At 41.3% G+C, this 129,897-nt stretch overlaps 10 protein-coding genes across 11 annotated transcripts; 3 read left to right on the top strand and 7 right to left on the bottom strand.

Annotated features, from left to right (window-relative positions):
• Positions 1-6,042: 6,042 nt before the first annotated feature.
• Positions 6,043-24,713, bottom strand: cgna (cingulin a). Of its 2 annotated transcripts, none has more exons than XM_085366526.1 (20): positions 24,535-24,713; positions 17,740-18,625; positions 17,532-17,629; positions 17,345-17,414; positions 17,157-17,252; positions 15,974-16,095; positions 15,675-15,786; positions 15,238-15,450; positions 13,627-13,775; positions 11,211-11,331; positions 10,913-11,125; positions 10,518-10,739; positions 10,173-10,421; positions 9,866-10,036; positions 9,429-9,590; positions 8,965-9,138; positions 8,690-8,808; positions 7,860-7,968; positions 7,585-7,748; positions 6,043-6,313 (listed from the first exon to the last, which is right to left on the bottom strand). In XM_085366526.1, the coding sequence occupies exons 2-20, from the start codon at positions 18,622-18,624 to the stop codon at positions 6,178-6,180; spliced, it is 3,585 nt and encodes a 1,194-aa protein (XP_085222652.1). In that variant the 5' UTR covers position 18,625; positions 24,535-24,713; the 3' UTR covers positions 6,043-6,177. The 2 variants fall into 2 exon arrangements, with proteins under 2 accessions (XP_085222652.1, XP_085222653.1); XM_085366527.1 differs by having other exon boundaries at positions 17,532-17,602.
• A 1,462-nt stretch (positions 24,714-26,175) lies between these two features.
• Positions 26,176-33,689, top strand: she (Src homology 2 domain containing E). Its single transcript, XM_085365639.1, has 6 exons — positions 26,176-27,064; positions 27,469-27,595; positions 28,915-29,169; positions 29,410-29,794; positions 31,312-31,431; positions 32,116-33,689. The coding sequence occupies exons 1-6, from the start codon at positions 26,618-26,620 to the stop codon at positions 32,306-32,308; spliced, it is 1,527 nt and encodes a 508-aa protein (XP_085221765.1). The 5' UTR covers positions 26,176-26,617; the 3' UTR covers positions 32,309-33,689.
• Positions 33,690-48,278: 14,589 nt separating this feature from the next.
• Positions 48,279-57,743, top strand: chrnb2 (cholinergic receptor, nicotinic, beta 2). Its single transcript, XM_085365637.1, has 4 exons — positions 48,279-48,317; positions 51,207-51,316; positions 52,946-54,071; positions 57,427-57,743. The coding sequence occupies exons 1-4, from the start codon at positions 48,291-48,293 to the stop codon at positions 57,574-57,576; spliced, it is 1,413 nt and encodes a 470-aa protein (XP_085221763.1). The 5' UTR covers positions 48,279-48,290; the 3' UTR covers positions 57,577-57,743.
• Positions 57,744-60,608: 2,865 nt separating this feature from the next.
• Positions 60,609-61,993, bottom strand: s100t (S100 calcium binding protein T). Its single transcript, XM_085365636.1, has 3 exons — positions 61,896-61,993; positions 60,869-61,031; positions 60,609-60,770 (listed from the first exon to the last, which is right to left on the bottom strand). The coding sequence occupies exons 2-3, from the start codon at positions 61,028-61,030 to the stop codon at positions 60,609-60,611; spliced, it is 324 nt and encodes a 107-aa protein (XP_085221762.1). The 5' UTR covers position 61,031; positions 61,896-61,993.
• Positions 61,994-63,895: 1,902 nt separating this feature from the next.
• Positions 63,896-70,934, bottom strand: LOC146623035 (protein S100-A16). Its single transcript, XM_085365635.1, has 3 exons — positions 70,815-70,934; positions 64,432-64,553; positions 63,896-64,321 (listed from the first exon to the last, which is right to left on the bottom strand). The coding sequence occupies exons 2-3, from the start codon at positions 64,549-64,551 to the stop codon at positions 64,166-64,168; spliced, it is 276 nt and encodes a 91-aa protein (XP_085221761.1). The 5' UTR covers positions 64,552-64,553; positions 70,815-70,934; the 3' UTR covers positions 63,896-64,165.
• Positions 70,935-71,913: 979 nt separating this feature from the next.
• On the bottom strand, positions 71,914-74,162 carry LOC146623034 (protein S100-A11-like). The gene is made up of 3 exons (XM_085364920.1): positions 74,142-74,162; positions 72,959-73,063; positions 71,914-72,048 (listed from the first exon to the last, which is right to left on the bottom strand). The coding sequence occupies exons 1-3, from the start codon at positions 74,160-74,162 to the stop codon at positions 71,914-71,916; spliced, it is 261 nt and encodes an 86-aa protein (XP_085221046.1).
• Positions 74,163-75,602: 1,440 nt separating this feature from the next.
• Positions 75,603-85,865, bottom strand: pbxip1b (pre-B-cell leukemia homeobox interacting protein 1b). Its single transcript, XM_085365634.1, has 11 exons — positions 85,803-85,865; positions 83,989-84,067; positions 82,648-82,723; positions 81,713-81,783; positions 80,844-81,237; positions 79,851-80,093; positions 79,652-79,675; positions 79,026-79,078; positions 78,672-78,785; positions 78,288-78,522; positions 75,603-78,089 (listed from the first exon to the last, which is right to left on the bottom strand). Exons 2-11 carry the CDS (start codon positions 84,037-84,039, stop codon positions 76,543-76,545), a joined length of 2,808 nt encoding a protein of 935 aa, XP_085221760.1. The 5' UTR covers positions 84,040-84,067; positions 85,803-85,865; the 3' UTR covers positions 75,603-76,542.
• A 905-nt stretch (positions 85,866-86,770) lies between these two features.
• Positions 86,771-87,075, bottom strand: lenep (lens epithelial protein). The gene has a single exon (XM_085365632.1). It carries the CDS (start codon positions 87,045-87,047, stop codon positions 86,853-86,855), a length of 195 nt encoding a protein of 64 aa, XP_085221758.1. The 5' UTR covers positions 87,048-87,075; the 3' UTR covers positions 86,771-86,852.
• Positions 87,076-88,318: 1,243 nt separating this feature from the next.
• On the bottom strand, positions 88,319-99,083 carry shc1 (SHC (Src homology 2 domain containing) transforming protein 1). Its single transcript, XM_085366525.1, has 12 exons — positions 97,072-99,083; positions 96,773-96,843; positions 96,231-96,291; positions 94,677-94,796; positions 93,561-93,614; positions 93,132-93,183; positions 92,309-92,435; positions 92,072-92,219; positions 91,789-91,846; positions 91,402-91,518; positions 90,588-90,844; positions 88,319-90,487 (listed from the first exon to the last, which is right to left on the bottom strand). Exons 1-12 carry the CDS (start codon positions 97,678-97,680, stop codon positions 90,359-90,361), a joined length of 1,803 nt encoding a protein of 600 aa, XP_085222651.1. The 5' UTR covers positions 97,681-99,083; the 3' UTR covers positions 88,319-90,358.
• Positions 99,084-110,767: 11,684 nt separating this feature from the next.
• Positions 110,768-118,956, top strand: flad1 (flavin adenine dinucleotide synthetase 1). Its single transcript, XM_085365631.1, has 11 exons — positions 110,768-110,832; positions 112,197-112,289; positions 112,661-112,829; positions 113,345-113,722; positions 114,408-114,521; positions 114,798-115,065; positions 115,422-115,569; positions 115,943-116,041; positions 116,187-116,376; positions 118,407-118,480; positions 118,567-118,956. Exons 2-11 carry the CDS (start codon positions 112,282-112,284, stop codon positions 118,700-118,702), a joined length of 1,584 nt encoding a protein of 527 aa, XP_085221757.1. The 5' UTR covers positions 110,768-110,832; positions 112,197-112,281; the 3' UTR covers positions 118,703-118,956.
• The last annotated feature ends 10,941 nt before the right edge of the window (positions 118,957-129,897 follow it).

The raw sequence follows: 129,897 nt of genomic DNA, 5'->3' as shown, positions 1-129,897 counted from the left end.
TTCAAGGTGTAAAGAGTTAAAAATAAGTCGACATTTTACGCATTTCTTGAGTTGTACACATTGTTCTGGGGCATTAAAAAAATGAGTTTAAGCCAAAATTCAAATATAAAAGACTGCATTAAGTTTTTCCTAAATTGAGACTTTAAAATATTGATATCTAACCATGTGACCTGAACAAGAACACAACATTGTCTGACCTGCTATAACTGGGTTAAAAGTGCACTTCTGTGTAATGCAGAGAGGAGCTGACAAACTGATGAAAATAATAATGACGCTATAAGTGTGGTCACATACTTTAGATTATCAAAGTGAAGCTTACAGAAAACAATGGCTCATTTCCTGTCTTGAGGGCTGCGGTTACCACTGAGGATGCACAGGTCATGTCCTTACACACAGATAAAAAGGATGAGTCCCTCTGGAGTGACTCTTTTTTATTATGTTTACTTCTAGGGAGCAAAATCACGAGCTAATCATCTACTAAATTATAACAAGCAGAAATACGGGAGGTGGGTTTGAGCAGTTAGTTAGAAAAGTTGAATTTGGGCGCTGTTGTCAGTTTCCTTGTAAAAAAAGAAAACTTACATAACACGCTTTAGTGGAATCATGATATCAGAATCTGGACACAGCCCTCATTTAGCGTTGAACACAAGAAATGTTATTTTTAAAGCACTGCATGATGACAGTCTTTGCTCCACTCCTTATCTTTTTTATTAATTGTGCACTGCAATTACAACAGAACAACTGAAAACATTAGTCACAGTGTGTGGGTAATTTCACTGCTTCTGTTTTTATTGTGTTTCTACATGTGAAACCCCTGAAGGCAGACAGAAATATTTTCACACCTTCGGCAGGGCAGTTTCTCAACAACAGGAGCCATACGTAACGACAAACACACCACGATTTCTAAAGCCAACACACCCAGCTCTTTGGCAAATCAGCTCTCAGGTTTAATGCTGTGTGCTGGAAAACAGGAATCATATGGAAACCCAATCCCACCCACGGAAAGTATGTTCTAGTCTAGCAAAACAGGTATTGTACAAACATTAAAGGTGTGACTTCATGCCAATAAGTTTGTTCCAAGAAAATATTTACAAGTTCAACTCCCAGTGAGAAGGAAAGGCACATTTTACCTCTTTTGTAGATCAATCGCACAATAGCTCCATGGGAGGTAAAATAACTTTGTTAAAAAATCAGCAAGACTTAAAGTCTGTGTGTGCCGATGTGCCAAAAAGGATGTAAACACATAAATAACCCAGGGAGTTGGTGAAGTGTTCCCTCCAGGGTGCTGACTTTGATATCTTTTTAAAAAATGCAGCAAAAAAACCCCTAAAGTCATAAAATGTTGTGTCTTAAAGAGCAAAAGCCACAGATTTGTTCCCAGTATAGTGAGGAGAGTTTGCTGATTGTCTCCTTTCATTATTTCACTCATTTGCACTTCTGTAGAAGCTTCCTTGAACTTGTTTTCACGTTGACTCGGTACATTCCTGGAACGCTTCACCCAGTTGTGCTTCTGACACCAACAAACCATCCACCACTGGGCATCACTGGGAGATTCACGGTGCCGGCTCAAACACACTGGGCTATTTGTAGTAACATGCATTGCACGCCCTAATCCTATTTACACAGTTAGAGCTTCGACAAACAGATGTTTTTAATTCGTCTTAAGTCTGTCAGGGTGTTGCACAGGTTGGTTTCGGGATTTTCATGCTCTTTGCTGTGTGAATGTCCACTTTTAACAGTGTAATGTTTAATTATGATGATGATAATAATCGTGCAACTGTTTCTTTAAAAAAAATGATTCCAGTCACACAATAAACAAAGTTAGAGGCAGATTTGGCTTAGAGCGTTACGGTCATGTTTGTTCCAGAAATGTAAAAACATGATGATAACAGTGTACTGAGAGCGCGGGAGCCCAACGCACGGTTGATTTCTGCTCTTCTTCTGATGTCGCTTTGTGAAATGTCAGATTTAACTGAGAAAAGTGTCTTCCAGTTTAATGTTACTAAGTCTTGTTTGCTTGTTGCCTCATCCTTTGTTCTCTAACTGGCCTCATCAATGTGCCAGCATGTCAGTTTGTTCTGGGGTGTTGGAGAATGTATGAGCTGAGTCAGAAAGCTGAAATCTAACAGACAAGAAAGCAAAATATTCATCCAGATTTGACTGACCCCTGTAATCACATGGATGTGTGCCTGTGTTGATAAAATCTTTTATCAGCACAGCAGCTGTGGTTGATTCTGCTCTGCTTGATGGATATCACAGGCGTGATGAGCAGAAACAGTTATGCAACAGGAGACACCCGGAGTCAAAACAACACTCATTTGTGGCCTCTACAACAAGCAAAATGTGCAGTTTTAAAACAATTTATAGCTTGTTCTATTCTGCCACAGAGCAGAACATCAGGGGTGTACTTTGGATCTCGCCCCATGACAGCTCGGACAGACTCCAGCCTCCTGACAACTCTGAACTGGATAAGTGGCAGAAGATGGATGCTGTTCTTTTTGTTATTGAATCTACAAAGTGCCAAGCTAAAATCTGTGTAATTCTGCTGTCATTCTCTCAAGTGTTCATGCAGGATGTATAGGCTACTTCACTCACTTAAGGAAAGACGGGCATTTAAGGACTCAGTACACTTGAAACTGTGTGATGAAAAAAAAAAAAGACAGCCACAGAAGACTTTTTACCACAGAATAAAAGTACAGCTATGTTAAAAACATTTATGAATGAAGTGTAAGTCATGCCTCTGTGTTAGAGCCTTGGGGCAGGTAAACTGAAATAAACAGAAACTGTGTTATCAGAGTTATTAATTACACCTGTGGTTTTCTGTGCACACTGGCAACATGTCATTAAAAAAAAAACATTCCTCCAAAAGAGCTGGAAGCAGACTGGAATAAAACTGCTTAGAAATCATAGCCAGATCCAAATACGCACTTATCAAACAGTAATAGGAAACAGACTTCAGTGGAACTCACCTTTAATTCCTGAGAAGTTTGGTGCTGCTGCCAAAACAAACATGAGCAATCTTTGCGATATTGTATCTTTGGAAGTGATACTATACAGACAGCATTTATCAACTGCAGGTTTAGATTAGAAGTGACAAATGTTAGTTTGTAGATTTCTGTGTTATATGTGGCAGCTGAGGGTTAATGTCTAGGTGTCTGTGAAGGCTCTGTCATCCAGGTCATGGTAATGTAAGGAGCTTGGAAAGACAAGCGACTCGACGTCTTTAAGTTATTTTCAAGAAACGTAAAAATTCGTCCAGTTGCTTTTCTTTCCAAGCTCCTTAGGCTAATGTCTGCGGTTACAAATTCCTTCCTTGTATCAACAGTTTAGGCTGCTGCTGGTGTAATGGTGTGGGGGATATTTTTTGGAACACTTTGAGCGCTTGGTACCAACTGAGCATCATTTAGAGCGTATCTGAATATTGTTCTTCATCATGTACGTACTTTTATTTTTTATTTTTATTTTTTTTAAATTTTATTTTATTTTCACTTACTGAATATGGGACAGACTTGACTGGGGGAAAGAAGGGGAGAAAGAAAGAGGGAAAGAGAAACAGCTGAGAAGAGGGACGGGGGAGAAGGGCAAAAACCAAAAACCAACAGAATGAGCAGAAAAAGAAAAAAAAGAAGAAAAAAAGAAAAAAAATGCATATATCAATCACCTGGATCACCTGCTGAGAAAGAAAAAAGAAAACAAGCAGAAGAGAACAAGAGTAATAGAATAAACAACATCATAATGATATATGGGAATATGACAGTAAATACTAAATATTAAACATTATTGTGCAGCACATAAGATCAACAGAACACAGTGTGCTTTGAGGTAGGAGCCAAAAAGGGTGTAGTTTGTGGGTGTGATCACCCGTGTGTACACCTGTGAGCATGGACGCGTTTGTTTTTTGTTTTTTTAAAAGGTTCCTTCATGTAATGATCTGCTAGAGGGTGTGGGGGGGCCACAGCCCTGTCTTCCAGGGCATGAAGCAGGTATGGTGGAGATCAAAACTCCAGACATCCAGAGGCCCCCAGAATACAAGAGACCAAGGAAGACCAACAGAGGGGCAGCCGCGCCACTGTCCCAGAAAGAGCTGAGGAGAGTCCCAGATGAGGGCTCACTCAGCAGCCGCGGAGCAGAAGCCAGGGGGAGTTGCAGTGACGCGCCCGTGAGCTCCGCCGGCAGCCAGCCATGCCTGAGTGACCGAGCCCCAGGCCGAGAGGCCGGGGGCTCGTACGTACTTTTATGACCACACTGTGCTCTTCTGATGGCTGCTTCCAGCAGGATAACGTATCATGTCACAAAACGCAAATCATTTCAAACTGTTTTCTTGAACATGAGTTCACTGTATTCAAATAGCATCCACTGTCACCAGATCTCAATCCAAACCAACAGAGCGCCTTTGGGATGTGGTGGAACGGGAGAATCTCTTCATGGCTGTGCAGCAACACTATGATGCCATCATGACAATATGGACCCTGCTGTCTCAGTCAATGAGAGATACACAGAAAGAGAGGCAGGCTAGGGTACAAAATCCTATCAAGTAAAAACTTTCACTGTGAAGTAGGGCTGTTGTCCTCTTTAAATTAATAGATTTAATGTGGCTTAATTATTGCAATACAAAAAAACAAACAAACATAATTACAGACAGCTTTAAATGTTTCCAGCCAACAATGACAGCGTACCAGCATCTTTTGATTCAACATGTTTATCTGCATTTAATAAATCATATTCATTACTATTTTCCAGTTTCTCTGAAAACAGTTTTACACTACGGAAAAAAGTGATTTTAACTTCAACTGATTTTTCAAAAATGTTTACAAAATTAAAAAAAAAAAAAAAAAAACATTTACAAAACTCATTGTCAAGTGAATTACAGATGATTCTTTAACAACTTCAAGGCATTATAATTACATACAAAGTAGATACAGCATAAGTTTAACTGGTTTGATATAAGGGAATGCACAGGAGCTGCGCAGCTTTAATCTTCTGACTAATTGAAAATTTTGGCCACTACTTTTGCTCTAAAAGTGAAAAGGCTTTTTCATTTCATATTCAGAACAGTTGTTAAGTGAAAAGACTGTTTCCTGTCAGGATGGACCACAAAACCAAAACACTGGAAATCCTGGAAAACCAGGAATCCTGTTCAGATGCAGAAAAGACTCACCAGGTAAGTCTAACCTGAACTTTCACACATTCTTCCCATTTCTCCCATCACACCACAAACAGAATTTATGTCTCTCCCCAAAACAATAAATATAAGATGGCAATTTTGTTATAATTGTACAATTCAGCTTCCCTGTGTATTATTTGACATTGAATTCTGTCATTGAATGTCTCAAATGTATCGGACATATTCCATAGCTAAAAATTTAAACAAAAACTAAATATTTTTGTTTTCAGTGAAAAAAAAATCACTTTTTATTCAGAAACAACAAAATGCAATCCACATAAGGTTGTGTTAGTAATTTAACTTTCAGAAAATGTAAGATTTTTTTATGTGAGGTTGTTTGTATCTACAATTAATGCTCGCAGTGTCAACATTTGGTCCACGTTTGTTAGAAAATCTACGTCATTTCTTTGCATTGTGTAGAACAACAGCAGAGGAAAAAAGTCCAACATGTAAATAAGGAAATGATGAGGATTTCGCTCAAGGCAAGACAATCAGCTTTAAGTGCTTGACCAGAGGCTTCATCCCTGAAAAAGACATGATGAACTTGTACCAAAAACAAACAAAAAAAAGAAAATCATAACCTGCTTGTTTTTTGTTTTGTTTCAGATTGTATTTCTTCTCATGCAGTTAACATACAGACTTGGTTAGTGATACGTTTTTGTATGCTGGAGGCTTTTGACTAGTCCCCAGTGTCTGCTGGTGTACAATGTGCATCAAATGGAGGGATTTCAACTGTACCCTGGAGGACACCTGCATATATTGAATGCTGAAGGAAATTCCCTCAAATGTTGAGGATGTTTTGTTTCCTTCAATTCATACTGGTATGCAAAAAAAAAAAAAAAAAAAAAAAAAAAAAAAAAAAAAAAAAAAATGTCATTACCTCCCCAGGTTCCCCTGCCTCATTGTCTGTAGTGCCTTTTGGCCTTACTCCAAGCCTATAAACTGCACACTCTCCTCCATAGTCTTGGCAGAGTTTTATTTTCCCACCTTCGACCTGCTCTCAGAGCGTTGCTTTAACAGGAGCTGGTCTGAAGGTTGCTCTCTGTGAGGATGGAGGTGATGGTGGAGGAATCGTAAAGACTGTCGTCATCGTCTGAGCTGAGAGCTGATGAATCCAAAGCTGGGCGTATTGCTGCCTGAGTTTTCCTCCTGTGAGACATAATAATCACTATCAGTAACCACATTCACAAAAATCAGCTGCCGTCAGGTTTGATAAGGGAAAAAAGACTGTCTTTCAATACGGTTCAGGTCAGGGTTTTGGGAATGCCATTCCAGAAGCTTAATGTTTGTCTTTTTTATCCATTTCAAAAAACTATTTTGATTTATGTTTGGGATCATTGTCCTGTTAAAACAAACAACTGTGTCCAAGTTTAAACCATCTAGGTGTTTACATGCTTGACAGCTTGTACAGTGTTTTTACGTTGGAAAGCTTCACCTTTAATCATCCAAACATACCTCATGTCATTGTGGTTAAATAACAAAATCTTTGTGTCATCTGAGGTAAACCGTTTGGGTCTTCTTGGAAAACTGGTGACAGAGCTGAATAACTTGTGCTTACATTATGATTGGTTGAAATCATGACCTTGGAATCTGCAATTGTTTAGAAATGGCTCCAAGAGACCTAAATCCATAATTCTCATTCTTAGATTTTCACTGAGATCTGTCAAAAAATTATTTTTATGCCAGCAAAGAGAAACTATCAACTGTAGTTAACCACGATCACTAATGAGTGTTAATAGGCCTTGGCCTTACCAAATACCAAAGTCAATTTAAACCTAATTCTTGTTTTTTATTAGTCATTGAAGATGCTTGCTGTACAATCAATCCACCATTGAAGACAGAACAATTCAAAGAAATCTTTAAAAGCCCAAAATGTCCATGTCCATGATGAGTGTACATCAACATCTGAGCACGAGTCTGATCATCCTTAAAGTGGTTGGATACCCCGCCCTCTGCTGGTAAAACCAAAGAACTACATGCAATTCATTGGAACTCGTTAGAGGATGTTTGTAATTTAATTTCCCCTGTGGTATATGAGTAATGTACCGTTTTAGTTTAATGAAATCGCCGATCCACATGTGGCTGATTGCTGGAATGTTTTACACACATCAGACTGTGTAATGCTGCACCTCAGGGAGGCTGTGTGAATTTTTACCATGTGTCTGTATCAATGTGTCACAGCTAAACAATGTGAGTTCACTGATTATTACATCATGTGAATGCAGTTTTTTTCCATTCTGTGACGCAAGTAGGAGGAGATGGTGTCTCTCTCAATTAAACACACACACACACACACACACACACACACCTGTGATAATCTGGCTGCCAAGAAGAGCCTTGCATAATCGTTACCAGAAGCTCACATTGAGTAACAAATTGGAAGAGAAAAGAGGAATGGGACAGGAAAAGGAAGCGCTTACTTAAGCTCAGTCTCCAGTGCTGTGACTCTGGTCTGCAGAGCCTCTTTCAGCTCCATTTGTTCCTCCAGGTCTCTCTGAGCTTTTCTTCTCATTCCGTCTAACCTTTCCAGCTCTGTCTCTCCTTCATCCACCTGCCTCTTCAGAGCCTTCACTCTCAGAGCAAGCTGCAACACCAGTTGACATTTAAGCATGGTTTGCCAGTATGTGTTTCAACTTTTCCACTTTCTGTGAGTGGATTTCTGTATTTACATTCAGCACATGGTAAATATTTATACCTGGTCTCTCTGTTCAGTGTGTGTTTGTCTTTCCTCATCCAGTGTCATATTGAGGTCTTTTAGCTTCCTCTCCAAACGACGTTGTGTTGCCAACACAGTGTTCTTCTCTCTTGAAGTCAGAAAAAGAAAGCAAGACTTCTCAGCTACTGAGCAAAACCGCTTACCAACTCACTGCTGTTACATGTTACAACTAGAAACAGTGACTCAATCACTTGACAGAAAAACGAGCACGACCTAGAAAACCTACAAAACCAATTTAATGAAACGTTTAATTTACTAGATTTTAGGATTGTCCTGAACAACAACTCATGATCGTCATCAATTAATACCTGTGATGCCATCTGGAACAAAACAGTAGCATACTCTATTTGGACAAAAGCCACATGTCCTAATCGTTTAAATCAGATGTTCTCGGTCACAGGTGTAATTTCAAGCACCTAACCATACAGTCTGCCTTTACAAACATTTGTGAACAAATGAGTTGTTCAAATGAGCTCACTGAAACTGAGTGTGGTACTGTAATGGTCTGTGACATTTCATCATTTCTGCAAAGTGGAAGCATCTAGGAACCACAGGAATGAAGTGGCAGACTACATAAAATTATAGAGCAGGGTCGCTGAATGCTGAAGCACATTAAGCATAAACGTCAGTGCTCTGGTGGCTCACTAATAACAATGCATAATAATCACTTTTGTGAGTAAGAGGAATGTCAGACTCATTCTTTACATTTCTATACAAAAATCTACAAAAACATTCTCAAACACAGCAATAAATAAATAGTTTCACTATATAGATCAACATGAGTGCAGTAGTTGCTGTTTTCACTGCACCTCTCTTCGCTCCGCAGACGGTCTTCCAGCTCCTGGATTTTGCTTTCCAGCTGGGAGACTCCTACAGAGGTACGCGACTGACCCTCCATGTCAACCACACGACTCCTCAGCTCCTTCAGCTGCAAAGACAGACATGAGCAAATATGACGTTAAAAAGTATAGACATGTTGGATGCAAACCCAAAGGCTTTATTTGTAATTAAATCGATAATACATGAGAGTTAAACAATACTTTGGTTAACTTAGCAAACACAAATTTGGTGCATGTGCACATACATGTCTCTCCATTGCATTCTTGTCCAGCTCCAGGTCCTGCTTCGAGGATCTCTCCTGCATGAGCTCAGAGCGGAGCTGATCGATCTGGTCTCTGCTGCGAGCCACACGATCAGTCAGCATATCCACACTGCTTCTCTCCTCCTCCACCTCCACCTCCAAACGCTTTAGTTTGTCCTGATAGAAACAAGAAGAGATCAGTTTAATAAGCTGCTCAGAGGAGACACCGCTGGAAAAACCACACTAATAAATAAATCACACTACTTGTGTTTATTAAAATAATCAGCATTTATCATATTTTGATAGCTATGCTACCCTTGATTTATAAATGTAATAGATGTGCAGACTGTCACAGAGTCAGTGCATGCAGAGCACAAGTATTAAAAGCTGTGAGCACAGTATCCATGGGTTACACTCCCAAATGACTCATTCTCCCAAACCAGGAGAGGAGCAGATGAGCCGCTTACCTCCAGGATGCGAATCTCTCGGGTTTTCTCATTGTGGCTGTTTTTGCTGGCCTCCAGCTCTCCCTCCAGGTGGCGCAGCCTGTTGGCGAGCAGCTCTTTATCCAGCTGGTGGTTGTCTCTCTCCTCACATGCAAGAAGCAGCTCCTTCTTCTGCCGTGATATCTAGTTAGAGCGATCAGATTTTTTTTAGAAATGTCATGCATGTGCTAGAGGAAGTAGAATTAAACCCTTGATTATTATTCAGACAGGATATAGTGCCATAACAGTTTGGGTTGATTCCCTTTGAAATGAAGGATCATTTTACACCATGCAGGGCCTTAATCAGACAGTTTTTTTTCCTCGTTACCTGTCTATACATGAATACAATGAAAAAAAAAAAAAAAAAGAAACTCAGTCAAAAGGTTAAAAACACAAGTCCTTAAACCACAGGCACACACCTCTTCCTCCAGTTTCCGTTTATTCATCTGGCTTTTTTCCAGCTCAGAGTGAGCATCGTTTTCGTGGCGCTGCACCTCCTGCACTTCCTTGCGTGCTCGCTCTTTCTGTTCTTCCAGTTGAACCCTGAGAGCCTGCGTTTCTTCTCTTAAGGATACGTTTAGAGAGTCATACTGACAGAAGGACGGAGGCAGGCAGGACAAAACAAAAACAGAATGAATTGTGCTGTGTATCCTCCAGTGAGCAGAGAGGACAAGATATAGACTTTTTTTCATTTGCACAGGTATAAAAATGATCCATCCTTCTTACGTCTTTGTTGAGTTTCTCTAGAGCTCTCTCCTGCTGTTGTTTAGTGTCCTCGAGCTGGCTGATGGTCTGTTTGAGGGCCTCCTTGTCCTTTTCTGTATCCTCCAAACGCTGGCTGAGTTCACGGTGCTCCTGGCTCAGCCTGGAGGCTTTCCTCTTAGCCTCATCGAGCTCAGATCTCAGGCCTCTAACCTCAGTGTGGAGTGCGAGCTCTGCCTCTGAGCTCTCTGTAGCATTGCTTTGCAGCTGAGCCTGAGGAAACCACAGAGGACATCCAAATAAGCCTTAATGTGAACAGTTTCCCAGGCATCACTAAGCTGGGTGGTGCTGTAAGGGATGCAACCTTACCTCTAATCTTGAGATTTTCTCTTTTAGACGAGCAGTCGCCGCCTCCTGCTCCTGCTGGGCATCATGGAGCGAGTTAATGTCCAGGTGAGCTCTGCTTAGCTGTGCCTTACTGGTGTCTAGTTCCTCTTCAGTCAATGAGAGCTTCTTTTTGAGCTGGGCAACTTCACCTTGGGCCTCATTAAGCTTCTGCTCTAGCTCTGAGATGGTTGCTGGGTCTGGCAGCTACAGGCAGGAAGACAAAAGATAAACCAGAGGATAAACCACAGTCATTTAAACAGATGCTTTTAATACCAAAACTACCACATTCAGAGAAATGTGTCGACCAAACTGGCTAGTTTTTATGATTAAAACAGGAGTTTAAATTATTATTATTTTTGCTGGGAGATTAAACCTACCCGTTTATTTTTCTCTTGTGCTTTAGCAAAGTCCTCCTTGGCCTTCTGTAACTGGCCCTTCAACCTGTCAATCTCATACTTCAGTTCAGCCTCTTGGTTCTGGTGAGATTTTTTCAAAGAGATGACCTCCATGACCTTCTTGTCAAACTCCACCCTCATTTTCTCTACCTCAGACTTGCCCTTCTGCAAATCAGCTTTGCACTGCTGGAGCTCCTAAACAAAAATGTAACATCTTGTTAAACAGATCATTCAGCAAAGCCTCCGTGATCAGATGAAGTATAGCGTTTGTCTACTGCACCTGGCTGAGAGTCTGTGTGTGGCTGGAGTCTGGTGTCTGTTGTTTCATGGAAGTCATTTTGTCTTGGAGTTCCTTTAATTCTTCCTCAAATTCCTCCTTCTCCAGACGGGTTTGCAGGAGTCTAAGAAATGTGCACGTGCATCTGATCTTAACCAATCAATCCATATATAATTGTTTTAAATAATGTTTTATTATCTGATCAAGAGCAGTTTGATTGTATTCGTTAATCATTCTGATGTATCAGAATTTGCTTTGGTGTTTTCATGGAGGTAAAAGATTATTTTTAAGTGACACAATAAATTGATTTCCAGCTACCACATAGCAGTCAAATAAATTCACAAGAAAAAAAAGTCTATATTATAGTTTTTGCTAAACACACACAAATAAGGCCATCCACACCACACTTCAGCATCTTAAAATGGACAGTTTATGCCAAAATCTAATTTACACATTTTTCCTCTGTAGTGCTTTTTTTTTTTAATAAATAAAGATTGTGCACGTGAAAAGTGAAAATATTTATTATGGATTGCATTTATATAGTGCTTTTCGAGACCCTCAAGCGCTTTACAATTCCACTATTCATTCACTTTCACATTCACACACTGGTGGAGGCAGCTACAGTTGTAGCCACAGCTGCCCTGGGGCAGACTGACAGAAGCGAGGCTGCCATATCGCACCATCGGCCCCTCTGGCCAACACCAGTAGGCGGTAGGTGAAGTGTCTTGCCCAAGGACACAACGACCGAGACTGTCCGAGCTGGGGCTCGAACTGGCAGCCTTCCGATTACAAGACGAATTGCCAACTCTTGAGCCACGATTGCCCCAGTTCTTAGATTAAACTGCTGACTGAGTTTAAAAAAAGTTTTATGGTTATGATTTCTCCATAGACATTAGCAAATAAAATAGATGGATATATACTCTATTTTACTAGGTACACCCGTTTAACTACTCATTAACACAAATATCCAGTCACATGGCTGCAACTCAATGCATTTAGGCTCACAGCTTTAGACATGGTCAAAACTGAAGGTGAAACAGCATCAGAATGGGGAAGAAAGATGATTTAAGTTACTTTGAATGTAGCATGGTTATTTGTGCCTAATGGACTGGTCTGAGTATTTCACAAACTGCTGATCTATTAGGATTTTCCGTACTCTGTGTCTCTATGGTTTACAGAGAATGGTCTAAAAAAGACAAAATATCCAGTGAGCGGCTGTTCTCTGGGGAAAATGCCCTGCTGATGCCAGCGGTTAGAGGAGAATAGCCAGAATTCCTTAGGTTGGTGGGAAGGGGGCAGTAACTCAGATAATCTCGTATTACAACTGAGATGAGCCTCTAACACACAAAATATTGATCCTTAAAGTAGACGGGCTATTGTATAAAGAAGACCACACCTGGCGCCTCTGCTGCCAGCGAAGAACAGAAAACTGAAGCTAAAATTCACACTGGCTCACTAAAAATGGACAACAGAAGAGGATGCCTGGTCTGAGAAGTGTCGATTTCTGCTGTGACATTCAAATGTTGGGGTCCAACACGAAAAGCATGGATCCAGCTTGCCTTGTATCAAAGGCTTAGGTTGCTGGTGTAATAGTGTGGCCTCCACTGCTACAAGAACTCAATTCAACAGAGCACCTTTGGAATGTGGAGAACAGGAGATTCACATCACGGATGGACAGCTGACAAATCTGCAGCAACTGTGCGATGCTATCATGTCGACATGGACCAAAATGTCTGAGGAATGTTTCAGCGCTTTGATCAATCTGTGCTACAAAGGATTCAAAAGTGCTAATTTGTTATTAGCAAGGTGTATCTAATGGACATGGACAAAAGATGTAAATTTGATTTTGGAGTTAACTGTCCGTTTAAAGCTTTATGCTTAGACACTGTTTTACAGTAACTCAGCCCACTATATCAACACAACGAAGAACAGGAAAATAGAATTTTTTAAGGTTCAAATTGTGACTAGACAACTAGACACATTAAAAGTAGAACTAGAACAAATATGATCCATATTTGATTGTTGGTTTTAGACACAAACACTTTGATTTGGCTAAAAATAAAATCATGAAATACGTTTATTGAGAGCGAATGGCCTTGACACTATAGACACTTGTTAGCACAGTTCAGCACATCTACAGCTCAGTAAAGCTAAACAAACACTGTTTAGTTTGCGACTCTCACTGTGTTTCAGGGTGGCTGGGTGTCTCTCTGACAGAGAGGGTAAGAAACATTTACCAGGTAGAATGAGAGAGAAAGAATGGAAACACATTAGTAAAGAGAGTGCAAAGGAAAACATGACAAGATGATGACAAAAATCCATGTCCACGTGAACACTGGAAATGTCAAAGTCAGGTCAGCAATGATGACTAAACACTGCGAATGATACGACTGTTACATCAGAATGTATTAAGACTCACTCTTGTTTAGTTGTTCGAAGTTCGTCTCTGGTCGAATGAAACTGCTCCATCCAGTGGCTGCTCTCATCTCGACAGTCCTCCAGCTGCTGCTGCAGGGAGCGAACTGACGCATTTACACGCAGGCGCTCTGCTTCAATCCCTGCATGAGACTTAAGTAGGAGACAGAAAAACTGATCACCTGTTGTGTCATTTCTCTTTCGTAGTGTGTGTTAAATCACTCTTTTTGCATTTGAATGGCTTTTCCTTTCAAATATTCAAGTAAAACTCAACAAATGCTGCACTTTCACAAACACACAGAAAAGCTTTCATCTCAGTCCTTGGAAAGGCTATCGAAATTAAATCATTTTCTGTTGTATGAACCATTTTCAGTATTAAAATCCTTCAACTTGTTTTAGAAATATAAAGAAGCAGCAGTATGGCTTCATACTGAGAAAGAGCTCTACAGATGTGATGTTTGCTTTCAAAGTGTTGGTGAAGAAGTATAGAGAAGGTCAGAAGGAGCTGTGTCTTATGGATCGAGAGCGAGCATATGATAGTAGCAAAGAGTCAGGAGTAGCAGAGAAGCATGTGAGGCTTGTGCAGGACATGTATGAGGACAGCGAGACAGTGGTGAACGGCTGGAGTGACAGATGGGTTTACATCAGGGATCAGCATTGAGCCCATTCTTGTTTGCGATGTGGACAGGTTAACAGCTGAGGTCAGCCAGAAATCACTGTGGACTGTGATGTTTGCAGTCGACACTGATCTGTAGTAAGAGTAGCGAGCAGGTGGAGGTATGCTCTGGAGAGAAGAGGAATGAAGGCTCGCGGAATCAAGACAAAGTACATGTGTGTGAATGAGAAAGAGGCAGGTATAACAGCGAATATGCGAGGAGTAAATATAGTGAAGGCAGACGATTTTAAATACCTGGGGTCAAAGCAGCAGACAGTGCACAAGAGAGGAAAAAGAGTGCTGGAAAGGTGGAGCGGATAGCAGTAAGAGTGAAAGGAAAAGGTTACAAGATAGTGAGATCTGTTTTAATGTATGGTTTGGAGACAATGGCACTGACATTGAGATTTTCATTAAGAGTGACCAGAATGGACAAAATTAGAAACGAGTACATTAATGGAAGCGCTCGGGTCAAGCAGACAAAGAGAGGCTACGCTGAGATGGTTTGCATATGTGCAGAGGAGGAATATAGTGGTACAAAGGATGCTGAAGATGGAGCTACCAGGCAGGAGGAGGAAGGAGAAGACCACAGAAAAGGTTCGTGGATGTAGTGAAGGAGGACACGCGGAAGGTTGGTGTGATAGAAAAGGAGGCAGATGATCTAATGTGGTGACCCCTAAACCAAGCAGCTGAAAGAATGAGACAACCTCCTTGCTGCTGTTTCTTAAGAATTACAGGCTGTTTGACCAATTTCAGTTTTTTAACTTATTTTTCTTCTTTATTTTTAACATGGCTGTACATATAAAATGTTTTGTACCTACATAACTTTTATTCTTTATCCCGCTGCATTAGCGTGGCAGGATAATGATGACAGAATAGAATTTCCTGGATCAATAAAGTATTTATCCATCTTTCTACATGCCAACTGTAAGTGATGCTCAGTTTGCTACTGTGAGTGCACACCTGAGACACCTGCTCCATGCTGCTACGGAGCTTGTCCATATCCGCACTGTACTGCTCTCGCAGCGCCTCAATTTCTTTGTCATGTGATGCCACCTCTTCCTTCAGAGCGCCCTTCAAAGCTGTAAGCTCCCTCTCTCTCTGTCGCAGTGTCTCCTCCAGCTTCTTTTTTAGTTGCAAAACTTCCATCAGCTGCGCCTGACAAGAAACCAGATCCTGCACATGCAAGGGAAATACAGCATTAACCTGATAACTCTGACCACTCGCTCATAAAAATGTCTTAAATGAACATCAACTTCCTGTTTCAGAGTAAAGGATTTTTCAAACGAGTGTAAAAAATAGAAGCTACACAGCAGTTTATTTAAAAAGTGGGGTGAGATAAACGATCCCGGTGCATCAGTGTTTGTGTGTGTGTGTGAGAGGCCAAATGTCTGAGATACCGTCTTGTTGCTGCTCTCTCTTCTCAGCTCATCTTGAAACTCAGCCATCTGGTCCTCCATATCTCTGACCCGCTTCTCAGCGTTTTCTCGATCCATACGCAAATGAGTCAGCCTTCAAGGAAATGAGAATAAAAACACGCCTGTGAGGGATTCTTTGAATATAACCGGCACATTTGTTTTGTGAATAAGCTACAGTAGCTGCTTGTGTCATCCAACTGTCTAGCATGTAGCAGTACCATGCCCTTTGCTGCTTTCCCTTGTAAATGTGTTTGCGTGTGTGCATGCCATTATGGTCTTACTCCGATTGTGTTTCGTTTAATTCATTTTTCTTCCGGTCCAGCATCTCCTGGAGTTGCAGATTTTCATCCAGACAACTCTCCAGCTCTGCTTTCAGAGCAGGATCAGAATTGCTAACAGAGTCCTACACACAGACAGACATGATGAATAAATGAGGGCAGTGAAACATAACACCGTCTGCTCTGCTGGCATAAACAATGGGCTTTTAGGAAATGTTGAAGCAGGGTTGCATTTGTGCACCAATCAATATGTGTAAGAGATTTAAGTTATAAAGAGCTATTAGAGATTAAGACCTGCCCAGCTTCCTTAAGACAACATATAATGGGTAATTATTTAGATTAGTGTGTGTGTGTGTGTGTGTGTGTGTGTGTGTGTGTGTGTGTGTGTGCGCGCGCGCGCGTGCTGCTGACCCGACCAGAGAGCTTAAGGGATTAATCTGAGGATTAATCTGAAGCACACTCCAAGCTAAGGAACCCCCCAGTCCTCCTGGTAAGATTTGTTAAAAAGGCACAAAAACTCAGAGGACAGTTTCTGAGTCGATTTGGTTGGTGGAGTAGCTGCTCTCATTCCAAGAAGAGTGGCTTGAGTGTTTATGTGAAGCACTAGATGTGATCCGTGTAATCAGAAACGAGTTACTCTGGTAGGGTACTCTGAATGTTAACACCTTCTTGAGGCTGATTTGAGAAAAACTAGTCAGGTCCCACAAGACACCGAAACTACAGGAACCGTCTTAAAATCTAGTGCACAGTTTCCACTGAAACTGAAGATAATGTGACTACAGATATGGTTCAAAGTTCACATTATGGCTCAATTTGTCCTACTCATTATTATTATCATAATGTGTCACTTTAACACTGCTGAAGTTTTAGTTTAGTGTAAATTTACTTACTCAGTGCCAGTTTACTGAAACAGTCAGCTCAAGGTATTTATATTGAACTGCAAAGGATCGTTGGGACCACCCCAACAATCAGATGATAAAGCACGTAGCAACGTTTGGGAGAAAGAACTCCCTTTTAACACAAAGAAAACTCGACCGATTGGAGGGTGAGGGGACCAAAAAGAGAGCAAAGAGGAGCACAGTGACACCAAAAAACAGTAAATAGGACAAAATACAAACTACAAGAAAGACACGAAAGTATAGATATCAATATCTCTGTCTTACTTCTTTTTCTATGCTCCACTTACCTTCCTTTCTTCCAGCAGTGCAGTTTGTAGTGCAACCACCTTTCCCTCAAGCTTTCTTTTCTCACTCATCCACTCCTCCCTCATGCTTTGTTTGGGCTGTCAACATAGTGGACATAGATGAAAACGGTCTCTTCAGTGGACAGCAAAAGAAAAACTTATAGAATTTGACACTTTCAAAACAAGCAAACCTTAAGGTGCTGAATGTTCTGGAAGATGAGCTTTACTTTGTGCCTCACGATGACATCGGTTTCACTACTCCTGTGAAAATGAGAAACTGGTCAAATGACGAATTTACAAACACGTAACTATTTGCTTTTCTACCATTTTATTTAATTAGCTGAATGCGAGCAGAGCTAATAACATGAAAGCACGTACCCTTGTCTCAGGATGTTGTATATGGTCTTCATGGCCTGCTCCTCCTCACTGCTCAGCTCTGCACTCTGACCCTGGTCCAGCAAAAGGTCAGGGGTCACCTTAAGATATAGATCAGAAAACTACTCTTGCAATAGTGCACGGTTTACGGTGGTCAAAGCTCACTGAAAATCTACTTTATTGTGCAACCACAAATAAAACCAATTCTTACTTGTGCCTCAGTCAGATTTGGTCGTTGTGGCTCCAGTGAGGCCCACTGATTCGCTGGCTGTCCAGGAATTTTGGTGACATTGCCCTGGCTGCGCCTCAAGCTGCTGTGAGTTGGCGATGGGGGTGAGGTGTAGGGATTGGCGGTGGTGAGAGGAGATGTAGCTCCTGGACGTTGCTGGGCAGGGGGCAGTCCTCTCTGCTGGCCTCCAGCATTAGCACTATCAAACCTGTTTATTAGCTTGTTGACAGACGTCTGTCTCTTGTTAGAGTGTAGCTCGTTTGGCTGAGGAGGGGGCTCAGGACTGTCCCTCACTGACCCCAGTGACCTGTTAAGCCCTGCCTGATAAGAACCGTGCCAGATATTTCTTTCAGTGCCCCTCTCTCTATCACTGACATGCCACCCCTGCTCTCTATCTCCCCTTACTCCAATTCCTCCATCCAGATTCCCATAACTACCAGACTTTCCATCTCCTGGTGGTCTAGATAACTGATACTCCTCGTTACTCGGCCCTCCATCCCTGTCGAGAAGCGACCCATGAGACTGAGCCCGGCGTAGTAGCCCTCCCTGCTCTCCTCCTCCTATGTAACCTCCCTCTGTTCCTGGCTCTGCCTTCCCTCTGTTCCGAGGAAGGCTATTATAGCCAGAGGAGTACTCGGTCTTGAGCTGAACCCCATACGAATCTCCTTTTTGTCCATCCTTCAGAACCACATATGGTTGGCCAGCAATTCCCTGCACTCTGACTGCTACACCATATTTAGATGTGGTCTGAGTCTTGGTCTTGGGCTGGGGTGCAGGCTGCCCTCCACCATTCTGATAGTCATTGATGAAGCGGATCTGGACACCATAGTCCACCGGGGTTGTCTGACCTGAAGATGGTGTGGTCATACTGGCAATAGTAGAATAAGAAGAAGTTAGATATATTTTTGTAATTTAAAAAAAAAAAAATTCTGGCTTGAGACTAACAGTACTGTGCCAAGTATTAAGCGCGCCCTCATTTCTTTATATTTTTCTTCCAGTGAGCCAGACATTCTTGTGTTTTCTTAACATGGCCTTGAACAATAGCGCTCCAGGCTTGCTGAAGGTCTTTCAAATTTTGTCTTTGAGCACCAACTACTTTTTCACTCAAGTCCTTGACATTTTCTTTTCTTTTGCCAAGCAGCAGCCCCCCCCCCAAAAAAACAATCATGGGCAGCTGAACAGTATCTGAAATTCATGTCCTTAAGAAAGGAAGAAATGTGTCAGCAAAGACTTGATACAGAACATAAAAGATGCATCTGACCCCTTCAGTTGATCCATCTACTGCTTTCCAAAGCCTCGTCAGACTGATGAGGCTTCATGCAATACCATCTAGAATTACTCTGACTGGCAGCAGCTTTATTTTTCAGCTTGAAACACACTGCCAATGTAGTAAAAGCATACCTGGATGGAAAAAACCCCCCACATTGGAACACTATTGGTTATGGATTGACCTCCCAGAGCCTAGACCTCAACATTATTGAAGCAATGTGGAATCATCTTAACAGAGAAAAGAACAAAAGAGCTTTGAATGTCTGTTAAGAAGCCTGGAGAACTATTCTTAAAGACTACTTCAAGACATTGCAAAAAAGCTCACCTAAGAGAGTTAAAGCTATGAATGAAGATGTTCATGATTTTCAACATGTAAACTCTGTTTCTGATATTTTGATTTCTATATGCTGTATTTCCATTAATGTTTTACCTGTAATATTAAATGTCTGCACCAAATTTTCTTCAATCAAATCACATTTTAGGTAAAACCCCCTCATGACACACAGATCTTTTGTTTCATTTGATTTTTTTGGCTCAGTTTTTTTTTTGCCAGTTTCTCTCTTGTATGTTTTTATATTTCATCTATATGATTTAAAAGTGCAGGTACAACAATATATACCTTATATGAATGTTTTAGATTTTTTTTAAAAAAGGGAAATGATCAAAGATACTTCTACTTTGCTTTCCATGAGGACATTGACTTCTGGACCACCAATAATGGACAACCTGCTTTGTTACAACCACCCTCTAGATAAAATTCTGTGACTCTACCAAAGTATGACTACATAACAATGTTGCACATCAAGCTTTTATTCTGATAAGATGGTTACTTCTATCAGCTGTATTACTGTATTGAAGCAGGGAGGGAAAAACTTAGAGGAATTTGTGCATGTGTCAGATTTTTCCCAGAATAGAAAGATTTAGCTGAGGTATGTGTGTGCAAGTGTTTCCACACCTCAAATAGAAAATGAGTAATACTGAAAAATATATGGTGAGAGCCACACCTCAAACATCAGCTGATAATAACTTTGAGTAAATAGCAGTCTTTGATGTCATTAAGATACTGTGACTCATCGTTCATCCACCTGACCTGCACACATGAGATTATTTTTCACTGTAAACTGTAAGGCCATTTTTTAGTGTCAAAAAAAAAATCTCATGGTTCTATAACAAGACTGATTGTTTATTAAAAACAGATCTTCATATAGTTATTTGCTGTTTGTCAAGTATAATATTAGTGTCAGCTTTAAAATTCCTCAAATTGTGAAAACAAATGTATAGACAGTAGACTTTAATTAACAGGTAATTCTGAAAAGTAAAAAATAAGAGACACAGACTTCCTTTTAAAATACGTGTTCTGAGATTTATAGGCGCTTTCTAGCTCTTTACTGCTTATGTGGACTTTAACCTCAGTGCGCTCCATTAGTCATTAACCTGAGAGCACACACCCACATATCACTTTCCCCTGTGAGGACCAACTAAGCCTTCTGAAGCTCTTCGAAGTTTCCAAATCTAATTCCCTCAACTGAACTTTGACACCTTGAACACAGACAGCTACTACAGCAACTAGTCAAGTGTCACTACTGCTTTCATTAACTATATCTGAAATTTCTCAATTCATCTTTTTCTTGACTGCCTAATCCTAACTTTTTACACTTCCTGAATACACAAAATGAGGATTTCTAAAATAATGTTTCCATTCATTGCACTTGTTTAAGCTTAGTCACTGCCAGCCTTTTTCATCACTACTGATAATAACTTGTTTTAGGTCACCCAGTAAACCCCATCCCCCAGGACAGCACAATAGTATGGTTCATTCAACTCTCTCCCAAACTATTACAAAACTACCCCCCACCTCTGCGCTCTGCACCTTCCATTTCCTGTCTGCAGCCTTTGGAGGTGACAGACAGAAAGTGGGCTGGGAAACAGAGAGGGAGGGTGAAGTGAGAGAGAAAGAGAGAGAGAAACACTCCACTTTTCTCTTCTTATCAGTGCTGAGTGTGATAAAATCCAAAGTCAAGCTGTTCCTCCGAAACAACCCTCCCTCTCCTCCAGTCCTTACAAAGGACTGGCTACAAAAGTAGCCATCGAATAGATAACTATTTCCACAGACACATACTTCCATAAATTATTGCAACACTTTTTAAAAATTTCTATACTAACTTTTTAATCTGTATGACAAGACAAACCAGCCAAGCTCCTCTGAGATAGAAGTGAGACAAGCAGGAGTGGTAACTATGAAAAGGGGTTTTATATATGAAACAGTTTCGGAGCAAGATAAGAAGGTAATGACTGGCCCAGCAATGAATGGAGTGACGTCACTGAGAATGACCTTCGAAGGTATCTGTGTGCAGCTGGTCGATTTTTTTCACCCTTTGGGAACCACAGAAGAAGCGCCGTGTGTCACAACAAGTTTGTGAAGCTGAGCATAAAGTTTTCAGCCCACTCTTGTAAACCAAGGTCAACCAAAAGTGTGGTCCACTGACGACTGCAGCACAGACACGCAAGATAGTGCACTAACTAGTAATCTTTGATTTAATGGGACATACTCATCTAAACTGGTGTGACCCGTAAAGCAACAAGTAAGCCAAACTGATGTAAAGAAACCAAACTGTAAAGCAGAAACATGTCTGTCTGAGAATATCTGTTTATTTGTCACAGAGGAGGAAGGCACTTCCAGCTCCGACAGCGGGACGAGGTTGAAGGAGAACTCATCCCATTGTCCAGCTGATGTGGGGCGGAAAATGAGGGCAGCAATTCTGGAATGCTATAACTACCCCTGCTGCTCCTGCCCCTTTCTCTTCTGTCACACTGTCCATCTGATTAAAAGAAGTCATTTTCAATACTTAAATTTTGCTTTTAGGCTTCACTCCAAAGTTTTTTTTCTCCACAGCACTCTAAATAAACATGCTTTCTATACTGAGAGTAGGATGGCAAACAAGCTCTCCTTTGATCTTAAACTCGTGATGTGAAACTAACATGTCACACCTAAGGTGATTGTTTCAGGTCTGTAAAACACAGAAATTATTATTTTTTTAAATACAGAAAGCAATCCATTACCCAATAAGCGACTAAACAGTGTTCACTCTGGAGATCCAGAATCTTAACTATGAGTATTGCAACTTTAATAACAGACCAGCTTTGCTTGCACAGCTATATCTGGAGCTTTTGTAATTTCATGAGAGTCGTGCTACCCTGCAGTTATGCAGACGAGCCTGCGGCCTCAAACTCAATTCTCAAAAAGTAAATTGAATTGAAGCTGCTTTCATTTTAAGACCTAAGGTGGAAAGGAAAAGAAAAAAAGAATTAGGACATCAGAATGGGTGAGGAGAAAAATTAAACAACGGCAACGTGTGAAATCACATGCCTCTGCTGACTCAGAATCCACATGGCTAATGTGATAGCATCATCTCTAGACTGGCCCAAAAATGACACAGCTGGAGATGGCAGACAAGGGTGATGGCAACATGTGCCAAAAACATATCCTTAGGGTGTAAAAACAACCCTTCATGTCAAAACGTAAGCACTACAAATACGTAAGCACGTGCTATGCTTTTAAGTAAAGCCAGTCTTCTCTCGTTCTCGTACGAGAACAGCTTTGCATGAGTCACAGTTCAAAACAAACCTTGTTTATCCTATACTGGTCTTTGGTTTCACTCCTCAATTAATAAACACCCGAAACAATTCATTTAGCTGCTCTCCCTTTAAACTTTCTTTTTATTGGCTACCAAAAGCAAACAGAAGGTTTGAAGAGCAAGTGGGCGGAGCTTCTGTCCTCATAAAGCCACAAAACTGGACTTGGCAGAAAAAGTTTTTCTAATTACACATCTTAAGCAGAAAAATAATAATGCGCTTTACTACTTCCGTAAAAAATAAAAATAAAATTAAAAAAATAAAGCAATAATTAAGATTTTTGCTTCCAAAACAGAATTTTGATTAAAGAACTTTTAAAGAACAGAAATATAAAAATGATTTTGGTTACCGATACTGTCAATTTAGGGCAGATGTGCCATAAACCCTACAATGCACGGGGGTCTAATAAATTTGGTAAGCATTGTATAAACGTCTTAAGAATGAAAATGTAAACGTCTGTGTGCTGAATGAGGTTGAAAGCGATGGAAAACAGCCAGACACTAAACAAGGAAGAATCAAAACACCACATCTGAAAATATTTGCCTTTAAAAAAACCCAAACAAAACAAATCAATTCAAACTGTCATCAACTCATTGCTAGTTGGACTATTTGAGAGCTAGTTTACAGCATGCTATAAAGCTGGCATATGGATGCTGTAAAAACACATTTAATCCTCCTTTTCTTCCAAGTGAATCATAAAGTTTTACAGGACTGTCCTGCAAATCACAAATGTGATCATGTAAGCAACAGAGATACAAGTGCTGTACTCTCTCTTCTGCTTTTAAAGGACAGTCAGGTACTCAGTCCTCAGAGTATACTCCCTCTCCATTACATTCTTGACATAACACCAAGCCCTCATCCTCTTTCACCCTCAAACAAACACCCATTTATTCCTCTTCTCAGGCCAAAGGAGTTCATTGGCATAACAATGTACAAAAAATGACACAAAAGTAGGAGCACATAAATACACCCCTCCTTTTTCCAAATTCCTGACACTGGTCTCTCTGTCCTTTACACATACAGGGGCGGAAAGTGTGTCAGTGTGGGAGACTCACTTTATGGCGTTTTATCTGCACACTTGAGTGTATCAGCTGCTTGTACGTGTAACACGGCACAGGTCTTTATCTGTTAGTCCAATGTGAGGCATTCCCACCACATTACGAGTTCTGAAACTGTACCCGAAGCTTTGCAGGCTCAATGCTATAATTAGTGAAATTCATGACCCAATCCATGAGCCTTTCCCCACCTCAAAACTATAATCTGCTATTCCTTCTTGCCCGTGTCATCAGTTTCACATGAGCTGTGAAGAGAACAAAAGCAGGTGTACTCTAAATGCATGTTTATCCATTGTTTACCCGGGTTCAATCCTTTAATGGTTTCCCTACAGTTGCATTTATCCCTTTGAGCTATGTGCTAAAAACCTTCCTCCTGTACCGTTGTTCCAGTGACAGATCGCCTGGTCCCACAGGTGTACACAGAAACACCTGGCTCATTTCTAAACAACTTAATGGTTTTAAAAGTTAAACCTCTGACATTAAGCCTACCTTCGCTATTCTTACATTTGTCTTAAAGAGACGTATTATTCTGTTTTATTTGTCATTTGGTTCCCCTCATTAACGGGCAAATCCAAAAGTTATCTTGGAGTAACTTTAGCTAGTAGCGCTGTTTCTCTCGAACCATCGTTAGCTGCTCAGCTACACTGGCTCACAGTGACACACTACCAAATAAACTATTAGATAACTGCCATAAATCAAAAATAAGTGCCGTTTGGCAGCACCAGAAACCCACAAAGCGTCAAAGTAACTGTCTGAGGAGCGGCGCCTGTCTGGTTTAGCTGTCTGGCTATAAGAAGTCCCAAACCCAGCGTGAACTTACCTCTTTTTTCTGAACTTAATCTTCTGCTCCTCTCGTATCCTGTCGCCTCCTGTATGCCGATAATAATTCAGATATATTGACTGACATCCATTAAAGCCCACACGGAAACCTGAACAGAAATACCTAACTCCTACGGAAATTATCACAGCAATAAGTTCATTATGCTGCTGCTGGGAATGCAACCTGTTACCTTTTTGTCAGGGATGTAAACGTTCCGCCCAGCCCCGCCAAGCACGGCGCTGCGATTGGACCGTTTCGCTGGCTTGGGCGGGGCTATTGATATTGTCTAGGTTTGTAATTGGTGAAACCTCCATGCCAATCATTCCTTGTTTCTGTACCATTTTTTTCACCTTTTTTGCTGAAAAATGGAACTTGTATTTTTTTTTTTTCCAAATAATGACCCGCGTAACCTAGATAAACAAGACTCTTCAAGGACTACTGATTGATGCAGGTGCCTCAAAACGTTTATTTCTCCTCTTGACCAGTAGATGGCGCAGCCGTACACCAGCTGGTTCTCAAGGGTGGCAGTTTGCTAGATAGCGTGTGTGAAAAACACACCTATATATTTAGACTATGTCTGTTCAGAAGATGGTCGCTTAGGTTTAAGTTGCTATTTTTAAAAAAATTATAATTCATAGTTTCTTTCTTTCTTTTTATACTAAGTTAGTATTAATAGTATCGATACCAACGCTGGTATTTGTATCAGATTGATATTAGTGCAAAGGACTGACACATTTTGATTTGTTTCTATCCTGTAAGTTCAGTGTGTAGCCCACGAAATTTTGTTAAACACTTTTTCTTAAATGTTTGTTAAAATATTTTTTCAACTTACACTGGGCTGTAGCACTTTGCTATCATAGCAACAAGATTGTAGATGGCATCGGTTGGTGTCTTCCAACCAAAATTGTGATTTTTTTTCCTTCCCACTATCACCAAGTGCTTGCTCATAAGGGGTCATGTGATTCTTGGGATTTTTCTTACTAATACTGTTGAGTCTTTATATAAATATAAATCACATTGAGTTAATTATTGTTGAGAATTGACACTATATAACAAAATTAAATTGAAAATTGAGAGCTTGAAAAGAAGGCAACAAGACTTCTTTAGATTTATGAGCATGTTTCGCCTCTCATCGAAAGGGCAGAACTGAAGAAGCCTCGTGCACGAGAGGGGAAACATCTTCATGAACCTAATGAAGTCCAGTCTACTATGACCTGGATAACTGAGAACCTACAGACATATTTAAACTTCACTTTTCCATTTTAAGCACAATTTTTGACATTGTAATAGGTTACCCGTGTAACTTTCCATTTAAGAAATCATGGGAACATCCCTGAGTGTAAAAAACATATAAATAAATATAACTTTTATGTCCTTTGTTATCTTTTTCTGTTGCAATGTTATGTGTGTAGAGCTGAGTTGAACACAGTTACTAAAGAATAATAATAATAAAAAAAGGTTTTAGAGGTTGGGTTCTGGAAATAAAAAGTTTTCATGAGATTTACAATCTTCCTTGTTGAGTAAAACTGCCACTCCGCCCTGTGCGCGCAGCTCCTCCCCAGAAACCAGCGACATCCCCCAGTCTGCTCACTCCAACTTTCCTCTCCTTTCACTCCTCTCATCACTTCGCCTGGTCGACAGACTGGACGCACCATCTCACGCTCCGGGAATGGGATCTTTACTGGGTTCAAAGAAAAACTTCCAATTCTTTCGAGTTTATGCTCTGCAAAAGTTACTTTTCAAATTGCAGGGATAGTTGTTACTGCAGGTGCAGGGTGACAGCAACACAGAGCAGCTGGCTAATGATCTCCAAGACGCACCAGAAGTTGTGAGAGAGTCGCAGGAGCTAGGAATCAGCATAGAATCATAAAGTGGGCTCTGCTTAAAGTGATTAGTCAGATACCCTTGCATACCAAAGTTACTTCAGTCGAAGTGTGAACAAAGTGAGTGTGCGTAAAGTTGGAGCTGTTGAGAACGGCTAAAAGTAACTTTTAGGGGGAGGCTAATGCAAGGAGGTGGGGGAAAATCCAGTAACTTTTAGTAAGGTTTAAAATCAGTAAGAAGTGTCATCAACTTAACAACCATGGCAAAATGGTTCAGAGATTTCCCCATCAACCTGAAGAACGGAAATGAAAGAGTGCGCTCAGCCTCCGAATCTGGTCCACAAACTCGACCCAAACCTTCATTTTCACGAGACAGTTTGAAAGGAAATCAGCGCAGAGATGGGGGAGTGGGGGGTTTGTTGGCAGGGAGAAATAGAAAGAATTCGGCTACAGAACTGGGTCGTAACAATGCTGGTTCTGGTGGAACAGTCTGGGACAGTCTCACGGCTGGAAAAGGTCGCAAGAACGCCAAGAGCGACACCGGGTCATCGGATGAGAACCGCCAGGTCAGGACCTCTAGTGTGGCTCAAGCGTACATCAGCAGGATGATCAAAGTGGACAAACAAGAAAAGACCCCCAAACTCAATGGGATGTGTCAACAGAAGCTACCCGAGAACGAGAAAGGACGATCTGACATTAAAACAACGGTGAGTAACTTATAGAAATTATATAACATGCACATATAACATGTCTTCATATTTCAGCAGCTATTTATTTATGAATTAGTTAATGAAAACATCATTATAGTACAGGGCTTAAGGTCAGTGCTTTCCTTTGTGTTTTCCGTCCATGTCTCAGATCATAACACTGTATTCAGTTTCCATCGTTGTCAAAAGAATACAATACAGTTTCACTTCATTGTTTCAGATCACACAGGCAAACACAATGCGCTGACCTCCTTGCACAAGTATTTCCGCTTGTCCCTCCATTACTTGTCACTCAGTCATGGACACCACACACATACACACACGCACACACACACACACACTGCTTGTCTCTGTGACTTTTGAATAGGTAGCAGGCCGGCATTGTGCTTTTCCCTTTTCAACAGCTGATTATCCTGGAGGACTATGCAGATCCTTTTGATGCGGAGAAAACCAAGGAGCAGAGAGAAGCCGAGAGAGCAGGAGTGAATGATGGGTACATGGAGCCTTATGACGCCCAGGTCATCATCACAGGTGAGGTCAGGGTCACATGATCTCGTATCTCAGCAGCCAAATTTTTATTATGAAGGTGCTTCTTGGCTTTCCAGAGATTTGGACTGTTTTCTCAGCAGTTGAGCAAATGTGAACGACATATTTTTGTGAATTTCGCAGAAGAATTCAGTCGTGAACTTAGGCCTACAGCACATCTTTAAACAGAATGGCAGAGTCGCTTACAGAAACACAACAATAACACTAGCAATGTCCGTTCCTACACCTTCACCTTGTATTTTTTTCTTTTATTTGACCATCTTTTGTTTTTCTGAGAACTTAATTCCACTTTTTTAACATTTTGCCTCACTTTGTATATCATGCTTGATAAGCCAAATGTATTCTGAGCACATAAAGGAACACTAATTATACATCTTATTTAAGTTTCTCAGCACTTAGACCACATCACATTCTTGTTAACTTATCATTTTAAAGGGACTGAGAGCCGAGCTAGATCCTCAGTCTCTCTACTGACTTCCCTCCCCGCTGGCGGTGGCTATAGTAACAGTGTTGTGCAGGGACAATGGGTGCAGCTTCCTCTTCCAGCTTCCTGTCTCCTGCCTCTGTTTCCTTTGCCCCATTCTCTCGATAGGACATTGGCCCTAATGCCCTCCTGCCTCCCCTTCCACACATACACAAACACACAGAGACAGACACCAGCTACTCTATGGTCCCCTGCATGTGACAAGAATCGAAAGCCCCCCTCTCACCCCTCCCTAAAAACCTACAGGTTTCCCCCCCGGTCTCACCCAATCACTTCCCAACAGTCAGGAAGCGGTCCGGTTAGTCAGCCAATCAACGGCTGTGTTGACCTTTTCTTCCTGTAAATCCATTGTTTGGTCACACAATAGTGTAGACACACAGGCTACCTGCCGGGCACCAAATGAAAAAAAGAAAAAGGAACATAACAATTAAAATTCCCCGAAAATGTTAAAAAAAGACAATATTCAAACAATACTTGATTTATTTAAAAGAAACGAGCAAATGAAGGACACAACAGTGGAGTCTATATATGTAATCGGCACAATGTTGCTTTATAGACTGTGTGATGTAAACTCCTAATTTGTGCACTTGAGTGAAAGCTGGTAATAAACTAAGGACATTTCTAAACTTCAGTTTTGTTGTTTATTTTGTCCAAAATATCTGATTTGGACTATAGTGGTTATGTTTGAAATGGCACGTAAATTATTTCAGTAAAAGTACATTTGTAATTTTTTTTCTACTGTAATTTAGTTGTTTTTCTGTGCCTTTAGCTGATCAAATCTTATATACAGTTAGCTAATCACATATCCATTCTGCTGCAGAGGTTCGTAGACGGGGCTCCAAAGACCTCCTGAAAGTGTGTGTCCTGTTGGATCGAGGCCAGAGCGAGGGGAAGGCAGAAGAGGGAATGCCTGCACCCCCAAACATCTATGACATACCCTACGAAGGAGGACTGGAAGGCGACAGTGAGGGCGTGTGGATCCCTGTCACACGACCGGAGTCTGATGTCCGTCCAGCTGGAGAGTACGAGCTGCCGTGGGAGTGGAGAAAGGAGGACATTGTTAGAGCACTGTCAGGTAGAGAAAAGGAGGGAGGGATCACGGGAAGGGTGGGGGTTTAGTGTTTAGGGTGTGGAGGAATAACGTGGATTTTGTTTGTACAGCACACACATAACAGCAATTTTGTGTTTACTTTATTGAGGAAACAAAACAATCCTTCTGAATTAATTTCCAGAGATATGTTTACTTTGGTATCACTGGCATGCTTTGATAGAACTTTTTATGAAAGGTTGATATTGTCTCTCCTGCTTCTTTTAGCTCAGTTTGAAGCGGTGGATTGTTCTCTCAGTAAAGAGAACAATTCGACCCCTGGTCGCCAGCAGCAGCAGCAGCAGCAACAGCAACAGCAGCAGCAGCAGCAGCAGCAGCAGCAGCAGCAGCAGCAGACCCTGAGGCAGAGGAACTGGAGCCATAAAACACTTGTCTCCTCTTCTCTTTCATCTTCCTCCTCCTCTTCCTTTCCATCTTCTCCTATTCTTAAACTCGCCCCTCTTACACAGCCATCTTCCTCCTTTCCCACCCTCAAGCTCTCACCCTCGTCCAGCCCTACCAAACTTTCCCCTCCATCTCCTACCTCTCCCATTCCCCCACTGGATGGGGAGGCGAACAAAATGGACCCCAGCGTGCCCCTGGAGAAGCAGAGGTAAGGAAGGGGGGAAAAGGCATATTTGTGTCCATAAGTAAGGACTGAAACAAGTAAAGTTTTGAGTAACAAATGACAAATACGATGACCGCAAGCCACCAGATTTATTACATGGCGGTGTTGTCATGTTCAAAAATAGTACGTGCATTAACAGAGACATTTAAGACAGGTTTTCGAAACACAAAATATACTAAAAAGAATTACATTGAATAAAAAGTCAAATAAACAAATCTGCAGTACTTTAAAAAGATTACATAACTGTATAAAATTTATTAGACCTTCATCTCCAGAAGGAAATTCCCTGTAAAATATACATATACAGTGATATAGATAACTTATTTGTCAGCTAGCATGGTGTTATGTGAATATGTTCAGGGTTTAAATCCAACCTGTTAAGCCTAAAATATTCCCCAGGGAAGAGTCTTTTCTTTTTATGTATCATTTCTTTAAAAGACCTGTGACCTACCTCTCACCTCTGCATGCTGAAATCAAATTTAGCACCCACTACAACATCCCTGAACAGATTTAGTGGTTGAAAGGGATTAAACAAATGAGACGACAGGTTAAGAAATCTGCTCACCTTTATCTCAGATCTGTGCATTGTAGGTCTTAATTTAAATTAATCACATTTCCCAAAGCATCATCAGGGTAAAGTGCACCTCATATTTGCTTGCTCTGTAGCTCCACGCTGCATTTTTAAATTTATTTATGATAAGCCTACAATTTTTAGAAGAGCCCTCCCTTCCCACCTCCATCTACCCAACTGTTTGCCTGAAAATCAGTTTGACTTTGTAAAGGTTAAAAGAAATCAAGGAAATTTCCATCATGAAGAGCCGCAAAGCCAGATACAGTACAGTATAAATACAGGGATACATAATATATTACACATGGAAGTGAAGATAATTCTTAGTGAAACTAAGCTTTTGATACCAGACGGGTAAGTCAGCAACAAACCTCCCGATGAGACGCTGAGCATAAATGTTGGATGAGAGGTGCAACCTTAAGGTGAGACAGAGAAGTCTCACTGTAACTCTAAACTTTCCTTCCCCGTAATATTAAAGCATGGCGTTTCTTTTTTGATGGGACTTAGCATTTGTTCTTCTCATGTTGTGGTTGAATGTCAGTGTGTTTTGGCTCCTGGCATCCTGTTTATGTATGGTTCCTGCCCGTGGCCACTGTCAACACCACCTTGTGTCCTAATAGGCCTTTCTGGACACCCTACAGAGTCCCATACACGTTCATTTTATTTACCTTGGCGTCTCCAGTTTACCTTTGACTTTGTTGACTCATTCCTTCTGCAGTACATACCTGTCAGTCTAATTTGCACTGACTGTAATTTATTGTCAGCGAGTTTTTTTTCCTCCTGTCAATCTGTCTCTTTTTTCCTCTTTCAGTGATATCATGAACTTGGCATCTCTTAACTCCATATGTCACAATGCTATATGTCACTGATCTGTTGTGTTTCTCTCCGCACCCTGATCCCCGCTATCTCCCTCCTCCATCGCCTCAATGCCAAGCTGGTACCATGGCAGTGTGAGTCGGCAGCAGGCTGAGGCTCAGCTGCAGCGCTGCAGGGAAGCCAGCTTCTTGGTGAGAGACAGCGAATCAGGAACCAGCAAATACTCTATTGCTCTGAAGTGAGTGCACGCTGTCATACAGCATTGTCATGAATGCGCATAGATTTCATAATCAAATCCGTCTTTCTGATTTCCTTCCTTTGATTGTACGCAAAAAATTGTAAAAATTGACACAGCACATTTATCCTCTGCTGTCACATGTATTTTACAGCTTAAAATTGTATGCTCTCATTTGCCATTAAATACATTTAGGCGTTGTTTCTCACTGACATTTTACCCAGGTCCGATTAAGCCAGATTTTAGCTTTTTTTTTGAGGCGCTGCTGAGGAGCTACAATAGCTGCCATTGTAGTGGAAACCTCTAAGGTGTTAATGCATGAGAATGTGTGTCATTTGTAGAGTAGACGCTTCCAACAAGCGTGCCAGGAACAGGTTCTCCAGGATAAAGACTGAAATCCTGTGGTGCCATTGTGTGTGGGAGTGTGTGCGTGCGTGTGCTCATGTGCCTCGCCTCAGTGCACATTTGTTGTACGCTGCTCATTCATTTGAGAGTCCACATCATTAACCCCATTTAAACATCCACTGAACTCAGAGAATGCACAGCCTCGTTTGGAGAGAGATAATATTTCCATTTTTTTTCATCTCCTCCGGTTGTGTCATCTGTGTGCAGGACTGTCTCTTCGGAGAAAACTGATGATAAATACACATTTTAAAATGCATCTTTCTCTCTGTCTCGTTCCACTAGGACCAGCCAAAGCTGCGTGCACATCATTGTGGCCCAGACTAAGAGCAGTAAGGGCTTGTGCTACACGCTGGATCAAAGCAGCTGCGTTTTCTCCAATATCCCTGAGCTGGTCTACCACTACTGCACACACAGACTGCCTTTCACTGGAGCAGAGCACATGACCCTGCAGCATCCTGTGCCCAGGCCACACTGAAGATACACAAAGAAAGACACACTCAGACACAAACACACATACTCGCACACATGCGCAGACATTTAGACACAACTCTGCACAGGCACGTACATAAATATGTTGATATATGTGCACACACACACTCAAAGACATGGCTTTGGATTCTCTTTTCCGCCCTTATAGTTTATAGTTTTTATCACCAACATGCGCTACCTAGTGGTCGAAATCAGACACTACAAGTAAAGACCTGAATATTTTACCATTTAAACCAACAAGGCTTTGATTCCTGAAATCACCACCTGAAATGATATGTGTATCTATAAATGAAATTTCAGGTGGACTCCCCTTTGCCTTCAAATCAGCCTTAATTCTTCATGGCATAGATTCAACAAGGTGCCTGTAACATTCCTCAGAGATTTTGGTCCATACTGACTTGATTGCAGTACAGAGTTGCAACAGAGTTGTCATTTCTAGTGATTTGAACAATGCTCAGTTAGTACTACGTGGGCCAAAGCGTGCCCTTAAATACCATTACACCAACACCACCAGCCTCAACTGTTGATATAAGGCAGGATAGATGCATTCTTTATCCCACTGTTTTGCTATTTTCTGACACTACCATCAGAAATTGAGACTAATCAGACCAGGCAACATTATTCAACCTGTTGTCCAGTTGTGGTGAGCCTCTGCAAACTGTAGCTTCAGGTTCCTGTTGTTAGCTGACAGGAACACTAGGACCAGCCCATCAAGCACCAATATTTGAGCCACAACCAAAGTCACCTTCTTAAGTCACCTATTTCTCCGATTCTGATGCTCAGTTTGAACTTCAGCAGCTTGTGTTGACTATGTGTACAAGCCTAAATGCATTTGGCCGGTGCTACGCAATTGGATGATTAGATACATTAACAAGCAGTTGGACGGGTGTGCCTAATAAAATGGCCGACTCTTGTTAGTCTCTCAGTGTGGTCGATACACCCAATTGGAATACATTCACTCATCCATCTGACATGTCAATCAGCCTATTGATCTATTCTTAAAACTGGGCACATTTGCCGACCACTCCTAATGTCAAGAGAAAGAGCTTTATTGATTGGATGATTAGACCTGGTGTAGCGAGAGGAGTCTTATCACATTAAAGTGCCCTGTCAGCAAAAATGGTTTTAGTATGTATAAGTGTTCTCTACTGCAAATATGTGAATATCAGCCTTTATTTACCTTCCTTCACAATCAATTAAATACTGTATGAAGCCTTTATGACTTAAAATCTGTCTTCCTTTGCTGTGAATGATCTGCACCTGTGCATAAACACTACATGTATGGAGCGATTGTTGGCTATCCACTGTTTTTTTTTCATCCCTGTTGCAATGTTGTGATCTGTATATTAATGCTGTAAAACATTAATTCGGTAAATAAAGTACAATTCATTTTGAGTGAAGAAAAACAGTGTTATTCATAGACACAGAGATTGCCAGGAGCAAAAAGTCAAAGGAGGGGGGGTTCAAGGAAAAAGGCAATATGACAGAGATGAGAAGCTAACCAGAGTAAATCTGCTGGCTGTTCTTCTGTAGCTAGAAAACCCATTGACCTGAGTTTGAAATCAAAACAACACACACACGCATGCATGCATGCACATATTTGTCATAAACAAATTACTGACAAACATGAGCACACATACACCCAGAATGCATCTAGTGCACACATAAATAGCATTTACTCACACAACCCCAAAGGTGCCATATTTAAATCCTTGCCAACACACGCGAAGCTACTCACAAAACAGGAAAAAGCTTTACCCTCGCAGTGACGCATGGAAGCGTGTGTTTGTGCTAAGATATGTCTTACCAGCAAACACCAGTGTGCTGAGTTGTATGAGCATCTCTTACAGAATGTGTGTGCATGACTGCATGTGCAAGCATGAGCGTGTGCACCCATGTGTACACACAGTTCCGCTCTGTCACTGTGTGTGCGTATTTGCGTCTGTGTGTGAGAGAGACATTTTTCTGTTCAGGGATTACCATGTTGCCATGGTGATTAGTTAGAGTGAGGTAGTGCTGTCCCTACAGGGAATGATGAGAGGGAGGAGAGAGGAAGAGGGAGGAGAGACAGGCTGCAATATATATAAGAAAGCTATGAATAATTGTAGCCATAGTAGCATCAAAGGTCCCCCACAGAACAGACTGCCTGGTTTGTGAATGGAAAGCTGCAACATGTAACGTCGCAGAAGTTAAAAACTAATTAACTCCATTTACTGCTAGCTCATAAATAAAATTTATTGATTGTGTGACGCCTCCTTAACTGGCCAAAGTCTGTGGTCTGGTCTAAAACAAAACATCTAGCACTCGCTGATACTTCAGCAACTCAGATGCTCAGTTTTGCACAGGCTTTATTTAACCTAGACATTCCGGTTCAAGGGCTGTCCCTAATCTTGGCTATCCTGCTACCCAGTGTGTCACACATGGCAATGTTACACAACAGACAGCCCTAACTATTTTGCCCTTCCTGCCATCCATGTGATCTGTCGTGGTTAGTCCTGTATGTCCTCTTAATTAAATCACAGAGCGGGTCAAAATATACAAGAGGCCTGGGGTGCTGGATGCAGGATTCTGGGGAGTCTGTTTTGGGGAAAGTTGTTTCTGGTATTCATCCAGCTTAACATCTTAGATGCTTGTTTGCCTTTTGTTGGCCTTTAATATCATTGGTACCCAGTGAAAAGCATATGTGCATCTGTGATAATAGGCATGTTTTATCGTGCACTGCTCAGTTTAAGATCTTTGCTGTTTGCATATAAGATGTCTTCTTTAGCAGTGGTGGAAATTAAATGTGCAAAATAAACAGGTATGTGATTATTTTACAGTGCAGTCTTTATTCTGGACACCCAAGATTTTCTCTGAGTGAAGGTCTTGAGCCACACCTCTGTATATTTGGCTAAAAAATGGGAAATATGTGGAGTGATTTATTGAAACATGTGCAAACACAGTATATTAGGAGTATATAAAGTTTGGGATCATTCTCATGCTAGAAAATGACACTGTTGCCCATCAAATGCTTTCTAGATAGTAGTGCAAAGTGGATCAAAACCTTATGGTACTTTTTTACCTTCATGATTTCATACATTTTTACAAGATCTCCAACACCACTGGCTGAAATGCAGGTCCAAACCATGACAGAGCCTCCGCCGTGTATTACAGATTGCTGTAGTTGTACCTGTTGTACCTCTCTGCTGACCTCCTCCGTAGATACTGATGACTTGAACCAAATATTTCCAATTTATGATTCATCACTTCCATAAGCATTGTGGTGCCGTGGTTAGCACTGTTGCCTCAGAGCATTTCTGTGTGGAGTTTGCATATATGTAACTTAACCCCACAGCCCACAGGGGTACCCCTCCTCTAGTATCCTCTTAAGTATTGTGCTATTCATAATTTCTAAATTATACAGAATTTAATTCCTCTCGTGGCTAATGACAGAATTATCTTGTGTTTGTAGTGATAATAATACATTTCCCAAATCCTCCCGGAAAAAATAAATATCAACTCAAATAGTATCTATCCATCATCTACCCATTGCTCTTACCTACTTTTCTAGTTTGGGGTAGCAAGGGGCTCAAACACATCTCAGCTGTCACAGGGAAAGAAGCAGGGCACACTTTGGGCTGGTTGCCAGTCCATCACACGGCCAACACAAAGAGAGGCAGATAACCATTCATGCTCACATTCACACCAATTAGCCTAACAAGCATGCCTTCGGACTGTGGGAGGAAGCCAGGGTACCAGGGGAGAACCCACAGGCACAGGGAGAACATTCAAACTCAAACAGAAGGGCCACAGCTGGCCGGTGGTTTCTATAACCATGAACCCTCTAATTTACTACAGAATATTGTAAGCAAAAAAAGATTTTGAGTGAATTAACCATATTTATTTCTACTTGTTAAATTTCTCAGTGTGAAAGAAAATGACAAGAACCGGCTTATGTCAATGACAAGACCTGATACATAAATTTAGAAAGTAAATTAAATGCAGGAGGAGATTTTTGGTTTATAAAACTCAGACACTTAGTGAGATACAACAGTTTAGTAAGAGTACAATAAACTTATAGCAAAGAAAAATAATATTAATTAGAAATACTATAGGTTTTTATAAACGCAGTCACATTTCCCCACTGTAATTTCTTAGACTTTGTTGAGTCTTGTTCCGGTAATCACTGTGTGATTCATAGTTCTGATTTGTGTTTCCCAGACATGACAGAAGCACAGGAAGTAACTGCAGCCACTAGAAGACGGAATGACAGCAGGAGAGGAAGGGACAGAGAAAAGAAGCGAGAGAGAGGGAGCGTGAGGTGGTGTTAGGGGAAGACAAGCACTCGTGGGGGTCCCAGCTTTTAAATAATTCAGAGAGAGACTCACAGCACTCAGTAAGGGGAGGAGCACTGTCAGGTCAGCTCATTTCGCTGCAGAGCATAGGTGGGGGGGGGACGGAGACAACTGTACAGCAGAGGGAGGGAGGAAGAGTGTATAAAGATAGCATGAGAGAGAAAGACATGCAGAGGACTGTGGAAGAGTTTGCTATTGTGTGCATTTATGCATGAGTGTGTGTTTTGTGCACGCGTGTTCACCTGTGTGTATGTGTGCTTCAGTGACGAAAATAGACAAAACGAAGGAGAAACAGGTCGCTTCCTCCTGGAGCTTTCTGGTTTCTCTGAGTCACTATGGCAACCGCCTCCTCCCTCCAACCCATACTTCTGTTTACTTGGCTTTTTTGTTCTCCCACGCACTTTTGACTTCCTTCCTATACCCCTCCTATTTTTTTTTTATTATTTGCTGGAGTCCCATTGCCCTTCATCGCCCCATTCAGTTATCATCAGATTGTGAGTCTCAGCTCTTTCTCAATACCTGGACACATTTGTTTCTTAACTTCCATTTCCAACTTCATTCTGTGCAGCTCAAACATGTATCAGAGGTCACTTTAGTGGCCTAAAGGGTAGAGGAGAAGGACACACAGAAGCTTCAACTTTCAGACTACAGACCATCCTGGGGAGCCTGTGTGAGGATAGGGATAGATGTGGGGTGTGGCAGATACCAGAGCATCAAATTAACACACACACACACACACACACACACCAGCCAGATTTCTTATGATTTACATTTACAGTTAATATTTTTTAATATAAGCAAAGCCAATGTAATCACATTTATAGCTTATGTTTAATTATCACAGCTACCACCTCCACAAATATTTGACCTGGAACTTTAACTAAACATAAAAATCCCATTAAGTTTGACAAGGTTACTATAAAGTCAGACTGAGCAGCACTCACACCCTAGGAGTGCTTATTATTACATTATGGTGATGTGTGACTTTGTGCGGGGAACACACTGGCATCTCTAACTGAGATACGGAGTCTCAGAGGTATGCCACATCCTCTCCTCCCGTCTCCCCCACCCTGCTCCTCTGTGCGCCCCCCCCCTCACCCGCCCCCGCCTTTCCAGCGCGTCGCATCGCTGAGCAACGTTCAGCACGGACAGCCAACACAACTCAACCGAGCGCAGAGCTTACCTGGCTCCGCCGAGATATTTATATTTTCCCCTGAAAAGGAAGGAGTGTGGACCGCCGGAAAGCCCTGACGTCACCATGACAGGTAGACAGTAAAGAAAGGTTTGAGTCGTGAGGAGGAGAGGGAGTTAACACTGCGGGCGTGCTTGAGGTGGCCTCTCCATCCCGGTGAACACCTTTCCGGGCTCGGAGCGCGCTCGGACGCACGTTTGACGATGGACGGCTGGCCGCCGCTGCTGCTGCTGGCTCTCCTCGCCATTGCGGGAGGTGAGTAGCCTACCTTGTCCACATAATGGCTCCATCGAAGCTCTTGTGCGTCACCCTCATAGGGCAATAAAACACCGCGCGTCTGTGCATTAAGGGAATCCGAAAAGGTTTCTTCCAAGTAATGAAGAAGTGAATGCAATAAAAAAAAGGACTGGTTAGACGCTAGGGAGAGGCAGAGGTGGAGAAAGCGACTCTTTCACTGCTGTGTCACCATCTTTCTTTAAAACAGCAGCGAGCGCGACGGAATGATGTAGTGGAGAAATACCCACTCCATAGAGCACAATGAAAATACATTAGCAAGTGTAAAGGGGGAAAACACTTGCATCGTAAGCATATAAAATACAAGATATATTTAACCTGAGATTCTGTTGGGGTTAATATAATGCGTTTAGGGACGTGTGTGATGTTCTTCTATGGAATTACTGCTATTTCAGTGTTGAGTGTGCGGGAGTTAGTCACATTTTGGTAGATCAGATGAAAATGATACGTATTAAAAGACTTAAATCAAACTTATAATCTTTTCTACTGAAAATAAAACATGTGATAAACATACATGAGAAATTTACCAGCCTACTGCAACAGCTAAACCACTGTGGCATCAGTTAGCATATTCCTTCTAATTAATTGAGAGAGAAATAAATTATCTTATCACTCACTCGCCTCTCTCTCCTTCTCTCTCATTAACACTGAGGTCTTGCATTGAGTGGGCAGGTTAATAAGAGGCATGTTGGGCTAAAACAACTTCTTCTTCCTGTCATCAAAGGGCAAATGATGTGTCATCAGGGTGCACAGGGAAAGCCTTCTGTTTTTGCACAACAGCTTAGATGGATAAACTTATTGTTATGGGGCGCATGCATTGGGTGGTTATCTTATTTATGGCTCTCGCAGCACATTTAAAGTAAATACTGTAAGCTCTTAGGTTGTTTGGACATATTTTACCTCTGTAAGTTGGCTTTATTTTGGTGTCGCTCCAACACATCCGCTCAGTGGCTGAATTATGACTGCCTTAAGATTTTGTAACCTATCTGATAGAGCAGAGGCCAGCTCAGCAGCTCAGAGCAAAAGACTGCCTGTGCAGCAACACACACAGCACACACCTCTGTCCACTCGCGCGCATGCACACGCTTGGCCATCTGCCTTGCACTGACTAACCGTTCATCATCACCAAGGGCGAAAACATGCTGCTTTGACTCCTCTTTTACACCCTCCCCCCAAAAAAGACAGCTTTACACCCATAGTTCATCACACTGCATCCAGAGGAAATGACGAAGACAGATAGTACGAGATAAAGTGCTTCAACTAACATTAACCTGCCACTTATCACATCAAGCACCGGTTGCAGACGTTCTCACCGCACAGCTTTGGTAAAAATAGCAGCTGTATACTAGTTAAAGCATCCGTTTAAGATTTATATGGAAACAACATTTAATGCTCGATTTTGTTAGCAAAAATACAAAATCTAAAGTCTTTAGAGACATACAATAAAATGAAGATAACTAAAGAACATGAAAATAATCAAAAAATATCAGGAGTAACATTCATTTAATAACAGACTTTGTTTTACAGTGAAAATAATGAGTTCCAGTGAAAATCTAATAAGCTAAATGCCAATAAAAGCCTGAATAGAGCTAATTGTTAAAATGTCAAATGTCAAAGGACACGCTTTTTTGTATGAAGCTGGTGTAAATTTGCACAATATTCAATTCTTGCCCTATATTCGGTTCAAACAGAGGTGTTTGCACTAAAAATGCCAACATGAGATATCACTTTAAGGAGCCTCATAAGCTGTGGAGTACTAATGAGTCATCTTCCCTTAAGGGAGAAAATCTGATTAGCATCATCCTCAGAGACTATAAACTCTGTCCACACACAAGCACATGCAAACACATGTTTGAAGAAAAATGCACACTGGGCACATATAAACACACACACACACACACACCTGGAGCTTATAAGGCGTTTAAGAAGTTTCCTACAAGCGAGCAAGCAAAAACACACAAATGTTAAATACTTAGGAAACACAACCTTTGCCTAGTTTGAGGCTTACGTGTTGATTTCGGTGTTCTTATTTAGTCATGTTTGTCCTTTATTGTAATGTTCACGTCATATAAGAGGCGAAGAAGGCAAGAGACATGTGAGAGAATCCATGCATTTCCCACAACAAAAATAGCCGGCATAAAAAAAAGGTGGTGATCGAATGAAGAGGAGAAAAGTCATAGGTTTACACCTCCAGAGCCACGGCATCATTTACTTACATAAGCATCCACACACACACACACACAAACACACACACACGGAGGAGTCTTGTATTGAGTGGCTGTGCAAGGACGCTCAAGGACATTTCACCACCTGTCTAAGAGGCTGCCGTGAGGATTTGGCCATCTCGCTGTGTGAGGAGGATGTCTCTTGTCATTTCCCCAACAGGCCATGCATAATAAAAAGAGTCTGTGGGGCTGAGCTGACCTAATGCAGGGGTTACTGGATATGGAGCAGAGTCTGCGACACTCATCAGCCAGAGATGTCTCTGCATCTTAAAAGATATTTTAATAAATGCATGCATACACTGGAACGGTAGTCCTCTGCTATGTGTGAATGCACATCAACAAATCATCTCTGTGCTAGCGCTACAGTCTAGAAAGTTCTGCTCCTTTACTTTAGTCTGTCATCACTTTTTGGGGTTTTTTTGGTGCACCGATTTTCCTCATCTGATCTTTGCAGAATCTCATTGTTGACATGACAGCACCCCTGCTATCGTCTCGCTCAACCTCGCTTTCTCTTTCCGCGCTTTATCTCGCTTGCTTATTTTCTCTGTCTCTATCTCGTTGGACCGACTCCCAATACACAGCAGCAACAGGATCAGATCAGCGGGTAGGGGCAGCATCTGTGATTAAAAAATGTGCAGCGGATTCACCGCACGGGCCTGCACTCGCATGTGAGAGTGTGCGTGATTCCATGTGTAAAACCCTGTGCTCTCATGTGTGAATTGTGCAAGATTGTGTGTGTGTGTTTATGTGAATGAATGTGCAGCAGTAGTAGCAAGAGCAGCAGCAGCACACAGCAGTGTGGCCCGGGAGATTAAAGGGAAGCAAAGGGAGAGCACAGAGGTTTAATAGAAACTTAAGCAGCAGAGAAGAAGAGGCAGATAAGAGACGTTTGGAAAGTTAAGAGTTTTAAATCTGACCTTGTCTAAGAATATTTAAAAAAATAAAGGTGGACTTAAGTCGAGGCAGGTGTGTGCTTACCTTGCACTGATACAGCTTTTTGTAGAAGTGCATTCAAGATGACGCACACCTTTCAATAAAATCAAGTATAAGAGACGAAAAAGACTTTCTAACTTCAACAAAATGCGACATTAAGAGTTATGTGGAATCATTTTTGCAGTCAGTCCTCTTGTTGTTATCTATTCATGGGCACATTTTTGCTGCAGGCGCTGACCTGGTGCAAGCGTGGCCTCGCGATTTATGAGTATCTAAACGACAGTGCAAATAATAGCTGCGACGAGAGGCATAATGCATTTCAAGTGATGCATTTTATTGCAGCCCCTGAAATAGGCACCGCTGTTAGAAGGCCATATCCTGTCATCCAGCAGCTGAGCTCCATGCGTTTTAATAAACAAATGAAAGCTATTACTGCTTATTTACAGTATGATTTCTGGATGAGTTAAACTGCAGCCTCTGACGGCGATGCTTTGCAGCCTTCATTATTCTAAACTATTTTAGCATATTCTCCTCAAATTTCCCTTGATGTGACTTCAAAATGAATGAAACACTTTCCACAGCAGCAATATATTCTGTTTTGTCCCAGTGATCCACTGAGCTAATATCACTCATGCACCTATATATTAGAAAAATTCAAACCTAAGATGTCATTTTAATAGCTCTAGCATATAGCTAGAATATTTATGGCATTTGTAGCAACAACAGTCTATCTATAAATCTAAATATGGGCGTATATCTACGTATCCATGATACATGGACACATTTTTTTTTAAATTTGTCAACAAATTAAATAGTTGTGTTGATCTGTGCATGGTTTTCTCTTAATATTTATACAGGTTCCAACTAATTTGTTTAAAAATTAATGTTTAAAAATGAACTCAGATTTTAAAAAAATGGTTCTTGGGTAAATAATTGAATTTATGTCAGATTATCATTTTGGCTTCCAGTGATTATAAAAACAAAATAAATGAAAGAAAACAGCTGTTATTGTGTTCCTGTTTTTGTTTTGTGACATGCACTCTCCTCTTTATTGGGCACACCTGTTCAGCTGCTTGTTATAGCTCGCATGGAGACGACCTGCTGAAGTTCAAACTGAGCATCAGAGTGAGGAAGAAAGGTGATTTGGCATGGTTGTTGGTGTCAGACAGGCTTGTCTCAGTGCTTCAGAAACAACAACAATCTGCTGGGATTTTCCCACATAACTATCTCTAGACTTTACAGAGGAAGTTCTGTAAAGAAAATATACCATGAGCTGCAGTTTTCTGCGTGAAAATGTCTTCTTGATGTCAGAGAATGACCAGTCTGGTTTGAACTGATGGGAAGGCAATAGTAACTCAAATAAATACTTTTTGATTAAATTCAATTCAGTTTTATTATATATAGTGCCTCAAGCCACTTTATATTCTAATGTAAAGACCCTTAGAGTCAGCTAAAGACAAAAATCAGGTGTGATGCGTCTCAGTTTCTGCTGCAACGCTCAGATGTTCAGATGTTAAGGTCACAAACAATATGAAGACGTGTTGTTTACACCAAATCCCGCCGTGTAGTAATGGCTCGTTATAGTGGTGCATTGTTGCCCCTCCCTAAAATCCAAACACGATCGCAGCCAAGTCCTGGCAGGTTTCATTTAGCTCAAGCCAGGATCCTGCAAAGAAAGGTTTTGGTCAAATTAAATCGTCTCTAGAAACAATCTGATTTCAAGACGTCACGCTGTGAAGCAACAGCAAATACTGTGCATGGTTTGTCACTTGTTTTAAAACAGGTCTTTATTCATTACGGCATGTTTACAAAGTCAGTCACTGATCTAACCATATAACTAAGATCTAAACGCTGGTCAAAAATAAATCATGATTATGATCTTTGCCATATCCGTGGATCTATTAAATAAAAGGTTGAAAAAAAATTCCTTTAAAAAAAGCTGTTTTTTTTTTTTTAATTAATAACATGTGATGATCAAAGATTAAATGCATCAACTAATGTTTCAGCTCTAATAATAGAACAACATGCTGGAGTGATTTGTCAGTGCTTTCTGTAAAAAAATGAAAACCTCAAACTCGACTGACTTTACATCTTTGTGCGCAGCGTGGAAAGACAATAAAGCTTCAGGCTGCAGTTAGCCCACAGTGGAATGCCTCTGTTTTTGTGCTCTGATATTGCAACTAGATGGAGGATCAATATTAATATCTCAGTTCTATGGCCACTACAGAGCCAATTGGGTGTTGCCAGTACATCAGTGGATCTCTCCATTATTGACTTAAGAATATTTCAGCATAAAAGGTTTCAGCTGCAGCCAAAAAGCCTCTTTAGCCGTCGACAGAAAGGAGGGCAGAAAATGACCCCAGTTTCCCTCCAACCTTTTCTCATTTGAGCGAGCTGTATAAATAGAGATCATCACTGTAATAGTCTTAGTGGGATAATTCAATTTAGATCTCGCCTCGCCTTCATTTTCTCCACGTTTGTCTTTACAGCGTGTGCTCTAGTCTCTAAGCAGCATTAGAAATTATAACCAGATGCTGTCAAAAGTAAAGATTTTATAAACAAGTTGTTGGGGACACAAAAGGTCCATCAGCACGCTAAGATTAATGGCTATTTTTAAGGACGAACGGATTGAAGGGGCAGACATAGCTATAAAGCAATCTGACCTAATGGCTACCATCTTGTCTCTTCCGGTCCTCCTGTCACGGAAGCGTGTGCGTGTTTGTGTGTTTGCATGTGCACGGTGATGTGTAACTTCCCTAGCTTACGGGTCTAATGGGGAGCCCTGCTGAAATATTCATAATGTCACATTAAGTTTGCAATATCTGCTCTGGAAAACAAATATAAAGCCACCTGAACTACCAACAACATTAGAGCCTGTTACGGTTGGAAGGAGGACTCAAGCGCAGGACTCCGGTACTGATGCTTACAAGAAGAGTTTATTTACAAGTCACCAGGTGTATATACAAGAATGTGCAGGGGGGTGTTATATACAGCTGAGTGGGGGAAGAAGGGGTCTCCAGGGAAGTCCAAGGGAAAGCATATGTTCTTCAGAATATCCACTCACACGATCACAGGTTCACACTCCAACACTGCCACACGGGAAACACACGGGGAAAAATCCAAGAGGTTCTGTAGACAGGGAGACAGGGTTAAGGACGATGCACAGAGGAAAACACTCTTCACTAAATTGCTGTAGCTTTGACTTTACTAACGCGTGGTAGACAACGATCCAGCGACGAACAGCAGTCACCTCCTGGCTTAAATGCTGCTCCCCTTAATGAGACACCTGGGTCTCATCTCCCGAGGGCGTGGACCAAGGGCATGAACCCACAGTGAGTTCCGCCCCGGCGAGAGAGAAGAGGAAGAGAAACAGAGAGGGCTGATCAGCGTGCAGCTGATCCGCCTGGCCGTGACAGAGCCGTTCAGTTCAGCCTTTAGCATGTGGAGACAGAGGCACATCAGTCTGTGGTTAGTAGCATTATTTGAGTGTTGAAGATGAGCGGCCGAGTTAATGTGTTTGCACACTGAGCAGGCTCGAGTGTGTGCGTAGTTTTACATAAAAAAAAAAACGAGATAAGAAAAAATGAATCTTTCTGCCTGATTAGTTGCAGTGCTGTAAAATATTGGTGTATCCTGACCACATGCTCATTTTTGCTTAGTTATTTTAAGCTATTTCTGTAGTAAATGCTCTAGTTCACGAAGAAGTGGTAAAACATGGCGTGCTGAAAGTGTTGTGGTATCTATCTATCTAAATGAAGTACATGAGGCAAAAACAGAGTTTGTACAAATCAATATTTGATATGAATACCTTTATTCTTAAACACAGCCTGAACTCTCTTAGCCAATCTTCAGGAAAAGTTCTCCGGGCTTCTTGAAAGACCTTCAAAGCTCCTCTGCACATAGTGATGATCATTTTAGGTCAGTGTTAAGTGGCTTAATAAATGTAAAAAAACATCTTCTAAAAATGGTCAGGTATAAGGACTGGACTTAAATGAATGACAAAGCAGCCGATGTTCAAAGAGAAACTTTGAAAGATCTTCAGTAAGCCTGGAGAACTTTTGCTCATGAGTGCTTTAAAAATTACAAGAAAGTCTGTCTCTACTGAAGCAAAATACAAAGAAATGAGGGACTTAAGACTTTAAGATAATTAATTACATTTTGTCTATTTTACTACATAGTACTTTTATAGTAAGCAGAAATCTTTCATATACACGTATGAGCATGGTTGAATGAACCGTGCTCTTCCTTTTTTTCCTCTGCCAGTCTGGCTTCCTGTCTCATCCGACAGTGTTATTGCCTTGTGCTTCCGGGAATAATATACATTACTCATATGGTTCTGACACAGACAGCAATGCTTATTTCCCTGATGAATGTGTGTCCACAAAATGGCACACATGCACGCATAGAAAAAAAAAGCCAGCTCTTGTGCACAAAAGTACAACACTCGTGCTGACAGGACTTGTATTGATGATGCTGATTTAGCGAAGGAAAGGGCAATAAATGTACACTGGCTGTCAGCGACAGCGAGATGGAGATAACAAACAGGATGGGAGAAGAAACGGGCTGACTGGGATGATGAAAAAGATGGTAAAAGTGTTAAGGAAAATGTGATGACAGAGAAAGAGCAGAAGATTAAAAAATAGGGGATGTGGGAGCGAGGGATTGCATCGAGAGGTCACGGGGTATGAATAGAGTCCTTATTGATCCAGAGATAGAGGCTATCATTCCTGTTCAGTGAACACAGCAGCGCTACAGGGCAAAGAGGAAGGGGAGGGTGGAGAGCAGGGGATAAATAGAGGAGGACAGAGTGTCACAGAGGAGCCGGAAACATTCAGAAGAAGTTTGGTACGTCTTCTTTCCATTTCTGTGTTTTAATTTACCTTTTGAGCTCTCATGTTGCATTGCAAGCATCAAAATCAGACCAAATAAATATTGTTTTAAAGTTTTCTAAATACAGTTTTTGTGGTTTTTTATGTTATTTCTATTGGCAGTGACTTCCATTCATCCATAGCCCTGTATAAAACAGTTCTTTTATTTTCGCTGATTCTTGCTATGGGTAATAAACAGTGTCCTGTCTGGGAAAATGTTTATCTCTATCTGCGCTAAAGTACAATTTTTTAAAACAAAAAGACTGAAATCCTTTACGCTGTACCAACTGAACTCTAACAGTTGTTAATTAATTCAAATTTGATTTATTTTTGCGCAGATTCATGGAGAAATTGAGAGTCTAAGCTCTTTGTATACTTTTTAATATCATTGTGTTCATTAAAAAGAAATAATTTTACCTACATCAGCTTTCACGCGTTTGTTTTCCTGCAATGTTAACGGCCTTTAAAAGAGAGTATGACAACATCGGTACAGTTAGCAGCCTGTGTTTATCTTCAGGGGTGGAGCGTGAGGGTGAAAAGACGCAGCGCAGGGATGAGCAGATGCCAGAGAGACAGGGAGTGAAAAGCAGGAGGGAATGAGGAAGGAAGCAGGAGGTGCAGAACAGTTGTTTTTCTCAGTGCATCACTCTCTCAGTGAAACCCCCCCCCCCCCCCGGAAAACCCTCCCCTCCTGTGTGTGGTGTTGTGACAGCTCTGCCTAAATTCAACCACTCACACAGATAAGACTACAGTCTGCTACAGATGGAGGGATGGGAGGGGGAAGAGACAGGGGAAGGGACGCGAGAGACTGAGTGAAAATAACCCAGAGCTACAAAAGAGTGGCAGTTGGGGAGAAGTGCAGCAGGGCAGAGGAGAATACATAGAGACAGAGCAGCGGGACGAAGTGTGTGATAGAGACAGGAAGGAGAGCGATAGAGACATACAGAGTGGTTGACTCATTCTCGTGATGTCAGATCTCGTAAGATCTATGCATTGAGGTGTGCTGACGTCCTCCAGCCGCCGGTGATGAGCAATGTCGCGGCTCTCAAAAGAAGCACTTACGGCACCACAGACTTCAAGCTCCAGTATGTTTGTATTGCAAATCCAATTTGATAAAACACCTTTTAAATAAGGCCAAGTGAGACACAGATGCCTGCAACTTTGGTGCTTCCTGATAGAGCCACACGATGATGATGATGATGATGATGATGATGCGCTTTCATTACAGGCGGCCTTGGGGCAGACACAGAGGAGCGGTTGGTGGAGCATCTCCTAAACCCAGCGCATTATAACAAACTGATCCGTCCTGCGACTAACGGCTCTGAGCTGGTTACTGTGCAGCTGATGGTGTCTTTGGCCCAACTCATTAGTGTTGTGAGTATGGACACGTCTGGGATTGAATCTGTGTGCATGATTTAATGTGATTTTTAGAATTTAATTTGGATAATAGAACAAACAACATAAACACAAATGGTGATTCATTTAAATTTCTGTTTTTCCTCCTGGTAACCTAAACGCCAGAATCTTGATTTAAAACTCAAATTAAACATAATCACAGACAAACCAGCAACACTGAGCAGTATTTGAATATTGTGACGCAATGAATATTGTACTTGTACTTGTTACTCTCCACGACTGCAAACAAGCCTCAGACAAAGGGTAACGTTGCTTTTGTCTCGAGGCTGAAATTCTCTGCTCAGGTTTGTTTGTTTTTTTTATTTTTTTGTTGTAAATTTAACGGCTGCACCGCCGATGTTGCACATAAAGATGATTTATAGTGATGAGTTCTAGCCAGCATATATAAAAGCAGTTACAGGATTCCTTCTGTGGCGCGGGAGGAGCTCTCTAAAGAGAAATTAATCTTGAAGACATCATTAGGGTTATCTTTGGCCTCAGCTTGAAAACAACATTTATTTCCCCCTATTACAAAACTGGGACATGGAGTTTGAAGGATGTTTTCTGAAGCTTGACCCTGTTTAAACATACTATAAATCAGGACATCTCATCCTCACTGAGTCTTTTACATACAAATAACAATGAGCCGCTTCTGAATAAATTCATGCAATAAAACTACAGCTTTTAATGTGAATGTGTTCCATTGCAGCATGAACGAGAGCAGGTGATGACCACCAATGTCTGGCTAACACAGGTGAGAATTTTGACTCCCCATCTGATCTAATCACTGCGTACCCAACATTATGCTACATGGAAAAAGAGAAGGCAGAAAGCTTAGTGAAATGCAGAGAAAACAATGAGTAAATATTTATTTTTAGGTGTGTTTTTTTCTTAGATTTCACAGTGTCGCAGCTAGGTCAGTGGACGTGAATCACAAACCGCGAGGGACTTGGACGGTAGTCATAAATGTGACTTAGATAAACACAAACACACACATTGAAGGTTCCTCTCTCTAAAATTTACTACTGTACGTGATGAATTTCATTGGATAATCAAGTTCCTGAAGTGTTATCACACCAATATTACACGATTCACGGATGCAGTTACTGGGGTGGAAAGATGCATTTTTCTTTTCCGTGTTGTTGCTGTTTCTGGATAGCTGAGTATGACCCTGCCAGCAATCATGTAGAGCTTCAGTTCAGACAAAAGTCGACAGGACTGGTGAAGAGAGACATCAAAAAAGAGAGTCATGCTCGTCCTCAAACAAAATCCAGAAGAAGAAAAATAAGAGATGGGAATTTACCAGAGAGTGAGAAATGTACAGAAAGACATTTCTGAAGCTGAACTCATGTTTCTGCGCTAATGTTGTGATTTTTGATGTTCTGTAAAGTCATATGTGACCTCTTATAGCTGAGGTATATAGCTATTTGGGCTTAATACTTATAATAATTTATTCAACAACATGAACATATTCTAGATATTCAGACAAATGACCAAAGACTGGCTTAAGATGAGATTCACAAACCTAACAACTTTGGAAAAAACCCCCAAAAAAAACAGCAAAGATGGGTTGTAAATAAATAATAAAGAAAATCCAAGGATTTAAACTCTTTGTTTCACTACAAAATTGTAACTGTGATGAGCTGATAAGCAGCAGGACTGTAATCTATTTCTATAGCTCTAAGGATGCACATTCATTTCCCAAAAGAGTTTTAAATTTAGTTGTTTTGTTTTGTTTTTTAAGATCACAGGATATTTTTCTTTAGTCTTACTCTTCTTATCTTAAGTGAGCTCTTGTCCAGAGAAGCCATCTTTGTTTCTGGATCTTTTTTAAATATGTCTGCAGTGGAGTCAGTGCAGTGAATATTACATAATACTGTTTTTTGTCCTTGTCCCCTGAGTATAGAGATTTCCCTCAGATTCTCTGAATCTGTCATTGATTTGATCTGCTGTAGACGATGAATTCCACAAATTATTTCCAATTCTGCACAAAAATATTTTATATTGTAAAACTCTTTGGCCACATAGTCTTACTAGGAGTTGTGAACCCCTTCCCATCTTTCCTTCAGAAAGACTCAGCCACGCTAGGATGATTTTGTATACGCAATGAAATTCTTCTGTTTAGAAAACTGTATAATGTGGCCATTGTTGATGGTGTATATATTCAGAAGAAAAGGTCAAGTTTTGAATACCTGGTCAGGGCATGCAAGGCAGATAGCTAAAGCCATACGTCAGGTGTTGAAGGACAAGGACATATTGATGAGAAGTGGGCATGTGGACATGGAATATATGGGACAGCATACACTGAAAGACACAAACAAGTGGCTGGGATAGTGTGTAGGAACATCTGTTTCCCAAGTCCCGATGGGAGACACCACCAAAGGTGGGTAAAAAAACCAAAAAACCAACAGGCTAAGGTCCTGTGGGATTTCAAGTTCCAGACAGACAAGCAGCTGCTGGCTAACCAACTAGACGTAGTGCTGGTTGACAAGGAGCAGAAGACCACAGTTGTGATAGGTGCGGTGTTCCCACCGGACAGCAACATCAGAAAGAAGGAGCCAGAGAACAGAGAAGTGCCAAGGGCTGGAGGAACAACTGGAGCAGATGTGGAAGGTAAAGGCCAAAGTGGTCCCAGTTTTAATAGAAGGATTAGGAACTTCAAGCCCGAAACTGCAAGACTGGCTCCAACAAATTCCAGGCACAACAACAGAGGTCTCTGTCCAGAAGAGCGCAGACCTAGGAACAGCTAAATACTGCACACAACAACTCCCAGGTCTCCGGTGCTTAAGGAACACATGCATACCACACCGTCAGGGAGTGAGAGGGAGATTTATTTATATATATATATATATATATATATATATATATATATATATATATATATATATATATATATATATATATAAACTTTTTCATATAAAGCAGTTCTAAGTACGGTTGTCACACACTGGCACATAGACAGACACACACATGAGCCAGATTAGGATTTATGACGTGTAACGGAGCATAGAATCACCATCAGTGCTCTATGGATTCTTTGCCATCAGAAAGTAGGAGTGCCAAGGACAGCTGTCGTGAGCCGAGACAAACTGTAATGACCACAATGCATCACAGTTACAGAGGACAGTCTAGCATGAGCAATACAGCTCCAACCTGGTTATACCACACACAGAACTGTGGTAACAGGTCACAGAGGCTTCAGTGTGGCAATGTCAAAGTCTGATCCACAACATGGAAAACAAGATAATGTTTGTCTTTTACACAAAGTTGCACAGAGGACTCAGATGTCTGCTGATGCATTCACATGCACCCACACACACATACCTGGGAACAGCTGCTGCATTATAATCATGCTGAGTGGTTTGCGGCCGGGTGTGTTTTAAAGACCATTCAGGGTCAGGACAGACATGAGTGTTACTCTGGCTAATGGTAGAAGTGTGATGAAGGTGCAGGTTGGGCAGATAGCATATAACGTACCTTAGGCTTATCTTTATTGCAACATGTCATGTTGACCAGTGACTGAGTGACGAACACAAAAAGACAAACAGACACACCTTCTCCTGTCTGCTTCTCTCAAGATGTCATTTCCTGCTGTGTGGTTGGCAGATGAGTGACTAAGCGTTGTGTTTTTATTGGCCTTTAGGAGTGGCAGGACTATCGTCTGACTTGGGTCCCCGAGGAGTTTGATGGAATGCTGAAGGTCAGGCTGCCCTCCAAACACATCTGGCTGCCTGACGTGGTGCTTTACAACAAGTGAGTCACTCTCTCGTCCACCTGTCCTCACTTTGTAAAGATACAAACTGATAGTGCATACACTGCACCATGAAAGTACAGAACAAGTCACCTGCACTGCATACATCAGCAAATGAAGTGATGAGTCGGTGCACACAGTTGTTCCACAAGAATGCAAACTTCTGTCGTCTTGTCTTTTCCACTTGTAAAATATATGAAGCTTATTTGATGTGCTCGCTGAGAGTCTAGATAATTACCATTGCCTCTCTTTTAATGTGGCTCTTCTATCTTGGACCAATGGAAGGATTTGAAATTACTTCTACACTGTCATACAAATATGCAGCCATCACTTTTAATTCTGCTATTGAGAACAGATTACCTTATGAAAAGTCTTCAGGGGTGCGCATGGTTGACTTAGCCTATTATGCACCTCCAGACCAAAACTTTTCTGCTGGGAATTTAATGACTTTCAGCCTTATTCCTGTCCCTACCGTCTGTGCATAGTTCCTATCCCATCAGCTGCATTCCAGAAACCATCCAGTACTCCTGTGCTGACATACTACATCATACATTTTTATGTGTCGATTCATTTGTGGTTTGTGGTAACTAAATACAAATTTACTTAGGTCCCGAGGACCTTTAACAAGTTGGCAAGATGAGCGGTACGAATCACTCATGTGCAAATGAGTGTACTATCACATACATAGTACATAAATGATAACGTCCCAAATAAGCTTCACTGTAATGTATTACACAAAATGATTAACGTGTAAACTTCATCCGCATGTTTTGTTAATTAGAATTCTCCTGCATGTCTGAGAGAGAATGGGGATGTTGCGGACCACTGGTCTTAATGTAATGGAAACTGAGTGTCAGCATACAGTATGTAAATCAGCTCATCAGAGCACAGCGATCTGTCTGGCCTTCTCCTCTTTCCCTGCTTCAGGCCTTACTTGACTAAAGATTATAAGATCCCTGACCCAACTAACTCTGGAAAAGTGATCCCGTTAATCCCGTGTACCCCAGGTTGGGGTGTTATCCTCCATGACTCCGATGAGTCCAACTGTCAGTCCTTTAAACTGGAGGATTAACTCAGCTTATGCCACTACCACACCACTTTTTATATTATTATTTCATTTGGAGAAAAGATGAAGCGGGTCATAGTGCACTGAAAATGTGCAGCTATGTGTTCGTGCAGGTTCCTCTTTTGTATGTTAAAAATATTCTTGCTGCATGTATTTTTCTGCCATTATCGTAAGATGACATGAAATTCATACAGCTCACAGTAGCTTACATGTGCTGTTTAATCAAGCCCAGATTACCTTAAAAATGATGTCTTCTGCCTGGACTTCACATTCATTTGGTTCCTTATCCTTCCTCTGTGTGTTAATATAAGGAGTCTGTCACGCTGCTAACCAGAGAAACCTCAAAAAGTCACACCCATAACTTCAAGATTCGTTAATGTGTCGCTGAGGTCTAATGAAGCTGCTGCATAATAAGATAAAGCACTACCACATTACCCTATTCAAGAGGCCTGGAAGAAACATGGCTCCTCATGATACTCTTTTATTATTTAAATCATCACACCAGCATCTGGATTTATGTCTGACTCCTGTTTTTGTCTTTATCCTCTCTGACCTTGTCTCTTAGTGCTGATGGGGTGTACGAGGTGTCGTTCTACTCTAATGCAGTGGTGTCTTACGATGGCAGCATCTTCTGGTTGCCCCCGGCAATCTATAAATCAGCCTGTAAGATTGAGGTCAAGCACTTCCCCTTTGACCAGCAGAACTGCACGCTGCGCTTCCGCTCCTGGACCTACGACCGCACTGAAATCGATCTGGTGCTTCGCGCTGATGTAGCCAGCATGGATGACTTCACCCCCAGTGGAGAGTGGGACATCATCGCCCTGCCGGGCAGACGAAATGAAAACCCAGCTGACCCTACTTACGTGGACATCACATATGACTTCATCATTCGCAGGAAGCCTCTTTTTTATACTATCAACCTCATCATCCCGTGTGTGCTCATCACCTCGCTGGCGATCCTGGTCTTCTACCTGCCCTCTGACTGTGGCGAGAAGATGACACTCTGCATCTCAGTGCTGCTGGCTCTCACCGTGTTCCTGCTGCTAATCTCCAAGATCGTCCCACCAACTTCACTGGATGTTCCTCTGGTCGGAAAGTATCTGATGTTCACCATGGTTCTGGTCACTTTCTCTATCGTCACCAGTGTATGTGTCCTGAATGTGCACCATCGTTCTCCCACCACACACACCATGCCCCCTTGGGTTAAACTAGTGTTCCTCAACAAGCTTCCTGCCCTGCTCTTCATGCGCCAGCCGAGAAACAGCTGCGAGCGTCAGCGGCTGCGTCAAAGGAGGAGGGCGCAGGAGCAGAGCGAGGGTGGTCGAAGTGGAGAGGCAGGGGCCTTGATGGTGGGGCTCGGGCTGGGAACTGCTGGTGGGAATGGAGGGGGGACCTCCACAGTGTTTGGTAAGGAGGACAGTGACCCTTGTACGTGCTATGTGAACCGCGCGTCTGTTAAACAGTTTGGAGGGGATCTGGGAGGTGCAGGAGGGGGATCCATCGATGGTCTAAACAGAGTCAGAGAAGGTCGAGAAGGGAGCTCTGGAAACCTTCCAAGAGGGAAGCAAGCAGCTGCAGGTCCTGCTTTGACCCAGGCCCTGCTGGCTCAAGCCTGTCCAGGCTTTGAGGAAGCTGTGGAAGGAGTACGCTTCATCGCAAATCACATGAAGAGCGAGGATGATGATCAGAGTGTGAGTATTATCTGTTGCTTCATATCAGAGCCTGGAGCTGATAGTGTTGCACTAGATTTGTTTATGTTTTATAGCTGGTTAATAAACTTCACTATCATAGTAACTGCAAAAATAGCATTTGACAGCTGCTCAAAATAGATTTTTATGTTGACAACAGATTAAATAAATTAGGACCAGATTAGCTAACTGTCTGCATCAGTGCAAACGCCTCTTTTGGGACCAAAAATCTTCTCTTTGCTGCTGAAATGTGTGGACAATAGTTTTTGAGGAGCTCTTATTGTATATAAATTTATGGGAAAATTACTCAGAGTGGAAAATTGAGCTAAACATATTTCTGGTATTTCGGTATTTCAGTAATGCAAAATTCATAAAGGCTATGTTTGTGTTACAGGAAATATGTCTTTCCTTTAAGATGTAATTTGCAATATTTTAGGGAATTTGGGCCACAGTGAAAACTGCAGAGGACACAAAAGCCTCTCAGCACTGTGCACACAGAGTTGTGCAACATAAAAAATAATGTGAATTAATGAATTTATTTTAAACTCTCTTTAGCATCGGCTCTATTATAGAATAAACAGACATGTCTGCCAAGCTATTCGTGGGACTCAGATTTCCCTCATATTAGAAAAATATCAGAATTTTACAAAATGCTGTTCAGGATTTTGAAGAAACATGTTTGTTGCCCACTAAACTATTTGATTCCACAGAGGGGAAAAAAGAATAAAAATTAGAGGGATTTTAAAAATAAAGATCTTAAAGAATAAACATAATAATAATGCCAATGACAACAATGTTTTGCCCAACATATGTACTTTACAGTAACATAACTGAGCAAAACACACCTGGCACCATATTTTAATTGTATATATATATATATATCAAAAATAAAATTTAAATATAACATAATGCAAATATAATAAGGTGGGTGCCACTGCTGGTAGATTTGTCTTTGCTTCAATGTCTGCCTTTAAGAAAAAAAACAATTCTGTTATACTTTTAAATTATTCATATTCTTATTAGCCCTAGCTGCTAGCTACCAACTGAGTTATTATTATTTCTTTAAATGATAACTTAACTCATGGCTAATGTAGCTATCCAATATTTGCTAGTAGTTAAAGGGCTAACATTCATGTGTTCACTGGCCAAGTTGACTTTTATAATAATTGTTTAACACTTAAGTGTTGTTGAAGCAGGAGCTTTACCAACTTCATGTTTTTCATAAAGTGTTGTTCAGATTTGTGAAAATCAATTCAGCTGCTAGTGAGGTGAGGGGCTGTATGCTAGCTGTGTAAAGTTGTGTGCCATCTGGAGGAGGCAAAGGCCGCCCTGATGGGATCAATACTTTTGCAAATGAGTATCTAATCCATCCAATCTCGTTTTTAATATCTGAGCCTATTTTTTTAACAACCTGATTGCCCACAGCTGCCGCTGAGTCAGTCTTTCCTTTGACTTTAATAAACACCTGTAGGCTTATATGTCACATAGAAAAAGCAAGAGCAGTGTGCATTTACACACATGACACAGTAACAATAACTTAAAATGTGCATCGGTCAGGACAAAAGAAAATGTTGTGTTTTCTTTGAGGAAGCTGTGGAAGGAGTCCGCTTCATCGCTAACAAACCTGTGCAAACCTGAAACCTGTCATACACAGGTTTCAGGTTTGCACACTGACCCATTTTGTAATAAAGCAGCTCTTCTCTGCATAAATCCTGCAGTCAACTTGAGCCTTGCTGTATAATGTTTGTAGATTATTCACTGACTAATCATTTCTACTCTGTTTTGAGCTGTGAATTTGCCCTCCTCCTCATAGACTGTCCTGGGCATTATTGATGTCAAAAAGCTTTTTCTTTGCTTATAAAACTGGAAAAATGTTGTTTTTAGATAGTTTAGACAGTTAGTTTTGATTACCTGATAACAGTCCACTCACATCTGTGCTGTTTTCTGTGATTGCAACACCACTAATTTATTCCTCTCAGTAAATCTGTCTTTTTTGTGTAATCACAGACTCAGAGATAGTTATTATCCCACTGTAGCTGCCCTGCTTTAAAAGACTGCGATTTTACTGTTTGTGCTGACCTTAGCACTTTAATCAGACACTTTCTTTGACTGATAGAGCCTTTTAGCAGTGAAAGAAATTTTTTTAACCTTATATTGTAAAATTATATTGTATTGTAAAATTGGTCATTGGGTTATTTTGGGGGGATGGGGCTTAAATTATCTAGTATTTGCTAACTGTCTCCTTATGAAAAGAAACACAGCTCCAAATAAATGCTTTTGTGCTGCTTGTCTACTTTATTTGTTGAGCAGCAGCTTTTAACTTAGTGCTATTCCACTAGCTTAAAAAATGTAATCCTGTAAATTTAAACAGCAATTTTGGCAAAAACAAATGACATTAAAAAAGTGTATTTGATGTGGTGCTGCAGTTTACAGCTCTGACACCATGCATGCTAATATAGCCTGTGATAATGTGAGATGAGCACCAATAGTATCGGCTGATAATACATACCTCCATATTTATTACTCAGATTCAACTGTGTATTAACATAAAAAAATTATCATGTCTCCGTGCGTGTGAAATCCTGCCATAAACAATCTTCTTTTATGCGCATATGTTACCAGCCATAAAAAGTATCCAGAGCAGCACAGATCAGTGCCATATCATGTTATAGTCAAGACCGAGCTGTGCGACTCTGCTGTTTAGTACTGCCATTTAAAATGCAAGGGTTAGTACAAAAGGCCAGAAGCAAAGGAGACAGATCTGGTGATGCAATCGTAACCCTCTGAATATTCGACACAGACATGTAATTATAGCAGCAGCGGCAGCATGACGTGTGCATAGAGAAAGAGTACAACTGGTAAAGAGCTGGAATAGAAGAAGCGAGTCAGCAGAGTGAGGGTGTTATTTTTTATGTCTTATCCTGACCGCATCTTATTGGAGCGTGCGTCTGACATGGGAATTAATAAACCGCAGTAATTCTGTCTATCACTGATATAGTTACCATCCCATCGCCTTTAAAATCCTCCCATTCCCAGCGCAGTGCATGGCTCATCATTCATTCCCCTCTCTCTTTAAGTTATCATCACAGGGGTCACAGTTTCAGAACACCCTCTGTTTCTCTCCGTCCTCCATCTCTCTCCAGTCTCTTACATCCTTCTCCTCCTCCTTGACTCGTGTCAGACCTCATCAGAGCTGTGTAGCTGAACGAGTCTCCATTCACATTAACACTTCACCTCCATTAACGTTGCGTCTAGTTAAAGGCAGACGGGTAGGTCGAATGATAATGAGCATGACTGGACTTGAGAGTGGGATTCTGCTCACCTTAATCTTTCTCTTCACCCTGTTCCACAACCACAGGTGAGCGAGGACTGGAAGTATGTTGCCATGGTGATCGACCGCCTCTTCCTGTGGATCTTTGTGTTTGTATGCGTGTTCGGCACGATGGGCATGTTCCTGCAGCCGCTCTTCCAGAACTACACAGCCAAGACCATCAACATGCCAGGTTGACCATTTTTCCCCAGCCACAATCACGCTGACAGACAGCTCCCCGACCAATCAGCACAGCAGGACATGGGCCGGAGGCGGGGGGTGGGTCTGGGTTTTAATGTGTCTATGGTACAGGAACCGGAACTGGAATAAACAACAATCACATCCATTACCTTTATAGTAACAGTTTTTGCAACAAACGATTTTTCTCCTATGAAGATAAAGAAAAACACCATCTTACTCTTACCTGCAGGTTTTTGGTTGTTGTTTTTTTTGTCCAGATGCTTAATGGTGTGACCTCTTTCTGGTGGAAAGGTCTCTCCCTGCTTCCCTCTTCAGCCAGCCAGGGAGTGAGGATTCTCCGAGTTATTCCTTGTTGAACCTTACGCCAGCTAGTTAACACTTTCCGCATTACACTGACTGCTTAAGTGACACGTGACATACCTGTCTTCAGCTACGACAGACGTTACTTATTCACTATGTTAATTGATGTCAGTATCAGAGAGGAAAGGGAAGTTTATATCAATATCAAGGTTCTTATACCCCCCCCCCCCCCCCCCCCCAAAAAAAATATCCACTCTGTCAGTAAACTGATTCAATATATTTTATCATAGCATAGCTGCTTACCACAGTATAGCATTGAGTATATATTATTAAGATTTCTCTATGTTTATTAGATCATGCAAGGATATGACGCTAATAGAGAGACTATGGTGTGTTGTATGATTGTATAGATATAACCAGAATGTGATATAAACTGTAATACACAGCCTGTGATGCGCACACTAACACAATATGTGTAAAAGCAACAGATTGTGAAGGAAAAATATATAGAAGGTAGTTGTACTTCGAAAAGAGCCAGGTTGCATTATTACATAAAAGTCAAAGGGATGAAGTAATAGATTATGCATGGACGGTTTTCTGCTCAGACTGTTGTGCACAGTAAGTAGAGAACAGCCGCAGCCTGCTGTGCCAGAGTGCACAGCTGCACTGAGACGAGTCTAGCTCCTGAGAAATTGAGGAAGCTGAGCCAAGAGTGTGGATATGGGCTCCTATTTGATGGGCGGTGGAACATGGTGGATTGATGGGAGGTGTATCATGGATATTAAGTCATGTCACAACTGTTCATTTTCTGTTATCAGAGCAGGACAAAGCCTCATTCGCTCATCATTTTCTCCTCTCTCCTCTCCTCTCCTGAATATATAATTCTGCAGTGGATTTTGTTCGTGTATGTAATGTCCAGAACATATGTACACATGTACATCTGTGAGATGCAGTGTCCAGAGGAGCATAACACATGTATGTATCCCTCCCATCCTTCCACCCTTTCAATTAATCTCTGCTGTCCTCTCTCCAGTCCCGCTCTGTTTATCTGGTCTTCCACGGGCGCTCACTTCTGACATTTAGTCCACTTAGAACAACAGCTAACTTCCAGTCATTAGTGCCGTATTCTTTTTGTGGCAGATTTCCACAATCTTCACAGGATCCCTGACAACAAAGACGATGCAAAAGGTCTTTTCAGGCACACATGCAGTCGGGTGGGGGGAATTAAATTTTTAGTAAACAAGAGCAAAATGCCAACAGGAGCAACAATGAAGCAGTCCTGGCAAGGCAATAAGTTGTGCAAAATCACAAGCAGAAAGGGTGAATGCCGAGGAGAAAAAAAAAGCAGGATAGGCAGAGACAAAAGACTCTTGTTATTAGTGCAATGGAAAGGTACGATAAACCTCTGGAAAAAGGCCATCTCCCCAGTCACTGTCATTTGCTACAAGTTTCCTGGCTTTATGCAGTCGTGTGACCAACTCTGCAGCTCAACTCAGTTTTGGACTGGAAGGCGTCTCTTGCTGTGTCTAGGGCGGATGGGATTACCCGCGGGGGTTCCCGGGCAGATCCCGAACAAGTGTGAAAAGCCTATCAGAGACCTGTGAAAACTGTAGGCTGCATGTCTCCACACGGAGAAAGTGCTGCTGTCCACTCTCTTCTCTTTCTCTTTTTGACCTTTCCACTCTCCTTCCTTTCTCTCTCACTTCCTCTCTCATTATGCTCTCCCATCTCTCACCTTCCCCTTCCTGACTCTAAAATCTGCTCCTGTGCACACCTTAACCAGTCCAATAAAGGTTGTAGGTTCAGATTAATCAAAGTATGTCTGCGTGACATGTTTTCACATGAAAGAAGGAAACATTTCCTGGCTTTCTAACACTGATGCTGGCAACTTCCTTTTTTATATGAACAAAAATGCACACACACTCAGTCACACAGTACTTTTTTTTCTCTTAGGAAGCAGGGCTTTTAAACAATAATGTGTTTAAAGCCCTGTCAAGGTCACTCTGGGTTCTGATTATTCTACTGTGAAAACAGGACTGTAGGTAGTTCTTATCTACACATATAAACCTGACATTTTTAGTGCAGAGAACCAGTTTGAATAATTCACACCACAGCAGGAATAACTGTCTCTCATATCTTACGCTTAGCAATACTTAAAGACAGCATCTTAGAATGTGTATTTCGTAAATACCACATAGTATCTCCGGTCTGCATCCATCCACCTCTGGCACAAACTGCTGTACCCATGTGGCAATGCAAATTAGAAGTAATGCACCAAAACCGCTGGATTCAGAGGACCACTTGCTGCCACCTGGTGCTCGTTGTTTGTTCATTCTCGTTCTCTTCTGTAATAATGCATAGCCAACTTGTTTGAGTAAAGGTCACATTTATTTTTTTCGGGGAAGGGGGGCATCCCTTACTTAAATGTGTGACAAGATGCACGAAAAGAGCAGAAAGAGAGATATTCACATATTCAAGAATGACAGCTCTTGAAACACTAAAGATGTTCACTTTGCAGTAATATTACAGTTTGAATGAATTCAAGAGACATTGAAGACAAAACACAACATTTATTTCTCTATTAGAGGTTTGTTTGTGTGTGTATCTGTGTGTTTGTGAACTTGAGGTCCATGACAGGATGTCCCAAACGGGCCTTCTCTCTCTCCTTAAGTGCTTCCTCCCTGGAACATGTGGGATTTTTAAGTGGAGACTCTGGGCGAAGGGTGTGTTCACTTCTTCTCTTGCTTGTCATTGTACTCCAGGAAGAAGTCGTTACAGGCCACAGTGAGAGCTCCAACCAAAATGATGAACTCTGTAAAATCTACCTCTCCATCATTGTTGGAATCCAGGTCTCCCATAATCTTATCCACAGCTTCCTTATCCTGGGCATTCTGCACGTATCAAGATACAAAAAAAAGCAATGTCTTTTCTGTACACATAATCTACATTTGCATCTTCTCTTCCTAAGTATGAACATGTGCTTTCTTACCCCCAGATAGCTGCCAAGCTCTTTGGTAAGCATTTCTTTGAGCTCACCCTTGCTCAGTGTATATTTGTCCCCGTCATTTCCAGAGTACTTATGGAAGGTCTGGATCATGAGCTGCATGGCATTCTCCAGGGTGGAAGCATTCTCAGAGTTAGGCAAAGACATTCTGTAGAGGAACAGAAGGGTGGGTTGAAGATACAGTAAGAACAGTTCATGTCAGTACATGTGCTCTGTCAAGCATTGGGGGAAGCATGGAAGTCTAATGCAGAAAAAAATCAGGTGAGAAAAACCTGTCTGTCGTTCTGTTTTGCACTTAAATGTGTTTGCAAATATGCATTCAAGTAAGATGAGTTTTGCACACAGTATTTGGGCAGAAACCTTATCTAGCTTAACAGTTTCTTCATCGTGTCCTGGCCCTGATAAGATTTTGCCACAGATAAAAGGATCCTGCTCTGCCAAGGTTTTTGAACCTCCGGGAGTCCGGACATAGTCAGCAGCAACCGGACATGTGAGCCAGCTGATAAGAGTGAAACTCTAAGCTGGTTAAAAAGCCCATCCACTGGAGAAGATGTATCGGGGACACACAGTGGCAACCTGATCTGGCTTTTACTTTAGCTTTACCGGATAGCAAAAAAAACACCACAAACAGGTGTAGGTCCTACCTTTGTTGAACCTGTATCACCTGTGAACTGTGAAGACTTTTCCTAATTGTCAATCACAGCTTATAGTAGTTTTCACATAGATTTTATTTCCCAAAACAAATCAGCAGGATGTAAAAATGACTAAAAATGCATTTTTGGCATGCTATGTCTTTCCGATGTCTAGTTAACCAGTGAAATTGTTTTTTATAACTTATCAGTGAATCAACTGAAAGTTCTCCCTGTCCTTAGTGCTCTACACGAAGGTACTCGACAAGTGATGAACTAACAGACATGCTCTAGCTGCATCAGCACCAGTATGCAATCATAATTGGGAAAAAAGACAACAGAGAAATGTGGAGACAGTTGAAATCTGTCCCTCTGTTTCTTACCTGAGTGGAGGATTAGTGCTGGCCTGCTGCTCAGGTGCAAAGAGAGGAGGTAAAAGCAACTGTTAAGGAGGATGAGGACTACACCGTCTTAAATACATCCCTTACTCCACCCATCCCACTTACCCCTTCCTCCTCCTTCTCTACCCCCTCCACCTGTTGCCCCTCTCCTCTCTACCTTCTCTGTTTACGCCAGAGACACCTGCTATCCGCTAATTGGACATACACAAGAGCCGGTTGCAGCTACAGAAAGACTTAAGGTAAATTGAGGTATTCACAATAAGTCTACAAGCCAAACCTGCCCTAATGTGCTCAAATGTGTTGAAATAAGAAAACTCACTAAAAAGAGAAGAAGTGCTGGAGAAAAGATCTATTTGTTTCCAAATATTCATACGTTGTCTAAACTCACTCGACCAACTGCGCGCTCCAAGCACAATGGACTGTTGTGCAGTGACAGTGACATATTGCTTACCGTGTCACAGGTTGCTATTGAAATAGTGGATTACCCTGCTCCTCTGTTGTGCAACCGCTTTGTACTTCATGTCAAAACAAAGGAAAGGCTTGCAGGAAGTGCTTAAAATACTGCTATACCAAGGCAAAGATTAATAACTCAATAGCTTATCCAAAAGCACCTGGTTTCAAGCAGCAAAAACATTGTTAGGTTAATTGTAGGGGTAGGATGTTCACTGGAGGAGGGGGGTGCGGCGGAGGCTCATGCTTGTTATATTATCCGAAGGATCAGAGTAGCACCGATGAATGAAGCCATCGCACCTGGCAGTCATGCAGAGAAATCTCCACACAAAGGAGAACATGACAATGCGAGGACACACACACACACGAGCACTTTCACAAGCTTGTTCACACCTTTGGCTTCAAAATACACCATACATGCAAAAAAAAAAAAAGCACAAATAAAGACATATTTGAACAGGAACAGAAAAAATTCTTGAAATAGTTCAAGACACACCTTTAAAGCTGCACACCACCCTTGCACAAACCACGTGAAGAAAACCGAGAAGCAAGAACAGAGAACTGGAACAGAAACATACTTTAAATAGTTCGTGTGAGGCATCCACCGGACTTGGAGACATCTGGATAATGGTGAGAGCGAGAGCCAAAGACCATGAAAGTAATTGCGTTTCTGAATGAATGATAGACAGGCTTGTGCTTAAAATTAAACATTAAAGCTTTTCATATGAAGAGATCATGTTTTAAAGTGCAGTGATGGTAAAGCATCTTCTCATTAATGAGTCTTTGGAGCATCATACTGTGCCAGTAAGGGGGGTAGCACGGAGTGTGTGTGCACATTCGTATACACCGAATGTATAGATTGCTGAGTGAAGGGTGGTGCACAATAGAAAGTGTAGACTGTATATCAGGATCAGGTTGCAATAAGTGATACATCTAAAGGGTGCTGAGTTTGACTAGTCGGGCGATCGTGGCTTAAGAGTTGGGAGTTCGCCTTGTAATCGGAAGGTTGCCGGTTCGAGCCCCGGCTTGGACAGTCTCGGTCGTTGTGTCCTTGGGCAAGACACTTCACCCGTTGCCTACTGGTGGTGGTCAGAGGGCCCGGTGGCGCCAGTGTCCGGCAGCCTCGCCTCTGTCAGTGCGCCCCAGGGTGGCTGTGGCTACAATGTAGCTTGCCATCACCAGTGTGTGAATGTGTGTGTGAATGGGTGGGTGACTGGATATGTAAAGCGCTTTGGGGTCCTTAGGGACTAGTAAAGCGCTATATAAATACAGGCCATTTACCATTTTAGTCAGGGATGTCGCAGCTATATTTAGCAAGTGCTGCTGGAAAGGAGCGGGCATGATTCAATTAGTGTCAAATCATGACAGAGAAACTACTGCACTTATAAAGTACTTCCGCACATGTAGAAAGAAAGGAAATGTATATGAGAAAGGGAGGTTCAAAGGTGAAATCTTAAAAGACTGACAAATGTGCAACAGCAGCAACCACAGACCAAAAAAAAACAATTTAATTTTAATATAAAGCTTTTATTTTGAAAACATTGGTATAAAATGTAGGATTGGTATAAAAAAAGACCAGCTCAGAATCCTTCAGTGACAGTGTTACTACATAAAGGTTCATTTGGACAGACATTAAGATCTAGTATAGCCGGTTAACTATCTCAGAGAAAATCATTATGATCTGATGTATACATGGTGGCTGGAATGTTTGGAAATGAAAAAAAAAGACATTTAATAAGCTCAAAAAGAAAAAAACATGGCTGAATGCAGATCCTCTCCAAATACTGCAACTTCAAGAGCATCTACGATGAATCTGGATTGCTTTCAGTCTTGCGCTGACTCATGGAGTTAGCCAAGTAACCTATCAGGGTAAGGTATTCCTCGAAGCTGACCTTTCCATCGCTGTTTTCATCCAGTCCCCTCTGCATCTCCTTAACAGCAGAGGAGTTGCTTGCATCCTGAGTTTAAAAACAATAAAACAAATATTAAAGAGATTAGAGATTACAACTGCTTTTAAATTCATGTTCTAATATACTGGCAGCATGACGGACAACCACAAAACACTTACTTCCATGACACCACTGAGGTTTTTCTCCACCAGTTTCTGGAAAGATTTGCTGTCTAGGTTCTCCTTCCCCCTGGAAGATTTAACAAACGTGGTCACCAACGTCTTAATAGCGGACTCCATATCTGTATAAGAGAGTGAGACAAGGACAAAGCAGAAAAGAGAATTTAGGACAGATAAGGACATATCTTAGAAGACTCTCAGACTCTCAAACACTGTGCCATGAGATACTTTTCCTGTGAACTTTAATAATATCATAATGCAAAAAACTAAACAGAGCATTGAGTGGATGAGACGCTTATTTCATATTGAGCATTTCATGCTTTGTTTGGTTCTGATTGTGAAAAAGAGTAATGTCAGCTGTGAGTTTGTGGAAGGCTTGTGCACAACTATGTGACCTTTAACTCCATACAACCAAATTATAAAGCATATTATGATGTATTTAAATTGACAAACATGTCATTTATAATACCTGATGATTTTAAAAAGGCAAAACCCAGACAGAAAAAAAATCCCCCTAAGACCCTCTTGTCCTCTGTGGGAAGAACAGAAGTGAAGAGGAAATCCTGGGATTTCTTCTGACGCCACATTTGCAATAGTTTGACAAACAGATAACATGTGCTTTCTTTTCAAAATGGTGCAGCTTCCACGTTTTCTAGGGACAAGGGAACTTAAGTGATCATTCATTTATTCATATATTTTTTGCAGATAATATGATAATATTGCTAAAAATCTAATTGTTTCTTCAATGTCAGATTCTTAACTTCACATCAGTGGGATTGCAGAAATGTACAGTATTTTCTAACCCCCTAAAAACAAACCTTTTACTCAGTGTCCTTTGCAGTGGGCAGCAAGACTTACTAACTCCCATTTTTAACCATTTGTCCCATTCAGAAACCAGAGGACCAAGTGAGGCAGGAAGGACTTTACTCATACTTGTAGAAGCGAAGTCAGACTTACAGATGTCAGCGGACGAGGTGGACAAGGTTGAGAAGTTAGGGCGGGAAGGCGAGAGCTCAGAGGACATACCAGCTTCTGAGGAGCCTGAGCTGGGATTAAGTGACCCATGGTCATGACAAGCAATGTGTAATGTGGAAATTTAACAATTTATTCATTTAACAAGCAGGGGCCTCAGTAGCATACGGAAGAACCATACACAGCCACGACAGCCTGGCACCTCCTCCTCATGCTGCTCACAAACTTGGTCCAGCTTGGTCTGGGATGGCATCTCATTCTTCAACCAGCAATTGTCACAAGTCAGCCAGTGTGGTTGTGTTGGACGCTATGGCCCAAACAGCGCGCACAAGCTGATCCCACAAGTGTTTAACGGTGTTGAGGTCAGGGCTGCAGGCAGGTTCTTCCATCCTCTCCACACCCAAATTCTTCAGATAGTCGCTGATAAACCCTGCTCTGTGGGAGCGAGTGTTGTCACGTTCGAGCACAGAGGTCAGTTGCTAAACCTCATCTTGATATCTTTGTATTGCGAGTGCCTCCAACGACGACAATCCATGTTTATCCAGTGAGGGAGATGCTGCCTCACAAAATCACACCTCCTCTACCCTATTGGTGCAGCAATCAGAATGGTTGCTGCACCAGTGATGAAGGATGGTCATATCAGCCTTCCTGGCAGTTCTATGAGACCAGCGACTGGCTGTGTGCTGTCTTTTCTGGATTGTCTGGGTAGAGACCCCTCGGCCATACCGTCCTGCAAACCTTGACTGCAAATCTGTTAAAGGCTGCCTCTGGTTCCTAAGTGCTAATAGGGTGAGGAAATGATCTTCTTATGTAGTAGCCTTCTTGGGACGTCTATTTCGTGGCCTGACTCTGATATAACCTGTTAGATGGAGCTTGGCCTTCAGTTTGGAGATGGCACTGAAGAACAATCCAAATGATACTGCAAATTGGTTTTGTGCAACACCCACTTGAAGTTGTCCTATAGAACAAGCCTAATTCAGATCAGTCAAACATGGCGTGCTTGGAGTAGACACCAGTTGACCGCTGTAGCAAGGCCTGCTAATCACAGACAGTTAGACACTTGATAGCCAGAACTGGAGTACCAAAAGTTCAAAACAAGAGTCAGTAGCAGAACAAGCTATTTGGCATTAGCAGAGAAGATTTGGCAACTTTTTCATGGGCGCAACCCATGTGGTACTATTTAGGGGGAAATGAACAGACTTTAATGGTATAAGATTTCCCAAGAAGCATTGTTACAACAAATAAATAACAGACCAATCCATGACTTGGATCCGGATACACCGAGTCCTTATTATAGCTAATTTAATAAGTTGAGACATATTCTTCAAGACTGGGCAGTCCATTGAAGTAACAAATTAGATTATTCTTTTTCAACATCAGAGGAGAAAATTATGTGAGATTTCTGTTAAACAGCGTGCAGGAAGGCTGCCTCAATCTGCTGAGACCAGTGAAGGTCTGTGCACTGTAGATGAGCTGATGTTTCCTTTCCCACAACTTCAGAGCCCCGCCTTGTTGTCATCTTGCTTGAGCTCAGGCTCCTTAAAAGCCTGAATGTCGTCCTCTGAGCGTTTGCCTTGCTTTTTTAATCAAAAAGTTCAACGATGTCAGGTTTTTTTTTAGTTTTTTTTTTAAAAACAATGTTTATGTGTTCAGTCGTAACTGTTTTAATGTTAAATAAAAAGAACTTTTTTAGCAGAAATGAAACCAATATCATTTCATCACATCATTCTGTCATCACGCAAGACTCCATGTTCATGACAAGGGGCAAACAATTAAACAAAGAAAAACAAAAAATTTAATGAATAACAATTTTTTTTTCTTCTTTCAACTACAACACTTAAAATACCTTTTAAAAAATCCTTGTTTGATATTTAGAGTTTTAGAAAATTATTGTTCAAGTGGATTTTGAAAGTGCATTCAAATTGGTTTATGTAAGTGTCAAAAATGTGAGACACACAATTGACGTCAGCACGGAAGGGGAAGAGGGGGAATGGGGAGCGATGAGGGGACCCAGGTTGGATGCTGGTGGAGGTAAACAGAGCAAAAGAGAGGGAGTGAGGGGAGGCTGAAGAGATGGGGAGTCTCTAAAGGTAAACACAATGGGAGCTGTGATCTCTGACGGTGGACATCTGATCCCCAAAAGCGAACAGGAGGCTGCGAGATCAGATTACTGCCTAATGCCCGACTGCAGCAGCACACACTACCGCGCACTGTAGGAACACAAGTACGCACTGAAATATGTCACCCAACTAGTGAGCCAAACACTAACAGATAACCTGAATGCCAACGTCACATCCTGCACTCACTGAGCAAACCAAAAGCAAACCATTTACAATCTCACTGGATGCCAAATCCGGTAGCTCTAATAAATAAAAAACAGCAACATCAACACAGCACACACTGGAAATATGACAGAAAGCTAAAAAACAAAACTCTACTGATCTATTTTAAGCATGCAACTAATTAATTCCATTAGTCTGTTTTTAAAAGCAGGCACAATAATAAAAACAACTATTTAAAATACTGTAATTAATGATGATAAAATAACATTTAGACACTGCAGTTACAGAGTCCCGGCTCACTGTCACACTGTCAGGGTTTTCTGAGACATTTCAACATAGCCGTGCCATTATTAGGAACACTGGTGCTTTCCCCACTGTGACAAATATCTGCTGTGAAAATGTCTGTGGTTTCATATGTGACACAGAGATGATATATATACATATATTTATATATATGCATATATATTCTCAAATGAGCTGGTGGTGCATGCTTTTTATTTAAAATGCAACGCACCAAGAAAAGGCAGGAACTGCTCCCAGCTGCAAAGGATTACAAGTAACTGTGGTAAAAAAAAAAAAAAAAAAAGATCTGGGGCCACGTCAGAGCCCTGTACCTCTAACAAATAAACAACTAACAAAAAATAACATGTAAAAAACAACACAAAGAAATAACCATAGTAATTTGACTGAAGTACACAATTACTATGCAGATTAATCAGGGAGATTTTCAGTTATTTTCTGTTGCATGTGCACATTATGTTTCCAAGCACAATTTGACTAACACAGGGGTCTTTTAAGGTCACTCCCATGAAGTTTTCTCTTGTCTCAACAAAGTAGAATTCCAAGGCAATGGCTCGCAGAAAACAAAAGCCCTGAATGAAAGCTGAAGATACTTGAGCAGCATTGATAAGTATCTCAGCAGCGTGGGGGCGAGGTCTTGCTGCAGGATTTCCAGTGTGTATTGGAAACTACCACAAAGCAGCAGTGGACACTGGATGGGTAATAATCATTGGTGCCTGGAGTGATGTTGCTGAGGTAACTTTAGAAGCTGGTAAATCTCCCATCTGACACTGATGTCATGCCTCACCGCTCACACTACTCACCTACTCTGGCCCACACGAGAACACATAGACATACAGAAAGACGGAAAAGCACACACACATATGCAGAAACACACTCATCTAAAGAAGGACAATGCCAATTAGGGCTTCTGTTGCATTAACCTAATTACTGGGTGAATGAGAGCAGGCACCCAAACCCTGGATTTTGTTTCATGTCTCCCTGCCATGCCAGCACACACTGACACACACACACACAACTCTTTTCAACATTCAAGTTAGCATCTGTCATCAGCCTGCTGCTCATTATTATTTAATACGTTACTATAATTGTCTTAACACCTTCCTAACATCCTCCACAAGTCAAACAGCTCGGGAGCAGGCTGTTTACAGGCCATATATCAAAATGCTCGACAGGCCACAATCCATTAGCATCTCTCCTGAATGTAACAAGATGAGCAGAAAACCAAGAAGGCTCCAGTATGAACCGGAGACATCAGGGCCACAAAAATCCAAAATGAGTAGAAAGGAACATGTGGCAGGGCTGTATTTGTCTGATAAGGGCAGGGAGCGTGTTATGACGACAATCGTGGCTCTTGTACAAGCTCTTAGTGCATACACATTCCAACTCTGAGTGTGGAGATGGTGATTAGAGAGAAGGCAGCTAGTTGTCAAACAGAAGCAATGTGTTTTCTAGTGATTTGTCAGTTGCAAGTGTAATGATTAAATGGAAATTGAAACATCTGATACAGACATTTGAACAGGAATATACTTTTCATATTGTTGGTATGAGGGGGTTTTTTTAATGACATTTTTTTTGCATTTTACACAGAGTGGTTCAGCAGCTGCTAATGTGCTTGTGAGCATCATGGATTATTACCAGTAAGAGAAGAGAAGAGCTAGATTTTCCTGTTTTAAACATCTTTAGAAGCCTAAAGTTACAAAATCATCCAGCACTCACAAAAGAAAAAAAAAGAAGAATTCAAGTTTTAAACAATAAATATTAAATAAATTAATAATGACAGTTGTTTTTTATATCACCGGTGTATTATAACATGCAGCCCATTAAGCTCCCTTAATGGGCTGCATACACACTGTAGCTACATGAACTCCTGAATTAACGGAATAACATGAATATTGAGCAGACCTAGCAAAAGAGAGGGAGGTAATGTGAGGTAATGTGAGGTAATGAGCGCTGAAACTAGATGAGACTTGTCATGTGCAAACCAGTTTTAACCCAGTAAGTCCATCTAACCCACCCCTCACTACTCCACTAAAGAAGGCAAACTGAGAACGCGAAAACCGAGAAAGTTTGAGCATGCTTCCCATCTCAGACCAAACGGATCTCTCTCTTTTTTTTCCGTCTTCTTCTGCGATGGCAACGGACGTGAGCAACCATTGATCCTTGTGGGTGACCAGCTCCACCCTGGTCGTGTTGTTTGCACTAGGTGTGACTGACTCACTTCCCCCGTGAGCATACCTGTCATCGCCCAGGTCGCTATTTCTCCTCTGCTTCATTAACTACACCGGGTCGAAGCCATTCGAGTCTCACTACCGGAGTCTTATCATAACGTTAATAATTCACAGTGATGAGAGCCAAATCTGACTGTCGTTACAACGGTCACATTATGACTGACTAACGGGGCGATAACAGCCTCGGCGCCAAAACTAGTAAGCGCCGCGCGTAACGGAGATGTTAGGGGCTTGCCCACGTCGCACATTTACATTTAGCCCTAACTAATCCTCACAATTTGTAGAGTGACCACAGGCAGGAGTGACACACAGCAGATAAATAAGTAAACGCGACTCGAGACTCCGGTTTCTGTGTAAGTGTAAAGGGATTGGGGTTACATTACCAAGAAGATGAACCCGATCCCTGGGGCCACCAAGCTGGGTAATGACAATAGAGAGGCTGGCAAGTAATAGAAAATTGATGACACGGTGCAGAAAATAAGTTCAAGTTTTAAATTTTTTGTGTTGAGTAGAAAGGTTTGAACTCGCAATTTAAAAAAGAAACAGCTGGATTTATTAATGAAGAGAACTCGTAATGGAGAGAGAAAAAAGCACTCACCTTTGAGAGCGAGAACAAAAGCCTATATAAACTGTCTCAGCAAATGCTCTGCTTCTTTCTTTCAGATCCTCCTCGCAAGGCTTCCTCTAGATTAAGCAGCTACACATATCTTTTCCGTGATTTAACTTCTGACTCAAGCCAGTTTTTTTCACAGTTTTAGGGCGTGTGCCTGGGAGAGGAGGAATGTGGAAAGAGGCGCAGCTTGAGCAACGCAGCAATATTTTCTTAACAAAGATTTCCGTTGTTCCACAAAAGAGTCTAAAAAAGCGTTTTTGATTACAAAAAACTTGCGGCCTTTCTGCTTCTGTTTTATACTCACACCCGCATCTTTGCTATTTTTTTAAATATATACATGTATTATATTATATTGTACTTTTTTTCTGGCACAACACAGTTTCTCTCAACAAGTAGGGACAAGAGCGCGCGCATGTTTTAAGCGCGTGTGTGTTCAAAGTCTTACGAACAGACAGATGCAGTCAAGCCACACCCTGAAAGTGGTTCAAAGAGTGGAAAGATGGAGTTATGTAGCAAAAAAGAAGACCCCCCCCCCCCACACACACACACACACACACACACACATACAAAGTAACGAATGAAAGACTGGACAGCAGAGAACACAGAACTATCCTGTTACATTTTATTCAGATTTTTCCCTAAACACCACCTCTGTTGGCGTCCGGAGGGGAGATGATGATTTCCAGGAATTAGGAAGCCAGGAATGCGCACGCACGCACACACACGCACACACACACACGGCTGTAACACACTACATTCCTATTCTGCAGTTTCATCATAGGACTGTGAGCACGCCGGGCTTAAAGCATGTGTGTTTTCGCTGCGGGCTGGGATTTGTTCTAAAACTACCGAAACCGTGTAGTGTTATGTAAAAGTGAAGTGACTGAATCTACCTGAGAGCCTCTTGAAACATGGGAGGTGGAAATGAAACACAAAGTATTGACTAAAAACACATGACTGTGAAACTGAAACGGGCTTTAGGGTGTTTTTCATCTGGCTGAAATCCCGTTTTTTTTAACTACATGGCACACAGGCGACACAGTAACACACAGAACTGCGAAAGAAAGAGTATCCGAGGACACTCTTATTGGCTAAACCTCCCATGCTTGCTCGCAAGTTGCCCAATCAGCTGCCAGAATTCCAAGAAGTTGAGCTCTCCATCATTGTTCTTGTCCAATGAGCTCATAAGTTGGTCAATGGCAGCAGGGTCATCAGCTTTCTGCAGGAAAACAGGAAATCACATGTATCCAATATTAAAAAAGAACCGTCTCAGTCCGTGGATAATGCAAAAAATTCGGTTAACACTGGTCATGTGTATGGAGCGAGAGATCAGAGGCAAGCAGAACACACTGGCATGCAAACGAGTTAAAAAAAAAATCATGCTTCATCAGCAGAAGTGGTTTGGCACAGAACTCTATTGACTCTGTCCCCATCTAGTGGTCATTGCGATTATTACAACTATTCAAACAAGAAGAAGCATGTGGAATTTTCCACACTGTGGGTAAAGCAGACCTTTATCCTTCGAACATGTAGAGCACAGACAAGACAGTCTCAACAACGCAATACTTTTTTTTTGAGGGGGGGACATTTAGTGTGAAACATTAAATGGAGAGTAATATCCTGTCCCAATATGAGATGATGCAACTGCTCATTCATGGTCAAGATCACAGGCAGGAGAGCTGTTAAATGACTCAAAACTCCAGTAAGACTGCAACTGTTGATGAGAGCTCACATAGATGATGACTAACGCTTAATAACATCAGCTTCCCCCTTATGATTAATTTCGTGAGAAACAAAACTCAGTTTGAGTAAATTGAGTCTCCCTGATTATACTTTAATAATGAAACTGCGGGTCTTCAAACTGATATCTAAGTATGGTACTTTGTGTTGCATCTGGTCTTTTTTTCAGCGTAGTCAGCGTACAATAAGTGCTAACAGTTAGTAGCCTGCAGCCTAAATCCGCATATAAACTGTCTGTAAGTACAGAACCAATAGTCAATGCAAAAAAGAAAACAGGCATCTATAGAAATAGAAAATGTAATAGATACTTAAGTAAAGCCACCAACCTGCTGTGACTATTAGATCAATGAATAAGAGGTACAAATGAAACTACTGTGCACTGATTTTACCTTGACGAAGTTAAGGAGCTCTGATGACACCAGTCTGTAAAACTCATCTCTGCTCAGCGTGTCAGAGGAACCATCCCTGCCAGCACAGGCCTTTAATGGTCGACTCTTTTAAAAGCATATACTGAAGTTCAACAGAATTCTAACATTGATTTGGAATAAAAGACAGTGGAAACTCACCAGCTGTGTGTGTGTAGGTATTTGGTGAGTACAAACGTCTTTCTTCTCCTTTTGTACCCTGCTGTTGACGGATTAAGTAGATAAATCATTGGAATTGTTAAAAGTGTAAACCATATTTCCAAAGAAACCACAAATGTTTTTCCATGACACAGCTGTGTTTTCAGATGCACACACAGCTTGTAGCCAATCTTTGAAGAAGGATGGATTACTAGATGCATCATCTCATTCAGGAAAACCACCACAAGACTGAGAAGTGAAGTTAAGCGAGGTTAACATTAACATTCTGCGCTGCCTGTGAACTATTTTTAATCATTTTTGCGGGTCATCCCAGTGCACAGACAGTTTATTTCCTTTGCTTCTTGTGAGTATGAAAATGTGGGCAGAATGCTGTGGAGAGCAAAAAGTAGAGCAGTACATCAGGTATATAATTATACTGTCTGTATATGGAAACTTTTGAATGAGGATGAGAATGAGGCACTTGGGTTTTACCTCATAAAATTTTTTTTTTTAAACTCTAAAGCTCTGACAGGATGTGCACAATTGGCATATTAGGGAGGCAGTTAGCACTAACAAGCACATCGGCTTTATCATCCAAATATCCCCTCTTCTAGTTTTTGTTTCTCTGCTGTATGACGCACACACCCAGACACACACATCTTTATCCCCTTATACTTGAAAAAAGCAGTATTTAGTTCTCCTCCTTCCATTCCCTTGGCTGTCATTGGGGAAGGAGAGTGTGGCAACTAACTCAAAATAAATGGCTTAGTGAGGGGGCTGGAAATTGCTTCCCTACACACAGTCTTATAAAAGCATCGGTGCTTACAGTGGGCCAATGCTTCTAGTTGTTTTAAGATTGATATCCTGGGACTGTAGCTGCAGGTGTATCTCTGTCTGAGGACATGTCTTAAAGTTCTAAATTGCTACTTAAGTCTACAACACCAGCATTTGGCCTTGAGGCAAACATCATAGGCCTAAAGGTTTCAAGCTAAATATAAACTTAAATTACTGCCTTGGGGTTGTAGGCCATTCCCAACCAATCAATTTAGGCCCACATGTGTCCACATTTATTATTAAATGAAGTGAATTCAGTAGATTAGTGTCACCAGTTCAGTTTCTGACCAAATTTAAGTAAATACGTTCACAGCCTGTTATTTTGTAAAAGACTGTCCTGAAACATGTTCTCTAGAAAATTGACATGTAGTGGTGAAGCCGACCTTTGACCCTTAGGACATGAAATTTCACAGCTTAATTCATTTATGCAGTAGTTATGCAGTGGTTGGCCTCACAGTAAGAAGGTCCTGTGTTTAAATCCACAGCTATTTTGGGCCCCATGCTGAGCCTGCACAGATTCTCTCCAGCTCCTCTGACTTATTCCAAACCTAGACATGGGGTGAGGGTGCTCGTGGTGGTGCATTCCAGTGTGCTCCTAGTGCCAGTCCCAAGCCAGGATAAATTGGGAGGGTTGTGTCAGGAAGGGCATTCTTTGCCAAATCAAATATCATCAAGAATGAGATTTCCATAGCAGATTGGGTGCAGCTCGGGCTACTAACGATCGCCTCTGGTGCTGTTGGCCAAGAGCATGCCACCGGAAACTATGCTACTGTTGGCTGAAGACAAAGGAAGAAATGTGTATATCATACAAGGAGATGACTCAGCTGGATAAAGTTAAGAAAAATGGATGGATGGATGGATGGATGGATGTACACAATAGGAAGGGACAATAGATTAAAAATATATATATATCCTAATTTCTTCTCTATTTAAGATTAACTTAAAATAAGCAGGTATAAAGGCTGCTATTTGCTGAAGCAAAGTTAATGAAACAGTTGATGTACAGACAGACTACATTAGGATAAATGTTCACTAAGAAACAACTTCTTGTTCTCAACCTTGTAGAATTGTCTGTATCAGTGTGGCACAGCAACAAAGGCACCCCGAGCTCAATGCATCTAATAAGATGAGTTTGGCAATGTGGTGTGGTTTAATGGCTTGAACAAAGAGGTGGAGCAGGCTGGCACACAGCTACTAATCATGATCCCTCCTTTATAGTCTGTGTGGGCCCAGAGGAGTGACGCACGAATGAAATGCACTGAAAAGGCAGTGGCGCTGCAGCTGGGGCAAAGTGTCGGAGCTGTTTGAGTCTGTAAATAGTGTAGAAAAAAAATACAGTGTGTGGCAAGAGCCCGTGGCTTATCTGTCATCACTATGGAGAACTTGTTACAGCGAGCATACACTTCAGGAAGTATTCTTAAAGACTAAACAGGTGAGTTAAAGGAAGACAGAGTCAAGTATTATTCATCACAGAGAGGAATTACATTTATTATTTTTTAATGCCAAAAACATGGGAAAACACAACTGTAATGACATTTAAAGTTCTCTGTGCTACCACACGCTGTGTGGCAACCTTTGAAGAAGAAAAAAAAAAAAAAAAAACAATCTCTATGGTGCTGAAGGCCTTTAAATCTGCTACATTTCATAAGTTTATCCACACGTAAAGAGATAAAGTATTTTTGAAAACAAATGTCTTAAGTACCGTCACCAACCACAAACAAATGTTACAGTCATCACAAAGCAATAACTTCAGGACATCTGCACAAGCTCCACACCTGAACAGCAATAAACATGCTCAACATGTCAAAATCTCATGTGCCCATCAATTCTCTAGATTTCACTTATAAAATAAGTTAATTAGACATTTGTAGATTTAAGCAAGTTCCTAAACACAAGCATAATGTATGTACAAACACAAGTGTCATGACTACAGACCCTCGCTCAAGTCGTTCAGCAGTCCATGCTTAATTAACAAAATCAGCCATGATCAGCGAATAAGCAGATTTTAAAAGTGCACAGTGCCGCTTGCAGAAAATAGTGAAAGTGTGGTGTTTGAATAAGACTGTGCAGCATCTTTTAGAAATCTTATTGAGAGCAACAGTGTAAGAGAATTGTGAATAGCAATGACTTTCACACTAACGGACATTCACAGTAGCTGCAGGTGGTCTGTCCCAAATAAACAGCTGTAAGTAAATGTTCATACATTTAGTGGGACTGTTTTAGGCTAGCAATATTTGTCTGTCACCATCTAAGATGTATGATGCAGATTCTTAAAATATCAGACTCAGCACTTCACACACACGATGTACGTTCAAGCCCTTCCTATGTAACAGTGCATTAAGTGTTTGCATATGAGCACTCAAAAACAAACAAACAAACAAAACAAAAAAAACCCCACAAGTGGACAGCAGATGGAGGTAAAACACAAAAGGTCGTCCTGCAAAAAGCATGACAGGTTGATAAATGTATACTTTAAGCCTTTGTGGTCCAATAAGAAATGTTCCCTTTGAGTAAACCCTCGCTCGCTCTGACTCCTTTTAGCCACTTTTGACAGATCCATCAATTCTATCATTTCATCAGCCACGTCCTTGTCCGCTCTCCTTTCTCCAGTCCCCTTTGATTCTCTCCTCTTTCTCTCCACCTCCTCGCAATGAAAACTTTCTCATGACTTCTCTCTCAAACTCCTCCATTTCATCCTCTATGGCGCCATCTTGTTCCCCATCCTCGTCCTCTTCCACCATGTCTTCTAAAATATCGCTCAAATCTTCAACAAAATCTTGAAAGCTCATCTGATCATGAACAAAAACGCCATCCTTAAAAAACTGCGTGGCCAGCTTTTTGAGCTCCTCTCTTTTGGAATCATCGACACCTGCCTGCTCTGCCTTAGCTAGATAGGTTTGGAGGATGGCCTCAAACTCGGGTAAGTGGACAGGGAGCAGCCGCTCAGCCTTTGCACAGGACTCCAATGAGTCGCACTCCTGTGAAGGTTTAGGACTGTGCTGGAGACGCTCTCTCTGCTGGACCCAGTACTCAGGCTGCCCCATGGAGGGTTTGCGGTGTGTATGAGGCTGCTTTTGGTCTCCGTATTGATGTTCTTCCTTTTTGCCATGATTATTTTTAACCTTGTATACATCTTTGCTTTTCTGGAATTGCAATTTGTCTTTTTTCCAGTCTTCATTATGCTTCTTCTCCTTCCTCCCGTCTCTCTCTTTCGATTGCTCCCGTTTCGACTGTTCCCACTTCTTGTCCTTGCTCTTCCATTCCTTATCGTGTTTCCCATTTTGACTCTTCCGCTCATGTTCATTCCATCGCTTCCTGTCATCTTCCCTCGATCCGTCTTTGCCGTGATTTTTACTGCCTTCCCACCGTTTCCTTTCATCCTTTTCTTTCCCTACTTTACCCTGAAGTTTGTCATTTTTATCATCCCTCTCAGTGCCTCTTCTCCACTCTCTCTCTCCTTTCTCCTTCCACTCTTTATCTTCCCACTGCACTTTGCCACTTTCTTTGAAGCCATCTTTCAGCTTCTTCCATTCCTTTTGTTCTTTCTGTCTCCCCCCACGATCCTTTCCTTCCTTCCAGTGCTTGTTCTCCTCCTTACCTCCCAATTGTTTTCCCTCATTCACTTTCTCATGCTTTGGTCTTTTCCTATCGACATCTTCATTCCATTCTTTTTTCTCCCTCTTTTCTATCCGCTCTCTTTTTCCTTCCCCATCTTTCCATGGCTTTCCTTCATCACCTCTGCTAGTCTTCTCTTTCTTCCAGTCTTTCTCCTTCCACTGTTTTTCCCCTTCACTATGCCTCTTCAGTCTACCTTCCTTATCATTCTCCCTGTCAAACATTCCTTGCTCATGTTTTTCCTTCTTCCATTCTTTTTTACTGCCATCTTTACGGCCCTTTTTCTCTCCTTCCATCCCTACAGATTTTTTTCTCTCTTTTCCCTCTTTCTGCTCGCCCAAGTCATAACGATCTCTCTTCACATCTTTCTTTTTCTGCTTTGGGTCATCCCGTGGATGCTTTGTCTGTCTCCCTGTGGATCCAGCCGTTTCCTGCTTGCTGTCCTCTGGCTGACCAGGTGGGGGCAATGTAGCGAGCTTCATGGAGGCTTGAGTTGTCTGACTGCCTGCTGGAGCAACCACAAAAAGTCAAAGTTAGAAAAAGAAAAAAAAAGATACAAGTGTGCATTGCGTTTCAAAAACAGAGAGAAGAAAGCAAATCACTAAATGACTAATCTACTCCCAAGCTTTCTTATAACTCTCATCCTTCTATATCTCCTACTCTCCTCCACATCCCCTCCCTTCTTCCTCCCTTGCTCCCTTTGTACCTGAGGAGACTTTTAATTCTGTCACAGTGGATCTCAGAGTTTCTAGTTCTTTCTGTAGGGCCGGGAATGACTCCAGCTCTTTCTTCATCCTCTCATTCTCTTTCTGAAGGACAGGAAGAGAAGCCATCTCTGTCTTCAACCTACTGTTTTCCTTCTCCACCGCCTCCCACCTCAGCCGCTCCTTTGCTCCCTCTGCTGCATGTCCCTGGGCTACTTTTAGCTCCTCGTTCTGTGTCTGTTTAAAGAAGAACAGAAAAAGAGGGTCCTGTGAGAATACCACACACTCACTGACACCTTTATCCACAGACACACATGTATTTATACAAATGTGCATTACTGTACACACGCAGAGGAGACGAGGTGAGAGACAGAATGGAGTCACACCTGAAGTTGGGCTTGGAGCACAGAAATCTGCTCATTCCCTTTGGCTAGCTTGTTTAAAAGCTCTGAATTGTCAGCATCTAGTGGGGACTGAGGAACCTCTGGGTTAAGCCACTCCTGTCAACAAACAGAATTACACATCTGCAAGATATTAGAAGTCTTCTCAAAATAACTATTGCCAGGTGGAGGAGTGGAGAAGAAAAAGGTGTTAATGGAACGGGAAAGAACAAGAACAAGTCACTGTACAGTAAAATTAATTTTTTTTTTTTTTTTTTTTTTTTTTTTTAAATTGCCACTCATTATACAGTAAATAAAGGTTAGACTAGAAGAAACAGACAGAGTAGACATTACACTGACCCGTTTTCCTGGTAGCTCTGTATCTTTCAGATCCCTTGTACTATAGTCGCTCTCTGCAACGCAAATATTAGTTTCAATGCGAGTAATAAATTAAAAATAGCATGCAAAACACAAACTATGTGCAATTACCCAGAAACAACATGCTTAAGGTTTCTGACAGTAAAATGAAATTTAGCTGAGCAGAAAAGAAGCATTCATAATACACTTCATTACAAATGCATTTGTAAATGCAATAGAGAAAAAAAAAAGAAAAAAAAAAAAGGATGGATTCCTTGGTGAAGTCCTCATGAATCCTGTTTTCACCTTTACCTCATTCTCACGCCTTTGCTTTTCAAACTGTACGTCAAAATCAGGTGACAAACTGAGCTTACAGGCTTCTAAAGCTAATATTTACTGTCGTTCTTGGTCCCTTCAAAGCAACAAGGTTGCCTTTTGATAACACCTACACCAAGTATCAGGACAAAACCCCACATTTAACAGCATAAAGAACTTTGAAAGCTTTTTTTCTGCAAAGTATTACATGCAAAGGCTTTTTCCTGCATGCATCCTCACACATGCAAACATGCTGTGGCCAACAAAGACTTAATTAAATCAGTGACCCACACATACACACAGAAAGAACCTACCCTCATCCAGATCCATGAAGATACCTGCATGTATAATACACCTCAGTCTCGGAGCATCCTTCATCTAATCCAGTGTTAGTTACTTTCTATTCTTTTAAGCTTTTACCTTTAAAATATAATTTTAAAACAGGCAAAGAGCTTCCCAAAAAAATCTAATTAGAAAGAAAGAAAGAAACGTTAACCTTTGTAACATGCCTACCTGAGAAAAAAATGGTGCCAAGGCCTAACAGAATGAGAGCACCTAGGATGCACTTGTTCACAGAAAACCCGCTGTCGTCTTCTCGCTGGGGGAGCTGAAATTCGTCCACTTCCTCTTCCTCTTCTCTTCTCCCAATCTGCTCCAGAGATGCTAAAAGGGACCTTCTCTTCCTCACCTCTGACTCTCCCTCCTCACCAGCCTTCTCGGTTCTCTCCTGACTCACTTCTGAATCTGCATGGGGGTCTGGAGGGGTGAAAGAAAACAGTATTAAGGTGTAGTTCTACCAATAATTAAGTTACAGGAACACCTCAAATATAAACTGAAAACACCACAACAATATGCAATCAGAAATTTCAACCCCCAGCAGCGTAATTATTTTAAGCACAAAGTTGCAGTACAGATATTTCTTGCTTTTATATAGCTGATATAAGATAGCACTCCAGCTAAGCAGGGTATGCTGGTTAATTTGCTCCACTTTCTTATATTTAAACTCAACAAATCAGTCTGGCTTTGAAAGAAAAGAGCAATGATATAACTGGCTCTGTAAAGACATCACTAATGCTGAACTTTACTTTTTAAACACAAATTGTAAGAAAAAAAAAAAAGTGCAGAACAGAGTAAAAGAAGACCAATCATTTGATGGTGCAGCAGTAAAAAGTGACACAAACCAAAACCACTACACTGCAAAATATTTTAAGTGGTTCCTGTCCCTCTGAAGCCAATTTACTTCTGCAGGGTGTCATGTAACTAAAGGTTTCTGTCACATCATGCTCCCCTCCACACACAGCCTCTCCAGACAACCTCCTGGCCCAGATACTGAAAAAGTCCATAACCAGGTGTTCCAGCAAATACACTTCAAACACAAATAGAACATGTGGCTTAGTCTCCAATAGCAGAAGAGAAAGGCTGCATGCCATGTATACAGTGACATACACATAATAAAGTTTTTCTAATATTAAAGTAATAATGACCCGACTTTCGCCCTGTTCATACCTGTTTCTTTTCCCAAGTCAGTTGTCTTTAGATACGCATCTGACTCCTCCCCTTCTTGTTTTAGCTCCTCCTCATTTCGCAGATGCTGCGTTCCTTCCATCTGCACACACTCTGCACCTCCAAGAGTCTCTGTGCTCAACGGTAAGAGTGGGGGCTCATCAGGGGAAGGAGCTACATGAGTGTAGGAGTCAGAGTATGAATCGGGGTCAGAGCTGCTCTGCGCCGGGCCCTCAGGTAGGCCTCCTGCCTGGCTGACTTCATCACTGCCATGGTTCAAGTTGCTGGAGACTTCCAAAGAGGAAGGAATGGGGTTATCCGTGACAGAAGTGGGCACAGAGGTGGGCTGATCTGCACTCAAGCCTCCACTTAGCTCTGCTGTTTTTTCTTTTGGTACCTGGATATAAGAATAAGGTCATTATAAAAAAAGTTTTTGCACTTCTTATAATTTGGCACTTTTGGTTAAAAGCCAAGCAATACAACTTTGGTCTTAAAGGTTTAAATGTTATTTAAACAGAAATATTGTTGTGTTATCTTTAGCATGAAGAACGCCGTCTCTAAGCTACAGCTGAAATGAGTCACTTTCCAAATCTGAGGAACAAATGAGAAGGATAACGCTGCTACTTGGAAAAAAAAAAAAGGCAAATTCTGTCCAATTAGAATCAACCAGTCTCACTACACTATAAATAGGTTTAGTATTTATTCTTTGAGCATTCAAAAATAAGCAATCATTCAAGCCCCGGGATTATTAGAAAATTAAAACGTGGGAGAGGAGAATGCTTTCTTTGGCCAATCAAGGCTACACATTCAGCAAAGCCGCGTGACAAATGGTACTGTTACAGAACAGAACATTGCATGTATTGCTGCCTTACTAGGTAGTTCTCCACAGGGAGCCCTTCTGCAGACTTTGCACCATTTGCAGGCTGGTTGTTGTCCCCAGAACCTGGATCAAACACAGACACAGGAGGGGAGCCATTTAGGCCAGCAGTTCAACATTTTTCAATCCTGACTCTTTGAAGTGGAGCAATTCCTACTCGTGACACCAACACCTGCCCCCAGTATGCACAGGCAGGGTGAAAAGCAGTGGTGATGAGGTGTATTTTTTTCTACTTTACCAGTTGTTTTCTTTGATTACAGTCGTTTCTGATTGCTTAGGTAATAACTTTGCAATAATAGCTGGAAGGCTCAAAGCTCTAATGCACTAACTGCAGAATATTACATCAAGCCAGTAAAACTATTTTTGAGACACTCTTGTAAAAATTGAATTTATACGTTAAACCCAAACCATCATTTAAAGAACCTCTACACACTGATGTAGTGAAACACACACTTTATGTTTTCTGTGTGCAAGGCAGAGCAGCTCGCATTAATCAACTGACGTGTGTGTAAATACCCATGTTTGCATGTATGCATCTTTGGAACCTTACTTACCTTTATTTCTGCACACAATCAACAGAAATAAAGGTTAAAAAAAAAAAAAAAAAAAAAGTATAATTTTGCATTTTAAATATGCAAACACTCCTCAAAAGACATTAGCGGTAGAACAAAACATTTCCAAGGAAAAATACAAGAAAGCCAGCCAAATGTCATTCTCTTTGTCAATCCAGACTCACAACTTTATCCACATCTCATGGAAAGCATCAAATGAGTGCAAAGCAATCACTTTACAAACTGCCTGTAAAGCAGAGAAAGCACATTCAGTTTGCCAAACTTGGTAAATGCACTTGCTACAAAAGTTAGTATTTTCAGGTATACTCCGATCCTAATGTGGATATGCGATTGAGAAAAGGAATGGATGTGAAGGCACCTGGTGCAGTTGTATGGCTTTCTCCATGGTACTCCGTCCCCATTATCACAGGCTTCAGGGTTTCAGCAGCAGTTTCCTAAGAAAGACAAACACCCAGTCAGAGAACAATCCAATGCTGTGCAAAATATTAAGCCACCCATCAGGGTGCAGTCATTTACTGCAATGTACAAACACACATTATATAAAACCAAAAAGCAGTCTTCTTGAAGGACATTCAAAGCTCTTCTTTGGGTGTTGGCTGCCTTTTGTTTTGTTCTCTGTCCACATGATACCACGCTGCTTTAAAAATGTTGAAGTCTGGACTCTGGAGGCCAATTCATAGCTGAGTGTTCCACTGTTTTTCTATGCAAATATGCCTTTACTGCACCATCAGTGTGTTTGGGATTACTGCTGTTTTGATGAGACCCATAAAATTTTACATTTGGATTTATCACTCCATAAGACTTGCTGCCATAAGTTTCAGTCCAGTTCTTGTGTAATCCAGCATATCTCGACCTTTTCTCTGCGTTTCCATCTCTTAAGAATGGCCTCTTGACAGCTACCCTTTCACTGAGGCCATTTCTGATGAGGCTTCAGTGATCAAGTGAAGAAAGAGATGCTTTCAGGTCCTGTGTCAGGATACACTGCACACCATGTCAAGATCTGCCAAATTTTTCCCCTAATAGCTCTCTGGAAATCATGTTGTTGATGCAATAATGATTAAGTGTTAAGTGGCTTAACAAATAATCAAAAAAAGAAAATCATTAAATTACAAAAACTGGACTGAAAATGAGTGAAAAAGCAGCCAGCGTCTGAAAGAGCTTCAGAAAGCTTGAAAAAATTTTAAGACCACTTGAAAATCAAAGAAACCTCACAGGTGTTTCATTTTCAACACCAATTTTGATATTTAGTGAATTAAAAATCTAATATTACAATGTATTTTTTTCTTTCAGACTTATGAAGCATAACTAAATTTCCCACAACATGTGTTATTTGTAGTTATGGACAAGTCCTTACTGAGAAAATATGGCAACATAACCCACAACTTTTAAAGATAAAACAAGATTCTTTCTTCTATCTATCTATCTATCTATCTATCTATCTCGTTACTGGAATAATAACAATAATGAGTGACTGAGCATCACCCTCTTTAACAGGCTCACAAATGAGAAGATCTTATAATAGTTTGCCTTCCTGAATACTAGTCAAATCAGAAAGATCAAGACAGACTTAGTACAGAAACCAAACTTCATATTTAGGTAACCAAAAGAAAATAAACTGAGACCAGTAATTTTGTTTTTTTTAATAAAGCATTTTGCTTAAAGCCTGTGTATTCCAGTGCTCTATACAGAGCGATGATACCTCAGGAGTTAGGATGGTCCAGCTGTTATTAGCACTCCCAGTGCCAGACATGGCCCCCAAGAGACTTTGCGTGTCTCTCCTGCAACAAAGAACAACATAGAGAACAATGTGAAGAGCGTATATACGTACACCCTGAATCAAAGCCATGCATATTTTACAGTTTGACTTACAGAAGAGACAACTAACAATGTGCCACTAGCTTACAATTACAGTAACAACATGAGGACTGCAGCTTTAAGAAATTTACGCTCATTGTTTACCCGATTTGAATACAAGCCTCTACTACTCAGCCTCACCCATTTTGCCAATAAAGGTCTGACTGTAATGTGTTACTGAGGTCTTTGTGCGAGTGTGTGCATTTTGTATGTGAGCAGGAAGTCTAATTCCCTGGGAGCATTCAGTTCTTCATTAGTAGTTTATGTGTGCTATGAGCCTTTTGGCCAGCCTGGCTTTTGACTAGCTGGGAAATGTTTTGGCAGAGACATGGGTAACTAAGCCCGGCACTACAATGGGCTGTCCATTTCAAAGGTACTGGTCTCTTAAACAGAGGTCTACAAATGAGCACATTTGTGGTGTACACTATCTGCCCACTGCTTTGGAATCACTTATTTTACAGTAAAATCATTCATCTTAGCTGCCACCACAGTAGTTGAGAAAATCATCTCCCATGTAACCACTTCAGTGTCACCCCCTTGTTAGGTGGAAGTGTCAGGTATTAGATTTTTATAAAGCTTTTCCTTTCAAATTACACAAGGTAGCATAACAGCGAGACATATTTATATGCATCCAGTCTAGTTTTGTATGAATTCTGAAAGAACGAGGCACTTAAGTTAATACCACACTGTCTGGGTAATGACACACTTCACTCCCCAAATTCAATTCTCTCCCAGCTCTGCTATTTAGGTCTCCTAATCGAGTGCCTCCCAAGAGAAGCCTACTGAATCTAGCCTGGGGCCCAAGGAGCATTGTGGAGGATATAGTGGAATGGTTTAAATAGATGCCAGCTAAATATAGCTACCATGAGATTGACTAGAGACAGACAGAGGGAGCATGCAGGAGATGGCCATGGGGAATAAAATAGAGGCAGAAATGTATTCTAAGGACAGTTTTAAAAAGGATTATTTTACATGCAACACAAGGGAGGGAGAAAAAAAATAACATCCTGTTCTGATCTTATTCACTGATCGGTACGAATAGCATTTAATTTAAGATCTAGCTGTAGGAGTCGGTGCAAGATCATACTTTCACAGTGCATGCGTCTAATCTCAGTTTATCTCTTCAGACATTAATCTGCATGTGTGTGATATCTTCCAGAGACTAGACTGTTAATCTTTTTTCTTTTTTGCAGCGTCTTTGCCTCTGCATGGAAAAATTACCAAAAAAGGTCAAGAGATAAACTACAAGACTTTCCATGAGGACAGCCAACGCTGGGCTGCGAGCTAAAGCCAGCTCCACACAGCATCACCGCTAAAAGCAGACCGCTCTTATCACTATGCAAAAAGGGTCGGGGTTAGTTGGAAGAAGTTCATAACCTGCGACAGGAAATGTCACACGGCCTTAAAGAAGACAACAACATCTGGTTAAACTCAGGAATATCACTTCTCACATGAGGTGAGGGCCGCTGTTAGTAGGCTACTAAAGGCTTCACAAGCCGAAAGTTGTTGAGATTAGTCCTTAAAAAAACGTTTCCACTTCAACGACGTCTGCCGAGCAACCAGGAAAACGTGAACGTTTGCGACACAGAGGGAGAAGAAACGACACTAGAAAAGACGTCGTTATCTTGTAATACAACCAAAAATACAGGTGGGTCTTACCGTGGTCTGTCACTTTACTTTAGACTTCAGAGGACGCCACAGACGCAAGCTAGGACTTCTTTGATTCTTCCCATCAAACTTGACAACTTATAACGTGCCTCCAGAACTTACTGAGCCATGCTCTTCTCGCCCAATCACAAAACGCGTTTGCTCTAGTCCCGCCTCTCGCTCATCCAATAAGATATCGTTGTCGCTTCACTTCGGCTGGAAAGCTTCTAAGTTGATTGACATGTATATATGTATAAATATGTAAGTGATGGAGGCTGAATTAATGTAAAATTAATACTACAGGTTACTGCTACTGCTACCCTGACATTAGACAGGCTTGAGTTGATGGTTTCCATCATAAATAGAGCCTCCAGTTTAGCGATAATAATAATGCTCTTTTGCACACTCACTTAAGAAATACCAAGAGTCACATTAGATGCAAGCTAAAACTGTTTCATAGAAGCTATATTACTGACACTTAAGATCAAAGCATTTTTCTCCCTTTAAAGGTGTCTGTGCAGAATTACCTAATCATCAAATGACCAAAAGAAAAGAAGCAAAAATTCAGACATGTAGGTAATAATTTTTTCTGTTTATGAGTTCCTTTATTTATTGCCACACCACTTTGTGTTGTACAGTGAACATCAGGTGAGCCACATTCCTGGGAATCTCAGATCATCAGGGTACAATTCAGAAAACTCTAACCCAGTCCGGATATAAAGTCTGTATCATCTTGAAACCTGCTGGCAAGCTTCCTCGAACCCCAAAAGACCTCCCTTCCTATAGAGACACCGAAAAACAAAAAGCAAAAAAATGTTAAAGGGTTGAGTGGTTTTATGATTTTGAAATTATTATTGATAGATTTATTAAACACTATAAATTAAAGCATGTAGTTTATACATAACAGTCATTCAAAACAAGTCATACCTGCCAAGGCTTTACCATATAACACTCCCATTTCTGATGAAATAAAAGCTGGTTGAAATTACAATACAGGACCCAGTGGAGAAACAAGGAAAAATCTGTGCTCTACCACTTGATGTACCCTTTTCTCTCAGTCTGTCAGTCCAGGATCTCTTTGATGCACCAGCAGCAGAGGAGGAAATAGAGGCATTCTTTAACCGACTGGATAAAACTGTAGGCAAAGTTTCCTCCCAGGAAGTTCTTGCCTCGTCCCAGGCCCATGGCCATGTCCCGCAGGTGCTGTCCCAGAGAGGCGGAAGGCATGGCCTGGGGAAGAGGACGCTGGGGGTGCATGGCTGTGCAGAGGGACCAGACAAATGCAACGAGGAGGGCAGTCGATGAGAAGAACTGGAAGATGAGCTGTGACAAATGGAGTCAGATGAGACCCATGCAACAGCTGAGCTCTGCTCCGTATTCCCGGCACTGTTCACTCCTCTACTTATAACCTCCTATACAAACTGCAAGCGCTCTCCACCCACATCTGGCATTTTCTGGACTGTCCTCTAGTTTCAAACGCCGCTGACTGATTAAAGACCTTGTTTACCTTTGCTGTACTCAGTTCCCATGTGTCGTATGATGCCCCCCTGAATAAGCCCCTGCTGTTCCAGCCACAAACAAGAGAGTTCCAGTAGCTCCAACACATTCGCCACGACACCACACTCTTTGTTCGGGTCAGCGTACAACAAACGCTCATATTTTCTCGTAGTGTGTGCTTTGTTTCAGTCTCTGCTGAACTTTTTTGATGTACACAGAGGGAGGCACAGCAAAAGCCAAACTCACAAAGCCAGATAAGTGATATATGTATTTATATATGCAATCTATATTTTTCCAATACAGGTGTAAACAGACACATTTCCCTAAAAACAAAACAAGACAAAGAGTATTAAAACAGAAACATAAAGTAATAAAAATCATTATCTGTGCACACTATTTCAAAAGGAACCTTTGGCTTTTTAAAAACACAAACCAAAAAGTACAACAGCATCATCAACACTACCACCATCACCAACAATAAACAACTAATTTTCTGAAAGGATTTTCATGCAACAAAGGCTACTGTGATGCACAATAATAACACAGAACCAGTTCACTAACGATAAAGAGCATCAAGTGAGCCTGTTCCAGCCCACACACACATACAACAGGTACGCACAGTAATGGCAGAACTTCTCTGCCGTTTTCCTATTTCTGACCTGCATAAAGCTGAACATGCAGACTGACCCGGCGGTCACTCGGGTATGTGTGTGCATACATGATCTACAACATGTTAGCCCACTTCAAAGTCTAATGACTAACAGATAGTTAAGGTTTAGGCTGAAAAAAAAAATCCCTTCTCAAATTTTTAAATTTTGGCTTCGGTCTCTTCGACGTGTTCAAATTCCACATGAGCGACCTCTGTGCTGTGGTTTCTGGCTCTGTGTTATTTATCAAAGAAGTCATTAAATATACAAAAATGGAAACAATAATCCATCACTTAAGCTTATCAGTCAAAAATTTATGTTATTTACAGATGATCAGGAAAAACCCCCGATCCCATACCACCCCGACCCCCACTCCCCCCCAGATGGTGACATCAAGTATCTGTGACTGTAAGCTGAACGCGAGAACGTGCATCAGAGGAGATTGCCATCACTAGATCTGTTTGCGTGTGTTTACCGGAGTGTCATTTTTGCAAGGTTGTTGATAAACTGAGACTTTTTTTGTAAGATTCTCCTGTAGCTGACTACATTTGAATTAAGTACATAAGGTGACTGCATTGGAGTGACATGACTGCATTGAAGAATCAAGGCACGATCAAAAAGGTATATATATATCTATATATAGATATATAGATATATAAACCAAAAACAACTACATCATGAAGGGAGGAGGAAAACAGTAAACAATAACGTGAACTTCTCCCTCCTGATCCTCGAAAATCTGTGAACACAGCACGCCGAGGAGCAACCTTTGGCTGAACAGTTCATTGTTAGCAATATCCGTCTAACCTCGGAACATAAAAGGTTTGGAAATCGTTCATTATTCTCTCAAACGATTCAATAAAACACAAACATCAAAATTACATAACCAGTTACCATGACATAACTTGCATTGTTTTTGCAGAAGGAAATTCATTGCTTAGACTGTTAAACACTTGTCAAAGGGGTCTCCCGCTAACTGCTCTTTTCAATTAGGATATTCTTTAAAGATATAACACATAGATTGTCGATGCAAACGCATATTAAGGTGTTTAATGTAAACCAAATGCTCAATAATATCTCGTCTAAGCTTCTCCAAACTTACTGAATTTTGTGTTGTGGTTGATTTTGATGTATTTTTTAAAAATCTCCTTTATTGCCCCCCCCCATGCACACAATCGTTCCTCTCCACTCTAAAACGGGCATGTTTCGAAATGCATTTCTTTCTACACACAGTTGCTCCGATGCCGCAAACGCACAAGATCGATAGGAGTTGTTAATATTCATGGCTTCCTTTTCTGCTTCCTTTTCAACCAAGTTCATGTTCTTTGGCATGACAGGTGGTGCTGACTCAGTTGTGTAAAAGGTGTGTACGTCTGCGTTTAGAAAGGGATTGGGAGGATACAGCTGATTTGATCCTTGCGTACTCAGGGTGTCCTTTGATTGATGAGTGCCAAGATAATAAACAGAAACACAGAAAAAAAAAAAAAGAAAAAAAAAAAGGAATATACAGTATATGAAGATCATTGGCATAGCAGTCCTAGATTTGCATACAGGCTTTCCTCCAGGGGTTTAAAAGTCCTTAAAAGAGGAGAAGTTGGGGTTGGGGGTGGCCCTCTGATGAGATCGGAACCAAACTCGTATACCTGTACACATATTCTCCAGCCGAATTATTTTATACCAAGGATTGCTGTGAGAGTTTGTGTTTGAGCCTAGTTCAGTCTCGGAAACAAAGAACTCTTGCCATCCAGTTTGTGTTTTATCTAAAATGCTCCAGCAACAGTCTGAGGAGGATTTTTTTCCCTCCTTTCAGAAAGAATAAAGAAAGCACATGCTTAGAAGTACTGAAGATCTCCCTCCATGTCCCTTAATGTTCCTTTCCACACTCTTCAGTTCTGCCATTTCAGTACATGATTCCATGTAGTATTACGTTTCCACTTTTTTTTTTTTCATAATTACAGATAAAGATTTTTTTTTCTTAAAAAACAAAAAGAAAAAAAGATTGCATTTGTTTTCTGCCCCATTCTGTAATTTGCAAAGGGCTCCTTCCTGGTTCACAGTAGGCTGAGAAATTGCAGCAGTGCTTCTCCGCTTTGGAGGAATGCGCCTGATAGTCGGTGATGTCAGCGAAGGAACCGTAGATCACAGTTTGGACAGGAAATATAGCAACAGCAGCAAGTGAGTGATTTTGCAGAGAAACTGGTGATACTTTTTCTATTTTTTTTGGCTTTCTTTGCAATGTGTGTGCATATGTATCGTTGTGTGTTAGGTGTAGTGTTTCTGTGTGCATTAAAGGAAATGAGCGTGTGTGTGTGTGTGTGTGTGTGTGTGTGTGTGTGTGTGTGTGTGGTCGTGTATGTTGTGCAGAACTGATATAATAGTAGGAGTGTATGTTTTTGGTGGTGTATTTCATTGGTGTGGGTAAGGTCAGGCCCTGCGCTCTACTGGCTGTTGCAGACACACTTCACTCCCAGCTGACACAATGGGAAGTCTGTTGTCCATGTGGTAACTGATCAGGTGGCTGACACTCGAAAACCGGTGGTCTTTTGTACGGACCTGAAAAAAGAAAAGGGGAATAAATTAGAGTAAGCTTCAACACCAATATAACCCTCCACTCTGAAATCTCTGTTATGAATTTGATCGTTTCATGACATACCACTCCTTCTGGGTCAACGAGCAGCAGGTGTTTGGGCTGACCACCCTGCTGTCCCGTGAGGACGTACTGCCCAGGTGTGGTTCCAGACTCCCGCACCAGGAAGTCTCCATCTCGGGTCAACAGTTTCTCTGCTTCCTTACGACTTAGGCTCCCGTGGAACCAGATTTCAGACTGTAATTGCTGCACCATAGAGGGCACTGCTGTCACTGAGTTTGGGCCTCCATGCCCAGAAACCCCCAGGGCATCATCCAGTGGCTCTTGAAAAATGAACACACAGAAATGTATTATTTTGTATTTCACTGTGGATAACATGTTGTCCTGTAGGATCCCATAGCACTGTCTGCATTTCTGCACGACCGATAAATAGGGAAGTGAACCACATTGACTCTGACAGATGCTGCACACAGTTGTGGACTCTGCCGTGAAAAGCTTTATGTAGTCAATCAATAATCTTATACAAATTGCCCCTGTAATGGACAAAGACATTCTAATATCCTTATCTTCCTCTGAGGCTGACTTCTGTGGAGAGCTCCACTGCCAATTAGCATCAGTCATATGGAAATGTAAAATACAAACTGCTTTACTCATCTCACGAGCCCAATGATTAACCCTCTTTTCTTCTCACATGAAAGAAAAATAGCTGATTGCAATTGCCAGAAATTTTGGTCATCTTGATTACAACCCACACACATCACAAATTACCTTTCTTATTTAGTTTTCTCACAGGCTAATGATTTGCACTAGTGTTCAGGATTCAGTCCATTTGAACTTCACTTAGCAGATTTCCAGCAAAAACGCACAAAAAGACACTTACTCATGTCGAAAGCGTCTTTGTGAGCATTTCCGTTTGCTGCAGCTGGGAGGCGAGGTTTATCTACGTTGACGTACGAAGGGTCATCAAACATCTCCCGCCCACCTTCTTTGGCACCCACTAAGAAAAAACAAAATAAAAAAGGAAATAAGTAAAAGTTGCACAAACACAGGAAGAACTTTGCCACGTATTCTCACTTCCTTGCAATTCTACGAATTTTATCAGGACTAAACAGGGCAAAAACGGAGAGAAAGTTTGACCAATTTCTCATGATTTAGCAACAAATAATATAAAGAAATATGTTAGTAACCAAAAAAGAAAAAAAAAAAGGACAGGAACGACAGATAAAGTCCAAAGAGATGCACACATGCAGGCAGCGACAGAGCTCACCTGGTAGGGGTGGCAGAGGCTGTTTATGAATGTCATTCTGACCCGGCTGTCCATAAGGCTGCAAACACAGAGGGGTACAAACAAATGCTGAATGCGTGCACCATGTGGGCATCCTCAAAAAAATGTTCTTTTCTGGCTAGTGAAATGATTACAATCTATTTATCTATCACTTAGGAATGACACAAGTAATTGATTAATTAATTAATTAAATTTTTTTTTGGGGGGGGGGGGGGGGGGTGTATGCTTGTCTTCCTTCTTTCATGTTAATATGCACGGTTCTCACCAGCGTGGCACCAGGCCGGGTCCTCATGTCAATCACTCCAGCAGGGGGAGGCTGTTTTCCAGGGAAATTATTATAGTACGGGACATCAGGAGGCGGAGCAGCCTCATCTTCTTCTTCCTCCCATGCAGAGCCATCAAATGGAGCCATTCTGTCACAGAGAACAGATACAGAAACAAATTATACGAGACAATATGCAAATACAAGCTCTTGGTTTAGGTTTGTGCAAGCGACAGTTACCTGTCATGAGGTGTGACCAGTTTCGGAGGGTTTTTTAGATACTGTTTAAAACGCAGTTCGAAGGCCTGACCAATGGTGCTGATGACTTCCTGGGCTAAACCCTCCGAACACTCCAGGATATGACATGCTGCAATAAGGAGGCACAAAAAGCTGATAAGCGGGCTTCTTTTGAAGGAAGCATGTGCTCCAACATACAAATACGTTCAGATACAGGTAGAATACAAAAGCACGTATGCATGTACATTTTTATTATGTGCGATGATGTAGGACACATGTAGCAGCTCTAATACATTTTGCACACTCTAGTTTTAACTCAGGAAATTACATAAGCAATAGGATGGCTTCTTTTTTTTATAAGCACTGCATGTTAGAACTTTAATGTCAATAATCTAGCCCGAAGATTTTCACTTTCAGTATTAAACAGAGGAGTGTTTTTGTTTTTCAGCTGAGAAATGAGCCATAAGTTAACTAATTTAGCTTGCAAACAAACTATGGGACTTCAAAAATAGACATTTGGTGGAAAATGTACTTCTGCCTTTTCTCTACACACTGGGTGTGTAATGTCTTAGCTCTAGCGGGGTATTTGGCAAATTCAAAGGGGAATAAACAGCTAATAAAGCTATTTAAGTTTGATTTACTTATATTAAGATTAAATTCAGTTCATACATTAATGAAAATGTTTGGTTATATTTGCTGAAAGTAAAAAAAAAGAGGACTAGTTGCACAGTGCAATGAAAGCAACTACTCTAACTCATGTATTAAAGGATCATTTTATCTACACTGGCAGCTGCTACCTTGGTGAGGCTGTCATTTTGCCACTTACCTCTCTGGTTGACTGGATCTTTGGCCACATATGCTACGTACTCAGCTGTATCCTGAGGGAGACCGACAAGGAAGACAGTCAGAATGGGAAAAATCAATAGGAGGGAAAAGTGAAGGGCAGGTTTAGGACAGAAAAGCTAAGAAGAGAATAAGAAGAAAGAGGTAAAGCGAAGACTTTGGTGTTTAAGCCACAGCAGAAGTTAAAAACTTACAGAGCTTAAAGAAAAGAGAGAGAAGATACGAAGTAAAGAGATAATGTCTGGAAAGAGGGACAGCAGTCCAGGCAATCCAGTAAGGCTGCAATAAAATGAGTGGTATTCAGAGCAATAGACAATGACAGAAGGCAAGGAGGAAGAGCATGCTGGCTGAAGAAAGATGGAAAAAGGCGAGAGTGAGATTTCAGCTGAGAAACAGGGTTTGGCTGACTCACTGGGTCTCCTCCAGAGGCGAAAGAGATGGACTGCATGTGATGATTGGCGATTATCTGTGGAGAAAGAGAGAGAGAAAGAGAGAGGGAGAAAGAAGGAGAGGGAGAAGGAGAGCACGTGGGTGACATGAAGTATGTGGGAAGTGAAATGAAAGCATGTGGATGAAAAGACAAATGTGGAATCATTACTGAGAAAAGTGCTCTTTCCTCCATTGAGCGCTATCAATTGCAGCGGAGATAAAAACTAAGTAGGGACAATGGATGGAACACCTTTTTAACAGTCTGCAACAACCACCCATGTTAGATCAATAACAGCATCAACACTTGCTAATGCTTCAAGCACAGAGTGTGGTCTGTGAGTCCTTAATTGTGATTTGGTATATGTTCTGCATGACATGTTTCTTCGCGCTAATGCGAATGCACTACACCACTGTATACCATCTCCCCAAAGATAAACATCGTGCAGCAGCTATTAACTCATTAGAGGTCTAAGAGGAGGATCACATCCTGCCTTGTGGTAAAGCAGGAATCAAGACAATGGTTAAGAGGGATTTGTGCAGCATCCAGAGTAAATGAGGCAAACAATGAGAAGCAGTTCCAAATATATATCGGGGCATCTCCTGAATATTCCAGGAGGTCACGATACATAATAGATATGGAAAAATACTGAGAATTTCTTTAAAAAAAATGATGTTTATATCACTGAGATTCAACCACCTTTAACATTTTAGTGAACTAAACATGTTTACACCATTAACAAGAAGCTGAAAGCAGTGGGAATGATTACAATGCAACTCTGAAGGCAAAGAATAAAAACATTTAGAATTTTTGAAATAAATCATCTGTAGATTGGTCTTCGAAAGTAAGAAAACATAACAAAATCCACACAAAAATTCCTCAAGCAAAGAGATCCCCAGGTTTTCTCTGCTTCGGTAAACTCCACAGGCTAAGTGCACTCAGGGTACCTGAAAACATGCCCCATAGCTACAACAGAGAGCTCAGACAATCAAGTGTATTTCTGACTCAAAAGCGAGATTACTGGCTTTCAAGGACAGCTCAACGGAATGCCTGGGTAGAGTTTGAGAAAACAGCAGCTTGAGGTTAGAGCTTCGTTCTAACCTGTTTGCAGTCAGAGGCCAGCAGATTGAGGCTGCTGGTCGAGATGGTGAGGCTGATTGTCATGCCTGCAAACTGTAAATTACTCTTTCCCAGGATGGACGTTAGACAGCGAGAAGAAGGCTGCAAAAGGAGAGAGAGCAGTTTTAGTAATAATCAAATCAAGGTGCCCAAACCAAAAAGCAACAGGACGTTTTGTTTTTTAAAAAAATTCAACAAAGCATGATAGTCCACTGAGTGCTCCCTGCCTCAGCATGACTGTGGGCATATGTGTGGAAATGCCTGTGTGTGGGAGTGGGAGAACAGCTGCAATTGTGAAAGTGATCCTGTCTCCAAGGCCAACTGCGACCAATTGGGAATAGACAGGACAGTTCGCATACTGTAGCCTGGGCCAAGAGCATCACACAGACCATGCCAGCACTATTGTGCCAGCATTATTGCGCCAGCACGTTTATCCAAATCCTCCTACTGTTCTCATGGCTTTCATCCATATTTGTTCCAAAATGTTTAGAGTGTGCAGTGAGAAAAGCAGGAGCAACAGGACAGGAAGCACATGCTTGGCCACATTAACCTCAGTCCTGCCAAATCAGAGGCACTAGACTAGTTTAATCTATTCTAGTTTATATCCTATAACTGTATTTTGTCTGCTGTGCTATACTGTCAGACATTCCTTGGTCAAACCCTGCTACAGCAGCTGAATATAGCCACCTGTTTTATAGACTGTTTGGGTGGATGTTTTTAGGTTTACAGGAATACTGTGCACAGACACTCGCAGTCTTTAAACAGCAGACTGGCGGCTGTGTCTGCTAATCTGTTGTGCTCCTTTGGCCTGACGCTGGCTCCACACAAGCTTCTACTCCACCTCTCCAGCCTCCCTTGTGACAACAGGGAGGGAAAAGAGAGATCAGAGAGTGACTGGTAATTACCTGTGAGTAGTCGGCTAACCACAGAAGTGTACAATCAGCCCAAATCAAGATTTGTGTGTGTATGTGTGTACTTGTAAAGCTATATTTGACGGAATCACTGACTTTTAGATCACTGGAGGAAAAGTGGGGACATTTCGGTTGGTCCTGATTTTTGTGTGTAGGTTAAGGTTATAATTAGGTTTAGATTAGGGATAGGCTCTTCTATGAAGATAAAGAGGCAAGGGAATGGATTAAGTCAGTGAATGTGCTCATAAAGATAGCCAAACAATAAATGTGCATGTGGTCCAGCTATACTCACGTTTTGGGGACCTAAATCAGTTAACAAAGACACATTATGGAAAAAAAGGAAGTGCCAAATGTGTAATGTTTATAGTTCAGGATCAATGTCATAACAAATAGGAAAAACTCCAGGTTATGAATGCAACTTAATGTAATGTCCTCTAAAATCATGTATACACGGCTCTTTGTGCATTTGTGTGTATACATGAGACTAAATAGCCCACTGACCACAGGGTGGACAACGGAGCTAAATCTAGCTCTTATCCAGAAAACTCTTCATAACGCTGTCCACTTAAGTCTTATAAATAAATAATGCTCTGTATGGGTGTGTGCTCCTGTATGTAGCGCCTACCTTTCTCCTGCGGGCTCCTTTGGCACCGGGTACTGCCTCACACACCACAGAGATAGCTTCCCTGAAAAATGAAAAACATGCATGTTTGCAAATGGCATGTAATTGACCTAAACACCTTCCCAGATTCACATTTATGGATATTAAATGAGATCTGGCAGCGGGTGATAGAATTTATCGTCCCTGGCGACTGGGCTCGTCTTTGCCACGGAGACAAACATCATTGCGGAAACCAGATGGAAACCACCAGGATTCCAGAACATTCTAATTTGGGGGCTCTGAGAGCGGCAGGCGTGTACATGCAAACACACACGGGCAGATGTAGTCAGATGCTAAAACAGAAAGAAAACAAGCCCCGCAAGAAAAATGGAGCGGAAGCGAGCGAGCGGGCAAAGGAGTAAATGCGAGGTGAGTGATGTATGTGTGAGCCATAACATTTTTCAAAGTGTAACCACACTTTTAACATCTCGCCCCCTCAGAAACAAAGCAGAAATGAAACGAGTGAAAGGTCAAACCTGCAGCCGATGAGCTGTGTGTAATCTCACCTGGTGACCTGAGTTCTGGTGTTGAAGTCCAGCGCCCGCATTGATTGTAGCACCTCCACGCATCCCATGTACTGCCCAGGAAACAGGAAGGCAAAACATTAACATTAGACATTTCCTACATCCTGGTCCCATTGGACCAAGGGAACACAACAGAGGAAGAAAGCAACAGTATCCTTTCCTCATTACAGACTCAGTTTCTAAAAATGAAGGGTTTATATGTACACAAAAACAGCTTGGCAAGGGTGACGTGCAACTTTGCATTTAAGCTAGAGGCTACTGAGAATGTGCCAGTCACTTACCCGTACACTGTAGGAAACACCAGTGGTGCTGACCACATTGTCTGAGTGCAGCCAGCCACGGGTGGGCTTGTTGACAAAGGAGCCATGGCGCGTCCACTCGTCTCCTCCCAGCTGCCCTCCTTCCACCCGTGCCCTCCTAGACACCCCTCCTAGCCGGTTCATGTCCTGCAGAGGAGGTCGGGGAGGGGGAGAAGGAGCAGTTAGAAGCGAAACAGGGTGATGAAGTGGTGGGGAGGAGCTAGAGTTGCTCCTGTCATCCCCAGAGGACTCAACAGGTGCCTGAGGTGCCTGAGCTCCCTGTGATTTGCTTGAGGCCTTGAGTCCTGGGAGAAGAGTAGCTGAGACACCCAGACGAAGAGAGCCCATTCTGGGGAAGAAGGAGCAGAAGGTGGTGGGGCTGTTCTCAGCTTGTTGGGGAGAGGAGGGGGGCAAAATGGGAGTGAGAGATGAGGAAGAGAGAGAGGAAGGTAAGCCAGGGGAGGGTGTGAGGGGGGTGACAGGACTGGAAGGAGGAAACGATGATGGATTGGAGTTTGTTTCGTCAGTTGAGCTCAGTGATTCACTCCGAAAATGGGTGTATTTTGTTTTCTCCATAATGAATTGAATCATAATGAATCTGCAGTGTCAGTTTTTATATCCGTGCAAGTCCACACAAGCTCTTGTGATTCAAAGTCTCTTTGTCTCAGTATTCAAAGTTTTTCTCTGAAAGGACAAACAGCCATCTGTCTGTCTTGCTCAGTGTAAGAGCTGCATCCATCTGTCTGGTTGTGTGTCCTCCACTTGTTTCCAGGCAGCCAAAACCCAACTGCTTTAAAAACGGCTTTATCCACAATGAAAGCAGTATGAGCAAAAGCACAGAGGAAACGTTGGGTGCCCCAGTTAATGGTAAAACACAGACAAAAAAAGCTTTTTAGTGCACCAGTGCAGCTCATGTTGTCATGAGTTCATTTTGAAATTTACTTGAGTGTTTTCTGAGTTCCCAGGAACTGATGAATAGCTTCTTAGCTGTCCACAGACTGTTGCTCTTGGTGTTTTGCCATGATGTAAAACAATATCTGTGACTATCTTGTCCCAACTTAATAGCCTCTGAGTGAGGCCCAGTAATTCAGCTGTCACCAGCACCATGAAGAATCAGCACAAGTGATTGTCTCTCTGAACACCCCCTCATGTGTATGTCTTACTGCTCTGGGGGGTGCGCATTTCTATGTGATGTGTCTACATGCATGAGGCAGTATAAACCTTGCCGGCCTACAATGCTTCTTTGATTATCTGTGTATGTTCGTGTTGGCATGCGCTTGTGCGTGCACGTGTGAAGCAGCTCCCCTTGGCAGCTCTATCCTGCTTGACACGGGCCCATAAAAATCCTATTAGCAGCCAGAGAGGGGATTGCAAGGAGGGCCGTGCACGCTAACGCGGCAGCGACGCACACATTATACACAGCCTCAACTGGTCGATACGACAGCAAGCACCTGCAGAGCTCAATGAAGCCCAGAACTGCTAAAGAAGAGAGAGGAGGCTTACTGATGTATGGCTAGTCTCCAACTCTTGGTAGCAGCACACTTTCTTTAACGCCTACTTTTCACTCCCTCTCTCTCTTCCTCCAAATGCTTTCATGTCCTCTCTGAATGGCCCTCGCTCTCTCTCTCCCTGCTTCTTCTTCTTCTTCTCTTCTCTTCCAGATTACCTCTGGCGCAGGCGCCTTCCCTTTCTCTGAACTCTTTCCTCCCTTCTCTCTGTCTCCTCTCTTATCCTGGAAGTCTTCTCTCTTCCTCCACACTATGTGCTCCGCCAGCCTCTGTCTCTCCAACGCCTCCGCCCTCTCCCGCGCCACCACTTCCTCTCTCCTCTTCCAGATGATCTCTCGCTCCCCCTCTCCCCCTCCCTCGTCTGCTCGCCCGTTCTCCAGGCTGTCCCGTTTAACAGTCCCTCAGTCGAAAAAAATTAATAAAAATAATATTGAGCCCTGTCTTTCTGCTTCCCTTAGCTTTAGGATTATAGATGGTTAAAGGCTAGGCATGGTAACCTTTGACACCAACAGAAACCCTAAAGACAAAAAGTGAAGTACTTAAGACTGCACTGGCAGAGTTGAATCTGTTCCTGACTGATGTTCCTGATATGGCTAAAACAAGTGAGCCTGTCTTGTTTCAAGTGTGTTCCCTAAAACTGGCCACATAGGGTGTTGATTTTTTTCTTCCTGGAGCACCATTAGATAGTGGTAGTTTGAGTCTGAGATGCTGCCTGTGTCTGGTACACTGACACACACTGCAGTAGCACGGTGGTGATGTAACACTGAAGAATGTAGGTCATTGGCTGATAACAACTACCGGTGGTCTTGTTGTGATGGTAATGAGACCTGATTGGTCAGGTTTGAACTCCCAACCCAGGGTTCCCTGAATGGTGCTGAGGCTCACCAGTGTTCAACATGTAGTCACTCGCCCAGCTGGAAATGCTCAATCAAAACTGCTGTTAGGCTGATTTCTCTATGCACGGCTGTTCTCACCCTGTAACTTTATTACGGCCTAGTTCAAATAGCAATCGCAGAACAGAGTTATTTACCTGAGAGAAAAATATTGACACTGTCACAGATGATATGAACGAGCCAAGAGTTATATTCCTTCCTTATCTAAGGCAGGGCTTATCAAGCAGCAAGTAAGCTCTCTCTACTGTACAGACACCATCTCACATCTCATAGTCTGCATAGTCCAATCTAGAAGGCAAACAACAGTCTGTTTACATTAACAGTCTCTCACAAACCGGAGCCCTACAATTAAAACAGTCTGCAACAGTTTGACCTCAGTAGGAGGCAAAGCTACACCTACAGTCCAGCAGTAAACTGGCTGGCTGACCTACAACTTAGTGCTGCTGAGGCACTAGTCATACTTACAATCTGTTGACCTTTGCTCGCTCAAAGGAGAAGGTTTACACCCACCTTTTCCACAACACATACAAAAGTCTGTAAAAGTGGCACCAGCGTTTCAGTAATGCCAAGCAAAAAAGGTTGATTATTTATTTCCTCCTCACACTAAGATTTCAGAACTTCATTCTGCCTGAAGGACAGCCCGCAAGCTGGTGGTGGGCGCTCAATGTATGGCAAAGGAACAGTCGCCTACACCAGTCTAGCACCACAGAGGGATTGTCTAGCAATTCTAGCTAGTCATCCATCTGGTCTTGGCCAGAAAGCACCATGGAGGATCCAGTCATACTTATGAACTGCAAGACAGGCTGGGACGATCTCCAGAAAGCTGTAAAGCATCTAATAAAACCAGAACTTAGTCCGTAGAGATGAATAGCACTTAAAAAGGCAAACTATTCAACCTCAGTAGACTTGCTAACACTGGAGAGAAATTCAGGTGCTGTTAAAAAAAAGGGAGCTGCTGAAATGCTCTATGGGCAGAGTTAACCCTGGCTCTTCCCAGGGATGTTTTAGTGCACCGAACACAGTGTAGGTCAGGTGACTGCAGAGGAGATGGCCCTCTACAGGAAGAGAAATCCTGAGTCACCTAGAGACAAACAGCAAAAGGAAAAGGCTGTGACAAACACAGCTAATGACTGGTAATTGGTGGCCTTGGGGCCACGCAGCTGTGATATGTACAAGTGAAATCAGTACTGTAATCTAATTCATCCAGTCATTTCTGATAAGAGCGCATCAGTTTGACTGATGGAAATGGTAGTTGTCATTAATAAATGTGAGATCGGGACAGGCTGGACGGAGATGAGTCGTACAAGGCGAACACGGAGAATTGGGAGGGGGAGACAGGTGACCTGAAACAACCCTGATTCCCGGAGCTTGCCGAGCTCCGCAAAGACAAGGACTGTCTAGTAGAGAAGAAGGGAAACAAAAACTCTAAAAACTGACACAAACAATGAACTAATCTTGTTTTATCAAGTAAATATATACAATTACCAAACGGCACAGCACCAGTTTAAAAAGACAGGACAAGGAAAACCAACTTTACATCTTGTTCTGTCTGCAGCTGCTGCCCGTTGCTATGGCAACAGACATTAAAAGAGATGCCTGCAGAGGATATATACTGAGAAGTCCTGACAACAGCAGAAATCTTCAGACAAAGAGATAACCGCTTTGTCAAATCACATTGCAAGCAATTAGTAGCTCCATCAAAGGCTCCACATTAGAGCTCTTTTTTTTCATCCAACAGGAGAAAAACTACAGACTCCTAGAAAGATCAATATGGTTCAGGAAATGATCAAAGTTTGGCCGGCATCCCGCCAGCCATAAAACCGAATCAATGTTGACATCCGATGTCGGTCGCTTGCACCGACTCCGACTAGGGCACGTAAAACTGACACTGTTTTCAAAGAATAATAATCTATTTTCTAATAACTGTATAAACAAGAATTTCACCAAGAATTAACATCAAAAAGACAACTCATGTTTAGAAAACTTGCATAAAAACAACCTGAATATTCTGTGCAGCAGCTAACAAAGATTAGAATGATTGTATAACATCCTGCAGAGTAGATCCTACGCTCATGAAGGATAGGAAAAGAAAATAGAAAATCACAAAGGGAGTCTGTATTTCCAAAAAAAGAAAAGAAAAAGTAATTAAACTGTTCTGTATAAAGTGAGTCTTATCGATTTCCCTAAGTGTTTTAATGAATGGCAAAAAAACAAAACAAAAACCGAAGTAGTTCCTTTTTTGGTTTATAAAGCATGCAATTGATAATCCACGGTGATTCTCCTAAAGCTAGGTTCCGTATTCACATAAGAACCACATTAATGTTTAAACGGCCACAGCTTGTCCGATCATTCGTCCTCTCCTTCCTCTTCCTAGCTTTCCCTTCGTCCACTCCCCGAAAAACGTGCTTCTCCTCTGATCCGCTCTTCCGCTCGATTAATTCACAAAGTCACTGCTGGCAGCTCCTCTCCATCTATCCTCTCCTCCGTTTGGCTGCCTCCTCTTTTCGTCCCTCCTCTCACTCTCTCTCTCTCTCTCTCTCTCACTCTTTCAGCAGATGGTGAAATGGCAGTGTTGCCAGGATGGATGATGGTAGTCCTTCATTGTGCTCCTCTTCTCCCCTCACGTCTGTCTCTCATCCCCACTTTCCTTCCACCTCTGTCTGTCTGTTAGAGGCACAAGCACACTGTCTGTCCTCCCCTCCTCCCTGTCTGGGTGGGTGATGCTGCCTCCCATTCTCAGTCTCTCTCTTTCATACACACACACACAACCGCGCCACAGCCTGTGCCCTCCCCACCTTCTTTTCTCCCATGCTACCTCCTTCCTGTTTCCTTCCCTTCCCCCCACCTCCTCTCTGCAGCCAGAGTCATTTAGCAGTATACATGTGTATGCACAGAAAGATGCTGCACTTCTACTCAGAAATGCACACACTCCAAGGAGAGATGGAGATGGGGATGGGGAAGGAGGAATGAAGGGAAGGGAAGAGAAGGGAAGGGATGGTGGATACATGTGTTTGTGTGTGCATGTGGAGGGTGGGCTGTTCATGTTGGGTATTCAACGCTCCTCCCTTATTCATGTTTGGTAACCTGAGAAACACAGTTAAAGAGTGAGGGGAAGAGAGTGAGAGAGAGAGAGGAAGGATGGATATAGATAGCCTCTGTGTGCTGTGACATGAGGTCACTCTATATAACCTTGATAAAAGTGGACAAAGTGAGGGGAAAAAGGAAAGCAGACTGCACTCGCATGATGATAAATATTTCCAATGTTACTACATGACTACAGCACTCTAGGGGAAAAGACTGGAAGACATAAAGCAGAAATCCCACAGATTGGTCTTGACATTTGAGCGCATCTGATGAGAAGGCAGTGTTGCGGAAAGTAGAGGAAACCACACATAGAGTGACACAGGAACCCGGCAGAGTGGATAGCAGAGTCCTCAAATGACACCCCAAAGAGTCCCCGCAGTACCAATTTTCACCACTACACCATCATTGTGAGCTCAAGCAGTGCACTCAAGGATGTGAAGGTTCATAATGAGACAACTGCAGACAGCTAGCATTAGTCATCATACACAGTGATCTGATTGGTAGTGATGGGCATGATTGGCGAAGAAGACACCCTCCACCGCCCAGAACCAGCGAAACACACGATACACTGTGGCTTAGGGTTGACCTAATCGAACATTTTGTGCTCCCTTATTAGATTGAGTGAATTAACAGTTCAGGTGCCATCTTGAATTTACATTAAAAAGATAGCAACCACACTGAGCTGACAGCTTATTCAGTACACCCAACTAAAACTCATTGTACGATCTACTGTACAATATAAAGCACCTTGAGGCAACTGTTGTTGTGTTTTGGCGCTAGATACATAAAATTGAATTGAATTGAAAACTACTGCAGTTCAGCCAGTTTCTTCTCCATGGAGCCGCAACCTCCAAAAATAACCAAACATATCCATCTGAAAATATAGATATGGGTTTTTTAGCTCATAAAGGTACGATTTATCTCACAGCTTCCAACTGCATTTGTTTTATTTGGGTGCAACTAATAAACTGCAGAGGAAGTAAAGTTAACATCCCATTCAAACCACAATAAATTTACATGCACAGGGCTGTACAATTACTGAAGCACGATTTCAAAATGACTTTAGTTTCCAGTTCTTTCTTGCAGGTGAAAACTTGTGCAATATTAAAGATAGCAAATGAGGAGTAAAAAAGGAGGGGCGTGTGATTTTTCTGCATCACACTGTACTGCTTCTTAGAAGGCTGCGCTTTGTTGAAACATCTCTTAAATAAGGTTTTTGTTTTATGTTGCATATGCTACTTGGAAACCCTTTTAAATGGGTCAGAGAACATTCCAGTTTGTTTCATATCAAAGCCTGAAACGTGACACTTTCATAACGCTCGATTATAATTTCATGAAAATGGAAAGGAGGCATCTTAATTGGTGAAATATTGCACACCAACTACAATCACTCTTGTGTCCACAGTATCTTCGAGAGCAATTTTATTTTATTCTTGGTGTAATTGTGCAGCCCTGAAATTACAGTGCTTTAACAAATAATGCTTATTTTACACATATGCCCACCAGGGCTGGATGCGAGAGTCTGTTCATTTCTATATCATATCAGAAATTTAGAAGCAGCAACTCCTTTGCCACTGTGGCACGATGTGTTTTTTTGATCAGCTGCTTGTATCATTTTAATGCCTTACCATATATTCCATCGGCCAGCACAGGCAGCGTGTGAGTCTGTAGCCCTAAAAACACCAAGGTGCACATCAACACACAGTACACAAAAGCATACACAGTCGCAGACAAGCACACACGCACACAAATCAAAGAGCAAATTACAGCGTGCTCCAACCAGCGCCCTTGCAGCCACTTGACTTCCAGCATGCTTTGCTCCCAGCATCAGCTGTGGAGAGAGTCATGGGACCTTCTTCATATCGAGCACACAGACACACAACACTGACACAGGGAAGAGGCCGGGCGATACTGAGAGGGATAAAGTAACGGAAAGCGAAGGAAGGAGAGAGGAAGAGTGAAAGGAGAAAGGCAGAAATCCGCTGTGCGTGTTGAAACATACCCTGTGGAATGAAAAGAATCAACTCATAGGACTGCATGTGTAGGTTGTTTGTGTTTCAGCTTGCCCAGCGCGAGTTAGCAAGTGTGAGTTTAGGTGTTCTGCGCCTGCAGAAGTCTGTGGAAACTGCAGCTAGTCAGTGTTTATTAGATGAAACAGTCGGAGACAGACTAAGAAAGAGCTCTGGATCTAATGCACATGCTGCAGGGCCACATCTGCAGTCTGCTCATACACTGTATATGTGTGTGTGTGTGTGTGTGTGTGTGTGTGTGTGTGTGTGTGTGTGTGTGTGTGTGTGTGTGTGTGTGTAATGTGATTTGACCCACCTCACTTATCCTTATTTGAACTAGTCAAAAAAAATAAATTAGCAAAGATGAGTAAACAGGGCCTCGATGCTGACATTTTCTCTTGGATTCTTGCCAGAGATGCTGACTAACATCAATTCCCATTATCAAGGCAAGACAGACAAGAGTCGAGTAAAGAATGAACAATAGAAGGGAGAGAGGGAGGAAGCGTAACTCACACGGGAAAGTCTCAAACGTAAACACAAATAAGCAGGCACACTGGAAAAAGGCAATCAAATTTTCAAAAATTAGGCTGAGGGTGAACATTAGATTAGCCACGGCTTCAGCAGGAGTACTTTCTCTCGGCTTAGTAGCTCACTACGCACACAGCAAACATGTGAGCTGGCTATTTTGGGTTGTGCTTCCACCACCACCACCACCCCTCCTCTAACCACACTCCCACATCTCTATCTCCTTCCATCATTCTTTTCCTGCCACCGCTTACTGCTTTGCTCCACTTACGACTTCCACTTACAACTTCCTTCTCGGTTTAACGGCTTACTTGTCAGAAACTGCGGTGTTTCTACACCGAGGTTCCAGCTGAACCTTTGAACATTGTCTGGCGTAACCTTTAGTCCTCCGTAGCAGCAAGTATCGAAATTCTTCAAGGGTTCAAGTTTGCATGAAATACTTGGGTCAGGGTTTTTTTTTTTTTTACACAAACATACGTTTCCGGATTTAAGTCATAGCTGTGCAAACTTTGTGCAGTTTGCTTTTGCTCAATTAACAAAAGTTCTGATCACACAGCAAACTGGGGTGAAAATCTGAAAGCGAAGTGCAAACGCAATTTGATTCAAACTTTTTTTTACTGGACAACCACACCACTTCACCCATTAAGACTGTGTCATCTAATTTAAGTACATGTTGCTGAGTCGCTGCTTTTACTGTTATTTTAACAAGTTTCCAAGTCGATTTATTTTAGTGCTGTGTCTTTAAACATTGCTTCATGTCCAAGTGTATCTGAATAATGTTAACCAGTGGCTTCTGAAAAGTGCATGCTGAGGAGCGGATACACAGAATAATCAACGCTACAAAACAATAACAGCTAGGAGATTTTAACTTGACCCTAAAGTGACCCTAAAGAGTTACTTCAATACTATTAACACTAAGCTGAAGTAAGATGTGGGATCATTCCATCTAAAAACATCACATTTTCTGCTCAGCCACCTGTGATTTGCCTGAAAATGTTACAGTTTAATTCGGACATAAATGTGTGATTACTGGGAAATGTTAACCTTGCAAAAGACAACTGGTGCACATTTCTAAACGTTATATAGCTGTATTCCACAATAAGATCAATTAAAGATGCACAATCCCTTTTAAAATGCAATTACTACTCACCGAAATGAAGAAAATGCTATTTTTATTCAGATTTTGTGATGATTGATCAAATATGATAATTATGTTAAGCTGTACCCAGCAGAGAGTCTTCCCCAGATAGTACAAAATTCTGGAGTTTCTTGGAGTACAAGAACTTTACTTAAAACTGAGAAAATAACTGTTAAATATATACATATTTAGCCTGCTTTGTGGGCATGAACATTCAGGCTTATCATTATGCACTTTAAAATATACTGAAGACCTCCGGTGAAGCGAGCCTGAAGGAATCCTGATCTGCAAGAAGAGACACCGTTTGAAAATGCAATCTCAGCTTTCTGAGTAAAGAGAGACAAACCACAATAAAGACACAAACAGACTTTCAAGTTAGATACGTGGCACCACAGAGTCACTCTGCTGTAAAGCGCTGCATATAAAAATGCAACAACCAGAGTCTCATACAGAATTCAGAAAAAGCATCAGCAGCCATCACGCTGCTAATGAAATTCCGCCGAAGCTGCACTAACTTCTGTTTTTTAGCATCGCACGGGACGAGATGTTAATCAAACTGTGGCTCACGCAGTGCGCTGAGCACGTCGCGCTAGACTGAGCACCGCAGGAGGAAACGCAGCTGAGACTCGGCTCTATTGTATGAAGGCAGTGACGGACAACCACATGCTATGGCCTCAAAAACAAACTCCTACAGTTGGTTTCCAGAATGCGCTCATACACACCAGGAAGTAGAAAAAAAACGCGAACAAACAACCCCCCTCCCCACATGGTCGGAGAGACAGACAGATAGAGTACATGAGCCAGACAGAAGAAACCTGAGAAAAACACATCCTCACAGGTCAAGACACCCACACAAAAAGCGTATGTAGTGTCGACAGTCTCGAAGTGTTTATAAGTGTTTATAAGAGCTTAGCACCTCAGCACTGTGTTTTGTCAATAGTGATGCACCACAGGCCGAAATCCAAGTCTAATATCTGCGGTAATATTTGCACTGCTGACAAAAATCGAATTCTTTATTTTTGAATTGGCTGTGCGTCTGAGACGCACGGACTCCGTGCACAGCTGTCAAGCTGAAACCGCTGTAACAATCAAGTGTCACACCTCCCGTCAATCAAGGCGAAGGCTTTTACCGGTGACCGAGGGGTTTGAAGGGAATTGGACAGATCCAATTTTAATCAAGTGGATTTTGGTTTACGTTGGAGTGTGATGGAGTGGCCGAGGTGCTCGACTTTGGCTGACAGTTTGTGTCCCAGACTGTCCTCCTGCCTGTGCTGTGTTTGTTTACGTGGGTCTAAGACGCACACGGCCTATTTGTCAGGCTCCTGACATGTGTCTGAATCTACCGCTTCTTGGGATCAGATGTTGACTGGACCTTCCCTCGGCCTCCATTTCATCGGTGGAGATAACTTGAGTCATATAATATCGTGTCAGCGGCTGCTGGTCTGAGCGGTATGGTTGACCCTGATAACAGCACTGAGCCCACTGCTTTCAGCTACCTCAATCACAGCACATAGCCTTGAGTCTGCTTCTATAATAGTCTGTCTGCCCTTCACTTGTTTACCGCAAACTTTAACTCTGTCACACTGACCCTGTTTTACACATCTGAGGTGCGTTTTGGTGACCGTTCTCCATGGATGCGCACAAAAGGGGTAACATTAAGTAAGCTTTTTTTAATGTCTGACTTTGTACAGATTTGCGAGTGGGTTCGTGTGTGTACTGATAGCTCCTAAGGCTTATCTCACTGACACTTTATAGCCTGAAGCAAATCAGGCAGATTTCAGCAAAGCCAGGACAGGCTTTAGTCCCTAAAGCAAAAATAAACACAAATTTATTAAATAGTGAAGGAGTAGTGAAAAGTATCTTTCATAATAATCTCCAATGTGATGGGGAAAAAACTTGTTCTGGGTGCAAGAGTCCTACACCTTTTTTTTCCGCTTTTATACAAAAGAGGGAAAGTAAGAAGGTTGGAGAAGACGACAGCAGCAAAAAGTTGCCCCTTTATACCAAAAAATGTCCTCAAATAACTGTCTTATTTTGCTCAGGTCTAGTTTGAGTTTATTGGCGCCTCTTAAAAAGAAATGGCATGTGAGTGACCTGCTTTCTGTTGTTTTTGCTCGTCCAGAGGACACAATGATGACTTCTGATCACTTTCTCTTATAAACATTTTATCAGAGGCTCCAACAACAGCTCACTTAGGTTTCAGGTTTTAATAATAAAACCTGGCAACACACACACAAAGTTTGAAAGCACAAAGTTAAACATTTAGTTAACTCGTGCACGCCCCAGTCTAACCATTTACATATTTCTTACAGTAACCCAACAGGCTCGACTGCACCGTGGCGTAACATAACAACGAAACATTGAATTGTCCGGCAGAACTATGTGTCCCCACAAATTTAGCACATAATCAGTTTCCTCACACTTTTCATACGTGCTATAGCTGACGCACAGCACGCAGAGACCGCACCATGCCCACAAAAAGTGTGGGCAACTTTAACGAGCAACTTACCAGCTCTGTTCCTCCCTTTCCCTTGAATGCCCCTCCTGCCCACCAAGCTCTGTTGCTGCTGTTGCACAAATTTCAGCTTAATTTCATATAACAGGGCAAAGGGTCGAAAGTTTTGTCCGCCGGGATCCTTGTATATTTGATGCTTAACTTCATAAAAGAAGACTCTAAACTTCTTCTTTCCTCTCCCTTTCCGTCCCTGCCTCCTCCCCCTACCTCCCCCTCCACGATCACGACAGAAGTCACTTCCGCGAACAACGCAGCGTCATCCGGCTCCTCTCTCTCTCTCTCTCTCTCTCTCTCTCTCTCGCTCTCTCTTTCTTTCTCTTCATTTCCCCCACTCCCGTGCGAGTGTGTGCGTGCGTACGCGCGCGCGTACCATTTTGCACCTGGACCACTCAGTGTAGGTTGCGCAAAAGTGGAAACCCTGACCGCCAGCCATAAGTCTGCAGCTGAACATGTACTTTACCGTAGATAAATACAGCGCAAGAACAGCTGTTTTACGCCTGAAGTTTTGCTTTTTCCAGCATTTAGAAAGAGACCGCGATGACCCGCATCCGCTACCAAAACAAACCATCAGCATCAGCTCAGGGCATAAGCTGCTGGCCCCCGCTTTGAGGTGTTATTACCGCAAAGAAATTGACATAACTACATACGCACTGTCGTCCACATATGTTTTAAACACGTTTTTGTGTTGTCCATACATGTCCATACATTTGAATATGATTCTCGTTTCTTTGCTTTTCTTTTTTTAAAGCAGTTTGGTGATGAGATAACTTTCTTCAGGCCGCAGCCTTATACCACCAATAAGTAAACATGGCATTGTGCAAGACGCTAAAGCCCAAGAACTAGATCTTTACCACAGATTGTATGCATGATACACATATTATCACGTACGAAGGCAAAGGAGTGGCTGAATTCTACAGTTTCAGAACATGCTGATTCAGTGGATCGGTTCATGCGTTGGTGCACTGACACGTACGCTTTTTTTCTTTTTTCCCACTGAAGCATGTAAAAATGTACCCGTGAAGCAAGTTTGCCCTTATTTGACTCAAATGCATTCCCTCCAGGAAGCAAAACGAATATAGTTGTGCTTGGATCTAAGAATGTTGTGCTTGCATCTCAGAATTGCCCATTCACGTAATCATTTCTAGTTTTATATAATTATATGATAGACCATCACATAATTGTATCACACAAAGCATTTTTATTTTTCACGTTGATAAGGACTTGTTCTGCAATCCCAGTCTGCTGAGTAAGATAAGATAAAATAGCTGTTATTACTCCTACATATGGGAAATGGGCATTATTACAGCAGCAAAGTAGACAGATAATAATAACTGGAACAATAATAAAACAATAGAATACTTTATTATTTTGTAGGTCATATGATCTGATAGAAAAACAATACATAAATCAAGCGTTGTACGCGCTCTCGTTAAGCGGACATAAAGGTACAAGGAGTTACGTTGAATGATCAGTAGTTAAATTGATTAATTTTTAATGAATTCAGACAGACAGAGTATATCTTAAACCGTCGATGTGTTTGAAGGCAGTAAAATGCTGTGCGCGAGAATCAATTCGTCTCTCACTTCGGTTTAATATTTCATCCACAAGCAGACAAAACTGTTAAATATATGCCAACATGCTCCACCCACAGGCGAAAAAGGTAATTATGAGTTTAATAACAGCATTTAGGTTTGGTGGAGTTCACTCCTCCAGTCAGCAGGGGCGCACGAGTGACAGTAATCTATTTTGAATCGGGCAAAGGAAGGAGTGATTCTCCGTCCTCTTCCGGGTGGTGGTGCAGCAGTAAAGTTATGTTACTAATCGTTTGGCTGACACTTGTTTTTAAAGTAGATAAGCGACATTTATTACTCCTCATTGACTGTACTGATTCCGCCACATCTTTAAATGACTTTAGTGTACATTACGTGCTGGTCGTTAAGATCCGCCTCCTGAAATATGATTGGCTATCGTAGTGTGGTTTTAAGGTCACGTCATACCTTGAGCGACAGCTCGAGCTGCAGCTGTACCAACCGGTGATAGGGAGCTTAGCACGGACATATACAGCTGAGGGGTAAGTTCCCTCGGTTTTAATGAGATTGGTTATCAAATAATAAATGTAACACCCGGACTTTTTCCTCACACTAAACATATTCGTCGAGAGATATCGACAGTAGAGACAAAATTGAATGTGCACATCTACTTAAATTGTACTTCTTTATTTTGGCATAAGTAACCTAGCGAGGAGACTTAGAGTTAGCTAAGAATTTACTTTCAGGTGTTACACACGCTCACACACTTGTGATATTTGCCTTGTGTTTCAGTTATTTTTTGGTATGGCCATAAATGAATATGTCTGAGTTCACTTTATTTTCGCCCCGTTAGATAACTTACAAATGTTACGCAATGCAAACTATGTAAGCAGGTGCAAGGCAGTTGTGTCAAAAAGCGAATACTAATGTTTCTACGTTTTTAATGTCTAATATGGTTTCTTGTGTTGGTTAATAGACTGTAGTCAACGGGATTTACGGAGGGGCTAAAATGAATTATTCCAATCTCTGCACTCTTTTCCAGATCTCTCTTGAAAAACTATTAAGAAAAAAACAAACAAACAAACAAACAAAAAACACCCAAAACACTTTTTACCTTATACTTTGTCACTTTGACTTGATATCGTCCATAAGACATGTGTTGGACAGATCATAGGCCAGCTAGTCATCTACAACAGTTTACCCCTAATCAATTCTTGGCAAATACCAGAAGTCACTGTTTGCTTTATCCTTCTGCAACTGTGACTCCCAGGCTGCTCTCCAAACCACATGCACAATGTGAAGCTTAACATACAAGACACCTAGAAGTATCATTAAATGCCTGCTTTGGATCTGTTAATCCCTTAACAGTGGATTTAAGTACCATTATTTCTCTTTTTAACACATTTGTGTAATATAGATGTTTTTGCTTTGTTATCACAGAGTTCTATTTTGTCAGCAGTTTGCTAGCGTTTCAAACACTGGATGGAAAACGTGTTTTTCATCTGCATCAAATGATTATCTACCTTAAAAGACACAAATTATTAAAACTATTAAAACAAACTGTCACCATCTTATTGTTAATGATGCACACAGGACTACTGCAATTTAGTTATATACAACTGAAAAACAGTTAATACACACATTTAAATAGAAATAAAACAGTTTCATTAGCAACCAGTGACTTTTAATCATTCAAGTGTTTTAAATACAACTCTTTTCTTATTTCAAGTTCAACCACTTAACTCCAATTTAAAGCCTTATCAAAAGACCTATATAAATAAATAGCCGATTTAAAAAAAAAAAAAAAAAAAAAAAAAAAAAAGAGAGAGAGAGAGTCAGTGTTAAGGAAATGCAGAAGAAATGCACAAATTATTCACATGTTAACAGTACACCCTTCCTCTTCCAGAGATACCTTCAGCTAAGGGACACACTATGACAGAGAAGAGGGTCTGAACAACAGCGAAGCCTTTTCTGATGTTCTGTGTGGATTCATGCTGATGTAAGAAACATTTCTTGTCACTGTAAATGCAGCAAAGTAATACAGATGCTATATTAAAATGCACAAATATCTGACAAATTACAGGGAGATCTTTAATATTTGACCTTAATATGGGGTGCATTTGTTTCCTCTGTTATGGTATTACAGAAATCACCGTTTGTAAGACATGCTGGCTTTTCCTTTAATTTGTGGCCCATCTGCATATTAACAGTTGAGCATACTGCACACTGCATTCCATATTGCATATGCTTACATACTATGCTAAAGAGGTCTTATTGACTCGATAGGTTTTTGACTTTGCTGAGTGTTGATAAACCTAGTATAAATTTGTAGTAAGAAGTACTCAATTAATTTGTTTCCATTGTTCCCAGCTTTTCTTTTCCGAAGCTGAGTAGAGCAGTGGTGCGTGTGAGGAGACTGGCAGCTCATCTCAGCAAGGCAACCATGTCAACAAACCTCCAGAGCAACAGTTCGTCTTCTGCAGCCAACGGGGATGCTCCTACTGCAGCCATTCTCATCATTGGAGATGAGATTCTTAAGGTGCTTTTGGTGTTGATAAAGTTTGTGCCTTGTGTGGCTTTTAAGCTATATGTGTGTGACAGCACCCAAATGAAAATCACTGGGAGTTTGTGCAATTGAGGAAATCAATATAAACTGGGTTTTTTGTAATAGAAGTAGGAGCTTGCATTGTGCAGTGTTTAACATATACCGTCATCTGCATCCCTATGTGTTTGGACCTCTATCCAGTCTCTGATGTGCATTTCATGACCTCAGGGGGAGAAAACTGCGATGGTTATGTTATGTGGCAGCTGTGGCTGTTTCTGAAATCACAAGCTTACTATTATTTTTCTTTGACTTGACATGATCATGATTTAAACATGAAGTATTTGATTTTTGTCCAGTGTCACATCTCTCTGCCTGAAAATCAGCCTTCAGTCCTTGAATTTCATCAAGCAAGACCTTGGAGTTTCCTTTTCCTTTTTCTTTATTTTTTTGTGTTTCTTTCTTTTTTTTAAGGTTCTTGAATCTGATGTGCATGTGGGTGTCTCTTTCAGGGTCACACAGTGGATACCAACAGTGCCTTTCTAACTAAAGCGCTTAGGAAGCTTGGAGTGTCTGTGCAGCGCATAACAGTCATACCGGATGTGCAGGCAGTCATTGCCAAAGAGGTGGCCCTCCTTTCATCTCAGTATACGCACCTCATCACATCGGGGGGTATAGGTCCCACTCACGATGACGTCACCTTTGAGAGTGTTGCCATAGCATTCCACGAGGAGTTATATGCCAATCCAGACCTTAGCAAGCTGGTTGAAGAATTCTTCGGGGTTGGGGAGAAAAACAGTGCCGCTATGAAGCTGGCGATGGTGCCTCGCTCAGCAAAACTTAACTATGGAACTGACCCTCAGACTGGGCTAAAGCACCGCTACCCTCTGGTGAGTGAACTCGGTACAGAGGAATTTTTATAGAACACAAAGTTACTTCAAATATATCCAAGCTACATGGTGCTGTTCAACCCATAACCTTTCTTTAAGGTAAACAAAAGTGACGGTGTTTTCTTTAGAAGACAGATTGCAAACTAACTAGTTGCTGAAGGAGTGAAAATAGCTTCCTGCAGTGGTCAAAACAATAAATACTCTGAGCACACACAGACACCAGGCGTGAGAAGCATTCACACCTCTTACTCACAGGTCATTAAATTTGGACATTTTTCTCTTTAAGGTTAATATCTTTGGTGATTTATTAATGTGTTTCAAGTTGAGAAACATTAATGTACAGTATATTATTATTGAGAATTTACTATTGAGAATTTAAAATGAAACAATGAAGAACAGCCCTTAAAAAAAGTGCCCTGTCTCGGCAAAAGGTGGAGAAGGAGTTGGATACCATTCTCATGCTTGTTAGCTATAAATGGAACCCCAGACACCAGCCATTTATCTTAGCAAAAATAAATATCTGACATTTACAAAACTGTAAATCTGACCTCAATTATTAGCTGTCTCTGGGTTGCAGAGATGTGATTTAATTCCTGCATCATATTTCAATAGTTTCAACAATGATGGCTCGAGTACCGCCCCACATCTTTTCTTATAATTTGATGTGTCTACCTTTTTCTCCCAGGTCAGTGTACGTAATGTGTACATCTTTCCCGGGATCCCATCTTTAATGGAGAAGGCCTTCAATGGGCTGGAGCATCTCTTTGCTGGTTCAGGGACCACCTTTCACACTCGCGAGGTAACTCCATAACCAAACCTGTTACTTCAAAATCCAGTCCAAGTCAGAATTAGTATACTTTTGTTTTTTTCTAATTAATTTTTATGTATTTATCTATTTTTTACTTTTTGTTTTTAATAGAGTTTAGTACTTCCTCTATATTTCTGATATTTCCTTGATACTTTTAATGTATTTTACCTTTTAGTTTACTTTTAGTTGAGTAAAATAAAGTTGATTTGAATGCAGTGTTTAAATAGTACAATTAAGTTTACCAGACATTAGCTTTTTTGTTTTTAGGTGTTTGTCGATGCAGATGAAACGGACATTGCACCTGTGCTGACCAAACTGCAGGCTGACTGGGGCCGAAAGGTGGCTCTTGGCTCCTACCCTGACTGGTTGAGCAACTATCACAGAGTTAGGCTGGTCCTGGACGCCGACAGCCAGCAGGAGGTGGACAAAGCCCGAATACAGCTGCTAGACAAGCTGCCCAAGGGGAGCGTGGTGCCCTTAGTCACAGACCCGGTGTCCATAGCCCCCGCTGAGGTGTACGGATTGGCCAACAGTGGTGAGTGTGCGGAGAGTAATGGAAGATGATTCTTAAATATGTGTCATCTTGATATAAAGTGAATACTGACTTGTGCATTTTACACAGGCATTGGGACCAATAAAGAAAGTTAAAATATTAAAGTAATTTAAGTCGTAAAGTCAGAGTGGATAATAAAAAAGAAGAATATAACTCTGTGAGACAGAATGGTGAATAGATTACAATAAAGCTTCAATAACTAAGCTATGACAAACTACTAGCAGCTTTTTTTCTTTTCTTTGGATTAGACGTAGAAATGTGGGCTCATTTCTAAGATGCCTCACTGCTTGACTGCATTAATTATGAACCATCCTCTTACTGTCGATTCCTTCCTACAGGTACAGAGCTGGGTGAGAAAGTCATGTCTGCACTGAAAACAATAGAGGCAGCACTCCATCAGTATTCAACAGAGCAAATCTGTGTTGGCTTTAACGGGGGCAAAGACTGCACAGCGCTGCTTCATCTCTACTATGCTGCACTGAAACGGTAACAGGAGGGGAGAAGACGAGATGAGACAATTAAAACATTTTTGTGGATTTTTTTAATCTGTGAGGGGGGAAAAAAAACAAATGACCTGAGAGATGAAAGATGAAAATGAAGATTCAAATTAAAAACATAATGATAGCATTAGCGCACAGTGGGGTGTGAGATCTCAGCAGGAAGTAAATGGAAAAAGAAAACTAGTTTGAGGGCAGCACTTAGAGAAAATCTTGGAGAAGACTGACTACTTTTTTGGACTTTTCATGACCTGTGCTGGACAGATTGTGAGATATGACAAATACTTATCTGATCTTTTTCTGTGCCAGCATTGCTTATCTTTTTAAAAAATGTCCCTTTTTTCTCTTCCTGTCACTCTCAGCCGATATCCAGATACTAAAGAAAAGGTGAAAGTCCTGTATATTCGTATTGTCTCTCCATTCCCAGAAATGGAGAGATTTCTACAGGACACAACAAAAAGGTGAGCTATCCACCATCTAGCTATCTATCCAGTTGATGTCATGTATTTTAATATATCCAGTCCAGGTCTTGTTTTGAAAAATGTGGCCTAACCCTGTCTGTGTGGCACCACTGTATCTCATTACTTGCCGTTGTATGTCCCAAAGATATAGCCTGGAGCTGTTCACTGTGGAGGGCAGTATTCGCCAGGCACTGAGCGAGGTGAAGGAACGAAGGCCAGAGCTAAAAGCCGTCCTGATGGGGACCAGGAGGAGCGACCCCTATTCACATACACTCACAGACATGTGTCCTACTGATCCTGGCTGGCCTGACTACATGAGAGTCAACCCCTTACTAGTGAGTGTCACACAGTATGCATGCCGTTATATTAGGACTGTATGCTGGCTCTACGTGGCGTGAGGCGGTATGACTCGCCTCGATCTGTTTTCCTTTACAATCGAGTACCACTAAATGTGCGTGGGGTTGTTAGAGCAACTTGGCCAAACATCCCGTAATGTCATTTGTACGTGACACAAACGCTACAACAAAGGTGGACATCAAAGCGATGGTATACTTGCTGCTCAGTCTGTGGCTTTTTGTCAGACTGGGACCAAGTAGGTACTAAAAAAGTACCTGATACCAGATACTATCACCGAGGCGACCCGAGTACTAATGGAAACTGCTATAAGATCATACCTCATGGTTTTCATTTTTAGCGCTTTTTCTGTTGCAGTGCTGTTTCTCTCTCTTTACTGAATTCATCTCTCTAGACTCAAATGAAGTCAAAGTACGTTCAAAATAAAGCTAAAAATACCCCAAAATACTTGAACAGAAAACAACATCATGCACAGATGGATTAAGACTTTTCTTCCATATTTACATGAAATACAACCATCTAGTAAAAAATGTGTATTTCCCAATTGGTTGGGAGTAGTTCCTGGAAGTTGCTTGTTACCAATTCCATCAAAAAACTCTCAACAATTGAATTTAATTACTTGCAGGTTGCCATGGTTCCATGTAGCTTTTTACCCCTTTAGCTGTAAAAGACTGATGGGTTATTGTCACAATGAATATGCAAGTTTGTGTTACTTGAGAAGGAGGTGACATGGGATTTTGAAATTGATACCATAGATGCAGCTACTAAAAATTTCAGAAGAGTTTGACTCCTTGATCTCAAGTTCAAGGTCAGAGGTCAAGTTTCCTGAAAATCTTTTGAATGTGATAATTTGATTTTGAAATTGAAGTCATAGGTGTATCTAATAGGAGGGATACCATTGGTAAGCCGCTAGTATTTTTCTTGTTTGTCTGCAGTACTTGCCAACCACGAGTTAAAGTAAAGGTGGAAGTAAAACTTGTTTTGTTGAAATGTACAACACAAATCGGAAATGGAGAAAATTCACCTTCAAAGGGAAAGTTGTGCCAACATTTTTCAAAAGGCCAGAGCTCAGTTTCTGGATCGTGTCAAACTTTTCATAGTTTCATTACAGCTCAGAGAGCAGCTGGACTGTATTTGTAGACAAGTACGTCACTGTATGACCACAGCAACATGGTAGTGATTAAAGCAGTCACGTGGAGGTTTTTGTCAAGTCATTGGAGAATACACATTTTTCCTAGCGACAGATGTCACTGACCGATGTGTAAACCCGCGTGATTCAGGCCTTAGCAGTCATTTTCCCAGTGACCACTCATAACCGGTCATTTTCCTTTCATGACCAGTGATTGTCAGATTGTAGGGTCGGGTAGTTATTATTCACTTATTCATTTGACACCACATTGTCACCATGATTGTCACATGTCTAAAACAGCAGGTGTAAAATAATGTGTCTGCAAAACCTCATGACCTGGGAAAGCTTCACTTGTTATCCTTGATGTTATTTGTCATCTTGATAAAAATTTCTGAATAATGCTTTATTCGTAAAGCTTTAAACGACTATTTTTCCTAAATAAACTCACACATAATGTGAGTGCACCAGTACATTAAAAGGCTTTCTAATGCAACACCAACGCAGAGTGAGGGATGCATGTTAACATTTCAACATGAAAGGGTCACAAAAGTGAAATCATTGCAGTGCTTTTTGCTGAATAGCTGTAGCAAGCTCACGTCTTGTTCTTCTGTTTAGTCTGGCTGAAGAATGGATGTGCATAAGCGACATGGCAGTCGCCTGCTTTATTTGATTTTATTGTTAATGCTAGTACTGTGTCAGCTGCTGTGATGGAGCACATAGAAGCACAGGTACATTTAGCAGTTGACCTCAATTCAAGATAATTTATGTAGTGCTTCATCTCATGAGTATATCTAAAAGGACTCCACAGAGGATGAGTTATTATAGCTTGAACAAAGGGAGTCAGTTGCAAACCAATTACATTTGTTTTCTAACACTCTCCAGGACTGGACATATCACGACATCTGGGCATTCTTGAGGACATTATACGTGCCCTACTGTATTCTCTATGATAAAGGGTAAGGATGTGTTAGTTGTCTTTATTCAGGTGTACACAGCTTAAAAAGCAGATCTTTAGGTCTAAAATATCTCTGTTGAAATGTAGGTACACTTCACTCGGCAGTATGGACAACACCTGTCGAAACGAGGCACTGAAGATGGTGGATGCCAGGGGGGTGACACGATACAAACCAGCCTACCTCTTGGAGAATGAAGAAGAGGAGCGAAACTCCCGCGCTTGAAACAATCTGTGCTCGTCTTACTTAAGCTGTTCTTCGTGGAGCCATTATTTTTTCTTTTTAAGGATGTCTGCTAACCATCCACCCTCATTTAATTCATAAGAAGGACCTTTTCAAAAATACCATGTCTGACTGCGGAATGAGATCACAGAGAAAATGTGTGTTGCTTGTGTACATGAGTCTAAAGTAATGGCTCTCTGTGCTGTTGAATAAAACATCACTCCTTTTTTTTTTTCTTCTATTGTCATGTTACTTTAAGAGGGCTCTCACATACAAATGGGAATCTGCAGGGCATTCAATATAGCTCTTCACTTAACTTATTCATGCCTCCCTTTGTCTTATCTCTAAATCCAATAACAACACTCCACCAGGAAGACGGGCTCCATCAAAATGTATTTGTAAATAATGTAAAAAGGGTTTTCTCATCGTGGAGAGAACACCAGATTTGAGAAACTCCCTGATGAAGGCCACCCAGCAGGCTCTCGTTTGCTAATCCGTGTCTCCGACTGAATACCCAGAATTGCAGGCTGCAGCATGTTTAGCTGAGCATCTCCCCACCACACACCCGCTCGCTGTAGTTCTCTTTGAAGCCCTCACGGGCGCGTTGTTCTCACGTTTTCTATTTAGTGCCCGTGATTATAATAAATTACCTTCTCCGTTTCCAGACATGATTGAATCCAGGCTCATCGATCTGCGCTCTCCCTCTCCCCGCCTGGAGATTAGTCAACACCGCGCAGCGTGGATCAATACCGGCCGATCTAATAAAGCGGGTCGCTTACGAGGCCACCGCGGGGCTGCACACACTGTTACACCAGCAATTACCACTTCTAGGCCGTCCCTCATACACCCCCTCCTAACATATCTGTCCTGGCTTCACGGCTTGCTTGATTTATTAATAATAACAGTAATAAAAGAGGCAATGAACAGCGGCTTTATAATCACAGCACCGATGTAATGGTGTGTGTTTTGGTGGTGCGGTAAACACACCGGGACATTGTCTGGAATGATGTTTTTGGGGTAGAAAATTAAGTTACAGTCTGTGTTAGGCCACTTCTAACTATAGCTGTATATGCAGCTTATATAATGTGAGGGGTTTACTTTTAAATAGGTCTAATTTGTGCTTTTATTTATTTAAACTTCTCCTGTGTGCTTGTAGCACATATCCACCTTACTTTTAGGTTGAATCCTTAATTATGCATGTAAAAATGTATATAAATCCTTGTACTTCTCATACTTTTATACATTAATGGCAACAATTGTATATAATAATTCGTTTTGAATGTATCTTGTGTAACTTATTTACTTGCATATCTGTATTTCATATTTCTATCGGCTTCTTTTTTTTTTCTTTTTTAAAAAAAATCATTTTATTTTGATTAATTCTTGCTGTGTGTTAGGAGGAAACAATATCTGGATCTGGTGTATATCCTGTAAATATTGTAGAAGTTACAATAACGTTGTCTTTATCTTTGGTTAAAGATAAAATACAGTGCAATTAAACACATCTAACCAGTGGTTTCCAGGCATTTGGTTTTCTGACCTCATTTACAAAAGAAGCTGTTGCCTCTTGCCACATTTCTGTAATTTTCCCATAAACATCTTAGTAAAATCATTTGTTAACTTTGTAAAGGCTCAAAGCGCAAAGTCTTCCTAATAAAAGAATTAATTAAAAAAATGAGCGATCACAAGGATGCATGGAACAAAAATAGCTCTTTATATTGTAAGGTAAAACCCTACAAAATTGCAAAGATACCCCAACAACCACACAACCCTCTATGAACAAGCACTTGGTGACTGCTGGAAGGGAAGTGTGGCAGAGCCATTGTTCTTTCCACTCTCATTAATCACCCCACAATCCCTCAGATTAGGTTTGTGACCCTAAGAGGGGTCCCTGAACGTTAGGAAGGCAGCCGCTTGAACTGCTAAGTAGTTTACTATATAAATTCTGAATACAGGACTTCGATTGAAGACTTCCAGTTAAGCAGAAAATCAAAGTTCTTCCACCACACGGGCAATAATATAAAATGAACTTGTGTTTTTCCAAAGTTTATCACTGCTGTACTTTTTCCTCCACTGGTTCATATTTCATTCTCATTCTTTTTCAGCTGTCATGTTTGTTTTGGCTGCATCAATCCACCACTGTAGCCAAACCAGTTTCTTACTCAATTCCTTTCTTGTGTATTATGACTCTGAATTCTTGCTCAGTCTTTCTTATGAATTTCAAAATGATGTTTTGATTTTGGCCCAGAAGCCTGAGTCAGAAAAACCTCTTGGGTTACACAGTGAGAGGATATGCATATTGACTACAAGGGACCTAAAAACATATTGGAGTGAAATACTTTTTTTCCTCTTCCTTTTTGTGGTCCTTAACTGCATATTTATAAATATCTTATTTTGTACTTCACAATACTCTTCCAGGAACGGGGTTTATCTGAAAGCCAGAAAACTTCAAATAAAATAATCCTGACGTTCTGATAAAGCAACTTTTCTGCCATTTGAGACAAAGGGGAACAAGTAGGAATATAAAGTGGTTTTCTTCCCACCCTCTCCCCTGTGCACATTTAAACTTAATTGGTCCTCCAAAGACAGGTTTTAGGGTGGGTGGGGTAGAAGTATGATCAGAGCAGCCGCTTAAGGTGATGCGAGGATAAGAAGCTAATCTTGCTGCTCGCTCAGTACACTCCAGTGTTTCTCTCCATATCCCCCAGGTGGGACTGACTTATAAGAGGATCCACACAGCTAACAGTGTGTGTGATATGGACTCAGCATGACTTAAAATGACACTTAATGTGACTTTGTACAAAACATGTGGCAAGCTTTGATATCGGAGTGAACTATCCATCTGATGCTCAGGTGACTGTGATGCTTTTCTCTAAAGGAATATGTTCTTAATCCAATTCCTCAGCAGCTCCTGCAGTGTAAAACGAGACTTGAAGCACCATGAGACAGCAATTCAGGCGATGTCCTAGGAGGGATGCTTAACACAGAGGATGAATAGACAGACCGTTGTCAGAAAGCATCAGGAGAGAAGGGAGACCTTTGAGTCTATGCAAATTACCAGCCCATCTGCATGTAAAGCCAACCGACCAGAACACGGGAAATAGGATGTTCAGTATCAAAGTGTCACACATTAAAAGTGGATGAAAGTAAGTGAGAAAGAAAGGAAGGGAGGGACTGGGAGCGAGAAAGAGGAGGGAGGCGGCTTTGCTTGCTGCCATGTGAAGTGTGACTGACTTAGCTCATTTGTGCTTGGTTTTGGTATGTTCAAATAAAAGGCAGTTTCATAATCCTAAGTTTGTCACAGCTTCCAGGCCAGTACACAGAACCAAGACCCCCTGCTCATATCCACACACACACACACACACACACACGGGATGCATTCAGAAATGCTTTTCATAAGGCGGACTCGCTTTAATGTAAAGAATCAGGGTCTGTGAAGCTTCAGCCAGCACACTGAAAACTGATGAGAAAGATTCTGCTCAGCTCAAGCCGACTGGAGCTCATTTGCACTCAACAGCAATAACTTAAACACGATGTGGGCCGGTAGAAAGATGAGAGATGTTTAGCACTAGGAAGTCCGAGCCGATGTCAGACGATTCCTGCTTTTGAACTGGATTTGAAAGATTATGAAAACATTTTATGTGTTTTCTAAGCCCAATTTAATGTATCATTTCATATCCCTAATCAGGCAGCAAAACAAAATTCAGCCGTGTTTACCTCATTCAGCTGATATCTTCTTCAGCTTCTAGTATCAAAAACTGAAATGTGTGCAAATTATGTGCAAATTAATGGAGGAGAATGATAATAGGCAACCATACTCTGATTTACAGTCATGTGGCGAGATAAGTACCTCCAACTGAAACAGATTTTTTCAACATATTTGAGCAAGCAAGCACCTGTTCCTCTTTCCTCATAGATAAAAATGCTACACACAGAAACAAATTACATGTCATGTGCAATCATAGTAACAGGTAGATTCTGTCATATTTAACCTGTCTCTGACCCAAGGTATGGACGGTGTTATTTGCTCCAGATATAAAGAGCTCTCTAATATCTATGGATGTCAAAAAATCCTGCAAGGCACTGGGAAATATCTCCAAATGATCTGAATAAAATCATTCTACCTGTAACAAAAATTTGTGTCTCAAGTGGTGTAGATATTAAATCACTGCCAGTTTGTCCAGAACTGGCCACCTTATCAAATTCTGAACAGAATTTGAAACAGTCTCAGAGAACCCCAGAATGATCTGCAGCCAACTCATGCCACTGTTGGTATTATCAGCCACAGGTTTATGACCCCAACCCCCCAAAATATAAACAGAAACAGGTGCGGTGGTTAGTGCAGTTGCTGTTGCCTCACAACAAGAAGGCCTGGGGTCTTTCTATGTGGCTGGAATGTTCTCCTCATGTCTGCATGGGTTATCTCTGTGTATTCCAGTAACCCTAACCCCTTCTACAGCCCAAAGACATGCAGTCGATTGCGTTAGATCAGTTCCCCAAACTCAGTCCACGAGGGCCCGTGTCCCTGCAGGTTTTAGATGTGTCCTTGATCCATCACAGCTGATTTAAATGGATAAATAACCGCCTTTAAGTTCTCCAGAGGTCTGGTAATGAACTAATCATGTGATTCAGGTGTGTTGACCCAGGGTGAGATCTAAAACGTGCAGGGACACCGGCCCTCGTGGACTGGGATTGGGGACCCCTGCGTTAGATTAACAGGTGATTCTGAATTGTGCATAGGTGTGAATGGTTATCTGACTCATAGCCCTGCGACAGGCTGGTGAACTGCCCAGAGTGTAAAACAGCTCTTGCTCTATGGCAGCCCTACTCAGAGTCGTGGTGGGGGGACAATAAGTGGAGGAAGATGGATGGATGGATAAACTGGTGGATGCGTGTCTTTGCTCTATCTTCCTTCCCTTAACCCCAACTGGTCACCGAGCCTGGTTCTGTCTGAGGTTTATTCCTGTTAAAAGGGAGTTTTTCTTTTCCATTGTCGCCAAAGTGCTTGCTCACGGGGGAGGGGGTCCTCTGATTGTTGGCGCTTTCTCTGTATTATTGTAGGACTTTATCTTAGAGTATAAGGAGCCAGGAGGCAACTGTTGTTGTGATTTGGCGTCATACTAAATAAAAACGTTTAACTGAACTGAAAAATTGAATGAATAAACATTTTAATGGAGCTCAAACAGGCCACACAAACGCATGAGATTTCATTGGAAAGGCCAGGACGTCCTCTTTTGGACTTATTAGGGTAGCTCAAGTAAATCAAAAGATATAGACCAAAAACAAGTGTCCATTTAGCTATTTTGTTGCTAAAACCCTGATGTGACAAATAAGTCAATGAATAAATGGGGTCAGAAAAGTCTAACTATAATATCAGACACGTTTTAATGCATTAGAAATGTTCAATGACCTGAAAGGTACCTTTAGTAATGACAGTTAAAAAACAAACAATCTTTTTAAAATGAACTAGTTCTGTTACAGGCATCACGCCACGATTTGAATGATTTGATATGAAATTATTTGACAAACAAAGCATAACTACAACGTGTTCTTCCGTACATGTTGTTTAGAGGTCCTGAGCTGCATGAGAACAACTTTTGAAAACATTTAAATGGTTTGTGAGACGTATTTCACAGCATTAAACATGTTTTTCCTTGTGGTGTTGTTCAGGTATGTCGAGTTTAGCAACGGACACTGTTTTACGTGTAACTGAAAGCTGATTTGTCCAAATACACACTTACATTGTACATTTTTTCACATGTCTGTGTGTTGACAAATGATCTGGCTTAATCTACCAAAACACCAAAACAGCTATTTTATTTTTCCTTCTTTGTCATCATCTGAACCTTTCCACATTTATCACTATTTGTTTGACACACTGTAAGTACCTCCTTTGTGAGCATTGAGCAGAAATAATTACTCTCTTATTGGCTACCTGACATGTGAAATGGATGTGAAAAAGAGTATGTCATAAGCACACCCAGTGCACATAAGCACGCTTCGTTTAGAATAAACTACTTGCTTTCACCCACGGCGAAAATAATTACTCATAAACTGGAAATTGAAATGCCAAACAGATTAATCAAAGCTGGAAAATACTTAATTCAAAAATAAAAAAAACCAAACAAACAAACAAAATAAGCCCCCACACAGATAAAGACATACAACCGTGCTTGTCTTTTAATGCTTCAGACACAGTTATTATCATAAATGACGCAGTAAATCAAATTAACTAAAAAATCAAAAAGCGTTTAGAGAGGCGCAGCTCTCCGCAGCTGGTTGTGCTGCGATGCAGCATCTTCAGTAGTCTAATGAGTGCATAAATGCAAATGTGTTATTTCAATAGACTCATTCATTTCAGATTGTTTGGTTGTCTGTGTTTTTTTTTGACATTTTGAGTTTGTAACATGATAAATTATTGGAAAATAATAAGAAAGAATGAACTTTTTGTTTGTCTAGTATCAGTAATTCAAATTAGCAGCTGCCATTATTATGGTTATTATAAGGCAATACACGCCACACTATACATCAAAGCTTGCAAGTGCGTTTTGTAGCCAACCAAGAATCTTTCTCTTCTTGATTTAGGAGCTTACTCTTCCTTTGCTGTTTGCTGAGCCTTTCTTGCACAACAAATGTTTGATCTACTCATGGATTTTGAATGATTTTCAAGTCAAGGGATCGTGCCAGACAGTAAAAGACATTCAAAAGTCTCTGGTGGTGCTTTTTGAAGTAGTTGATTTTTATGTTTGTGCTTCATTGTCCGGTTGTAGCTGACCTGATTTCAGTTTCATTTTTTTGGCCGACTGAAGAAGATTAATATACAAATTTCCTTCTAGAATCTACTTTTTTCTGTATCTGCGCAGCGTTTTCAGTGTCCCGAAACAAACCATTTTTACCTATTTGGTGCCAAAGTGTTGGTTTAATCAAATGCTGCTCCTTTTCTCGTCATTGAAAGATTAACTTCATCTGTCCATTGCACTTGTTTTCAAAGCCGCTCAACAAGGTGCTTAGCAAACCTTAGATGTGAATTTTTATAATGAGATCAGAGGTTACATTTCCTTTAAAATGAACCCCTGTTTGTACATCAGTGCTGCACAGTCACCGTCACGTATGCGTCAACTAAACCCTATGTTTTTTTTCCTTTGCTTCTTTGCATGGCAGTCTTGCAGTTTTATCAGAAAGTTTTCTGGGTTTCCAGATCTTGTCCTGACCTCCAGAGTTCCCCTTATGTGCCATTTCTTAATGACATTTCAGACAGTGGAAATTGCAAGCTGGAAGCACTTTGATATCTTTTTATAGCCTTCCCCTGCTTTGTAGGCATCAATTAGTTGAATTTTTCTGAACCTCAGTCAGTTTCTCAGCCTATGGTTGCTGAGTATTACCACAAGGTTTGAAAAGTTGTTGGCTGACACTTCCTAATCACAGTTCTTGACCTGCCTTATAAGTGAGTCGATTAAGGTCTAACAATTAAAAGAAGTTCTGCAAGTAGACGGCTGCTAAAACTTGCAACATTATTTCATGTTATTTTATCCCTGATTTCAAGTTGTGCATTAACATAATCAAAAGCATTACAGAGCCCAAATCAACCTAGTGTTTCAAATGAACAGTGCTCCAGAGAGTCCGCTTTAAACTGGTACAGTGTTGTCATAATGGGCAGTTAACGAGGATCAAAGTTGTATCAAATATTACCTGGTGTGTTTATTGTTAGTCCTTTTACAAAAGGAGTCATGTACATTTCCCACAATGCCGGTAATTCAAAGACTCAAGTGTATAATGCCAGGATTTAACAAAATGTACAGTAAGCTTGCTTGTTGACTTTCCCAGAGTCAGATGAGGATTCAGTTTCTGGCTCATTTTCATTTCTCTTCGCTGTAGCGCCTTTATGTCTTTTCACTTCAATAAAATATGTAGAAATCTGTGGAAAACAGGGGAGCCCAAACTTTTACATCCAACTATATATAAGGAAGAGTGTGGTTTAACTATAGACTTTGAGAGCTATTGAAAATACTCTTAATGCATCTCTGGCAAATCAAGCGAAATGAAACGTCAGAGAAAAAAGGGAGGATATCCTCGAATTGAATTTTGAGAACTCTAAGTAAAAACTCTGCTTGTTATAACCCTCTTCACAGATTTAGCATCTTAAGTCTTTTACTCTCCACTGCATAAAGGGGCAAATTTTTCACCCTCGGAAATATATACTGTATTGGATTATAAAGTATTGAAAAAGGAAACGCAATATGTGCAAGAGATGTCAAGTGACATTTTTCTGATTGCACTCGACTTTAACGTAGTCCTTTATCCAAATATTAGTAAGAGCTATTTTACAGGGCTAAAATACTGCACACACAGCTGAGGCAGTGCCTTCAGGAGTAAATAACACCGAATGCTGCTTAGAGACATCTGAACCCGACAGAAAAAGACTTTCCCCCTTCACGCAGCTTCTGTTTCCTCATGTTAGAAAAGCTGGAAGTCCTGAGCTGCGAGATTGAAAGGTAAGGAGATTTCAAACTGCGATTTAGTCCCGTTTCCTGATGCAAAATGCTGTTCTGTTTGGAAGCGGGCAGATGTGCACAAAGATGACAACTAAAGATTACCACAGATTGGTGAGCTGGAAAGATCAGTGGAGCTTTATTTTGGCACCCATGACATGTTTAACTGGCTCAAGCCATCAATAAAACGTATAAAGTCATCTCAGTGGAACCTTTAAGAACTCTACTTTAATAAAGTTGGGAAATATCACTTTAATGACTTCATCAAAATGAGTTAATGAGATTAAAAATCCCTTCCATGTGTCTGAAAACACATTTTAAAATAACAATTTGTCTGATAGGTTTCTTTTTCTCATAAAACAGTTAAATTACTGATATAAATCGCTAAACTAACATGTACAAAAAAGTAACAAATACACTCCTTTTCTTTAAAAAGTTGAATTATTGGATGCTTCCACGATTATCACTAAAGAATCGTTCTTAGTGTTTGTGCAATCCGAGCTTCAGTTTTCATATCACGCTCGTGTAGACTGGCTTAGAAAGCCACCATTTCTCGAATCTTACTCGTAGGTACAACTTCTGCTTACAGGTGAGTCCAGTGAAAGCTTCCACTTTCAGAAGAATTTGATACTTACAGACTGTTGTGAAACTTGCATAAATATATACATTATATACATAAATCATGCTGAATAGTGAAGGCTGAAAAAAATATCCCTACAAGAAATGTTGACAAAAACATACATAATACATGAACATCATTTGAAATAACACATTGAAGGTTTGGTGCCAGATGAAGGCTTCCAGCGACAGAATGACCAAAGAAAGGGAACGCAGATTCCCCAGAGGTGATGATATTAGTTTTTGACTGAAATAAAAGCTAAGCAGCACATTTCAGATCTTGAAACACATTTTATTAGGAACCTAATGTATTCAGGAGGGCATGCTTTCTCTCATCTGACTTCACTTTGGTTCTGAAAAATGTGAAATATACACGATCGAGGTGCTGATTACATGCTGAGAGGCTCTGAAAAGCATTCTCCAAGTAGGAAAACATTACAGCGTCTTCTATCCCAGGCATAATTTTACTACAGCAAATTCAGGGGACTCTTGAAAAAAAAAAAAAGTATATAATCTATACACCAAAAAACCAAGACTGCACCCTTAAAACAAACAATGAAAAAGCCCTGAATTGAGTGACTAAACTATAACCACACAAATGTAAAACACATAAAATTAATTGAAATTTTAACGCAGATAAATATTCTTTGTCTCTATTAATATCTAACATCTTATATTTCAAAATATGTAATCAACACCAACAATGCAAGCCTTATTATTCAGCCGAGCTGCAATCAAATGTGGGTCAACATGTGACAGAGTCTGCAGTCCCGAAATTCCATACACTGTAATTACAGGGTTATTTGCGGAGCTCTGCTTCATCTTGTAAGAATTTCTTTTTTGTCAGACATAGTTAAAAAGTCAATTTGGCCTTGCATAAACTGTTTATGAATGCAGTCATCCCGGAAAACCTCGGCGGAAACTTGGTGGGATTTTTACGATCTTCTAAATTTATATTATACGGCAACATCTGTCTACAATTATAAACTTCGTTTTGGACGTTTACTTCAATTCCAGCATTTGCATATCAACACATAACAAGAGTCAACATCCATAAAGTGAGGAATAAAATATCAGAATTGTAATATTTGATATGATCGTTCCAGTGTTTCAGGTTTTAAATCAAAGCTAGAACTATTACACGAAAGCTTTTGGTGTGTGCATGCTTTTGCAGGAGTAAACATCCATGCAGTTTAACACGCAACACACAGAGAGGTGCTACTGCTTATAAAGTCCTTTTACACCACTCTAAAAGCATAATTCTCTTTCTGCTGATTTGAGTATGCTTACTTTATCATTCTCAATGGTAAAAAAATAAATAAATAAAAATCCAAGCATGAGCTCTGGAATGTGAAGGTCAAAAATCAAAGCCACTTCACAACAACATGCCTCAACAGTACCAAACATGTCATCAGAAGAGATCATAAACCATGAAATAGAAGCATTAGTCCCATTATCCAGGAAATTGCCTCCCTAGCTTCACAATCTTCACATTCTATATTACAGCCTATATAAATGGAAATGCATTTACAGCTTATTTGGATGAACACCTCTATGTTTTAAAAAAAACATAAAACAGAAACATCTCCTTTAGGGCTAAAACCAGCCTTCGACCTGACCGAAAATAACTACCTTAAGGTCAATGTATGGGCTATGATGCTACAAAGTCTATTAATACTTGAAGTCTATTGGGTATCTGAATCTTATCAGGCTTTGGCCCCACAGATAAAAACTCTGCTCGATATTCCACTAGGTTACTCACATTACAACGGCCTCTTACAGCACAAGGTCATTTCAAGTCCCAGAAGTCTCCTTATCTCTATACTCTGGTGTATTGCACTGAATGAATGTGTGTGTGTCCCACCAATAAAAACGTGTGTGTGTGTGTCGTCACTGAGACGGTGGTTACATAAACAACTCAATATGTTTAAAAGATAAATAATCATGTACTCAAACCATTTAAATGCAATCATATTTATTTTGTTGTTTAGCCACATAAAAAAGGCTCAGATTGCAGTTGGCTCTTCACAGAAGAAGCTACATTCTTCACTAAAATGTGAAAGCAGAACACACATAAACCGCCTAGTAGTA

This window comes from Diplotaxodon limnothrissa, linkage group LG11 (assembly GCF_057381915.1).
Source record: "Diplotaxodon limnothrissa isolate DT_005_m linkage group LG11, D_limnothrissa_male_GT1.1, whole genome shotgun sequence".
NCBI classification, from domain to species: domain Eukaryota; kingdom Metazoa; phylum Chordata; class Actinopteri; order Cichliformes; family Cichlidae; genus Diplotaxodon; species Diplotaxodon limnothrissa.
Note: the sequence above shows the minus strand (reverse complement) of the source record. Positions and strands in the feature narration are given on the sequence as shown.

Coding starts and splice junctions, on each gene's coding strand:
- cgna (XM_085366526.1), bottom strand. CDS start 18,624: ATGACCACACCATCTTCAGGTCAGACAACCCCGGTGGACTATGGTGTC. Junction 17,630..17,739: donor CAAATCTGACTGAGGCACAA/GTAAGAATTGGT, acceptor CTATATCTTAAG/GTGACCCCTGACCTTTTGCT. Junction 6,314..7,584: donor GCACTGGAGACTGAGCTTAA/GTAAGCGCTTCC, acceptor TATGTCTCACAG/GAGGAAAACTCAGGCAGCAA.
- she (XM_085365639.1), top strand. CDS start 26,618: ATGGCAAAATGGTTCAGAGATTTCCCCATCAACCTGAAGAACGGAAAT. Junction 27,065..27,468: donor GATCTGACATTAAAACAACG/GTGAGTAACTTA, acceptor CCTTTTCAACAG/CTGATTATCCTGGAGGACTA. Junction 31,432..32,115: donor AAATACTCTATTGCTCTGAA/GTGAGTGCACGC, acceptor TCGTTCCACTAG/GACCAGCCAAAGCTGCGTGC.
- chrnb2 (XM_085365637.1), top strand. CDS start 48,291: ATGACCACCAATGTCTGGCTAACACAG. Junction 48,318..51,206: donor CCAATGTCTGGCTAACACAG/GTGAGAATTTTG, acceptor ATTGGCCTTTAG/GAGTGGCAGGACTATCGTCT. Junction 54,072..57,426: donor GCGAGGATGATGATCAGAGT/GTGAGTATTATC, acceptor CCACAACCACAG/GTGAGCGAGGACTGGAAGTA.
- s100t (XM_085365636.1), bottom strand. CDS start 61,030: ATGTCTTTGCCTAACTCTGAGAATGCTTCCACCCTGGAGAATGCCATG. Junction 60,771..60,868: donor AGCTTGGCAGCTATCTGGGG/GTAAGAAAGCAC, acceptor TGATACGTGCAG/AATGCCCAGGATAAGGAAGC.
- LOC146623035 (XM_085365635.1), bottom strand. CDS start 64,551: ATGGAGTCCGCTATTAAGACGTTGGTGACCACGTTTGTTAAATCTTCC. Junction 64,322..64,431: donor ACCTCAGTGGTGTCATGGAA/GTAAGTGTTTTG, acceptor TTTTAAACTCAG/GATGCAAGCAACTCCTCTGC.
- LOC146623034 (XM_085364920.1), bottom strand. CDS start 74,162: ATGGCCTACAACCCCAAGGCA. Junction 73,064..74,141: donor TGGCCTACAACCCCAAGGCA/GTAATTTAAGTT, acceptor TGCTTTTAAAAG/AGTCGACCATTAAAGGCCTG. Junction 72,049..72,958: donor AGCTCCTTAACTTCGTCAAG/GTAAAATCAGTG, acceptor GTTTTCCTGCAG/AAAGCTGATGACCCTGCTGC.
- pbxip1b (XM_085365634.1), bottom strand. CDS start 84,039: ATGTCTGGCACTGGGAGTGCTAATAACAGCTGGACCATCCTAACTCCT. Junction 80,094..80,843: donor TGACTTGGGAAAAGAAACAG/GTATGAACAGGG, acceptor TCACCCCTCCAG/ACCCCCATGCAGATTCAGAA. Junction 78,786..79,025: donor CAGAGCTACCAGGAAAACGG/GTCAGTGTAATG, acceptor GTTTGTTGACAG/GAGTGGCTTAACCCAGAGGT.
- lenep (XM_085365632.1), bottom strand. CDS start 87,047: ATGCACCCCCAGCGTCCTCTTCCCCAGGCCATGCCTTCCGCCTCTCTG.
- shc1 (XM_085366525.1), bottom strand. CDS start 97,680: ATGATTCAATTCATTATGGAGAAAACAAAATACACCCATTTTCGGAGT. Junction 96,292..96,772: donor ACCAGAACTCAGGTCACCAG/GTGAGATTACAC, acceptor TTCATTTTTCAG/GGAAGCTATCTCTGTGGTGT. Junction 92,220..92,308: donor CTGGTCACACCTCATGACAG/GTAACTGTCGCT, acceptor TCTCTGTGACAG/AATGGCTCCATTTGATGGCT.
- flad1 (XM_085365631.1), top strand. Junction 115,066..115,421: donor GTACGGATTGGCCAACAGTG/GTGAGTGTGCGG, acceptor TCCTTCCTACAG/GTACAGAGCTGGGTGAGAAA. Junction 115,570..115,942: donor TACTATGCTGCACTGAAACG/GTAACAGGAGGG, acceptor TGTCACTCTCAG/CCGATATCCAGATACTAAAG.